Source organism: Quercus robur, chromosome 12 (assembly GCF_932294415.1).
Source record: "Quercus robur chromosome 12, dhQueRobu3.1, whole genome shotgun sequence".
NCBI lineage: Eukaryota > Viridiplantae > Streptophyta > Magnoliopsida > Fagales > Fagaceae > Quercus > Quercus robur.
In genome coordinates, this window is record NC_065545.1 from 9,527,354 (window position 1) to 9,671,532 (window position 144,179).

The 144,179-nt window shown below is 34.9% G+C and overlaps 4 protein-coding genes and 3 pseudogenes across 4 annotated transcripts; all 7 read right to left on the reverse strand.

The window, feature by feature from the left end:
• Nucleotides 1–35,498: 35,498 nt before the first annotated feature.
• LOC126709310 (G-type lectin S-receptor-like serine/threonine-protein kinase LECRK1) lies at nt 35,499–97,407 on the reverse strand. The gene is made up of 2 exons (XM_050409504.1): nt 95,153–97,407; nt 35,499–35,763 (listed from the first exon to the last, which is right to left on the reverse strand). The coding sequence occupies exons 1-2, from the start codon at nt 97,400–97,402 to the stop codon at nt 35,689–35,691; spliced, it is 2,325 nt and encodes a 774-aa protein (XP_050265461.1). The 5' UTR covers nt 97,403–97,407; the 3' UTR covers nt 35,499–35,688.
• On the reverse strand, nt 43,386–45,956 carry LOC126709311 (G-type lectin S-receptor-like serine/threonine-protein kinase LECRK1). Its single transcript, XM_050409505.1, has one exon. It carries the CDS (start codon nt 45,870–45,872, stop codon nt 43,548–43,550), a length of 2,325 nt encoding a protein of 774 aa, XP_050265462.1. The 5' UTR covers nt 45,873–45,956; the 3' UTR covers nt 43,386–43,547.
• Nucleotides 81,528–84,136, reverse strand: LOC126709308 (G-type lectin S-receptor-like serine/threonine-protein kinase LECRK3). Its single transcript, XM_050409503.1, has one exon. The coding sequence runs from the start codon at nt 84,088–84,090 to the stop codon at nt 81,691–81,693; it is 2,400 nt and encodes a 799-aa protein (XP_050265460.1). The 5' UTR covers nt 84,091–84,136; the 3' UTR covers nt 81,528–81,690.
• A 2,789-nt stretch (nt 97,408–100,196) lies between the features above and the next one.
• On the reverse strand, nt 100,197–103,555 carry LOC126710471 (G-type lectin S-receptor-like serine/threonine-protein kinase LECRK3; annotated as a pseudogene).
• A 21,539-nt stretch (nt 103,556–125,094) lies between these two features.
• LOC126708110 (G-type lectin S-receptor-like serine/threonine-protein kinase LECRK4) lies at nt 125,095–126,583 on the reverse strand. Its single transcript, XM_050407931.1, has 2 exons — nt 126,235–126,583; nt 125,095–125,507 (listed from the first exon to the last, which is right to left on the reverse strand). Exons 1-2 carry the CDS (start codon nt 126,581–126,583, stop codon nt 125,095–125,097), a joined length of 762 nt encoding a protein of 253 aa, XP_050263888.1.
• Nucleotides 126,584–140,178: 13,595 nt separating this feature from the next.
• LOC126710541 (G-type lectin S-receptor-like serine/threonine-protein kinase LECRK4) lies at nt 140,179–141,103 on the reverse strand (annotated as a pseudogene).
• Nucleotides 141,104–141,764: 661 nt separating this feature from the next.
• Nucleotides 141,765–144,179, reverse strand: part of LOC126710540 (G-type lectin S-receptor-like serine/threonine-protein kinase LECRK3) — a 3,469-nt pseudogene continuing 1,054 nt past the window's right edge.

The window sequence follows — 144,179 nt, forward strand, 5'->3', positions numbered from 1 at the left end:
AAAATCAAAACCCCAGCCAGTGGCGACTTTAGGAATTTTGTCCAGGATGTTCCTATTCCACTTTGAAAAAATTTTGGGTCATTTCGGTCTATTTCGGGTGTTTTGGTAAATACCGGCCGAAATTCAAGATTTGGCCAACATGAAGTTTGTGCTTAAAAAAAAAAAAAAAAAAAAAAAATTCTTAAAACCAAAACAAATTTGCATTCTGTACACCAAAAATCCTCAAAAGAAAAAAAAAATAAAAAGAAAAGAAATGAACAAAGGTACATGTACAATAAACTATAAGTTTATTTGAAATATTAATAAAATTATTAATTATTATTGTTTAGTTGTTTCATTAATTTGTTTGTCTTTTATAATGTATTAGTTAATTAAATTATTAATTATTGGTGTTTAGTTGCTTCATTATTATTATTATTATTATTTTTTGGGTGCATTAACACACACTACACTTCCCCAATTCAAATAATCTGGCCTTGACCCCACACCACCCGGCCCCATCTACCCCCACTCAACAAACAAGATTCACACGAGAGGAGCATAAATTCACAAATCACAATACTGTCAATACACTATAAAATAAATAAAAAAAATAAAATAAAAAGACACTCACCAACACCTGACCAACATAATAGTGACACACCAACAAAGAAAGTTAAAAAAAAAAAAAAAGCAGGTGCAAATAAATTGAATAAGGGTAAAAAGACACTCAACAACACCTGACCAACAAACAGGGGCAAATAAATTCAATAAGAAAGACTTAAAGAGAGAGAATCAGTTCAAAAAGAAAGAGAGCTCTCTCTCTCTCTCAGTCTCAGATGAGCACCACAGTCCACAGCAAAATGCCAAAACCCAAAGACTAAGAGAGAAAAGAGAGAGAAGTACAATGTAAAATACCTTAAGGCGTCGCAAGCTCTGATCCGATTGACGCCGCATACACTGAGCTCTCTCTCTTAGTCGGCGTTACAAGCTCTGATCTGATCGGACTGATCTCCAATGGCCGATCCAAGCTCTGTTGCTCGAGTTTCAAGTGGAGGCTTTGTCGCCACATCGCGCCTATGTGCTTGATGATGAGGTTTTAGGCAGAGGCATTGTCCTTGATGAGGTTTTCTTTTTTAGGGTTTCTGGTTTTAGATTTGCTTTAGCTTTATCATTTGAAGATTGAGGTATTAGTGTTGGGTTTTGGTTTTGGGTTTTTTTTTTTTTTTTTTTTTTTTTTTTTTTTTTTTTTAGAATACGTTTGGGTTGGGCTTTGGGTATTTGTTTAGGATTGATGTTGGGCTTTTTTTTTTTTTGGGCTTGCTGTGTAAAATCCAAACAAATTTGTTCTGTAAAATCATAAGGTGGTATAATTTTTTTTTTTAGGGGGGGGGGGGTTGAAAGCTATACGTTTGGATTTGGCTGGCATAAGATTTTTTTTTTTTTAGATTTTAGTTCAAAATTTTTATGCCTTGTTTGGCATAAAATTTTTTGAGAGTGTTCCTGATTTTTGCTTGAGGGTGTTCCTATTTTATATTTTAAGGGTAAAAAAAAAAATTATTATATAAAAAAAAAATTCATGTCAGGGTGTTCCCGTCGCCACTGACCCCAGCTCAGTACAAGGGATTTTCATGTTTCTAGGGCTCGTGAGGAAAAGAGAGTGAGTTCATGTTGTTTGATCCGTGTTATGTTCTAATTTAGAATAAAAATGTGTTTTTCTAACATCTGAGGGTGAGGTGGGTAATGGGAGAGGCGGGGGGGGGGGGGGGGTGGTAACGGATTGAAGTACAGGTGGGCAAGGCACAAACGGGCCAAACCTCAGTTGGGTTTACTATAATTTTCCCTTTCTAATATTATTTTTCATCTCAATCTCTCTACAAATACAAATATATCATTCTATTATTTTTGGGTGGATTTGATTGATATTTATCCATTTTTTAGGTGGTTCATATTCCTTTAAATGATGTTATAGTGCGTTATGTTTTCCTAATTTGGGTTTTTAGTTTTAGATTTTGGATTAAGCTATTTTTTTCAACAACTTGATTTTCTTTTTAGAATTTTCTCCTCTAGAATATCTAGAATACAACTAAACTTTTTAACTAAGTATTAGCTCAAACAAAAATTTAATCAAAACAATAAGAAGGAGAGAGAGACTTGTGATAGAAAACTCAATTCAATTCAAATGGTCTTCTTCATATCCAAATTCAATTTCTTCATATAGCCAAGCATACATCTTCGTGGAATTTCTCACATCGAATTGGTCTTCGTGAATTTTGAGGCTTTGTCTAAACTTGGATAATCTTTCAACCTAGTCTTTTTTTTTGGTTGTCTATAGCTACCTTTGATTTAATTTTCTTTCCATTGACATCAAAATTCTACAATTTTGGCAAAAAGTCTTACAGCAAAGACATCCCATAATAATATCTAAATTTGTTACAATACCAACAAAAAATTGGTTTTCAACAACTTGTTTTTCTTTTTAGAATTTTCTCCTTTAGAATATCTAGAATACAAATAAAATTTTTAGCTAAGTATTAGCTCAAAAAAAAATTTAATCAAAATAGTAAGAAGGAGAGAGAGACTTGTGATAGAAAACTCAATTCAATTCAAATGGCCTTCCTCATATCCAAATTCAATTTCTTCATATATCCAAGCATACATCTTTGTGGAATTTCTCACATCGAATTGGTCTTCGTGAATTTGGAGGCTTTGTCCAAACTTGGATAATCTTTCAACCTAGTCTTTTTTTTGGTTGTCTATAGCTACCTTTGATTTAATTTCTTTCCATTGACGTCAAAGTTCTACAATTTTGGCAAAAATTCTTACAGCAAAGACATCCCATAATAATATCTAAATTTGTTACAATACCAGCAAAAAAAAAAGAAAAAAGAAAAAAAAGTAACATATCTTGTACTAAGTTATGCATCTACATTCATGTCACAGCTAATATGTACGTACAATAGAACTAATTTATGCTACACCTATACAAAGAGAATTATTTATCTATAATGGAGAATGCATCACACAAATTCACATAAGATGTATAACATCAGTGGGAAAAAAAAATTCATCCATGACCGCATAAACTATAGTAGTAAGTAGGGGTGTGCAAACTATAACCGGAGCTGACAACACCAACTGGCACCGACCCTCCCGCACCGCCATTGGCACCGACCGACAGAGCCGATGCCGGCGATGGGAACGCGAACGGAGCTCCGATGTTGGTGCGGTGAGGACATCGAAGACACAATGCACGCACCAAGGAGAGCCGAACCGAACCGAAACAAACAAAGAGAAATATTTCCAGTTCAGATCAAAAGTGGTACGGTGTCATTTAGGTGTATCTATTTTAAATTTTTTTAGTAAAACGTTGTCGTATTGAAAAAAAAAAAAAAAAAAAAAAAAAAAAAAAAACAAACAAACAAACACACACACACACACACACACAAAACTGCACCGTTTGATGTAGGTTTTCAGACACAGACACTTACCTCCTTCACTATAAATTCATCCTGTTCACATCTGGGACCCTTAACTCTCTCTCTCGCGGTCTTGCCGGCCTGAGTCGCGCCTCGCAGCAGCAACAGCAGCTCCCCGCAGCAAACCACGATAAGCCATCAGCACAGCCCCTTTCTTTTGGTTTTAATGGAAATGGAGTGAGAGAGATGTTGACTGTTTGTAGTTGTGCCGTTGTGTGTGTGAGTTGTTGGAGTTAGGGAAGTGAGTTAAAGACTTAGAGAGTTAGAATTAGAGATGGAGATTGCATATTGGAGGAGACAGGCGTGCGTGTGAGCGTGTACCGTTAACTCAGTTAATTTATTTAGTTATTTATGCGTGTGAGTTGTGACTGTGTGACTGTGACTGTGAGTTCACTGAGTTGTGCCATGCGTGTGAGCTGTGTGATTTTATTTATTTATTGATTTTTATTTAGTTAGTTTTTAGTTATTTATTTATTTATTTAATATAGTTGGCCAACATTTAAGATGGTTAGTTATTTAATATAGTTCACTGAGTTGTGCCGTGCTTGTAACTCAATATAGTGCTATAGTTAATATATTTAGTTAGTTTTTAGTTATTTGTTTATTTATTTAGTTAGTTTTTAGTTATTTATTTATTTAGTCAGTTGACTCAGTTTAGTTAATTTATTTACTTGGTTTTTAGTTATTTATTTATTTAGTCAGTTGACTTAGTCTACTAAGTAGTAATCACTAACGTTTTTTTTTTCTTCAGCATTTTAATTTTTGAGGGAGACGAGATTAAGAGAGTTCACGCTTTCAATCCTTCACCGAGAGGTAATCACTAAACACTCACTATATTCAACATTATGATTTTAAATTTTTAGTACGTAGTAACAACTGCTTTAAGTTTATATATAATTATATATATAAAATTAGCTTTTATTTTATATTTATTCAATATAAATATAAAATAAAAGCTGATTCTCTAGTTCTGAATTGTTGTTAATATTAGTGACATGAATTGTTGAGTAATGACTAATGATTAATAATTGTTAGTCTGTTATTGTTTGTTGCTTTGTTGTAACTAAATTGATTAGTTATTGCTATTATTGAATCTAGTTGTGACATTCATTGATTGAGAGTGAGCTATTTGATACTATATTTTGCTGGAAAAATTATAATTTGATATTGTTGTGGGAACTTTGTTTTTTTTGTTGTTTGGAAATTTTTTTATTAGATGGATGTCGATGCTCCACCTAGATTTGGTGCACCTGGGGACCCTAACCTACCTCCTCCTAGTCCTGGTAGTGCTAACCCTAACCCACCTGAACCTGCAGTACCAATTTGACTTGGTGCATCACTTCCCCCACTATCACCTAAACAAGGTGGTAAGGACTCGTCTATAATATGGCAACACTTCATTAAGTTGGCTGGTTTTGATCCCAAAAATCCTAGATCTCAATGCAAGTATTGTAAAAATCAATATAAATGTCATGGTAAGAAAAATGGTACTTTGGGCATGTTGCAACACATGAAGGTGTGTAAGAAGTGGCCTTTTCCCCGTGATGATAAGCAAAAAATTGTCTTTCCAAGCAAAGAGAGAAGGGGAAAGTGGTTCAAATGTGTAAGTGGTTGCAAATTATAGTGAAGAGAGGATAAAGTTGGCATTGGCAAGAATGATTGTCATTGATGAATTGCCTTTTAAATTTGTGGAGCATCAAGGCTTTCAAAAATTTATGGAAATAGTTGAGTCTAGGTTTCCTATTCCCCATCGCACTACTATTGCAAGGGCTTGTATGAAGATTTATTCTAGTGAGGTGGATGTTTTGAGAAGGGCTTTTGTTGGGCAACGGGTTTGTGTGACAACGGATACTTGGACATCCATACAAAACTTGAATTACATGGTAGTCACCGTACACTTTATTGATGGGGATTGGACTTACAAAAAGAAAATCTTGAACTTTTGCCCTATAGCTAATCACAAAGGGGACACCATAGGTAGAGCTGTTGAGTCATGTTTGTTGAAGTGGGGTATAAACTGATTGTTTACAATCACCGCAGACAATGCTAGTTCTAATGAGGTGGCAATTGATTATGTGAGGAAGAAAACAAAAGAAAGAGATAGTAGCTTATTGGGTGGTGAGTTCATGCATACGCGTTGTTGTGCGCATATCTTGAATTTGATTGTGCAAAGTGGGTTGAAGTCCATTCATGAATCAATTGCCAAAGTTCGGAATGCGGTACGATATGTGAGAGCCTCTCCCGCAAGGTTTGAGAAGTTTCAAGAATGTGTTGAAAATGAGAAAATCAAAGCCAAATGTTTGTTGTCCCTTGATGTATCAACAAGGTGAAATTCCACTTATCTCATGTTAGATTATGCATTGAAATTTGTGAGAGCATTTGATAGGTTGGAAGAAGAGGATGGGCATTACAAACTTTATTTTTGTGAAGTGGATGGGAATGGGAAAAAGCCCATTGGTCCTCCTAACTATCTTGATTGGGAAAATGTCAAGGCCTTTGTGAAATTTCTAGGCATATTTTATTAGGCGACACTTAGATTTTTTGGGTCCTTGTTTGTCACTTCTAATACATACTTCCATGAGCTAATTAGCATTGAAGATCAATTGCAACAGTTGTGTAATGTTGATGGGGATCCACTTTTGAAGAGTATGGCGGTAGAGATGAAAAAAAAAAGATAAGTATTGGAGAAGTATGGATAATATCAATTTGATACTTTTTGTTGCTGTTGTTCTTGACCTAAGGTATAGATTGAAGTATGTAAAGTTTTGGTTTAGGGAGTGGTATGGAAAGGACAAGGGGGATGCAATGAGCTCTAAGGTTTGGGATGCATTGAAAAGGTTGTATGTGGAGAGAGTGGGTCAAAATGGATCTTCGAGTTCTAGTGGTAGTGGTGCTTCATTGTCTAGGGACTCCAGGCCAAGTGTTGGCAATGTTTTGTTGTCTGATCGCATTAAAAGTTATAATAATAGGTTTAAGCAACACTTGGCGGACGAGGACAGTGTGGAAAGCAAATTTGAGTTGGATAGGTATTTGTTGGAATCTTCTAAGGACCCTGATGTGGAAGATTTTGACATGTTGATGTGGTGGAAAATGAATTCTTCTAGATATCGAGTCTTTTCTCAAATTGCACATGATGTGTTGGCTATTCTTGTCTCTAAAGTTGCATCCAAGTTTGCTTTTAGTATGGGGGGCGTGTTTTGGATTTGTTCCGTAGTTCACTATCTCCTAATACAGTTGAAGCCCTTATTTGTACCCAAAATTGGTTGAAAGATGCAAAGAAAAAAAGACTAATAAAGCTTCGGGAGTGCATGGATAATGTGGAGGATATGGATGGTTTTGAGATTGACACTGGTAAATATATGTTCATTTTGTTTGTTGTATATATCAATTGTTTATTTATTTGCTCAATGCTTACGAATCATTTTATTTTGAATGGGGTTGTAGAAATTGCATCGGTTTGCCCAATGCCTATGGAGGAGGATCCAATTGGATGATGATGAGTGATGTGCTACTCTTTGCTTGAAGTTAGTTAGTAGTTAGTATTATGTAAGTATACTTGTTATTCTCATTCGTTTGTGTTAATTATAAATATTCTATTGTTTATAAACGTTTTATTGTTATTAACACGTGTTTATTTTGTTTTGTTTAGTATTTTGTAGGAGTTCTAGAATAATGCATAGTGACAGACTTACAAGAATTAGCATTCTTTTGCCTATATGCTAATTATATCTGTACATGTTATTGGTAGTGGACTTTTAACTAATGATAGTTATTTAGGTATTCATGGGTGGGATTATTATTGGGGATACAAGCAATTAGCATTCTTTTGCCTAAATGCTAATTTAATTTGTATATCTTCCTTTTGGCATTTGTGGACAATGACAAATGGTTTTATAATACGTTATTAAGTAGATACATTAACGCTTATTGTTATTGACACTGACACACACAGTGACACTAATGATATTATATGCTACATGATAGTATTTTGGGAGTTGAACTCTCATTGAGGCAATTTCAAAATATTTTTGAATGGTGAATGAAATGAAAAAATTTGGATCATTATGTGAACGTATTTTTTGCATAGGTTTGAAATGAAAAATACAGTTTTGAAATTTTGGATCATCATGTGATCATTATCAATCATTATGTGAAATTTTGCACAGGTTTGAAATTTTGGATCATTATGTGATCATTATTAAATGAAAAATACATTATTTGGTACAGGTTTCTTGAACAGGTTGATATATTAATATTGGGCTTGAAAGCCCAATTTTTTTATTATTAAAAAAATAGTTTTTTTTTAATATTTCAAACTGACCAAACCGACTAAACCACACCGCAAAAACCGCACTGCTAGGTCGGAAAACCGACCCTAGGTGGTGTGCATCGGTTCCAATTATGAAAAAACCGATCTCTATCAGTTCGGTAATAAATTTGGAAAAAAACCACCCTTATCGAATTGCGCACACCCCTAGTAGTAAGACCCCATTGCGATTCTTTTAATGTATTCTTCACCATGGATTTGGGACTTTTTTGGTTGGTTTATGGGAATCAATGTTGTTTGCACCTGAGATCTCCAATGGCACATCACTAACAAATTAATTCAGAAAACTTGATAAAAAAAAAAAAAAAAAAACACACCTTCACTTTAGAGGGACTTTCCAAATTTGTAGGAGTAAGGTAGAGTAATTGCAAATATATATAGACAAAAAATTAGTAGGTTTTTTTTTTTTTTTTTTTTTTGAAATTCTAATAGAGTAGCAATTGAACAGTTTTCATAACTGCTTGATTGGGAGAGGGAGAGTCATAAAGTTGAAGGAAGTTTGAATCATTACCAAATTGGGTTTGATGGAATAATAAATAAAAAATTGAAAAGTTAGGAAATGTTAATTAAGGATATATTTTTTTTTTTTCCATTTAGCATTAAATATCTAACATTTTCGTTAATTGACAGGTCAAAAAAGAATGTAGGAAACTAACATCTCAAGTTTTTAAAACTCAAGATTAGATTAGAACTCGAGCTTCTAAAGCTCGATTTCAGTTTTTTTGTGATACCCTTAAGTGGACAAATTTTCCATGTGGAGCAAATTTAGCCACGTAGAAATCGAGTTTATAAGACTCGAAATCTACACACCATATACCAAAACCACAACACTTTCAAACAGCTCACTCAAACACTCTCAAAGTTCAAATACTGAAACACTCTCAGTCAAACACTCACTCACTCAAGGTTCGCTCCGCCCTCTCAAACAGGCCAGTGAGGTGTGAAAGGTGTCAAAAGGAAGGGCATAATTCAAGGGGATGCAAGGCCAATGTCACTGGTGAGACACCATGGGAGAGGAGGTAGAGATTGCAGGGAAGTGGAAGGTCTTCTACACACAGACAAGGATCCCAAGCCCCATCTTCATTATAGGTCCTATCTTCTTCACAGACCCAATCCTCAGCTTAGCCCCCACCAACACATCAGCGTTACACTATGGCCTCATCCTCATCCAACCAGGTAGTAGGGTCACAGCCACAAGCTCCAACTCCACAGCCACCAGCTCCATGGTCATAGAACCCAAGTCAGTGGTACTCTTCAGACTTCAGGTACACAGTTAGAAGAGCTCCTTGGTTCTCTTTAAGCCAGCCAGCCAGCACCACACACCCCTGCAGAAACATAGGACAGTAGAGCACCATCATCATAGGTACTGTAGTGTTAGGTTTGATTTTTTATTCATAAAACATTGATACTAGTAGCTAACATGTGAATTCTTGTACTTTGTAGCCTACAAGACCACCTGCTACCAGAGGAGCTACTTTGAGAGGAAAGGGTGACGCAGCTAGGGCTCAGAAATGTAGAACAAGAGGTGGAAAGGCTAGCTGTGGTGGGAGAGGCAGGGGTAGGGGCAGGGGCAGTAAATGAAGACTAAGTCAAGACACTTTTGTTGTTATGTATTAGGGTTATGTAGTGTTAGGTTTTATGTAGTTTGTAGACAATGGCAGGACAGACAATGGCAAGACACTTTTTTATATAGTTGTTCAAACACTTTTTGTATTAATTTTTGTAAGTTTTGTAAACATTGGGCAGCTGCAACTGTTTTGGTTGTTGTACCAAATGCCTTATATTTACTGGTGGTTGATCAAAGACTATTCAATGCCACCTTAAAATATGTATACAATTTCCCAACTTAATGACAGGTGTTCAGAATTATTATTCTGATTATTGTAGTTTGCTATATGAGTTATTATTATATGAGTTTGTTTATGTGTGCAGGGTGTATGTGTTGAATAGCAGGTGTATGTGTGCATTTGCTGTCTTTTCTTGCAAGTTGACAGATTGTCATGCACTTTAAATTCAATTTCAACACAATTGTCTTCACACAATGCACTTTATGCACAAACCAACACAGCTCACAACATCCAACAAAACACCAACACCAACACCAACAGCTCACAGCTCACAAGTAGCCAATTCAATTTAAACAAAAATACCAACAACATCTAACAAAAATAACACTTTGTCATAAAAAGGCTTATATTATTAAGTGGCTTCAAGCCAACATCATCTACCACCTTACATAGTTCTCATTCTCAAAAAATTCTTTCATAGTTCTATTACAATACAATTGAAGACCACCTTATATTACAACCCATTACGTAGACTCAATCTCATCATTCCAACATTCTCACTTGAGCCAAAACATGAAAACAACATATGCAAAAAAAAAAAAAAACCATGACAGAATTAGTACAATTCTGCACTTTCTCTCTTGCTCTAAAGCTCTCACTGCTATCTCCTTGACTTGAACAGAGGAAGCTCGAAACTTTCTCTCCCTCTTAGTGGATTTTGCTATCTTGTCTTGAGCAATTTCTGCCATTTGGGCAGCTTCTACTGCTGCCTAGGTAGCTTCTCTTTCCCTTTCATGTGCAAGTTGCAGCTTACTCTGCAGTAAATCCAGCTTTTGTTGCACCAAATGGGCAGCTTCATTCCCACGCATACAGGTGGGATTATCAATCCATTTAAAGAAAGGGCACTTGGGACCAACCTGTTCATAAATTGAATTGAACACATCACATTCCAATATCACGTGAATAAACTAGATTAAGTAAAAAGTATACTTACCTTATATCAGCTACAACCTAGAAACCTTCTCCCAAAATTATCCACTGTCAGACTTGTTCTCAGTACACAAGTCTCATATGTACACATATGCCTACTTGGACCTGAGTAATTTCCACTCGAAGAAGACATTGATTATCAACTTCCTGTGAATCAAAGCTACCATCAAAACTTGAAACCCCAGCTCAGAACCATAAAGCAGAAATGTTGTACTTGGTGATGATCTATCTTTGAATATTCAATGCCTCAAGACAACCCAAAGTCAGAATGTCACCCTCACACGAAACCATGATCAGAAAAATCAAAACCCCAGCTCAGTACAAGGGATTTTCGTGTTTCTAGGGCTCGTGAGGAAAAGAGAGTGAGTTCGTGTTGTTTGATCTGTGTTATGTTCTAATTTAGAATAAAAAGGTGTTTTTCTAACATCTGAGAGTGAGGTGGGTAAACGGGGGGGGGGGGGGGGAGGGGGGGTAACAGATTGAAGTACAGGTGGGCAAAGCGCAAACGGGCCAAACCTCAGGTGGGTTTACTGTAATTATGCCTTTCTAATATTATTTTACATCTCAATCTCTCTACAAATACAAATATATTATTATATTATTTTTGGGTGTATTTGATTGATAGTTATCTATTTTTTAAGTCGTTTTTCTAACATCTAAGGGTGAGGCGGGCAATAAGGGGGTAACAGATTGAAGTACAGGTGGGCAAAGCGCAAACAAGCTAAACCTCAGATGGGTTTACTGTAATTGTCCCTTTCTAATATTATTTTTCATCTCAATCTCTCTACAAATACAAATATATCATTCTATTATTTTTGGGTGCATTTGATTGATATTTATCTATTTTTTAGGTGGTTCATATTCCTTTAAATGATGTTATAGTGCGTTATGTTTTCCTAATTTGGGTTTTTAGTTTTAGATTTTGGATTATGCTATTGTTTTCAACAACTTGATTTTCTTTTTAGAATTTTCTCCTCTAGAATATCTAGAATACAACTAAACTTTTTAACTAAGTATTAGCTCAAATAAAAATTTAATCAAAACAATAAGAAGGAGAGAGAGACTTGTGATAGAAAACTCAATTCAATTCAAATGGTCTTCTTCATATCCAAATTCAATTTCTTCATATAGCCAAGCATACATCTTTGTGGAATTTCTCATATCGAATTGGTCTTCGTGAATTTTAAGGCTTTGTCCAAACTTGGATAATCTTTCAAACTAGTCTTTTTTTTTTTTTTTGGTTGTCTATAGCTACCTTTGATTTAATTTTCTTTCCATTTACATCAAAATTCTTCAATTTTGGCAAAAAGTCTTACAGCAAAGACATCCCATAATAATATCTAAATTTGTTACAATACCAACAAAAACTTGATTTTCAACAACTTCATTTTCTTTTTAGAATTTTCTCCTTTAGAATATCTAGAATACAACTAAACTTTTTAACTAAGTATTAGCTGAAAAAAAAATTTAATCAAAACAATAAGAAGGAGAGAGAGACTTGTGATAGAAAACTCAATTCAATTCAAATGGCCTTCTTCATATCCAAATTCAATTTCTTCATATATCCAAGCATACATCTTTGTGGAATTTCTCACATCGAATTGGTCTTCGTGAATTTTGAGGCTTTGTCCAAACTTGGATATTCTCTCAACGTAGTCTTTTTTTTGGTTGTCTATAGCTACCTTTGATTTAATTTTCTTTCCATTGACATCAAAATTCTTCAATTTTGGCAAAAAGACTTACAGCAATGACATCCCATAATAATATCTAAATTTGTTACAATACCAACAAAAACTTGATTTTCAACAACTTGACTTTCTTTTTAAAATTTTCTCCTCTAGAATATCTAGAATACAACTAAACTTTTTAACTATGTATTAGCTCAAACAAAAATTTAACCAAAACAATAAGAAGGAGAGAGAGACTTGTGATAGAAAACTCAATTCAATTCAAATGGCCTTCTTCATATCCAAATTCAATTTCTTCATATATCCAAGCATACATCTTTGTGGAATTTCTCACATCGAATTGGTCTTCGTGAATTTTGAGGCTTTGTCCAAACTTGGATATTCTCTCAACCTAGTCTTTTTTTTGGTTGTCTATAGCTACCTTTGATTTAATTTTCTTTCCATTGACATCAAAATTCTTCAATTTTGGCAAAAAGTCTTACAGCAATGACATCCCATAATAATATCTAAATTTGTTACAATACCAACAAAAACTTGATTTTCAACAACTTGACTTTCTTTTTAAAGTTTTCTCCTCTAGAATATCTAGAATACAACTAAACTTTTTAACTAAGTATTAGCTCAAACAAAAATTTAATCAAAACAATAAGAAGGAGAGAGAGACTTGTGATAGAAAACTCAATTCAATTGAAATGGTCTTCTTCATATCCAAATTCAATTTCTTCATATAGCCAAGCATACATCTTTGTGGAATTTCTCACATTGAATTGGTCTTCGTGAATTTTGAGGTTTTGTCCAAACTTGGATAATCTTTCAAACTAGTCTTTTTTTTTGTTGGTTGTCTATAGCTACCTTTGATTTAATTTTCTTTCCATTGACATCAAAATTCTTCAATTTTGGCAAAAAGTCTTACAGCAAAGACATCCCATAATAATATCTAAATTTTTACAATACCAACAAAAACTTGATTTTCAACAACTTGATTTTCTTTTTAGAATTTTCTCCTTTAGAATATCTAGAATACAACTAAACTTTTTAACTAAGTATTAGCTGAAAAAAAAAATTTAATCAAAACAATAAGAAGGAGAGAGAGACTTGTGATAGAAAACTCAATTCAATTCAAATGGCCTGCTTCATATCCAAATTCAATTTCTTCATATATCCAAGCATACATCTTTGTGGAATTTCTCACATCGAATTGGTCTTCGTGAATTTTGAGGCTTTGTCCAAACTTGGATATTCTCTCAACCTAGTCTTTTTTTTTTTGGTTGTCTATTGCTACCTTTGATTTAATTTTCTTTCCATTGACATCAAAATTCTACAATTTTGGCAAAAAGTCTTACAGCAAAGGCATTCCATAATAATACCTAAATTTTTACAATACCAACAAAAACTTGATTTTCAACAACTTGATTTTCTTTTTAGAATTTTCTCCTTTAGAATATCTAGAATACAACTAAACTTTTTAACTAAGTATTAGCTGAAAAAAAAAATTTAATCAAAACAATAAGAAGGAGAGAGAGACTTGTGATAGAAAACTCAATTCAATTCAAATGGCCTGCTTCATATCCAAATTCAATTTCTTCATATATCCAAGCATACATCTTTGTGGAATTTCTCACATCGAATTGGTCTTCGTGAATTTTGAGGCTTTGTCCAAACTTGGATATTCTCTCAACCTAGTCTTTTTTTTGGTTGTCTATAGCTACCTTTGATTTAATTTTCTTTCCATTGACATCAAAATTCTTCAATTTTGGCAAAAAGTCTTACAGCAATGACATCCCATAATAATATCTAAATTTGTTACAATACCAACAAAAACTTGATTTTCAACAACTTGACTTTCTTTTTAAAATTTTCTCCTCTAGAATATCTAGAATACAACTAAACTTTTTAACTATGTATTAGCTCAAACAAAAATTTATCCAAAACAATAAGAAGGAGAGAGAGACTTGTGATAGAAAACTCAATTCAATTCAAATGGCCTTCTTCATATCCAAATTCAATTTCTTCATATATCCAAGCATACATCTTTGTGGAATTTCTCACATCGAATTGGTCTTCGTGAATTTTGAGGCTTTGTCCAAACTTGGATATTCTCTCAACCTAGTCTTTTTTTTGGTTGTCTATAGCTACCTTTGATTTAATTTTCTTTCCATTGACATCAAAATTCTTCAATTTTGGCAAAAAGTCTTACAGCAATGACATCCCATAATAATATCTAAATTTGTTACAATACCAACAAAAACTTGATTTTCAACAACTTGACTTTCTTTTTAAAATTTTCTCCTCTAGAATATCTAGAATACAACTAAACTTTTTAACTATGTATTAGCTCAAACAAAAATTTAACCAAAACAATAAGAAGGAGAGAGAGACTTGTGATAGAAAACTCAATTCAATTCAAATGGCCTTCTTCATATCCAAATTCAATTTCTTCATATATCCAAGCATACATCTTTGTGGAATTTCTCACATCCAATTGGTCTTCATGGATTTGAGGCTTTGTCCAAACTTGGATCATCTTTCACCCTAGTCTTTTTTTTTTTGGTTGTCTATTGCTACCTTTGATTTAATTTTCTTTCCATTGACATCAAAATTCTACAATTTTGGCAAAAAGTCTTACAGCAAAGGCATTCCATAATAATACCTAAATTTGTTACAATACCAACAAAAAAAAAATAACATGTCTTGTACTAAGTTATGCATCTACATTCATGTCACAACTAATATGTACGTACAATAGAACTGATTTATGCTACACATATACAAAGTGAATTATTTACATGCATCACACAAATTTACATAAGAGGTATAACATCAGTGGAAAAAAAAATTCATCCATGATTAACAACCACATAAACTATAGTAGTGAGACCCCAATGCGATTCTTTTAATCTATTCCTCACCATGGCTTTGAGACTTTTTTGGTTGGTTTATGGGAACCAAAGTTGTTGGCACCTGAGATCTCCGATGGCACATCACTAACAAAATTAATTCAAAAAACTTGAAAAAAATCAATAGTTTTTTTTTTTTTTTTTTGTGTTGGAATTCTAATAGAGTAGCAATTGAATAGTTTTCATAACTGCTTTATTGGGAGAGGGAGAGTCATAAAGTTGAAGGAAGTTTGAATCATTACCAAATTGGATTTGATGGAATGATAAATGGAAAATTGAAAAGTTAGGAAACGTTAACTAAGAGATGAAGTTTTTTTTTTTTGATGTGATTGGGAAAATGTTAATTTGCAATAGGAAGGAAAAGAAAAAGAAAAACAAAAGTTAATGGGGTCGATGACGAAGCAGCTAATGTGGTTCAACAGGAGCGTAGCAACAATAAATACTATGCTTCAGCTTTTAGATAGATTTAGATGATTAACAACCACATAAACTATGGTAGTAAGACCCCATTGCGATTCTTTTAATGTAATCTTCACCATGGCCTTGAGATTTTTTTGGTTGGTTTATGGGAACCAATGTTGTTGGCACCTGAGATCTCCAATGGCACATCACTTACAACATTAATTCAGAAAACTTGAATAATATGGGAAAAAAAAAAAAACCTTCACTTTAGAGGGACTTTCCAAATTTGTAGGAGTGAGGTAGATATATATATATAGAGACAGAAAATCAGCAGGTTTTTTTTTTGGAATTCTAATAGAGTAGCAATTGAATAGTTTTCATAACTGCTTGATTGGGGAGATAGAGAGTCATAAAGTTGAAGGAAGTTTGAATCATTATCAAATTGGCTTTGATGGAATAATAAATGGAAAGTTGAAAAGTTAGGAAATGTTAATTAAGAGATGAAGTGTTTTTTTTTTCTTTTATATATATATATATATATATATGATTGGGAAAATGTTAATTTGCAAAAGGAAGGAAAAGAAAAGGAAAAGAAGAAAGTTAGTGGGGCCGATAACGTGGCCGCTGATGTGGCTCAACAGGAGCGTAGCAATAATAAATGCTGTGCTTTAGTTTTTTTTTTTTTTTTTTTTTTTTTTTTTTTTTTTTGGATATAATTTGAATAATGGCAAGTCCATCACACCTATGAAGTTCAGGACTTGTGGATTCGAATAATGGCAAGTCCCATTAGTGCTTAGATGGTTCCGCATCATAATGCAATGCAGGTTGATTAAGTGGTGAGGCGACAGTGAACACACCTACTTCATCCAAATGATTTTGGCCAGTAGAATGCTTATAAGGGTCAGTTAACTTCTGTAAGACTCAAATTTTAAAAAATAACTTGATCATTGATTCTAATAAGAGATACAGCAAAGGGTCCAATTCAGATCCAGTTTGGATTTTAAAAAGGGTACAAGTAGCATAACACATTTTACATTGTACAAAGGACTTGGAAAAAAAAAATAAAAACACATTTTACACTATCCTAAGAGAAGAAGTTGAACTTGGAGGGATTGGGTTATATATCTAATGTCCCTTCCAGCATTAGCATACCTTCTTGATTGTAGGATGAAGTGATGGATCATCAAGAATGTATGTAAGTCCCACTTTAACCATTCTCTCCAATTGTCTTTTGTCAACCTCCTTACCACTCACTAGTTTGCCTGGCTCATGAGCCTTAAAGCAATGATATGCACATTCTTCAAGAATAGCTTCTTCTTCAAGAATTTTCCAGTCCACAATCTTTCTATAACATATAAGCTCCAACAACACAATTCTGAAACTATATACATCTACTTTGACTATAACTAGTTGATTTCAATGCCACTCTGGTTTGCACCAGTGGAATTGATATCCATCATCATCAAGACATAGTAACACATTGACATTATTGTCTTGACCATCTATAATAATAGCCCAACAATGATATTCAGGCTTTAATTCTGATACTACCAGTGGGTACTGCACGAGGTTTTCATATGTATTTTGCATTACTAGTTGAATACTCCTGTTAATTGGTTAGATTCTAAAACACTCGAACACAACCTTGTCCAGCTGAGAGACACTGACCCTGTAAGATTGTATTGGTTGGGTTGTGACTCAAAACTTTGCCATATAATCTCCTTATTAGTTTTATAAAACAAACTTTCCTGAATTAAGCATTGATGCTGATGTTGCACGTTCAGATGGAGTGGCAATGTACATCTTTTTGCCTTGTGCTGATTGCATCATGAGTTTACCATCACTAGTGAAATTCAATGTAACATCACATCAGTGAGAGCCAGAGGATTGTTTTGGTTATGAAGAATAGTCTTTATACCTCAGCCCCAGCAGCGAGCCCAGTAATGAGCCCAGTACCAGTGAGGAGCCCAGAAACACAGGCAAGCCTAGAAATGATCAAACGCACCGTCGTATCACTTAAAATCACTCTGTTTACAGTCACACCAAAACGCATCGTTTCATTTATGTTTTCAATTATTAGCTTTAATTCTCACAATGTGTATCAGGTGGTTAGTTTGTTAAGTCTGTTACAACAACTCCACTTATCTCGCTAAGCTCTCTCCCTCTCTCTGTGGTTATATAAACAGAGTTAGTCTTAGTGATGTAATTAAGCTAGCTATTTATGCAATACAAGACTCTTTCCATTTTATGGTTTTCTTTCAAGTTGGCTGTCTTTTCAGGAATCCCAGGAAGATAAACTCCAATAACATGATAGACCAGAGCGTGACAACCATGAAGAATTGGTGGTAGGTGTTAAATAAGAGCCTATCTTTTCAGTTCTCCTTGTTGGGCTTCAGCAGTGAAAATTGCTGAGATAAGAAGAAAAAGCAAGATATATAGTTGCCATCATTGGACAATAGCTAGATCTATCTATTTGGCTTCCTTTCAGTCTGGTTTCAAATGGAAAATCAATAATACTAACATTTAGGAACTAATCATTCAATCCACCTCCAAATATAGTAAATAAATGGCTATCTCAATCTACATACCATGTCCTGCACAAAGTGCCGAGTTACGGTGTTGTAAAGAGAAAAAATTAGAACTCTTTGGAATGAAAGAGAATCATTCCCTTGAGTGAATATTTTTCTGCGAATTGAAAAGTCACCGCTTTTGTAAATAATCTGCATTGTAATTGTAATAGAACAGACAGTAATGGTCTTCCTAGAAGGTCAAGAGTGTCTGAATCCACAGCATAAAGCAATGAGATACTAGTAGTAGTAGACATCGGGCTCAGGGTTGAAATTGCTTGAAATTTGGCAGGTTGATGGAAACAGTCTTTTAATCAAGAGTCTTTGTTTTATAATGAGGTGTGCCTTAATTTTAGCAAATTCCTTTGTTTAGGTTTTGAAAATAGTGATTTTGCTGTTTTTAGTAATTTTTATTTCTTTAATAAATTTTTGTTTAAAAGTCAAAATAAAGTCCCGCTTGTTTTGAAACGACCTTTAAGGTCAATAGTTTATGATTTTACATTTAACTCAATTTTTTTTCACTTTTGATAAAATTCGGTATTTTGCTACATGATCTCGTAATTAGTGCAAATCAAGGTTTTGAAAGTTTTCCTAGTCGTTCAAGGGTTTTATCTTTTCAATATTTATATGTTTTGTAGCATCTAGAGGCAAGGTAGTATCTATATATATCTAAAAGCTAAACCATAGCATTTATTATTTTTACACTCCTATTGAGCCACCTCCTCCGCCTCGTCAATGACCACATAATTAATCTTTTTCATATTTATTTTTTTCGTTTAATTTCTTACAATATTATATATATTAGCTTTACAAATTCATTTTAAAGTGGTTTTAACTTTACATATTCATCTACTTTAATTTTGATGTTATAACTAAATAATAAATCAATGGAAAATCAATACGAAAGTGTTGTTTATTTATATTCCTCTTGGGCGGTTTTTACTTTAAATATTATTTTGCCCCTTAATCTTCATTTATTTTGTCCTTTCTTATTCTCATCCTCTTACTATAAACTAGTTGCTAACTCGTGCGATGCACGGGATTGTTTTAAATCAAATATTAACATGTTCTGGTTTAAACATTTCTCTAATTTCAATTATTGAAAGCTATATTAGCTCTAATATAAGATGAAACATGTAATTATGATGAAACTATCAAAATATTACACATAAAATCATTAAAAATGAGATAAATACAAATATTATGAAGTAATATATTACAATAATCATAATGTGCTCTTACATTTGGTTTAATAAGTATTACAAAAGAAACAGTAAATAGAATAAATATACAATTGTGCTTACATCTTCAAGCTTTATACAATGCTTTTCAAGAATCTATTTCCTCCCTTTCTTAGGCTCTTCTCTTTTCTCAACTTCTTCAAGCTACTTAATTTTTCGCCATATTAGTATCAAGTATAACACCAAATTATACCAATTCATCAAAGATTTACAATGTAACACCAAACACTCTTAATGTCAATTCATAATTGTTAGGTTCTAAAGTTTAGGATTTTATGTATTTAGAACTCTAATGTGTATTGTGGGCAAACTATGATCAAAACAATGTATTTAGAAGTGTTTAAAGCTAGCTCAAAGTTGTATGTCAATGTAAAGTTGGAATCGAGTTTAAAGCAAGAAGCATTGTGGCTTTTGGCCTGGCTCGATCGATCGAAGCTTAGGCTCGACCGATCGAGGCTCGGGCAGATTGCTTTTCTGCAGATTCGTCCAACTCAGCCCTATTTGTTTTAAAACGTTTTTAGGGTTTCTTATTTGTCCTAAGTATAAAAGGCAAACCCTAGCCACGTTTTAGTGTTGCTCATATTGCGGTTTGTGTAAATCTGTTGTGAGATCTAGAGGAGCTTTCCTTTACACAAACTTAGGGTTTTCAAAGAGGAGATATTTTCTACACCTTGATGATCAATTCAGTTGCTGCCATTAAAGCTTAAAGACTACACAAGTAGGTGTGCTTGTAGCAGGTGGGAATCCAAGAAAGAAGGAGTCCGTGGATTCGGAGCTTGCACGTGGTCGTGACAGTAAGTTCTACTGGTTTGTAGTATTAGGAAGTTGAGCGGGGGTGCTTGTAAGTCCTTTTGTATGAACTTCGATTCTTTCAAGATAGTGGATTCAGGTTTACCTTGAGGATAGCTAGGTCAAATCCTTCCCAGGTTTTTACCGGTTTGGTTTTCTGGGTGATCATATCTTGTGTTATTTATTTTCCGCTGCTTTGCATGATTTGATCTTTATTATTGTGATAACCTAAACTTGTTTAATTGGACTAAGTAACAACTTGGCTAATTACCTAGGTTTAATCAATTGTTTAAGGGGTCTAAAAACTGTCAAGTGGTATCAGAGCAGGTAATTCTTTTGTTGTTGATCTTTTGATCACTGAGCTGATCCTTGACCCCTGTTGTCATGGAACACGGACACTCTCTAGTTATTCCTCCTCACTTTGATAGGAATAATTATGCTTACTGGAAAGTAAGGATGAAAGCTTTCCTGAAATCCATTGATGAGAGGGTGTGGAACTCCGTTGAATACGGATGGGAGAAGCCCACTACTCCTGTTAGTGAGTGGGAAACTTCTCAGAAAGAAGCAGCTTCATTTAATAGCAAGGCTATGAATGCGATTTTTAACACTATTTCTATGGAGGAATTTAAGAAAATCTCGAATGTTGAGATCGCTCATACTGCTTGGAATATCCTCCAGACTGTGCATGAAGGCACAAAGGTTGTCAAAATAAATAAATTGCAGCAATTGACTTCTAAATTTGAAAGCATTAGGATGTCTGATGATGAATCTTTTGATAAATTCTATGCTAAACTGAATGATATTGTTAATTCTGCTTTTAACTTGGATGAAATTTATGATCAACCTAAAATTGTTAGGAAGATTCTTAGATCTTTGACTGAAGACTTTAGACCCAAGGTGACTGCCATTACTAAAAGCAAGGATGTGGACTCCATTCCTGTTGATGAGCTTGTAGGATCTCTTCAATTCTATGAGTTTGATCTACCCAAAACTACCAAATCCAAATCAATGGCTCTTAAGTCAGTTGATGATGTTGATTGTGGTGGATTTGATGATGAGCTCTCTACTACAGAGATTGCCTATCTTGCCAAGAACTTTAGAAACTTTCTCAGGAATAGCAATAGAAAGGCAAGAGGCACAAACACTGCTGAACCTAGAAATTTTAGGAAGCATGATCCCACTAAGGTTAACAACAATGATAAGCCTAGAGAAAGAGTAGGTCAAGCTTCTAATAATTCCTTGGGCTCTTAGTGTTTTGGGTCTCAAGGGTATGGACACATGAAATCTGAATGTCCAACCTATTTGAAGTCTAAGGGTAAGGCTATGGCTGTAACCCTTAGTGATGGTGAAGTTTCTGATCATGAGTTTGATTGGATGAGGATGGAAACTTCATTACTTTCATTGCTACTGCTGTAGTTGATGAGAGCATATCTGTTGAAGAGAACCCTTCTGATGGAGAACTCTCTGAAAATGTAGATCTTTAAGAGGCCTATAACAAACTTTGCAAAGTTGCTGCAAAGGATGCTATGAATGTTGAACTTGGCCTAAAGAAAATTGAATCTCTTGAGCTTCAAAAGAAAAATTTGCTTGTTAAATTGTTTGATGCTAATGATCTTTTGAATAATGTGAAAACTGAAAACATGATTTTGCTTGATAAAGTTAAATCTTTGGAATTTGATTTATCTGTTGCTAGATCTGCTAGTTCTAAACTTGATCAAATGCTGAGTGTTCAAAAGTCATTTTCTGACAAAACTGGTTTAGGTTATGTTGATAGCATCTGTGTGTCCGCTCCCCATTCCACTAGGTTTGTTCCTTTATCTTCTTCTTCTGAACCTTCAGTGAGTGAGATAGTGAGTGAAACTGTCAAACCCTCTGTGAGTGAGGTTGCTAAACCCTTAGAAGGTTCATCATCTAGGAAGAATAGGGTTGATCTGAAAGAATTTAAGCCTAAGAAGCCTACCCTATCTAAGGACAAGACATATGATAAACCTGCATGGGTTTGTCACTTTTGTGGAAAGACTGGACACATACGTCCAAATTGCTACAAGCTACAAGTTGCAAAGAGAGCAAACTAAAAAGTACCTGTGCCTCAAGCACTTGATCCTATGGTACTTATTGGTGATTTGGTAAAGACTTTAAACCTTTATTCCAATCCTGGAGTTGGTAATCATTCTCAAGTGAATAAGAACTCCAATGCTCGTGGTGCATCTAAAAGGTTTTGGATGCAAAAGACTCGATCTAATTGAGTCTTTTTGACATGGTCCTTGTGCTTCTTTGCTCTACCCTTTGTGACCATTGTTCTTTGGTTTTTGTTTTTTTTTTTGTCTTTAGGATTTGCATAGCATAACATTCATGCATTTCATTCTAGGTGTTTTTTATTTTTATTAAAATAAAAAAAAAGAAAAAGAAAAAGAAAGCACATTTTGTTTTGCACTATTCTTCTTAGTTTTTGAGAACAAGGTTGGTCAATTTATTTTCACATAACATGTCTTTTGTACCTTGTTTAGCTTTGATGAGCTTATTTATTGCACTCTACTAGTTGAAGATTTGTAGTGCATGTTGTGTGGGAAAGATGTGTATGATTTTTTATTACTATGTCTTAATCTTGAAGTCACATGTTTTTAAATGTTGGACTTGAACTTTTAGAGAAAGGCATAAATAACCATCTCACCACTATTCACTAGCCAATCATGAACACCTTAGTGCATATCATAAGATTTTGTGCTCGAGAAAGTGTAGCACATGCACAAAAAGAACATAAGGTGAAGCCTCGGTTAAAGTGCTTAATTCTTAAAATCAAAATTGGTATGTACTATTAGGCTTGATGCCAAACTCACATAACTTAAAATTGGAATATATATTATGAGGCATAAATACAAGAAACTTACATGATTGCAAGCTTATGATCTAGGAGATGTGGGAGTTATATGATGTAACTCTTTAGGTGATAGTCTCTTTTAAATTCTTTGTGATGAATTTTGTAGACTTTGTGATTGATTGCTATTCACATATCACCTCACATGTATCTCAAGTCTTTGCTAGTCGCACACACTACATGAGTTATTCTTTGCTAAACATCGTACATGTTATTGTGTGTGTTTATGGTCTGACCAACCACGTTTTTGCAATCATTTTGAATTATGTGCAAACTAAATTTGTTGCTTGAAAATTTGTGAAGAATGCAAGAAATTTTGTTTTTGGGAATTTTGGGCTTAAAATTCTTGATTGGAAAATCATATCATCTCATACTCATGTATTTTTGTTCTTAAATTTCAATGCTTTGAGTTAAATCAACTTGTTTTTCAAAAATTGTGTTTTTCCTCAAAAATATGGTGAGCCTCTGCCTGATTCGATCGGTCCATTCTGTTTTTCGACCGATCGAAATTTTTAAAATTTTTAAAATTTGAGAGAGGGAGTATTTGTCTGTTTCAACCGATCGAGGCTGATTTTCGACCGATCGAAACTCGTGAATCAGGTTTTTCAAAAAGGTAGATTTGGACTCTTTCAAACTTACTTTTCAAATAGTTCTTTTTTTTTTCTCTCTCTCTCCGCGTTGGCTCTTGGCTCCACCATCCAATTTTTGTCGTTTTCCTTCAAGATTTTTGCAAGGTTTTTGTCCTTAGAAGCCAGTAAGTCCCTTTTGCCCTTCTTTTTCAAGTTTATTTCTTGTTTTCATGCATTTTTCATGCATTATCATGGGTATTTTCGGCATCTTAAAACTTATTGGGGTTTTTGATGATTCAAGCCTATTCTTGTGTAATTGATTAATGAGTTTTTGTGCCATGATGTTATATTAATGTTTCCTATAGTTTAATTTGATCAATTTTGTGGTTTTTGAAAAATTGAAAATTCTAGGGTTTTAAATTTGATCCGAATTGGGGATTTTGTCAAATTGGCTTAAATTGATGAAATTGGCTTATCCAATTGATGTATTTGGTCATTATTTTTGTTATTATATCATGTGTAATGATCAATTCGTCAATATTTTTCAAATTGATCAAGTGGTTTCTCTAATTTTGGGATTTTTGTGTTAAAAACCTTACTGTGCAAGCCAATTTTGTAATTTGAACCTTTGTGACTTAATTCACTACATTAGAACATGCATCATGACATTTAAACTTGTTCATGCATCATATAGATTTTGATTCTATATTTTGTTTTTGTGCTAACTTGCAGTCTGCCCTTGGTTTTGATCTTGGTTTTGGTTTGTGGTTTTTTGTTCCTTCGCTCTGTGTTTTGATCCTTATCTTAGCACCATGCCTAGGAAAACTAGAGCTCATAGGACCACTTTCACTTCCTCTGAGTCTCCACCTAAGGTTGAGCTGTTTAAGAATGATAAGTGTAGAGAAACCTATGACTCTTTGAACTGTAAGCGTAAGATCTAGTCAGAGCGAGCAGTTGTTTTAGATCAGCTTGATCCGGCCATTAGGGCCAATTTTGAGTCTAGAGGTTGGTTGCCTCTCTTAGAGATAGATCATCCACCCCCGACTGCCCTAATTAGAGAGTTCTACTTGAATCTCTCTTGTCACGTCTATGATTCCAACACCCTAGTTAGGAGTTGGATACTAGATGTAGAGTTCACCATTACCCCTAGGGTAGTGGCTGAGGCTCTTAGGATGCCGGTTGTTCGGGATACTGACTATCCCTATGATGAGTCACCCTCTTTAGACGTTGTCATGTCTTACATCACTGGGTCATCTATCCAGTGGGGTACTGATCCTTGGATCACGTCCGCTGAGTTTACCGTGACGGCCTATCTCTTCTTTAGGATTGCGTGTCATTTCTTGTGGCCTATCTCTCACTTCCACACCATCCCTTTAGAGCGATGTGTGTTTTTGTTCGCCTTTGCTTCTGGAGCGTCCATCAGTTTTCCTCACTTGTTCTTTCGTTCTTTGAACGAGGTTCATAGGAGTTCTGTCGTAGGGCATGCGCTGATTCATCCTATTTTCATTCATAGGATTCTGCTCTACTTAGGTCTAGATGGTTTTCCGTCGGGTGAGTCTGTTCATGTGATAGCTCCCATAGGTGCCACCTTTCTTCGTCAGAGGGATGCTCAGTTGAGAGTTGCTCCTCCTCGTCCTAGAGGTGTGTCATCTAGTAGTGTTCCCCCTCCTCCTTCTTTTACAGGTACAGCTGCTGTTGAGACTTCAGGTGCTGCTGCTGATGCTGATGCTGCTGTTCCTCCACCGACTGCTTTGGATGATTCAGACATTCGTCGCACGTTGGATCATGTCTTGACCGTTCAGGCAGCTCAAGGACAGATTTTGGTGGACGTACTTGATGAGATCCGTGCCTTGCGTGCGGAGTTGGCGCAGTTTAGACCGCCTCCCTTTTGATGATGGATATCTTGTTTGCCCTTTGGCATTCCGTCACAAAAAGGGGGAGTACTTGTAGGTTTTTTTGTTTTCAGGGGGAGATTATTTGTTTTTGGTTGGAGCTTGTGGAGTTTTAGATTGTATCTAGGTGCTTCACTGAGTACTTAACATTTCTAGCTCTTACCTTATTTTTGATGGGATATTCATGTTAGGGGGAGTTTTATGTTTTTGTTGGTACTTTATTTGTTTCTTGTTTCAAACTACTTATTGATTTATATTTATGAGTTATTCATTGATACATGTCTTTATTTGTGTGTTGTTTGAAATCAAGAAGTTATTTTGTTTACTTGTATTATTTCCACACATGCGGTTATGCATTTTGTTTAGTGTTTCAGGAAATATACAGGTTGATTCAATTGAGCTGCTGTCTACACTTGCAACTGATGGATAGTAGTTAGGATTGAATTTGGTTTATGAGCATTATTTTGTAAAGGGCTTTTCATTTTGTAAACTTTGAGCCTCTAAGTTGTGTTTTGTCACGGATTGCCAAAGGGGGAGTTTGTTAGGTTCTAAAGTTTAGGATTTTATGTATTTAGAACTCTAATGTGTATTGTTGGCAAATCATGATCAAAACAATGTGTTTAGAAGTGTTTAAAGTTAGCTCAAAGTTGTATGTCAATGTAAAGTTGGAATCGAGTTTAAAGCAGGAAGCACTGTGGCTTTCGGCCTGGCTCGATCGATCGAAGCTCGGGCAGATTGCTTTTCTGTAGATTCGTCCAACTCAGCCCTATTTGTTTTAAAACGTTTTTAGGGTTTCTTATTTGTCCTAAGTATAAAAGGCAAACCCTAGCCACGTTTTAGTGTTGCTCATATTGCGGTTTGTGTAAATCTCTTGTGAGATCTAGAGGAGCTTTCCTTGACACAAACTTAGGGTTTTCAAAGAGGAGATATTTTCTACACCTTGATGATCAATTCAGTTGCTGCCATTAAAGCTTAAAGACTACACAAGTAGGTGTGCTTGTAGCTGGTGGGAATCCAAGAAAGAAGGAGTCCGTGGATTCGGAGCTTGCACGTGGTCGTGTCAGTAAGTTCTACTGGTTGGTAGCATTAGGAAGTCGAGCGAGGGTGCTTGTAAGTCCTTTTGTATGAACTTTGATTCTTTCAAGATAGTGGATTCAGGTTTACCTTGAGGATAGCTAGGTCAAATCCTCCCCAGGTTTTTATCGGTTTGGTTTCCTAGGTGATCATATCTTGTATTATTTATTTTCCGCTGCTTTGCATGATTTGATCTTTATTATTGTGATAACCTAGACTTGTTTAATTGGACTAAGTAACAACTTGGCTAATTACCTAGGTTTAATCAATTGTTTAAGGGGTCTAAAAACTGTCAATAATAACCCCACCCCAACTATTGAATTATTAAAAAAGTTCAATATGTTTATAATCTTCATGAAAATAAGTATTCCATTGGCTTTCAACATGAAATTCAGAAATAAATAACAAAATAGATTATTCACATACAAAAGAACTTTAATATATCCAAGTTATAAATAAAATACCAGTACAAATTGTGCTAAGGTGAAAAATGGTATCATCTTTTGCCGTATATAAATACAACATGACCTGAGACCTCAAAAGCTTATGTGAAACATGTTAAAATTGTACTATATGGTTTTATTCAAACATTAAGAATACAAAAGCCACAAATCTAGATATTTATGGCATTTGTTTCAAAAGTTTATGCCAAACCAAAACTAAAGGCATGCTTGAGTGCAGTTCACAAAGGCTTTGTGGCTTGGCAGTGTTATCAAATTTGTGCAGTCTTCCAAACCAAAAAAAAAAAAAAATCCAAAAAAAAAAGTCAAAATTTGTGTGGTCTTCCAAACTAAAAAACAACCCTAAATAAATAAGGATGCAAATAATATGTAAGAAGATGGGTATTTAATAATGAAAATCAAAAGGGTGTGAGTTAAAAGGGAAAAAACCTTGGGGGTGCCTACTATATTTGCCATTTATTTTTAAAAAGTGACAAATTCTAGCCAATAACAAATAAAAGTAGAAAACTTCTAAAAAATTAGTTCAAGCATTGCACAATGTAGGGATGTGTGATTAAATAATTCATATATATTTATATGTTTCAAGAAGTTGCAAGGGTACCAAAAAAAGTAAAAAATAGTGATGTCAATATCACATTGCACAACTTATTATTGATAGAACTACCAATATAGAAAAATAGAACTCTGTTGCTCATAATTTGGCTAGACACGCTATTAATATTCCAAACTTTTTAGTGTGGATGGAGGACGTTCCACGACAACTTTTTTCTGTATTTCAAGCTGATTTAGTTGATCTTTTTTAATAATATTATTTAGCTTCTTTCTCAAAAAAAGAAAAACAGAACTGTGATGAAACTTTGATAAGTATAGTTTACAGCTTTTGTCATTTTAGAGAATGAATAGAGCATCAAGCATAATTGTAATCAATTGATCAACAATTTTATCAACACAAATTAAGTTTGACTCCATGACATCTAAATTGTAATCAAATAGCACTAAGAAAAGAATTGCTCTAAGTCTCAAAACATTGACTAAATTTGAGAAAATATTATATAATAAAGAATTGAATACAAAACATTACCTTGTGCAACATTAGTGACAGAAGCAAATTGAGAGTGGTGATGGACTTGGCTGAGATTAAAGAGAGAGAATAGGGTCTAAGTTTGAGCCCTGAGAAAATAAAAGAGAAACAAATCAAACAAATCAAACAGAGATTATAAGCACTGGTTCGCTACATCCTCTGATACTGAGGTGAAATTTCAACATGATACAATACCTCTTTTAGGCATTTTGTCATATAGATGCGTGCTTGAGCATATGGGGTTCGATAATTCAAATAAATTACTAACTATAAGAGATATTATGAGGAAAAAAAACAATTTAACGAATGGGAATCAAAATTTAACATACGTCTACTTTTTGAAATTCCAATAGAAGGTTTATTAGTTCCAAAGCTAGTCTCTATTGCAACAATGCAAGAATTAGTGCTGGAATATGTAATGAACAAACTCATAGGATTTTTTTGTATTTAGCTTTGGACATGTAAATATGTAACGAACAATACTATGAAACCAAATAAAGTTGTACCTGGAAGGAGTAAATATCTAAACCTTTTTCCTCTCTATTTTGCACAATTATTGCTGCTCCTCCTCCTCTAATGAAGTGGTCATGATGTGCACATTTATTGATAACCTGCAATCATCAAATCACAGCTGATAGCCAAGCCAATAATTTAAACAAATTACAAAGTTTATTATTACAAACATGATGCAATATCTCTTTTAGGCATTTTATCAAATAGCTTCCCCTACCCAAGCATAAAGTGTTCACATAATTCAGAAGCTAGTCTCCGCTGCAACAATGCAAGAATTAGCTTGAGTTAGTGTTTGAATTATTAAAATAGTATTGTTTAAATACAAACACAGAGGATCCATTTAACAAACAAAAAATCAATTGAAAGATCTAAACTTATATGTATGCATATTATTACTCATACCCAAAGAGACAACAAAAACAGGGGTAGGTATATAAGAGAGAGAATCAGATCAAACATGTATTTCTATTTTTGCTTACTTTGAGATTGAATTCTATGATTGAAACTTACAATCCATAATTCCAACAACAAAAACACACAAAAACCTCTTTATCTAACAGATCAGAAATAGAAAATCAAAATTTTTGTTTATTTTTATAGAGCAGGGTTTTGATCACTTACTGTTGCCGGGAAAAGATTGTCTCAGATGGGAGTGTCGACCAAGGAGAAGGATTTGAGTCTAGGGTTTTCAATTTTGGGTTTCCTGTGTATTCTCTTGCACACTCCAATCGTGTTTCCAAGCTGAGTTTGTGTTTGTGTCAAAAGCTTTTTTTTTTTTTTTTAAAGACAAGCATCCGGTCAGATGGGAGTGGAGACAAAGAAGAAGGATTTGGGTCTAGGGTTTTTAGTTTTGGGGTTTCATATTCTCTTGCAGACTCCAATCGTGTTTTCCAACTGAGTTTGTAATTGTGTCTAACGTGATAGGCCATAAATTGAATGACCCCTTGTGATAGTAATTAATTAATTAATTCGCCAAGTTCTTAATTAATCAATTTATGATGCAAATGTGTGGTAGCACACACAAATCACCAATAAACTAAATATGCAGCGGAAAATAAATAACACGGTGATTTGTTTACGAATGAGAAAAACCTAATGGCAAAACCCCACCGGATGATTTTCAAGTCACCACTCCTGAAACTCCACTATTATCACAACAAGCGGTTACAAGTAAAGAAATCCAAGTACCTTACCAACCTACAGTTGAACCCTTACCCCAATACCCAATTGGACTTGTTCTGTAGTGACAGTTCCCCTTTCAAATGCATGACTCCCAATACGTGATTAACCAATTGCGCGGATCCCAGTACGCGACTACAATCACCAACTAAGAAGGTTATTGGTTGCAAAGTTCTTCAGATCATCCAAACGATGAAGATCAAGAAGATGCTTGGTCACAAAAACCTTACGGTGCATATACACAGCAACTTCTTCAAGAGAAAAAGATGAACTAGGGCAAGAACTTCGTCTTCGGTCACAATTTGCTTGAACAAAGTTTGCTCCAAGCTTGTGAAACTTGTGAACACTTTGACGACCCTTAAACTGATCCTTTTATATGTCTAGGGTTAGGAGAAAAGAAATCCTAAAGACATATTCACGGATCCCAAGAAAATCAGATTGAAATTCTGAAAATCTTAAACCTCGACAGATAGCAAGTGTCAAGTAGCAGTTGAGCAGGTGTCAAGCAGCTGTCGAGCAGGTGTCAAGCACACTGAATGAAGAACAACTTCCTTAAGCTCAATAGATGCAGCTGTCGAGCCAGCTGTTAAGCTTTAATGATTTTGCACTCTGAACTTGTTTTCTTGAACAAACTTGAAAGCTTCAATACATGATCTTGAAACAAGGTTTCTTGAAGTATTTAAAACATCCTAAATCTACCCAAATACAAGTAAAGTGTGTTCTGTCAAAGGATAAGTCAATTACATAAAATCATGACATATGTTCTTAACAAGTGAAATACATATGTTCTAACATAACGCCTTTTTTTTTTTTTTTTTGCTATTAATATTCCAATATAAGAAAATAGAACTCCAATCGTGTTTTCAACCCTAGATTTTTTAATTTAATTTTTTAAATTTATAAAAAAATTATTTTTTAAATAGTGTTGACGTGGAAAAATTATTTTTTAAATATTGTGTTGACGTGGAAAATTATGGGAGCTTCAAAAGTTTCGGTTATATATATATATATATATATATATGAAAGTTCAAATATGTGTATAAACACCCTTGAACATTTAGACCCCAAATTTACAAATTAACCAATTCAAGCTTTATGTCAAACAACTAATGTGCGGAAAATGAGCATAAGCTATAATATAGAATTGGATAAACTATCTAAGCCAAATTAAAATCACAACCCACAGCAGATAATAAAAGGCAAAGATAAAAGGGAAGGAAGATGCAAATACAAAGACAACACGCGATGTGTTATTGAAGAGGAAACCGAAGCCCTTGGCATAAAACCTCTCCGCCGCCCTCCAAGCGGTAAACAATCCACTAGAAAATGTAGTTGGGATACAAGGACAGCAATAGACCCTCCAAGCCTAATCTACCCAGTGCGCCTAAGCCCTCAAAGCTTCTTGCTCCAACAAGGTTGCGCCGAACCTTTTTCTTTTCTAACTTCCCGGATTTCGTTACTAGACCGTAGCATCAACCAATGTAGATTGGTTTCTTCCTAACTGCTTCTCAGAAAGCCAAACAACCCTCTCATAGTGATGAATATGATGAGAACAAGGTTTTGGTAAAATGCCTCTCAAGGATTTGACAATGGAGAGGAAGAGAGTTAAGGAATTTGAAGAGACTCTAATGTATAGATTGTAGGTGAATTAATCTTGTTTTTCTTTAGGGTTTCTCTCTCAAAATTCTCTTTGGAAGCTCTCTTTCATTTGTGGGTATAAGGGATATTTATACTAGAGTGAGTGAGGAATGTGAAACGTCAGGTTTTACAAAACAGGTGTGGCTCGCGGCTTGACCTCGCGACTTGACTGAATCGCGAGATCCAGTCGCGAGATAACCGTATGGCCAGTTGTCCTGTTTTGTCCTGTAGTGCTCCAGCTAGCATGACTGTTCACCTTCTGGCACGCTTGGCACGTGTGCTGCGTCTGGCGGCTTGAAGCCGCGAGCCACCCGCGAGAACAAGCCGCGAGTCTCTGTTTTTTTGCACACTCTTGAGCAATCAACACTCTATCTCACTCACTACCCTTACAACAATCCCATCTAAATACAGGGTTATTAAATGCTAAAATACAAGCAAATTTGGCATGGAATAAAGCCAATAAAATGGTTGATTAAATTCAACCTTACAATATATATATATATATATATATATAGATTTGTCACTCTCTCATTCTAATCATATTTTTAACATACAAAAAATGTTATTTCTCTCTCTCTCTCTCTCTCACTCAATTTTTTTTTTCTTCATTTTTCTTGCATCTCTACCTTAGATTCATGAATATTTGTGCTTTTTAGAATCTACTTTTGGTTGTTTAAAACTGAAAAATGAAATCAATGAGTAATATATACTTTTTTTTAAATGAACTCTACTTTTCATTTTTTGGGATTATTTTATTTATTTTTCTTGTAGCTCTACCATAGATTGATGAATACATGTGTTTTTTAGAACTCTACTTTTGGTTGTTTATAACTGAAAAATGAAGTCAATGAGTAATATTTTAAATTAAAAAAAAAAAAAAATTGTCTATACAAAGGTATTCACAGGTCTTGCTTAATTATTGATGGTAGAAACTAATAACTATTCATAGGAGGGTTTCCTACTAGAGGTTTGTAACCCTCATTTTCATATTATTGACTAATTCATATGTGTTCCTTAATGTAAGTATTTTTTTTTCATTTTATTTACTAAACTAAATACTTTTAATGAATAGTGTTTGTTATTGATTTGATTTGGGGAAAAAATTCATATTATTATTTGTCATATTTTGTGTTGCTGTTAGGTATTAGTTTATTTGGAAAACAACAGGATGATCCGGATAAATTGATGAGGAACAGTTAGTGTGGGATGTTTGAGGATTGAAGAGGATTAAAACAAGAAAACATCTCATACAATCCCTCCCATGGAGGGATATCTGCCCCAAGGACTTCACCTACTTGAGGATGTGAGGGGAGATAGGACAAAGAGCTTAAGGAGAAGAGGAAGGACCATATGGGGGGAAGAGATGGTGGGAGGAAGTTTCCTGGAAAGACATACTTTCCCCCTCCGCATTGAATGCCCTACAACAATCTTATCAGTTACATTATGAGGAAATGACACATAAACAATAACTTCACAGCTTGCAACCCATTCTACCACCTTTAGCAGAACTTCGATGGGACAAGTGTTATAAGAAAAGTCTTGAGGCATACAAATGGAGGTCTAGGATGCAAGGTGGAAGGATATATAAGGGAAGGAAACCTCCCAGTTAAAGGGATGAACATTTTTCTCTATGAAATAGATTAACTGGGAAGAGAACAGTGCATTGCATAGTGTGAAACTTGTATCAATCATATATAAGAAACTAAATCTTGAATCTGCCCGAGGAGAGCATTGTTCTCAATCATTACTTGCATTACACCTCTCTGTTACTCTGGCCTCTTCGGCCTTAGACTTGAACTTAGCTAAGAACTACATTTGAATTGTTTTCCCACTCTCTTTAGAAATTCTATTGTTTGAGCTTGATTTGAAGGACAAGGCACCACTGTTCTTAGTGGGCTTAGGCCATCAATTTTTGAGTACTCACAATTAGTGTAGTTGAAGACAATGGTCTTTATGCAATTTCCTTTCATTGTTTGTAAATATTTTTTTTAACAAATTACTTAGTAGCAAATTGTTATGTTTTTGTTATATGATGTTCTTAGATGTTTGAGTAATTGTTTTAAGCATTTACAAATATTTTATATTGTTCTTTCTCTTCCTTATTTTATTAGTGTATTCTTTGAGATTTTTAAGAAAAAAATTCAAATTTGTGGTAAAATTATTTATTTATCACATGTTAGATTAGATGATAGATTAGATTATGACAACAATAACACAATACTTCTTCTTTTTCCCAAAATTTTCTTCTACTTTTTTCCCCGTTGAAATTGTACTCTTGATTTTTTTTTTTAAAGGAAAATGAGTTACAATCTTTTAATTTTCCCTTTCTTTATTTATTATTATTTTGAATTGTACATTTGTTGAGTTTTATTAATTTTTTTAGATACATTTCTCTGTTTTTGATTTTATAGTAAAAAAAAAAAAAAGGGGGTTTGGGAAAGTTTGTTAATTTAAAACTAAAAGAATAATTTCCAAATTTTATATACTTTTTGATGATACACAAAATATTATAAATAAATTTTATAAATAAAATTAATATTTTCACTAACTTACCTTTTGAATTTAGAGAAAATTTGTATTATTTGATTTTGGTACGACATAAATTATATATATTACATTTGTGATTGTTTCAATAATAAATGAAAATATGGTTATAAATTACATTACTATTTATTAAATTATTCTAAATTGAAAAAAAAATTAATGAGACCGCCTAAAAAATATTATCATGCGTAACGCGTGGAATTCGTGACTAGTTATTAATAAAATACAAATTTTGTCTATTGTTTCCTCTAGTAGTTTCTAGATCTATTATCTTGTGGATTTAAGGGATCCATTGTGGATTCAAAATTTTTGACCAAAAACTAATAATTTAGTTTCTGTTATATCAAAGAAAATATGGTTTACGCTTTCTTCTATCTTCCGCATCATCAGTTGCGGAAGAATGACAAAAGTTATTCACTTGACTTAAGTTATTCAGTAGACTAAAAAGTTATTCACTTGACCTAAGAATGACAAAAGTTATTCAGTAGACTAAAAAGTCTTTGCATGTGTATATTCTAAGTCTCTCCACTTGCTGCCAATGAATAATTAATGTTCGATAGGACCATACGGGTCAACACCAGTAACACGGTAGGTTTATAATTTCTGAGTCAGTCCCAAACACCATGCTGGCCAACTCTAGCAACACAGCTGTCATGATGTTTAAGACTACCCACCAATAATTTAGATTCAACATTGTCGCCTTGGTCGTGTAGGAAACTGTAGAATTTTTTATATTGTTCGAGACCAAATCAAGGCATATCTTGTCAGAGAAAATCATTGGATTGGAATAAACCAAGAAATTGTTTGATAGAGGAATTTGTAGAATTGAAGGAATCAATTCAAAATTCAAAATTTTAATTGATTTGTGTATGTAACTCCCATTATAAAGTAGGTTATATATTAATATATCATCATTAAAGTGAATAAAAAACATATAGCTAGCCTTTTAAGCTCTTGCTCGATGAATATGAGCCAAGTGAATGAACCAGGTAAACTCTCATGATCTATCTTTTATAGAAATGGAGATAGATTATTGTCTATAGGATAATAATAAAATGTGGTCAAATTAATATTATTTTTTTTGGGGAGATTTTCAAATTAATATTATTATATTCATTTTTATAATAAATCTTTTATAGCTGTAAATAATTCTTTTTGGTAATAAGTAGTTCTATTTGATATAGACAAAACACTATTGCTTCCTATATTCAGAGTAGCCCATAACAAAAGCTAGAGACTGCAAATACTTTTACTAACAAATTATAGTTTTGTGAATCCCATAAACAAAATTTGGGTTCAAATGCCCCCTTTGGCCCTCCCCTACTTATATCTTAAGGAAAAATAAAAAAAAAATAAAGCATTTGATTTTTATCTTTTTAGGAACATTTTTTTTTCTCCTTTCTCAACGGTAGTATGCGGAGTCATTCCCTCGCTCAAGCAAGGGCCATTGACATATACATATATTTAATAGCATTTGAAGTTGAGATAGTCCGATATCCAATAATACTATGGGCGTGTAGCACAAAGAATCTTAACAATATTGTTGTGCCAATTATTCTTGCAAACCATCCCATATTTGCGTTTTGAAGTACAACCACATTTTGCCATTGGCCTTAAAAGACTAGCTGAGTACTAACACTTGTTTAATGAAGGAACATATCCAGCTCAAATCCCCTCTATAACATTTCCTAAGAAAAAAAAAATTACAAACACATTTTATACGGTACTAAGAAAAGAAGTTGGACTTGGAGGGATTGGGACATCTACAGTCCCTTCCAGCATTAGCAGAACCTTTTTCATCGAAGGACGAAGAGATGGCTCATCAAGAATGCACCAAAGTCCCACTTTAACTATTCTCTCCAATTGCCTTTTGTCAACATCCTTACCACTAACTAGTTTATCTAGCTCATGAGCCTCAAAGCAAGAGTATGCCCATTCTTCAAGAATAGCTTCTTCTTCCGGAAAACTCCAATCCACACTCTTTCTACAACATATAAGCTCCAACAGAACAATTCCGAAGCTGTATACATCTGCTTTAACTGTCACTGGCTGGTTTCGATGCCATTCTGGTGCAACATACCCTTTTGTTCCTCGGATACCTGTAAAGGTATTGGTTTGGTCTGGCTTTAGTAGCTTTGCCAATCCAAAATCAGAGATTTTTGGGCACCTATATTCATCCATGAGTATGTTTTGAGGCTTTATGTCACAATGAATGATTTGTGACTCGCACTCTTCATGGAGATAAAGAATTCCCTTTGCTATGTTGCGAGCAATTTCTATTCTTTCATCCCAACAAAGTTTTTTTTCAGGATTGAAGAGTATATCTGCAAGTGAGCCATTGCTCATGTACTCATATACCAAAAGCCTATTCTCTCCATCATGACAATACCCAAGCAGACGGACAAGGTTCTTGTGGTGTGTTCTTCCAATAACTTTCATCTCGGTTTGAAACTCTCTCTCCCCCTCAGTCAACACTTTCTCTAGTCTTTTGACGGCTACGATCTTCTGACCATTCGATATTGTTCCCTTGTAAACAGTCCCAAATGATCCTCTACCCAGCTCTTCCTTGAAACCATTAGTCATTTTCTCAAGATCAGAATAAGTAAATGATCTTGGAGAAACATCCATGGTTAAATCAACATTTCCACTATTAGAGAGCCTTCTATATGCTCGGACTCGATTTTTATAAATTGCAATTGCAGAAATCACTGACATAATAAGTCCAAAAGCACCAAGTGAGATGCCTAGAATCATTAGGCCCTTCTGAGAATATTTTTCACGTCCCAAGGGCTCAATTTTATTTATGGTGGAAGTAGATATAGCTTCCTTGATGAATGCAATGTTGTCATCACTTAGTACCCTTTTTCCATATCTCAATGGAAGCTTTTGCTTTCGACAAACTCCATCTTTGTATGTAGCGGCTTCACAATTACAATCCTTCAAACATGCTGCTTCACAATCGTCTTTGGTCAATATTGTTAGGGAAGAAAAAGAATTATCTTCCCATACAGTATTAGGTACTGCTTGCATGATGTATTTCATACTTACATCTTTGCTCTTGCAACTTTCTGCAGTGAAATTCCTTTCACAACCTGAGCTCCAATTTCCCTCGATAACACTTGCAAAACCTGGAAGACACAAGCAATTAGCATCCTGATCTATCATAGTGCAAAACCCATTGAGACCACACAGGCCCTTAGGGTCACACTTATTATCGGAAGATGACCATATGACTGAGAAATTCCCATTCTTATGCAAATTGTGTGAGAATAGCCTGAAGATCCCATCGACATCAATTCGCATAAAATACACTACATCTTTTGTGTGAGAATTGCCTTGAGTCAGATTATTTAAGATTGTGCCGGTGGAATTGAGCAAGTAAAGATGACCATCATCATCCAGACATAGTGAAACATTACTGCCTTTTCCATCTGTTCCAGAAGCCCAATAAGCATATTCACTCGTATCTGCGGTTTGCACTGGGTACTGCACAAGGTTTCCATCCGTCTGCATTTTCAGGCGAAATATTCCTGTCGATTGATCAGATTCTGAAACACTTGAAAGCAACTCTTTGCCAGCTGTGAGACGCTGACCTTGTAAGAGGGTATTCGTTGGGGATTCAAAACTTTGCCATATAATCTTCTTATACGAATTATAGAGAACAAAGTTTCCCGAATCAAGCATTGATGCTGATGCTGCACGTTCAGGAGGATTGGCAATGGCCGTCTCTTCGCCTTGTGCCGATTGCATGATGAGTCTACCATCACTAGTGAAATTCAATGTAACACTAGCGAGAGCTGGAAGTTTGTCTCGGATGGCTGTCCAGACTACTGTCTTTTCAGGAATCCCAGCCAAAAAAACTCCAACAGCATAGCCATTGGCTTGTTGGTAGAAGCCAAAGGCATAGAAACCAGATTGTGACTGCCATGAAGACTTGGAGGTAGGTGTTAAAGAAGAGCCAAGGTTTACAATGGATTCCCCTTTTTGAGCTTCTGTAGTGATAATTGCTGAGAGAAAAATAAAAAACAAGAGACTTGCCATTACTAGAAAATAGCTAGTTCTCTCTGTTATTTTTTCACTCTGTTTGCAAATGAAATTTGACTAACACAGCACCATATATAGTCAATAAAAAACAAGAGACTTGCCATTGCCGAGTTATGATGTTGCCTTGAGTATTACTTTCCCATATATATATATATATATATATTATTATTTTTTTTTTTGGAAGGTGTTTGGAAGGAAATAGTTATTAAAAAAAAAAAAAAAAATGATGCATTCTCGAGTCTTTCCTAGGGATGAAAAGTCACAACTTGTGTATATCCAAAAAACTTTGCATATATAGAATAAGAATCATTCCCTTTAGTCTCTTTCTTAGCTGGAATGAGAAGTTTTTGCATGCTTTTAATTATATTCAAAGTCTTTCAGCTGGTCATCCATTGAATTATTAATCAATATATATAATAATAGGTAAAATTAAGAGGAAATCCAATTAAATTTTAAATTGGAATTAAATTATAATCTAATTTTACGCCATGTGTCCAATCTAATATAAGTTTTTAAAATTTTGTTCCATGTGAGTTAATTCATTGTAAAAATTGGATTTTAATTAGATTTTAATTTTGTGCCATTTGTTCCATCTAATCTAAATTTTTTAATTTTTGTGTCAAATGAGTAACTTTGGTGTAAAAAATGAGGAGTCTAATATAAGTAAATCATAAAAAAATATAATTTTTGAATGATTTTATATTTATGAGTCTTTTATTTGTATAACTAAAAACAATTCAAGTTTATAAGTTATACAGATATATATATATATATATATATATTAATAGCCAAAGTTAAGAGAAAATTCAATTAAATTCTAAACTAGAGTTTAATTTTGCACCATGTATCTCATCTAATTTTTAAATTCGTGTTCAAGTGAATTATTAATTGCAAAAATTAAAGAGTCTAAATTCAATTAAATTCTAAATTGAATTTTAATTGGAATTCAATTTTGCGCATGTGTTCCATCTAATTTTTTAGTTTTTGTGGCAAGTAAATTATTTAATGTAAAAACAAAAGAGTCTAGATCTAATTAAATTCTAAATTATATATATGCAATTGTGATTATTTTTAAATGTATCCGTGCATATGCATGGGGTTACATAAGCAAAGCTGAGAGAAAATCTAATTAGATTTCAAATTGGAATTCAAATTAGAGTCTAGTTTTGCGCCAACTGTCCCATCTAATCCAAGTTTTTAAATTTTTGTGTCAAGTGAGTTAATTCTATGTAAAAATTAGATTTTAATTAAAGTTTAATTTTACGCCATGTATCTTATCTAATCTAAGTTTTTTTTAATTTTTGTGCCAAATGAGTTAATTTAATGTAGAAAACAAAGAGTCCACTATAATTAAACCAAAAAAAAGCCTAATTATATATCTAAATCTGTATATAAACATATAATTTAAAATCTACATATTTTATAAGCCTAAGTACAATTATTGAATTAATATCTGCAAGCTTAGAGGCTATTTGGCCAACCAAATTTGATAACTCAATTCTCAGTTTCCATAACTCATAACTCAAAAATGGTGGGACCCATAGCAAAAAGGTTGTTTGGCCAAACGATAACTCTGTTTCCATAACTCTGTTTCCATCACTCAATTCTCTGATTTTTGAGTTATGGAAACTGAAAACAACCAAAGGCTGTTTTCAGTTTTCATAATTCATAACTCAATGGTATTTTCGTAAATAAACACACATGGAGGGACCCACAGCCGCAACTTTTGACCACCTTTTGACTTCTTTTTTTTCACTTGATCGGTCTTCAATTTTGGGTTTTTTTTTATTTATTTTATTTTTTTTTAGCTTCGGTGAGTTTGGGTACTGAAAAAAAGAAAAAAAAAAGAAAAAGAGAAAAAGTTACACCGGCTGATAGGTATGGGCCCACAAATAATGTGAAAAATATTGAGTAATGGAAATTGGGTGATGATGCCAAACGGGTGTGAAAAATTGAGTGATGAGTGATGAATGATGGAAATTGAGTGATGAAAATTGAGTGATGAAAAATGGTTGGCCAAATAGGCTCGTAAATGCGTATCCAGTGCGCTTGCATCTATGGACATAGCAACATCACCACTAAGCCCTACAACTGTGTGATTGAAAACGTTTATAAGGGAGGGGTTGCTGAGTTGCTCACCATAAACTTTGAAGTCATTAGGCTTTTTAGTTTTTACTAATATGACTTACACCTTCAAAAAAATTTCATAAGCAAGTTTAGCTCTTGCATCAACTTTGAGATTCTTTTTAGTGTTTATTGAATATGAAACCACAACTTTAGAAAAATTTTATTTTTTCAAGCATGATTGGCTAGAGTAGACTCCCTACTTGTCATTTGTCATTTGTCAATAATAGGTTATTTTATGATGTGTGGTGTCCTTTCAATTATTTTCTTGACAAATTGGCCTTTAGGGGCATATGATTAATTGGCCGTGTATTTTGGGGGAGGACTTTCTTGGTCTTGTAACGTATATTAGTGGAGAACAGGAGGACTAACTGACCGGGCATTTGGGGGTGAAGGAGACTTGACTTAACTGACCGTGCATTTGGGGGTGAAGAAGACTTGACTTAATTTCCAGTGCATTAATAGAGGCATCATTTCACGTATAAAAAATAAAGCACCGACTTGGGTAGTGCATTAGGGGACGCACTAATTGCGCAATGACAGACTACTTGTAGTGCATTAGGAGGTCGAATTTTGTGTATGTAACATAAGAAGTTATAAGTAAATATTGTACTTGCAATTGGTTTATATGCAGCGCATAGGCAGTAGAATTTGTTGACTTCAATTAGCCCAACAAAACCATTTCTTGCAGAGCTATAAATATTTTCCTATAACAAAATTCAATCTTATAATAAATGTTCAATAAGTTTGCTGAGCTCAATTAATCCTCGTCCCCGTACCTGGTGCCTATTTGCAATGGTGAATTCTTGGAGTATTTTCTTTGACATTCTGAAATCCCAATTTCAGATCCTCACTTGGTCTCTTTTACTAGTTAGTTATAACCCAAGCAACACGGGATGTTTAATTCCAAAGTCCCAATGCAGTGCTAAGTTTAAACCAATAAACTTGCAGTTCAATGGCAATTTTTAATTGAAAATTAGGATTCAAATTCTCCCATCTCAATTATTGTAACTATCGAATTGAAAAAAAAAAGAAAAAAAAAAGAAAAAAAAAGAAGATCACAACTATTTTAGGGACTAAAACAGATGTTTGGCAACACAAAAACTTAGCTCTGTTTTATGATTTGCCATGAAAATATACCCTTAGAAAGTAGCTCAAGGGGGCGAGTTTGAAATCTAAGAAGCTGAATGGAATCAATCCAGGTAAAGCAGATGAACCACTTTTGGCAAAGTTAGCTCCAATTGTGAAATTTGGCCTCACAAATTCAAAATACGGAGTCAATTGGGTTACAATCAAATAAGAAAATAACTAATTTATGAATGCTTTCAGGGATGTACGTATTATACCTTTACAATTTTTTTTTTTTAGAATCAGTTGGATTACAATCAATGACTCAAAAAAAGATAAATTCTAAGTGTAAGTTGCTCTCTCTCTCTCTCTCTCTCTCTCAAACAAATGGTACTAATATAGACATTTCACATTTGCTTGGTGTGGCAGGAAATATTTACTGGGGATTGAAATATAGCATGAAAGGATGAATCTAATCATTATTAAAACACTAATATCATCTATGGATTAAAATTTTCCCTAAATAAGTGGAGCTTAATACATGACATTTATATGAGAGACAGTGCAGAGCAAGGGAGTCAATATTGTACCGGAGGCTGTATCGGTTTGGCCAGCGGTATGATATATTTTGAATACCGGTTAATACCGGTGTACCATTTCGGGTTTACCGTTATTTTTTATATTTATATATATATATATATATATATTATAATAAATATAAAATTTTACCATAAAATATTTCCTCAATTCAGAACTAATTATTCATGGTTTTAGACTTTAGTATCAATTAAAAGAAAAAAAAAAAAACACAATATAAAAAATAGAAAGCTTAAAAGTTACCATTGCATACTAAGAAAACAAATAATACTAATAAGTTAATGCAAATAAGTTACCATTCTGCCATAACAAAAATTCAAAAATTACAAAACTTAAAAAAATAAAAAAATAAAAAATAAATAAAAAATAAAAAAAAAAACTTTTTTCTGTACTGGCCGGTACACCCGGTACCAGCTGGTATTGCTCAAAATTGGCTGGTACGGCCGGTATTTTTTCCGGTACGAAACAGGGGGGTTATATGTACCGGATTGCTTGCCGGTACGGTATATTCCGGCGGTACGGAATTGACTCCCTTGGTGCAGAGACATGTTTAAAATCATGATCATATATTCTAATACCGTCAAACCATGATAAATTGAAGAGGGAAATGATTAGACGTCACTTTCTTTTGTTCCATTTCTCTCTCAGCTTGATTTGATTAGGTTCACTAGTAACTCTTCAACTTGGTCTTCAATTACAACTTTAAGACACATTAAAACTCAATAAAAGACACATTATTTGGCATGGTTTGACAATACCAAAACACATGAACCAAACATAAACGAAGAATGGCTACTTTGGGAGGTGGCTTAGTTGTAAGAAGTTCTTGTAATCTATCACACCTATGAAGTAATGGCAAGTCCATCACACCTATGAAGTTTAGGACTTGTGAGTTCGAATAATGGTAAGTTCCATTAGTGCTTAGATGGTTCCACATCATAATGCAACGTAGGAGGAGTAAGTGGTGAGGCGACAGTGACAGCACCTACTTCATCCAAATGATCTTGGCCAGTAGAATGCTTATAAGGGTTAGTTAACTTCTGTAAGACTCAAATTTAAAAAAAATAACTAGATCATTGATTCTAATAATAGATACAGCAAAGGGTCCAATTCAGATCCAGTTTTGGATTTTAAAAAGAGTACAAGTAGCATAACACATTTTACATTGTACAAGGGATCGACTTAGGAAAAAAAAAAATACAAACACATTTTACACTATACTAAGAGAAGAAGTTGAACTTGGAGGGATTGGGTTATCTAAAGTCCCTTCCAGCATTATCATACCTTCTTGATTGTAGGATGAAGTGATGGATCATCAAGAATGTACCAAAGTCCCACTTTAACCATTCTCTCCAATTGTCTTTTGTCAACCTCCTTACCACCCACTAGTTTGCCTGGCTCATGAGCCTCAAAGCAATGATATTCTCTCAATGGAAGTATGCGGAGTCATTCCCTCGCTCAAGCCAAGGGCCATTGACATATACATATATTAATAGCAGTTGAAGTAGAGATAGTCTGATATACAGTAATACTATGGGCGTGTAGCACAAAGAATCTTAACAATATTGTTGTGCCAATTATTCTTGCAAACCACCCCATATTTGGGTTTTGAAGTACAACCACATTTTGCCATTGGCCTCAAAAGACTAGCTGAGTTCTAACACTTGTTTAATGAAGGAACATATCCAGCTCAAATCCCCTCTATAACATTTCCTAAAAAAAAAAAAAATTACAAACACATTTTATACAGTACTAAGAAAAGAAGTTGGACTTGGAGGGATTGGGATATCTACAGTCCCTTCCAGCATTAGCAGAACCTTTTTCATCGAAGGACGAAGAGATGACTCATCAAGAATGCACCAAAGTCCCACTTTAAATATTCTCTCCAATTGCCTTTTGTCAACATCCATACCACTCACTAGTTTATCTAGTTCACGAGCCTCAAAGCAAGAGTATGCCCATTCTTCAAGAATAGCTTCTTCTTCAGGAAAACTCCAATCCACACTCTTTCTACAACATATAAGCTCCAATAGAACAATTCCAAAGCTGTATACATCTGCTTTGACTGTCACTGGTTGGTTTCGATGCCATTCTGGTGCAACATACCCTTTTGTTCCTCGGATACCTGTAAAGGTATTGGTTTGGTTTGGCTTTAGTAGCTTTGCCAATCCAAAATCTGAGATTTTTGGGCACCTATATTCATCCATGAGTATATTTTGAGGCTTTATGTCACAATGAATGATTTGTGACTCGCACTCTTCATGGAGATAAAGAATTCCCTTTGCTATGTTGCGAGCAATTTCTATTCTTTCATCCCAACAAAGTTTTTTTTGGGGTTTGAAGAGTATATCCGCAAGTGAGCCATTGCTCATGTACTCATATACCAAAAGCCTATTCTCTCCATCATGACAATACCCAAGCAGACGGACAAGGTTCTTGTGGTGTGTTCTTCCAATAACTTTCATCTCGGTTTGAAACTCTCTCTCCCCCTCAGTCAACACTTTCTCTAGTCTTTTGACGGCTACAATCTTCTGACCATTCCATATTGTTCCCTTGTAAACAGTCCCAAATGATCCTCTACCCAGCTCTTCCTTGAAACCATTAGTCATTTTCTCCAGATCAGAATAAGTAAATGATCTTAGAGAAACATCCATGCTTAAATCAACATTTCCACTATTAGAGAGCCTTCTATATGCTCGGACTCGATTTTTATAAATTGCAATTGCAGAAATCACTGACATAATGAGTCCAAAAGCACCAAATGAGATGCCCAGAATCATTATGTCCTTTCGAGAATATTTTTCACGTTCCAAGGGCTCGATTTTATTTATGGTGGAAGTAGATATGGCTACCTTGATGAATGCAATGTTTACATCACTTAGTACCCTTCTTCCAAATCTCAATGGAAGCTTTTGCTTACGACAAACTCCATCTCTGTATGTAGCGGCTTCACAATTACAATCCTTCAAACATGCTGCTTCACAATCGTCTTTGGTCAATATTGTTAGGGAAGAAAAAGAATCATCTTCCCATACAGTATTAGGTACTGCTTTCATGATATATTTCATACTTCCATCTTTGCTCTTGCAACTTTCTGCAGTGAAATTCCTTTCACAACCTGAGCTCCAATTTCCCTCGATAACACTTGCAAAATCTGGAAGACATAAGCAATTAGCATCCTGATCATTCATAGTGCAAAACCCATTTAGACCACACAGGCCCTTAGGGTCACATTTATTATCGGAAGATGACCATATGACTGAGAAATTCCCATTCTTATCCAAATTGTGTGAGTATAGCCTGAAGATCCCATCGGCATCAATTCGCATAAAATACACTACATCTTTTGTTGGATATCCGCCTTGAATCAGATTTTTTAAGGTTGTGCCGGTAGAATTGAGCAAGTAAAGACGACCATCATCATCCAGACATAGTGAAACATTACTGCCTTTTCCATCTGTCCAAGAAGTCCAATAAGAATATTCAGCCGTATCTGTGGTTTGCACTGGGTACTGCACAAGGTTTCCATCTGTCTGCATTTTCAGGCGAAATATTCCTATCGATTGATCAGATTCTGAAACACTTGAAAACAACTCATTTCCAGCTGTGAGACGCTGGCCTTGTAAGAGGGTATTCGTTGGGGATTCAAAACTTTGCCATATAATCTTCTTATCCGAATTATAGAGAACAAAGTTTCCCGAATCAAGCATTGATGCTGATGCTGCACGTTCAGGAGGATTGGCAATGGCCGTCTCTTCGCCTTGTGCCGATTGCATGATGAGTCTACCATCACTAGTGAAATTCAATGTAACACTGGCGAGAGCTGGAGGTTTGTCTCGGTTGGCTGTCCAGACTACTGTATTTTCAGGAATCCCAGCAAAAAATACTCCAACAGCATAGCCGTTGGCTTGTTGGTAGAAGCCAAAGGCATAGAAACCAGATTGTGACTGCCATGAGGACTTGGAGGTAGGTGTTAAAGAAGAGCCAAGGTTTACAATGGATTCCCCTCCTTGAGCTTCTGTAGTGATAATTGCTGAGAGAAAAATAAAAAACAAGAGACTTGCCATTACTAGAAAATAGCTAGTTCTCTCTGTTATTCTTTCACTCTGTTTGCAAATGAAATGCGACTAACACAGCTCCTATTAAATATTTTTTTTGGAACGTGTTTGGAAGGAAATAGTTAAAAAAAAAAAAAAAATGAAGCATTCTTGAGTATATATCTTTCCTAAGGATGAAAAGTCACAACTTGTGTATATTCAAAGAACTTTGAATATATAGAATAAGAGTCATTCACTTTAGTCTCTTTCTTATAGCTTGAATGAGAAGTCTTTGCATGCGTTTAATTATATTCAAAGTCTTTCAGCTGGTCATCCATTGAATTACTTATTAGTTATAACTCAAGCAACACGGGATGTTTAATTTCAAAGTCTCAATGCAGTGCTAAGTTTAAACCAATAACCTTGTAGTTCAATGGCACCATTTTTTTAATGATGAAAACTAGGATTCAAATTCTCCCACCTCATTATTGTAACTATCGAATTAAAAAAAAAAAAAAATCACTAATATTTTAGGGACTAAAACAGATGTTTGGCAACACAAAAACTTAGCTCTGTTTTATGATTTGCCTTGAAAATGTACCCTTTGATAGTAGCTCAAGGGAGCGAGCTCGAAATCTAAGAAGCTGAAGAATTTGGACATTCAGGCTAAATGGAATCAATCCAGGTAGAGCAGATGAACCACTTGTGGTAAAGTTAGCTCCATTTGTGAAATTTGGCCTCACAAATTCAAAACACGGAGTCAAATAAGCAGTATGCACGCTCTCGCCTATGAAACAAGAAAATAAACAACCAAAATGTTAACCAAATAACTAATTTATGAATACTTTCAGGGACGTACGTATTATACCTTCACATTATTTTTTTTATTTTTTATTTTTAGAATCAACTAGTTGTAATGTGTGAGAATAGATAATTACTTTGTAATTTTGATATAAATATAATTTGTTTTCCTAATTTGTTGAAAATAATTTGCTCTATCAAAAAAATTAAGAGAAATGTTATGTTGACAATAATTTTACAATATTTTCACAACAAATCATACGTAGTAGGTTTCTATTGATTGTTATTGGTTGGCAAAAAAATAATTTTAGTGATAGGTTTAAATTAGAACAGATATCAACTTATCAACTATGACTTGTGAATCACTTTCAAAAAAAAAAAATTAAAAAATTAAAAATAAAAAATAAACTATGACTTATGAAAATGTTGTAGATGTAGCACTTCTCAAAAATTAAATAATTTCTGAAATTATTTTCATCTCAATATCTCTACAAATACAAATAAAAATATATCATTCTATTATCTTTTGGGTGTATTTGATTGATATTTATCCATTTTTTAGGTGGTTCATATTCCTTTAAATTATGTTATAGTGCGTTATGTTTTCCTAATTTGGGTTTTTAGTTTTAGATTTTGGATTATGCTATTTTTTTCAACAATTTGATTTTCTTTTTAGAATTTTCTCCTCTAGAATATCTAGAATACAACTAAACTTTTTAACTAAGTATTAGCTCAAACAAAAATTTAATCAAAACAATAAGAAGGAGAGGGAGACTTGTGATAGAAAACTCAATTCAATTCAAATGGTCTTCTTCATATCCAAATTCAATTTCTTCATATAGCCAAGCATACATCTTTGTGGAATTTCTCACATCCAATTGGTCTTTGTGGATTTTGAGACTTTGTCCAAACTTGGATAATCTTTCACGCTAGTCTTTTTTTTTGGTTGTCTATTACTACCTTTGATCTAATTTTCTTTCCATTGACATCAAAATTCTACAATTTTGGCAAAAAGTCTTACAGCAAAGGCATCCCATAATAATATCTAATTTTGTTACAATACCAGCAAAAAAAAAAAAAAAAAAAAAGTAACATATCTTGTACTAAGTTATGCATCTACATTCATGTCACAACTAATATGTATGTACAATAGAACTAATTTATGCTCATATACAAAGAGAATTATTTATCCATAATGGAGAATGCATCACACAAATTCACATAAGATGTATAACATCAGTGGGAAAAAAAATTCATCCATGATTAACGACCACATAAACTATAGTAGTAAGACCCCATTGGGATTCTTTTAATTTATTCTTCACCATGGCTTTGAGACTTTTTTGGTTGGTTTATGGGAACCAATGTTGTTGGCACCTGAGATCTCCGATCGCACATCACTAACAAAATTAATTTAGAAAACTTGAAATAAAAAAAAAAAAAAAAAAAAAAAAAAAAAAAAAAAAAAACAAACAAACAAACAAACAAACAAACAAAACACCTTCACTTTAAAGGGACTTTCCAAATTTGCAGGAGTAAGGTAGAGTAATTGCAAATATATATAGACAAAAAATCAGTAGGTTTTTTTTTTTTTTTTTTTGGTTGAATTTCTAATAGAGTAGCAATTGAACAGTTTTCATAATTGCTTGATTGGGAGAGGGAGAGTCATAAAGTTGATGGAAGTTTGAATCATTACCAAATTGGGTTTGATGGAATAATAAATGGAAAATTGAAAAGTTAGGAAATGTTAATTATGGATTTTTTTTTTCCATTTAGCATTAAATATCTAACATTTTCGTTAATTGACAGATCAAAAAAGAATGTAGGAAACTAAAATCTCAAGTTTTTAAAACTCAAGATTAGATTAGAACTCGAGCTTCTAAAGCTCGATTTTAGTGTTTTAGTGATACCCTTAAGTGGAAAAATTTTCCATGTGGAGCAAATTTAGCCACGTAGAAATCGAGTTTATAAGACTCGGAATTTGCACACCATATACCAAAACCACATCACTTTCAAATGGCTCACTCAAACACTCTTAAAGTTCAAATACTGAAACACTTTCAGTCAAACACTCACTCACTCAAACTTTGCTCCGCCCTCTCAAATAGGCCAGTGAGGTGTGGAAGGTGTCAAAAGGAAGGGCATAATGCAAGGGGATGCAAGAGCAATGTCATTGGTGAGGCACCATGGGAGAGGAGGTAGAGATTATAGGGAAGTGGAAGGTCTTCTACACACAAACAAGGATCCCAAGCCCCATCTTCATCACAAGCCCCATCTTCTTCATAGATCCAATCCTCAGCTTAGCCCCCACCAACACATTAGCCTTACACTATAGCCTCATCCTCATCCAACCAGGTAGCAGGGTCATAGCCACAAGCTCCAACTCCACAGCCACCAGCTCCGTGATCATAGAACCCAAGTCAGTGGTACTCTTCAGACTTCAGATACATAGTTAGAGGAGCTCATTGGTTCTCTTCAAGCCAGCCAGCACCACACACCCTTGTAGAAATATGGGACAGTAGAGCACCATCATCACAAGTACTGTAGTGTTAGGTTTGATTTTTTTATTCATAAAATTGTGATACTGGTAGCTAACATGTGAATTCTTGTACTTTGTAGCCTACAAAACCACCTGCCACCAGAGGAGCTGCTTTGAGAGGAAGGGGTGATGCAGCTAGGGCTCATAAATGTAGAACAAGAGGTGGAAATGCTAGTTGTGGTGGGAGAGGCAGGGGCAGGGGCAGGGGCAGTAAATGAAGACTAAATTAAGACACTTTTGTTGTTATGTATTAGGGTTATGTAGTGTTAGGGTTTTATGTAGTTTGTAGACAATGGCAGGACAGACAATGGCAAGACACTTTTTTATATAGTTGTTCAAACACTTTTTGTATTAATTTTTGTAAGTTTTGTAAACATTGGGCAGCTGCAACTGTTTTGGTTGTTGTACCAAATGCCTTATATTTACTGGTGGTTGATGAAAGACTATTCAATGCCACCTTAAAATATGTATACAATTTCCCAACTTAATGACAGGTGTTCAGAATTATTATTTTGATTATTGCAGTTTGTTATATGAGTTTGTTTATGTGTGCAAGGTGTATGTGTTGAATAGCAGGTGTATGTGTGCATTTGTTGTCTTTTCTTGCAAGTTGACAGATTGTCATGCACTTTAAATTCACTTTCAATACAATTGTCTTCACACAATGTACTTTATGCACAAATCAACATAGCTCACAACATCCAACAAAACACCAACACCAACAGCTCACAGCTCACAAGTAGCCAATTCACTTTAAACGAAAATACTAACAGCATCTAACATAAATAACACTTTGTCTTAAAAAGGCTTATATTATTTGTACGGTTGAATTTAATTAACCATCTTATTGGCTTTATTCCGTGCCAAATTTGCTTGTATTTCAGCATTTAGTAACCTTGTATTTAGGTGGGTTTGTTGTAAGGGTAGTGAGTGAGATAGAGTGTTGATTGCTCAAGAGTGTGCAAGAAAACAGAGACTTGCAGCTTTATCTCGCGGGTGACTCGCGGCTGCAAGCCGCTAGATGTAGCACACGTGCCAAGCATGCCAGAAGGTGAACAGTCATGCTAGCTGGAGCACTATAGGACAAAACAGGACAACTGGCCATACGGTTATCTCGTGACTGGGTCTCGCGACTCAGTCAAGTCGCGAGGCCAAGCCGCGAGCCACCCCTATTTTGAAAAACCTGACGTTTCACATTCTCCTCTCTCTTCAGTATAAATACCCCTTTTACCCACAAATGAAAGAGAGCTTCCAGAGAGAATTTTGAGAGAGAAACCCTAGAGTAAAACAAGATTAATTCACCTACAATCTATACATTAGAGTCTCTTCAAATTCCTCAACTCTCTTCCTCTCCATTGTAAAACCCTTGAGAGGCATTTTACCAAAACCTTGTTCTCACCATATTCATCACTGTGAGAGGGCTGTTTGGTGTTCTAGGAAGTACTTAGGAAGGAACCAATCTACATTGGTTGATGCTATGGTCTAGTAGCGGAATTCGAGAAGCTAGAAAAGAAAAAGGTTCGGCTCAACTTCGTTGGAGTAAGAAGCTTGGAGGGCTTAGGTGCACTGGGTAGATTAGGCTTGGAGGGTCTATTGCTGTCCATGTATCCCAACTACATTTTCTAGTGGATTGTTTACCGCTTGGAGGGCGGCGGAGAGGTTTTACGCCGAGGGTTTCGATTTCCTCTTCGATAACACATCGTGTGTTGTCTTTGTGTTTGCATCTTCCTTCCCTTTTATCTTTGCCTTTTATTATCTGCTGTGGGTTGTATTTTAATTTGGCTTAGATAGCTTTTCCAATTCTATGTTATAGCTTATGTTCATTTTCCGCACACTAGTTGTTTGACATAAAGCTTGAATTGGTTAATTTGTAAATTGAGGGTCTAAACGTTCAAGGGTGTTTATACACATATTTGGGACTTTCTCTCTTGCTCTAAAGCTCTCATTGCTATCTCCTTGGCTTGAACAAAGGAAGCTCGGAACTTTCTCTCCCTTTTAGTGGCTTTTGCTATCTTGTCTTGAGCAATTTCTGCCATTTGGGTAGCTTCTGCTGCTGCCTAGGTAGCTTCTCTTTCCCTTTCATGTGCAAGTTGCAGCTCATTCCACAGTAAATCCAGCTTTTGTTGCACCAAATGGGCAGCTTCATTCCCATGCATACAAGTGGGATTATCAATCCATTTAAAGAAAGGGCACTTGGGACCAACCTGTTCATAAATTGAATTGAACAAATCACATTCCAATCTCACGTGAATAAACTAGATTAAGTAAAAAGTATACTTACCTTATATCGGCTACAACCCAGAAACCTTCTCCCAAAATTATCCACTGTCAGACTTGTTCTCAGTACACAAGTCTCATATGTACACATATGCCCACTTGAACCTGAGTAACTTCCACTTGAAGAAGACATCGATTATCAACTTCTTGTGAATCAAAGCTACCATCAAAACTTGAAACCCCAGCTCAGAACCATAAAGCAGAAATGTTGTACCTGGTGATGATCTATCTTTGAATATTCAATGCCTCAAGACAACCCAAAGTCAAAACCTCACCCTCACACGAAAGCGCGATCAGAAAAATCAAAACCCAAACTAGTGGCGACTCCAGGAATTTTGTCCAGGGTGTTCCTATTCCATTTTGAAAAAATTTCGGGTCATTTCGGTCTATTTCGGGTGTTTTGGTAAATACCGGCCGAAATTCAAGATTTGGCCAACATGAAGTTTGTGCTTAAAAAAAAAAAAAATCTTAAAACCAAAAAAAATTTGCATTCTGTACACCAAAAATCCTCAAAAGAAAAAAAAAATAAAAAGAAAAGAAATGAACAAAGGTAACTGTACAATAAACTATAAGTTTATTTGAAATATTAATAAAATTATTAATTATTATTGTTTAGTTGTTTCATTAATTTTTTTGTCTTTTATAATGTATTAGTTAATTAAATTATTAATTATTGGTGTTTAGTTGCTTCATTATTTTATTATTATCTTTTTTTGGTGCATTAACACACACTACACTTCCCCAATTCAAATAATCTGGCCTTGACCCCACACCACCCGGCCCCATCTACCCCCACTCAACAGACAAGATTCACACGAGAGGAGCATAAATTCACAAATCACAATACTGTTAATACACTATTAAAAAATAAAATAAAAAGACACTCACCAACACCTGACTAACATAATAGTGACACACCAACAGAGAAAGTCAAAAAAAAAAAAAAAAAAAAACAGGTGCAAATAAATTGAATAAGGGTAAAAAGACACTCACCAACACCTGACCAACAAACAAGGGCAAATAAATTCAATAAGAAAGACTTAAAGAGAGAGAATTAGTTCAAAAAGAAAGAGAGCTCTCTCTCAGTCTCAGATGAGCACCACAGTCCACAGCAAAACGCCAAAACCCAAAGACTAAGAGAGAAAAGAGAGAGAAGTACAATGTAAAATACCTTGAGGCGTCGCAAGCTCTGATCCGATCGTTGCCGCATACACTAAGCTCTCTCTCTCAGTTGGCGTTGCAAGCTCTGATCTGATCGGACTGATCTCTAATGGCCAATCCAAGCTCTGTTGCTCGAGTTTCAGGCGGAGGCTCCGTCGCCGTGTCGCGCCTATGTGCTTGATGATGAGGTTTCAGGCAGAGGCGTTGTCCTTGATTAGGTTTTCTTCTTTAGGGTTTCTGATTTTAGATTTGCTTTAGCTTTATCATTAGAAGATTGAGGTATTAGCATTGGGTTTTGGTTTTGGTGTGTTTTTTTTTTTTTTTTTTTTTGAGAATACGTTTGGGTTGGGCTTTGGGTATTTGTTTAGGATTGATGTTGGGCTTTTTTTTTTTTTTTTTTTTGGTCTTGCTGTGTAAAATCCAAACAAATTTGTTCTGTAAAATCATAAGGTGTTATTTTTTTTTTTGGGAGGGGGGGTTTGTAAGGTTGAATTTATTCAACCATCTAATTGGCTTTATTCCGTGCCAAATTTGCTTGTAATTCAGCATTTAGTAACCCTGTATTTAGGTGGGATTGTTGTAAGGGTAGTGAGTGAGTTAGTGTGAAGATTGCTCAAGAGTGTGCAAGAAAACAGAGTGTCGCGGCTGGGACTCGCGGCTGGACTCGCGGCTTCAACCCGCCAGAAGATGCACACGTGCCAAGCATGCTGGAAGATGAACAGTCATGCTAGCTGGAGCACTACAGGACAAAACAGGACAACTGGCCATACGGTTAACTCGCGACTGGAACTCACGACTTAGTCAAGTCGCGAGGTCAAGCCGCGAGCCACCCCTGTTTTGGAAAAACCTGACGTTTCGCATTCCACTCCACTTCAGTATAAATACCCTTTTAACCCACGATTGAAAGAGAGCTTCCAGAGAGAATTTTGAGAGAGAAACCCTAAAGAAAAACCAGATTGTTTCACCCACAATCTCTACCTTAGAGTCTCATCAAATTCCCTCACTCTCTTCCTCTCCATTGTCAAATCCTTGAGAGGCCATTATACCAAACCTGGTTCTCACCATTATCATCCCTGTGAGACAGACGTTTGGAGTTCTGGGAAGCAGTTAGGAAGGAGCCAATATTCATTGGTTGATGCTACGGTGTAGTAGCGGAATCCGGAAAGCTAGAAAAGAAAAAGGTTCGGCGCAACCTCGTTGGAGCAAGAAGCTTGGAGGGCTTAGGTGCATTGGGTAGATTAGGCTTGGAGGGTCTATTGCTGTCCTTGTATCCCAACTGTATTTTCTAGTGGATTGATTACCGCTTGGAGGGCGGCGGAGAGGTTTTTCGCCGAGGTCTTCGGTTTCCTCTTCGATAACATATCTGGTGTTATCGCTGTGTTTGCATCTTCCTTCCTCTCTATCTCTGCCTTTACATTATCTGCTGTGGTTTATTTTGTTGTGGCTTAGATAGTTGTTTAATCAATTCCATGTTATAGCATATGTTAAGTTTCCGCACTCTAGTAGTTTAACATATTGCGTGTGTTGATTAAATTGATTTTTGGGGGTCTAAATGTTCAAAAGGGTTTTTGTACACGTTTTTGAACTTTCAATTGGTATCAGAGCGGGTACACATCTGTTTGGTTTCATTACCATTTGTGTGATCCTAGACCCCTGAGTTGTGGTTGTTGTTTTTGTTTATACCATGCTGAATTGTAGCTCAAGTGTTTGTGAAAATGTCTCTATGCATATGACTGAAAGGTGTCTTACTGATGACCTTGTAGAGTTATTAAAAACTAAGAAACATGCTAGAGTTTTTGTTCACATGCTGAAATTTCTTGAGAATCAGAATCTTGTCTTACACAGTAGCATATCTGAATCAAATTCATTGATTAAGAAATATAAAAGAAAGAATAGAATGTTGTGTGAGATGATTGAGAATCTGAAAATTAAAAATCAATCTAAAAGTAGCATGAAACCTGATGATGAGTTTGTGTTTGAAGGTCAAGATTGTCTGTCACATGTGAACCTATTTGTGCATACCTCATTAAAGGTGTTTAATGCATGTTTGTGGTATCTTGACAGTGGGTGTTCTCGCCATATGACAGGGGATAAGTCATTGTTTAAGTCACTCAAAGAAAAGGTGGGTGACTATGTGACCTTTGGGGATGGAAGCCATGCTCAAGTCCTAGGCAAAGGAACCATCGAGATACCCGGTTTGCCTCTGTTGAAAGATGTGCTGTTCATAAAAGGGCTGAAGGCGAATTTGCTGAGCATCACTCAAATTTGTGATGACGACTTCCTGGTACAATTCTCCAAGAAAGGATGTTTGATCATCAATAAAGAGGGGATTCAGGTTTTGGAAGGAAATCGGACTACGGATAACTGTTATGGAATAGTTCCCACGGCACCAATATCATGTAGAAGTGCTCGGGTGGATATGTTGGAGCTGTGGCATCACAGATTTGGGCATGCCAACTTCAAACAAGTAGCCAAAGTCTCCAAACTTGAAGCAGTCGAGGGACTTCCTAAGTTTGGAAAAGTAAAGAAGACCATTTGTGGTGCATGTCAAATGGGGAAGCAAACTAAGGCAAGTCATCACAAGGTAAATGTGATAGCCACCTCTCGTTGTTTGGAGTTACTTCATGTTGATCTGATGGGGCCCACCAGAACTGAAAGCCTAGGGGGAAAAAGATATATTATGGTCATTGTGGACGACTACTCAAGATACACTTGGGTTGAATTCCTTAGAGAAAAATCAGAAGCTTGTGAGAGGCTGGAGATTCTGTGCAAGAAACTACAAAATGAAAAGGGGATTCCGATAGCCAAAGTTAGAAGTGATCATGGGAGAGAATTTGAGAATGCAAGATTCGAGTCCTTCTGTGAGAAGAATGGTATTAAAAGAGAGTTTTCAGCTCCCAAAACTCCACAACAAAATGGAGTGGTAGAGAGAAAAAATCGTGTGATTCAGGAGATGGCAAGAGTCATGTTGCTTAATAAGCAAATACCTCAAAATTTTTGGGGAGAAGCTGTCAACACCTCGTGTCATATTGGCAATAGGATTTTCTTTCGAGCTGGTACAAAGAAGACTGCATATGAGATATGGAATGAGAAGAAGCCTAAAGTGAAGTATTTCCGGGTATTTGGAAGTAAATATTATATCTTAAATGATCGAGAGAATCTTGGGAAGTTTGATGCAAGAAGTGATGAGGGTATTTTTCTTGGCTACTCTACTACAAGTCGAGCATATAGAGTGTTCAACAAGAGAACAAAGACTGTGATGGAATCCATAAATGTCAAGATTGATGATGCCTTACCTAAGGTGGAAATGATTGATGATGTAGAAGGGCCGAGCACCGAAGAGCCTGATGTTGAGGTAGAAGCTTTGGATATAGAAGGTGAAGAACCTATACCAGAAATAGAATCGACTCCCATCAACCCAAGAAGGGAAACGAGATCGATGTCTAGAACTTCAAGTCCTCTTACTCCTCCAGAAGTTCATCCTCCTATCTCTCGTAGTGATGAAGTTTCCACTTCAAAAAGGCCTTCCTCAAGAATTCTCAAGAATCATCCGGAAAGTAATATCATAGGATCACTTGATGACGGTCTTCGCCTCAGGAAAGGAAATATTCTGCTAGCCAATCATGTAACATATCACTGTTATCTTGCACAGTTTGAACCAAAGAGGGTTGAAGAGGCTCTTCTAGATGAGAATTGGGTTGAATCAATGCATGACGAGCTGAATCAGTTTGTGAGGAATGACGTGTGGGAACTTGCTCCACGGCCTGAGAACGTTCATGTTATAGGCACAAAGTGGATTTTTAAAAACAAAACTGATGAAGATGGAGAGATAATTCGAAACAAGTCTCGGTTGGTGGCTCAAGGCTACACACAAGTAGAAGGGGTGGATTTTGATGAATCATTTGCTCCAGTAGCAAGACTCGAATCCATTCGAATCCTCATGTCCATTGCGTGCACTTTGAAGTTCAAACTTTATCAAATGGATGTTAAGTGTGCTTTTCTGAATGGATATCTAAATGAAGAGGTTTTTGTTGAGCAACCAAAAGGATTTGAGGATCCTCATTTTCCAGATCATGTATTAAGATTGAAGAAAGCACTGTATGGTTTAAAACAAGCGCCTAGAGCCTGGTACGATCGTCTTACACATTATCTTCTAGATAGAGGTTTCAAGAGAGGGTATGCTGATCGAACTCTATTTGTCAAAAATGATGAAGATTATCCCCTTGTGGCACAAGTTTATGTTGATGACATAGTGTTTGGAGCAACTATCGAAGATCGGGCTACTGAATTTTCTGAGGAGATGAAGAAGGAGTTTGAGATGAGCATGGTGGGGGAGCTCACATTCTTTTTGGGTCTTCAAGTCAAACAACAGAAGGAGGGTATATTTGTATCTCAAGAGAAGTATGCCAGAAATATTGTCAAGAAGTTTGGCCTAGACTCCAAAAAACATGCCTCCACTCCCATGAGCTCTTCCACTAAACTGAATGTGGATTCATCAGGAGTTGAAGTAAGTCCCACATTGTATAGGAGCATCATTGGAAGTTTGCTCTACCTTACAGCAAGTAGACCGGACATTGCTTTCAGTGTGGGCGTTTGTGCCAGGTACCAAGCTAATCCGAAGGAATCTCATCTGACTGCTGCTAAGCGAATCATTCGATATGTGAGTGGTACAGCAAACTATGGTCTGTGGTATTCAAAAGACTCAAATGCGTGTCTTGCCGGGTATTCGGATGCTGACTGGGCTGGAAGTGTAGACGATCGGAAAAGCACTTCAGGCGGCTGTTTTTATCTTGGTAACAATCTTGTTTCGTGGATGAGCAAGAAGCAGAATTCAGTATCTCTATCTACTGCAGAAGCAGAGTACATAGCTGCTGGAAGTTGCTGCACTCAGCTTCTTTGGATGAAGAAATTACTTCATGACTATGGAATTCCTCAAGAAACGATGTGTGTCTTCTGTGACAACACCAGTGCCATCAATCTTTCCAAAAATCCTGTTCAGCATTCAAAATCCAAACACATAGAGATACGTTACCATTTCATTCGGGATTTGGTAGAGGAAAGAGTTGTGTGTCTTGAGTTCATACACACTGACAATCAAAAGGCGGATATCTTCACCAAGCCTCTCGATGGTCCACGGTTTGAATCACTCCGTAAGACCATTGGTGTCGGTACAATTCCTTGACTCTCTTGTGTGTTGTGTGCTTCATTGTTTATATATCTGTCTGTGTTGGAGCACACACTTCTTTTTGCAACTTGTTTCTTGTTTGCTTGTTCTTTTGTGTTTGCTGCTGGTTATGTTTGTGTTTGATTCATTCTTTTTGTTTCTTGATTCAAAAATCCAAAAATTACATAAAGAATTTGAAAATCAAAACGCTTGATTGACTTTGTTGAGTTTTGTCTTAAAACTCGTTTTGCCTTGTACCTTTGTGCTAATGGCTTTGTGCATTTTCGAGCATTGCTTGTTTTCATGCACTCATATCACTATGGGAAAAATCTGGAAATCTATGTGATTGTTGTAAATAGATCTTCAAGCTTGTCATGAATGATTAGTGAATGGTTATGTCGAGCTTGAAACATGCATAGATTTGTGTCTATATCTCTTCCCACTTTTTATTTTTTTTTTGCTAAAAAGAGCTCACCAAATGTAAATCTCCAAATGAAAAGAGATATTGAGCTGCAAAAGCCTGTCGCACATTCTAGTATTTGACTAGGAAAAAGGGTAAGCGACTTTATATTAAAAGTGAAATTTCATTCAAAAAGGCCAAAGGCCTGTTCTTCAAAGAGAAATGTTATATATCCCTCTCACAATGAGAGATGATTGCCTCAAAAGATCAAATGTTAAGGCTGAAAGTGGAGTCAAATGAAAAGCTCCAAGTTATGTTATCAAGTTGTGTGGGAGGTCATATATTCATATTTCTATAATTGAGATTGGTCACATGATCTAGTGCTAATTGTGTATGTCTTGGTTGAATTGATCATTGAAGCTTCACATTAGACAAAGGACTATCTCATTGTTGATATCCACACACAACACACAAGTTTATGTTCAATAAATGCCATACTCATTTGTGTGATTGTACTTGATAAAATGTAATTTCACATGCTCAATCTTTGTTAATTCAAGCACAAAAAGATTTTTGAGTGTTTTAGGTGTTTTTGGAAAGTATTTTGTTGAAAAATCTGAAAATTTCAAAAATCCAGTTTTTGCCCTGTTTTGGCGGCTCAGTCGCGGGTATGTCAAGTCGCGAGACTCAGTCGCATCTTCGCTGGTCAGTTTTGGCGACTTGTTCGCGAGTGGAAGGTCCAGTCGCGAGATTCACTCAGAGATTTTCGCGGCTCAGCTCGCGACTCTCTCGCGGATAGACCTTCCAGTCGCGAAAAACACTTAGAAAAATTTTTCAAAAATTTGTTCTTGAGTGATTTGGCGGCTTGATCTGGCGACTATGTGGCGACTTACTCCAGTCGCGAAAATCGCGTGTTTTGGACATACAGGGGCAGTTTTTTTAAAATTTTCTGTTTTCCCTCGATCTTTTTGTGACTGTTCATTGTCCTTTTTCTTCTGCACTTTCCCTTTCACACCGTGCCTCCATTGTCGATCTCCATTGTTTGCTTCTTCTCAGCTAAAAATCGTCGACTAACAGGTATGGTTCTCTGTCTTGCACTCTAATTTTCCTGTTGTCTTGGTTTGTCCTCTGGATTATTCACGTTTGAGTGTGGGTTTTGTGATAGGTTTTGTTGTCTTCGTTGTCCTTTCTTAGCTTATGGTAACCTGTGCTTCTAGTTTTGAGCTAATTTATTTTGTTGGCTGTGTTCTTCATCTTGTGCTTAGCTAGGGTTAGGCTAATTTTTGTCTGATCTGATGTTGCTATCTTGTTTCTCTTTGATCTTGTGTGGTATCTTGTTGATGTGGTGTTGATTTTGGTCCTTTTACAGCTGTTTTTGTGGGTATATTTGATCTCTCTACTGTGTAGTTCTTTTTTAGGCCTTTGGTGTCCCTCATTGTTACTTTCTGACCATACTCATCCAGCTGTTAGGGTTTCTTCATTGTTCCTACATTTTCACTAACCCACTGCTGATATACTCTGTTGGATTGTGTTCTGTCATTTCCTTTGTTTATAATACAGACTGGTCATGTCTCCATTCAAAAAGGCTGCTGTGAAAGGAGGTTCTTCCAAAGGGAAGGAACCCGTAATTGATGTTGATGAAGACACACCTCTCCCGAAAGTGACTCGCTCTTCATCACAGCGATTCGATCCCAATAAGTTCAGATCCTATTCAGCGTATCAGTCATATGAGAATTTCTTTCTTCATGCCACACCACTACTAGAGAGAGCTGTGGATCTGCCTTCACTTCATAACACTGACATTCCGATATGTTTTGCTCACAAGGATTGGAATTACCTTCTCTCGGATCCGGATATCGTGTATGAAGAGTTGGTTAAAGAATTTTATGCTAATGCAATTGTGGAGGGAGATGAACTTAAGTGCTGGGTTCGGCAAAAGAGCTTTTCTGTCTCTCCTACATACCTGGCAGAAATTCTTCACATCAACAGACCCATTTTTCGTCATTCACCGGTCTATGATGATCTATGTCCTGATGAGGAGCTTCTCAAACAAAGTCTTGGTCAAGACTTGGAATTCTCACCCAATGGAAAATCCATCAGTGTTTCCTCCCTTTCTCCGAAACTGCGAGTGCTTACAATTGTGATGTTTTACAATTTGTACCCTTTGTCAAGTACTGGGTATATGAATCTCGGACGAGCTTTGTTTCTTCATGATCTGGTCTCTGATGAAGAAATTGACATTTGTGCTCACATCTTTCATGTTCTGCGCAAAACGGTTCTTCGCAGTTAGTCTCGGATATGCATTCCTTTCTGTAGCCTCATTTCACGGATCTTGAAGCTCAAGGGAATTTATCCAACGGCTGATGAGTCTCCTATCCCCAAACCAAGTCCGATCAACATGCGCACATACAATGCAAGTGTTGGACATAGTCGGAAGAGAGCCAAACCAGAAACTTCTGCACCTCACAGTGACTCTCAGTTCAGCAATCTCTCCCTCGATGAGAAACTTGATTGCATTGTCTCCTCTGTCCACGAGTTGAATACAAAGATGTCTGGACTCACTGCTTCTCTACACCATCAAAGCAACCGATGGGATATGAAGTTTACTTCTCTTCAGACTCAGTTGGATCAAATTCAGAGAAAACTAGAAGAGGATGACTAGCCTATTCCATGACAAAAAGGGGGAGTGATAGGCATAATCAGAGGGGGAGGATATTACCCTAAGGGGGAGTGTCACTATCTAAGGGGGAGTGTCTTTATTTTTTTTTGTTTCCTTCTTCTCTTTAAGTTGATATATTATGTTTTGTAAAACTGTTATTCAGGTATTTGTTGGTTTGTACCCATATGCTTCTGTAAGCTTTCAGGGTTTATGTTTTATGCATAGTTTGTAGGCCTTGTGGTATGTACCATGCTTAAGTGCAGCCTTTATGCTATGTTGAAATCAGTACTTTAATCTAAATGTTCTGCATTGTGATTGTTGTACTGTCACTCTTGTGCCCTTGTAGGATTGTTCCTAGATGCATATGCCTTGTGTGCTATGCATTGGTTGAGTGTTGTACATACAAGTGTCTTGCCTTGTGCTTGTTAACTTGTATGTCCTTGTGTTCATTCCAAGTGTGAATGAACACTGTGATCACTACCTTGTGGTGTTCACTTGGTTGATCAAGCCATGGTTTGTTTATTAACTCCATCTTTGCTTGATCACATATTGCCTGTTTCATATGCATTTATAATTTTCTGCTTACAATGATCATGGTGTATTGTTGTGTTTCAGGAGTTTATGTTCATATGATTCAAGTGTTTCACAGCTTCTAGAATTAGGTGTGAGTGAGTTTTGATCAACTGTTCCCAACTCACATGTTAAGTCTAGAGTCTGTTTTAGGGTTTTGTCACGGAATAGCCAAAGGGGGAGATTGTAAGGTTGAATTTATTCAACCATCTAATTGGCTTTATTCCGTGCCAAATTTGCTTGTAATTCAGCATTTAGTAACCCTGTATTTAGGTGGGATTGTTGTAAGGGTAGTGAGTGAGTTAGTGTGAAGATTGCTCAAGAGTGTGCAAGAAAACAGAGTGTCGCGGCTGGGACTCGCGGCTGGACTCGCGGCTTCAACCCGCCAGAAGATGCACACGTGCCAAGCATGCTGGAAGATGAACAGTCATGCTAGCTGGAGCACTACAGGACAAAACAGGACAACTGGCCATACGGTTAACTCGCGACTGGAACTCGCGACTTTGTCAAGTCGCGAGGTCAAGCCGCGAGCCACCCCTGTTTTGGAAAAACCTGACGTTTCGCATTCCACTCCACTTCAGTATAAATACCCTTTTAACCCACGATTGAAAGAGAGCTTCCAGAGAGAATTTTGAGAGAGAAACCCTAAAGAAAAACCAGATTGTTTCACCCACAATCTCTACCTTAGAGTCTCATCAAATTCCCTCACTCTCTTCCTCTCCATTGTCAAATCCTTGAGAGGCCATTATACCAAACCTGGTTCTCACCATTATCATCCCTGTGAGACAGACGTTTGGAGTTCTGGGAAGCAGTTAGGAAGGAGCCAATATTCATTGGTTGATGCTACGGTGTAGTAGCGGAATCCGGAAAGCTAGAAAAGAAAAAGGTTCGGCGCAACCTCGTTGGAGCAAGAAGCTTGGAGGGCTTAGGTGCATTGGGTAGATTAGGCTTGGAGGGTCTATTGCTGTCCTTGTATCCCAACTGTATTTTCTAGTGGATTGATTACCGCTTGGAGGGCGGCGGAGAGGTTTTTCGCCGAGGTCTTCGGTTTCCTCTTCGATAACATATCTGGTGTTATCGCTGTGTTTGCATCTTCCTTCCTCTCTATCTCTGCCTTTACATTATCTACTGTGGTTTATTTTGTTGTGGCTTAGATAGTTGTTTAATCAATTCCATGTTATAGCATATGTTAAGTTTCCGCACTCTAGTAGTTTAAAATATTGCGTGTGTTGATTAAATTGATTTTTGGGGGTCTAAACGTTCAAAAGGGTTTTTGTACACGTTTTTGAACTTTCAGGGTTGAAAGCTATACGTTTGGATTTGGCGTCGCCACTGACCCCAGCTCAGTACAAGGGATTTTCATGTTTCTAGGGCTTGTAAGGAAAAGAGAGTGAGTTCGTGTTGTTTGATCCGTGTTATGTTCTAATTTAGAATTAAAATGTGTTTTTCTAACATCTGAGGGTGAGGTGGGTAACGGGGGGGAGGAGGGTGGTAACGGATTGAAGTACAGGTGGGCAAAGCACAAACGGGCCAAACCTTAGTTGGGTTTACTGTAATTATCCCTTTCTAATATTATTTTTCATCTCAATCTCTCTACAAATACAAATATATCATTCTATTATTTTTGGGTGTATTTGATTGATATTTATCTATTTTTTAGGTGGTTCATATTCCTTTAAATGATGTTATAGTGCGTTATGTTTTCCTAATTTGGGTTTTTAGTTTTAGATTTTGGATTATGCTATTTTTTTCAACAACTTGATTTTCTTTTTAGAATTTTCTCCTCTAGAATATCTAGAATACAACTAAACTTTTTAACTAAGTATTAGCTCAAACAAAAATTTAATCAAAACAATAAGAAGGAGAGAGAGACTTGTGATAGAAAACTCAATTCAATTCAAATGGTCTTCTTCATATCCAAATTCAATTTCTTCATATAGCCAAGCATACATCTTTGTAGAATTTCTCACATCGAATTGGTCTTCGTGAATTTTGAGGCTTTGTCTAAACTTGGATAATCTTTCAACCTAGTCTTTTTTTTGGTTGTCTATAGCTACCTGATGTGCGTGAAATATATACAATAAAGTACTCACATATCTACATATTTAGCCTTACTTTTATGTTATTTTGTGACTGATTATATAATATCTTTGTGTTGTAGGTAACAAGGGCTTTACATGCAAAGTGGGGCTAGGCCAATTGAATCAAGCCAACTTACATTCAGCCAGGCATGAATTCAAGAAAAGACCAACCCAATTAAATTTAAGTCCAATTGGAGCAAGGAATCAAAAGAAATTTGCACCAAATCCAAGTCCAATTCGGATTAGGATTCCAGACTGCACATCAGTTAGTATTTTTGGCATAACTTTCGGCTCCAATGTCCAATCAAGATGATTCAAGTTGGGCTGGAACGTTAACTTAAAGGGCTACAATTTGTAGTTTACCAAAAGTCCAAATTCTGATGCTAAATGGGCCAAAACTGTCGGTTAAGTGAAGCCTAAAAATCTGGGATTTTTTCCAAATGGGAATTCAACTTGTAATAGGATTCCTTGACCTATTTAAAGGCTCTTTAGGGAAAAATTCAGAGAGGCGAAGGCGAGTGCTAGGGCTGAGGGCTGAATGTATAGAGAGTGCGGCTACTTCTCTGGTTTTCTTCCATGACAGTTAGTTTTATTTTATTTGTCTAGTTTAATGTTTAGTATTTTATTTTTATGTTTTCTTTCAATTACTATGTGTAGCTAAATTTATAATTAGGGTTGAGGATGAAACCTTGTTAAGGATTATCGGTTATATTTATGTGATTTGATTTTTCCTACAATAATTGTTCTTTAATGATTTAAATTGTTCTTGCTTCATATCAATTGACTAAGATGAAATTCTAGATATGAGTTCAATCATGTTTTTCTCATGATTTAGGATTTGTCTTAATTAATTGAATGCTTGGTTTATTAATTCTTGATTATAAAAATTGGATATCGCTTGTGATTTGTCTGTCAATGGATACAATTTATGATTTGATTTTTAGAATTGGATATATCTTGTGATTTGTTTGGCTACAGATACAATTGATGATTTGGTTTTATACTTAAGAAGCGAAGAAGAACATGCTTTAGATTTTTAAACATAAGTTTTAATGATGATATTTTCCATGATAGCAAGATTGATTTCTAGAATATCATGTAGTGAGTTGGGAAAAATTAATGATCATAAATATATACTGATATGATTTACAAGGCGGATTCCAAAACCTTAATTCATTTCTCTTAATTGTTTACATCTTTTAATTGCTTTATATCTTTTGCTTAGTTTAATTATTTGCTTAATTTTATTATTTGCTTAGTTTATTTTATTGCAACCAACCAATTTTTATTTAAACTAGATTAGGATTAATTTGGTTAAGGTTTAATTAATTTTCCTACATTCATACAAGTCCCTGTGGGTTCGACCTCGTTCTTGTCCAACTATACTTCGGTACGGTTCGTACACTTGCGAGTATTTTAAAATTTCACAACACTACCTTTGATTTAATTTTCTTTCCATTGACATCAAAATTCTACAATTTTGGCAAAAAGTCTTACAGCAAAAACATCCCATAATAATATCTAAATTTGTTACAATACCAACAAAAACTTGATTTTCAACAACTTGATTTTCTTTTTAGAATTTTCTCCTTTAGAATATCTAGAATACAACTAAACTTTTTAGCTAAGTATTAGCTCAAAAAAAAAAAATAATAATAATCAAAACAGTAAGAAGGAGAGAGAGACTTGTGATAGAAAACTCAATTCAATTCAAATGGCCTTCCTCATATCCAAATTCAATTTCTTCATATATCCAAGCATACATCTTTGTGGAATTTCTCACATCGAATTGGTCTTCGTGAATTTGGAGGCTTTGTCCAAACTTGGATAATCTTTCAACCTAGTCTTTTTTTTGGTTGTCTATAGCTACCTTTGATTTAATTTTCTTTCCATTGACATCAAAAGTCTACAATTTTGGCAAAAAGTCTTATAGCAAAGACATCCCATAATAATATCTAAATTTGTTACAATACCAACAAAAACTTGATTTTCAACAACTTGACTTTCTTTTTAGAATTTTCTCCTCTAGAATATCTAGAATACAACTAAACTTTTTAACTAAGTATTAGCTCAAATAAAAATTTAACCAAAACAATAAGAAGGAGAGAGAGACTTGTGATAGAAAACTCAATTCAATTCAAATGGTCTTCTTCATATCCAAATTCAATTTCTTCATATAGCCAAGCATACATCTTTGTGGAATTTCTCACATCCAATTAGTCTTTGTGGATTTTGAGGCTTTGTCCAAACTTGGATAATCTTTCACCCTAGTCTTTTTTTTTTTTTGGTTGTCTATTGCAACCTTTAATTTAATTTTCTTTCCATTGACATCAAAATTCTACAATTTTGGCAAAAAGTCTTACAGCAAAGGCATCCCATAATAATATCTAAATTTGTTACAATACCAACAAAAAAAAGTAACATGTCTTGTACTAAGTTATGCATCTACATTCATGTCACAACTAATATGTACGTACAATAGAATTGATTTATGCTACACATATACAAAGAGAATTATTTATCCATAATGGAGAATGCATCACACAAATTCACATAAGAGGTATAACATCAGTGGAAAAAAAAAATTCATCCATGATTAACGACCACATAAACTATAGTAGTGAGACCCCAATGCGATTCTTTTAATCTATTCCTCACCATGGCTTTGAGACTTTTTGGTTTGTTTATGGGAACTAATGTTGTTGGCACCTGAGATCTCTGATGGCACATCACTAACAAAATTAATTCAGAAAACTTGAAGAATATGGAGAAAAAAAAAAAAAAAACACACCTTCACTTTAGAGGGACTTTCCAAATTTGCAAGAGTGAGGTAGAGTAATTGCAAATATATATAGACAAAAAATTAGTAGTTTTTTTTTTTTTTTTTTTTTTTTGAAATTCTAATAGAGTAGCAATTGAACAGTTTTCATAACTGCTTGATTGGGAGAGGGAGAGTCATAAAGTTGAAGGAAGTTTGAATCATTACCAAATTGGATTTGGTGGAATAATAAATGAAAAATTGAAAAGTTAGGAAATGTTAATTAAGAGATGAAGTCTTTTTTTTTTGGATGTGATTGGGAAAATTTTAATTTGCAAAAGGAAGGAAAAGAAAAAGAAAAAACAAAAGTTAATGGGGTCGATGACGAAGCTGCTAATGTGGTTCAACAGGAGCGTAGCAACAATAAATGCTACGCTTCAGCTTTTAGATAGATATAGATGATTAACAACCACATAAACTATGGTAGTAAGACCCCATTGCGATTCTTTTAATGTATTCTTCACCATGGCTTTGAGATTTTTTTGGTTGGTTTATGGGAACCAATGTTGTTGGCACTTGAGATCTCCAATGGCACATCACTAACAACATTAATTCAGAAAACTTGAATAATATGGGGAAAAAAAAACCTTCACTTTAGAGGGACTTTCCAAATTTGTAGGAGTGAGGTAGATATATACATAGACAAAAAATCAGCAGTTTTTTTTTTTTTTTTTTTTTTTTTTTGGAATTCTAATAGAGTAGCAATTGAATAGTTTTCATAACTGCTTGATTGGGGAGAGAGAGAGTCACAAAGTTGAAGGAAGTTTGAATCATTATCAGATTGGGTTTGATGGAATAATAAATGGAAAGTTGAAAAGTTAGGAAATGTTAATTAAGAGATGAAGTGTTTTTTTTTTTCTTTTATATATATATACACATATATATGATTGGGAAAATGTTAATTTGCAAAATGAAGGAAAAGAAAAGGAAAAAAAAGAAAGTTAGTGGGATCGATAACATGGCCGCTGAAGTGGCTCAACAGGAGCATAGCAACAATAAATACTGTGCTTCAGTTTTTTTTTTTTTTTTTTTTTTTTTTTTTGAGATAGTTTGAATAATGGCAAGTCCATCACACCTATGAAGTTCAGGACTTGTGGATTTGAATAATGGCAAGTCCCATTAGTGCTTAGATGGTTCCGCATCATAATGCAATGCAGGTTGATTAAGTGGTGAGGCGACAGTGAACGCACCTACTTCATCCAAATGATTTTGGCCAGTAGAATGTTTATAGGGGTCAGTAAACTTCTGTAAGACTCAAATTTTAAAAAATAACTAGATCATTGATTCTAATAAGAGATACAGCAAAGGGTCCAATTCAGATCCAGTTTGGATTTTAAAAAGGGTACAAGTAGCATAACACATTTTACATTGTACAAAGGACTTAGGAAAAAAAAAAAATACAAACACATTTTACACTATACTAAGAGAAGAAGTTGAACTTGGAGGGATTGGGTTATATATCTAATGTCCCTTCCAGCATTAGCATACCTTCTTGATTGTAGGATGAAGTGATGGATCATCAAGAATGTACGAAAGTCCCACTTTAACCATTCTCTCCAATTGTCTTTTGTCAACATCCTTACCACTCACTAGTTTGCCTGGCTCATGAGCCTCAAAGCAATGATATGCACATTCTTCAAGAATAGCTTCTTCTTCAAGAATTTTCCAGTCCACATTCTTTCTATAACATATAAGCTCCAACAACACAATTCTGAAACTATATACATCTACATTGACTATAACTAGTTGATTTCAATGCCACTCTAGTTTGCACCAGTGGAATTGATATCCATCATCATCAAGACATAGTAACACATTGACATTATTGTCTTGTCCATCTATAATAATAGCCCAACAATGATATTCAGGCTTTAATTCTGATACTACCTATGGGTACTGCACGAGGTTTTCATATGTATTTTGCATTACTAGTTGAATACTCCTGTCAATTGGTTAGATTCTAAAACACTCGAACACAACCTTGTCCAACTGAGAGACACTGACCCTATAAGATTGTATTGGTTGGGTTGTGACTCAAAACTTTGCTATATAATCTCCTTATTAGTTTTATAAAACAAACTTTCCTGAAATAAGCATTGATGCTGATGTTGCATGTTCAGATGGAGTGGCAATGTACATCTTTTTGCCTTGTGCTGATTGCATCATGAGTTTACCATCACTAGTGAAATTCAATGTAACATCACATCAGTGAGAGCCGGTGGATTGTTTTGGTTATGAAGAATAGTCTTCATACCTGAGCCTCAGCAGCAAGCCCAGTACCAGTGAGGAGCCCAGAAACACAGGCAAGCCTAGAAATGATCAAACGCACCGTCGTTTCACTTAAAATCACTCTGTTTACAGTCACACCAAAACGCATCGTTTCATTTATGTTTTCAGTTATTAGCTTTAATTCTCACACGTGCATCAGGTGGTTAGTTTGTTAAGTCTGTTATAACAGCTCCACTTATCTCGCTAAGCTCTCTCCCTCTCTCTATGGTTATATAAATGGAGTTAGTCTTAATGATGAAATTAAGCTAGCCATTTATGCAATACGATAGACCAGAGCGTGACAACCATGAAGAATTGGTGGTAGGTGTTAAATAAGAGCCTATCTTTTCAGTTCTCCTTGTTGAGCTTCAGCAGTGAAAATTGCTGAGATAAGAAGAAAAAGCAAGATATATAGTTGCCATCATTGGACAATAGCTAGATCTATCTATTTGGCTTCCTTTCAGTCTGGTTTCAAATGGAAAATCAATAATACTAACATTTAGGAACTAATCATTCAATCCACCTCCAAATATAGTAAATAAATGGCTATCTCAATCTACATACCATGTCCTGCGCAAAGTGCCGAGTTACGGTGTTGTAAAGAGAAAAAATTAGAACTCTTTGGAATGAAAGAGAATCATTCCCTTGAGTGAATATTTTTCTGCGAATTGAAAAGTCACCGCTTTTGTAAATAATCTGCATTGTAATTGTAATAGAACAGACAGTAATGGTCTTCCTAGAAGGTCAAGAGTGTCTGAATCCACAGCGTAAAGCAATGAGATACTAGTAGTAGTAGACATCGGGCTCAGGGTTGAAATTGCTTGAAATTTGGCAGGTTGATGGAAACGGTCTTTTAATCAAGAGTCTTTGTTTTATAATGAGGTGTGCCTTAATTTTAGCAAATTCCTTTGTTTAGGTTTTGAAAATAGTGATTTTGCTGTTTTTAGTAATTTTTATTTCTTTAATAAATTTTTGTTTAAAAGTCAGAATAAAGTCCCGCTTGTTTTGAAACGACCTTCAAGGTCAATAGTTTATGATTTTACATTTAACTCATTTTTTTTTTTCACTTTTGATAAAATTCGGTATTTTGCTACATGATCTCGTAATTAGTGCAAATCAAGGTTTTGAAAGTTTTCCCAGTCGTTCAAGGGTTTTATCTTTTCAATATTTATATGTTTTGTAGCATCTAGAGGCAAGGTAGTATCTATATATATCTAAAAGCTAAACCGTAGCATTTATTGTTTTTACACTCCTATTGACCCATCTCATCCGCCTCGTCAATGACCACATAATTAATCTTTTTCATATTTATTTTTTTTGTTTAATTTCTTACAATATTATATATATTAGCTTTACAAATTCATTTTAAAGTGGTTTTAACTTTACATATTCATCTACTTTAATTTTGATGTTATAACTAAATAATAAATCAATGGAAAATCAATACGAAAGTGTTGTCTATTTATATTCCTCTTGGGCGGTTTTTACTTTAAATATTATTTTGCCCCTTAATCTTCCTTTATTTTGTCCTTTCTTATTCTCATCTTCTTACTATAAACTAGTTGCTAACCCGTGCGATGCACGAGATTGTTTTAAATCAAATATTAACATGTTCTGGTTTAAACATTTCTCTAATTTCAATTATTGAAAGCTATATTAGCTCTAATATAAGATGAAACATGTAATTATGATGAAACTATCAAAATATTACACATAAAATCATTAAAAATGAGATAAATACAAATATTATGAAGTAATATATTACAATAATCATAATGTGCTCTTACATTTGGTTTAATAAGTATTACAAGAGAACCAGTAAATAGAATAAATATACAATTGTGCTTACATCTTCAAGCTTTATACAATGCTTTTCAAGAATCTATTTCCTCCCTTTCTTAGGCTCTTCTCTTTTCTCAACTTCTTCAAGCTACTTAATTTTTCGCCATATTAGTATCAAGTATAACACCAAATTATACCAATTCATCAAAGATTTACAATGTAACACCAAACACTCTTAATGTCAATTCATAATAACCCCACCCCAACTATTGAATTATTAAAAAAGTTCAATATGTCTATAATCTTCATGAAAATAAGTATTCCATTGGCTTTCAATATGAAATTCAGAAATAAATAACAAAATAGATTATTCACATACAAAAGAACTTTAATATATCCAAGTTATAAATAAAATACCAGTACAAATTGTGCTAAGGTGAAAAATGGTATCATCTTTTGCCATATATAAATACAACATGACCTGAGACCTTAAAAGCTTATGTGAAACATGTTTAAATTGTACTATATGGTTTTATTCAAACATTAAGAATACAAAAGCCACAAATCTAGATATTTATGGCATTTGTTTCAAAAGTTTATGCCAAACCAAAACTAAAGGCATGCCTGAGTGCAGTTCACAAAGGCTTTGTGGCTTGGCAGTGTTGTCAAAATTTGTGTAGTCTTCCAAACCAAAAAAATAAAAAAAAATAAAAAAAAAAAGTCAAAATTTGTGTGGTCTTCCAAACTAAAAAACAACCCTAAATAAATAAGGATGCAAATAATATGTAAAAAGATGGGTATTTAATAATGAAAATCAAAAGGGTGTGAGTTAAAAGGGAAAAAACCTTGGGGGTGCCTACTATATTTGCCATTTATTTTTAAAAAGTGACAAATTCTGGCCAATAACAAATAAAAGTAGAAAACTTCTAAAAAATTAGTTCAAGCATTGCACAATGTAGGGATGTGTGATTAAATAATGCATATATATTTGTATGTTTCAAGAAGTTGCAAGGGTACCAAAAAAAGTAAAAAATAGTGATGTCAATATCACATTGCACAACTTATTATTGATAGAACTACCAACATAGAAAAATAGAACTCTGTTTCTCATAATTTGGCTAGACACGCTATTAATATTCCAAACTTTTTAGTATGGATGGAGGACGTTCCACCACAACTTTTTTCTGTATTTCAAGCTGATTTAGTTGATTTTTTTTAATAATATTATTTAGCTTCTTTCTCAAAAAAAGAAAAACAGAACTATGATGAAACTTTGATAAGTATAGTTTACAGCTTTTGTCATTTTAGAGAATGAATAGAGCATCAAGCATAATTGTAATCAATCGATCAACAATTTTATCAACACAAATTAAGTTTGACTCCATGACATCTAAATTGTAATCAAATAGCACTAAGAAAAGAATTGCTCTAAGTCTCAAAACACTGACTAAATTTGAGAAAATATTATATAATAAAGAATTGAATACAAAACATTACCTTGTGCAACATTAGTGACAGAAGCAAATTGAGAGTGGTGATGGACTTGGCTGAGATTAAAGAGAGAGGATAGGGTTTGAGTTTGAGCCCTGAGAAAATAAAAGAGAAACAAATGAAACAAATCAAAGAGAGATTATAAGCACTAGTTAGCTACATCCTCTGATACTGAGGTGAAATTTCAACATGATACAATACCTCTTTTAGGCATTTTGTCATATAGATGCGTGCCTGAGCATATAGGGTTCGATAATTCAAATAAATTACTAACTATAAGAGATATTATGAGGTAAAAAAACAATTTAACATATGGGAATCAAATTTTAACATATGTCTACTTTTTGAAATTCCAATAGAAGGTTTATTAGTTCCAAAGCTAGTCTCTATTGCAACAATGCAAGAATTAGTGCTGGAATATGTAATGAACAAACTCATAGGATTTTTTTGTATTTAGCTTTGGACATGTAAATATGTAACGAACAGTACTATGAAACCAAATAAAGTTGTACCTGGAAGGAGTAAATATCTAAACTTTTTTCCTCTCTGTTTTGTACAATTATTGCTACTCCTCCTCATCTAATGAAGTGGTCATGATGTGCACATTTATTGATAACCTGCAATCATCAAATCACAGCTGATAGCCAAGCCAATAATTTAAACAAATTACAAAGTTTATTATTACAAACATGATGCAATATCTCTTTTAGGCATTTTATCGAATAGCTTCCCCTACCCAAGCTTAAAGTGTTCACATAATTCAGAAGCTAGTCTTCGTTGCAACAATGCAAGAATTAGCTTGAGTTAGTGTTTGAATTATTAAAATCGTATTGTTTAAATACAAACATAGAGGATCCATTTAACAAACAAAAAATCAATTGAAAGATCTAAACTTATATGTATGCATATTATTACTCATACCCAAAGAGACAACAAAAACAGGGGTAGGTATATAAGAGAGAGAATCAGATCAAACATGTATTTCTATTTTTGCTTACTTTGAGATTGAATTCTAAGACTGAAACTTACAATCCATAATTCCAACAACAAAAACACACAAAAACCTCTTTATCTAACAGATCAGAAAATAGAAAATCAAATTTTTTGTTTATTTTTATAGAGCAAGGTTTTGATCGCTTACTGTTGCCGGGAAAAGATTGTCTCAGATGGGAGTGTCGACCAAGGAGAAGGATTTGAGTCTAGGGTTTTCAATTTTGGGTTTCCTGTGTATTCTCTTGCACACTCCAATCGTGTTTCCAAGCTGAGTTTGTGTTTGTGTCAAAAGCTTTTTTTTTTTTTTTTTTTTTTTAAAGACAAGCATCTAGTCAGATGGGAATGGAGACAAAGAAGAAGGATTTGGGTCTAGGGTTTTTAGTTTTGGGGTTTCATATTCTCTTGCAGACTCCAATCGTGTTTTCCAACTAAGTTTGTCATTGTGTCTAACGTGATAGGCCATAAACTAAATAACCCCTTGTGATAGTAATTAATTAATTAATTAGCCAATTCTTAATTAATCAATTTATCATGCAAATGCGTGGTAGCACACACAAATCACCAATAAACTAAATATGCAGCGGAAAATAAATAACACGGTGATTTGTTTACGAATGAGGAAAACCTAATGGCAAAACCCCACCAGGTGATTTTCAAGTCACCACTCTCGAAACTCCACTATTATCACAACAAGCGGTTACAAGTAAAGGAATCCAAGTACCTTACCAACCTACAGTTAAACCCTTACCCCAATACCCAATTAGACTTGTTCTGTAGTGACAGTTCCCCTTTCAGATGCATGACTCCCAATACAAGGCTAATCAATTGCGCGAATCCCAGTACGCGACTTCAATCACCAACTAAGAAGGTTATTGGTTGCAAAGTTCTTCAGATCATCCAAACGATGAAGATCAAGAAGATGCTTGGTCACAAAAACCTTACGGTGCACATACACAGCAACTTCTTCAAGAGAAAGAGATGAACTAGGGCAAGAACTTCGTCTCCGGTCACAATTTGCTTGAACAAAGTTTGCTCAAAGCTTGTGAAACTTGTGAACACTTTGACGGCCCTTAAACTGATCCTTTTATATGTCTAGGGTTAGGAGAAAAGAAAGCCCAAAGACATATTTACAAATCCCAAGAAAATCAAATTGAAATTCTGAAAATCTTAAACCTCAACAGATAGCAGGTGTCAAGCAGCAGTCGAGCAGCTGTCGAGCAGGTGTCAAGCACACCGAATGAAGAACAACTTCCTTAAGCTCGATAGATGCAGCTGTCGAGCCAACTGTTAAGCTTTAATGATTTTGCACTCTGAACTTGTTTTCTTGAACAAACTTGAAAGCTTCAATACTTGATCTTGAAACAAGGTTTCTTGAAGTATTTAAAATATCCTAAATCTACGTAAATACAAGTAAAGTGTGTTTTGTCAAAGGATAAGTCAATTACATAAAATCATGACATATGTTCTTAACAAGTGAAACACATATGTTTTAACATAACACCTTTTTTTTTTTTTTTGCTATTAATATTCCAATATAGGAAAATAGAACTCCAATCGTGTTTTCAACCCTAGAGTTTTTAATTTTATTTTTTAAATTTATAAAAAAAATTATTTTTTAAATAGTGTTGACGTGGAAAATTATGGGAGTTTCAAAAGTTTCGGTTTTATATATATATATATATATATATGAAAGTTCAAATATGTGTATAAACACCCTTGAACGTTTAGACCTCCAATTTACAAATTAACCAATTCAAACTTTATGTCAAACAACTAGTGTGCGGAAAATGAATATAAGCTATAATATAGAATTAGATAAACTATCTAAGCCAAATTAAAATCACAACCCACAGCAGATAATAAAAGGCAAAGATAAAAGGGAAGGAAGATACAAACACAAAGACAACACGCGATGTGTTATCGAAGAGGAAATCGAAACTCTCAGCGTAAAACCTCTCCGCCGCCCTCTAAGCGGTAAACAATCCACTAGAAAATGTAGTTGGGATACAAGGACAGCAATAGACCCTCCAAGCCTAATCTACCCAGTGCACCTAAACCCAGGGCCGGCTCAACCATAGAAGCAACTAATGCAATGGCCTAAGGCCCCCAAATAAAAAAAGGCCCCTCAATACAAATTAATTACGGCTCCTTCACCTAGGAAAAAAAATTTAAGGCGCCACTAATAGAAATAAATTGATATGAAGAACGAAAATTAGGGCCCTTGAAGAGAGAAAATAAGGCCCCTTTGTAACTGATGGTTTATCAAAAAAAAAAAAAAAATTTAAGCCCCCTTTCCCAAAACATAGAAATTGAAGAGATAATGTTCCTATTTAAAATCTGAATTAATGGCTTTATAAATAACTTCGTTGATAAAAACTAACATTTATTACTTGAATCTAAGGAAAAAATAGACAGAAAAAACGTATTCTCTCCATCTTAAATCTCAAGAAATCAAAAACAGTATCGGTTTTAGTATTTTTTTTTTTTCCTGCTCACCTTGTTTCTCTCTAGTCTCCATCTTGATTCTATTTTTATAGCATTCTTCGTTGTTAGCTAGCTACTCTTCTTTGATCTTCATTCGGGTTTGCTTCTATTTGCTCTTCCTTTCTTTTTATTCTTCTTGCTATTGAGTTTTTTTTTTTTTTTTTACTTGTTGCTGAGTTTCACTGATTTGGGGTTCTCTCTCTCTCTCTCTCTCTCTCTTTTTTTGTTAAGGAATTGGAACTAAACACTCTTTAGTTATAGTCACCACTACAGGTCTTTTTATTAGACTTTTAAAAATTTTAATATTTTTCTCCAAAGTCCAAAGTGTACACGTTTATGGCTAGGAAGCATTCCACTTTTTTCTATGCTATGAGTTATCATGTCAATCTGCAGGAGTTATCAGAACCCATGTGAATTGCAAACTATAGTTACACGTTTCTTACAATTAAGCAATTTTTGAAAATTAATTTTTATATATATTTTTTTGTTTTAATTCAAGCTTTAATACTGAGTTGGCCGGTCACCTATTTTTATTTTAGTGCTTCTATTTGTTCGACCTACATCTAGACTTTGACTATCTAGTAATTATTATTATTATTATTATTTGCTTTTTTTCCCATCCATTTAGAAAGTCATTAATTTGTTATATGTGCGAGTGTTATCTTAATTTAATAAAATTATAAGTGTAGGATAATATATTTTATATTAAAATTAATTTGTTAAGTTATGTGATAAATAATTTTTTATTTGTACAGGTTTAGAGGGTAAAGTGATCATATTATTTTCTAAGGTTGCAATTGTGTTTTGATAAACCAGGTTTTATTATTTTATACTTTAATTTTTGTTTTATGCTAGATAATTTATAATTTTTCTATTATAAATCATGTTTTATTTTAATTATAAATGTTTACTAAAAGATTAAGTGATAGTAAAAGGAAATGTTAATGAAACTTGAATGTAAAAATTTAATTAATAATTTTGCATCTCAAAGAGAATGATATATAGATTCTAAATAAATAAATAAAAAAAAATCAAAATTTAAATAAATATTATTTAATTAATGTTTAAATAATTGAAAAAAGCCTCGCCTAAATTTTTCGTCTAAGGCCCCCAAATTTATTGAGTCGGCCCTGCCTAAACCCTCCAAGCTTCTTGCTCCAACGAGGTTGTGCCGAACCTTTTTCTTTTCTAGCTTCCTAGATTTCGCTACTAGACCGTAGCATCAACCAATGTAGATTGGTTCCTTCCTAACTGCTTCCCAGAAAACCAAACAGCCCTCTCACAGTGATGAATATGGTGAGAACAAGGTTTTGGTAAAATGCCTCTTAAGGATTTGACAATGGAGAGGAAGAGAGTTGAGGAATTTGAAGAGACTCTAATGTATAGATTGTAGGTGAATCAATCTTGTTTTTCTTTAGGGTTTCTCTCTCAAAATTCTCTCTAGAAGCTCTCTTTCATTTGTGGGTATAAGGGATATTTATACTGGAGTGAGTGAGGAATGTGAAACGTCAAGTTTTACAAAACAGAGGTGGCTCGCGACTTGACTGAGTCGCGAGATAACCATATGGCCAGTTGTCCTGTTTTGTCCTGTAGTGCTCCAACTAGCATGACTGTTCACCTTCTGGCATGCTTGGCACGTGTGCTGCGTTTGGCGGCTTGAAGCCGCGAGCCACCCGCAAGAACAAGTCGCGAGTCTCTGTTTTCTTGCACAATCTTGAACAATCAACACTCTATCTCACTCACTACCCTTACAACAATCCCACCTAAATACAGGGTTACTAAATGCTGAAATACAAGCAAATTTGACACAGAATAAAGCCAATAAAATGGTTGATTAAATTCAACCTTACAATATATATATATATATATATATATAGATTTGTCACTCTCTCATTCTAATCATATTTTTAACATTCAAAAAATGTTATTTCTCTCTCTCTCTCTCTCTGTCACTCAATTTTTTTTCCTTCATTTTTCTTGCATCTCTACCTTAGATTCATGAATATTTGTGCTTTTTAGAATCTACTTTTGGTTGTTTAAAACTGAAAAATGAAATCAATGAGTAATATATACTTTTTTTTTTAAATGAACTCTACTTTTCATTTTTTTGTATTATTTTATTTATTTTTCTTGTAGCTCTACCATAGATTGATGAATACATGTGTTTTTTAGAACTCTACTTTTGGTTGTTTATAACTGAAAAATGAAATCAATGAGTAATATTTTAAATTAAAAAAAAAAATTGTCTATACAAACGTATTCACAGGTCTTGCTTAATTATTGATGGTAGAAACTAATAACTATCTGTAAGGGCGGAGTTTGGGGCCCAGGCCCAGCAAGCAGGCGATTCTGGCCCAAAGGACCCTCAACAATGAATTTGTAGAGAGTGGGTTATAGAACTAGGTCTTGACAGAGTAAACGTAATTGTTAGTAAGCCATGCAACCATTTGAACGTGTGGACGTTTCATTAAGTTTTCTGGGATAACAGTTTATGGGACTGTATCTTATGCTTTGTTTACAGAACTTCTCTCTTTCTCTCTCTCTTTTCCTTGCTTTTTTCTCTCCAGTTTTCCGATCCCCTAGTCATGGGGATTTTCTTCTCTTATATAGTATCCTTCAATTGGTAATGGCCCTACACTTGTTAACCATCTGGGCCTCCACTTAAGTGTCTGTCCCATAGGACATTCTCCTTCTCTGTGAGTTGCACTGGCCAAGATAATACTGTTCTCCTGTCCTTTCTACATTAATGCAGCAGGAAAAGTAGCTTCCTTGCATTTAATGCGGCAGTTGTGGTTGCCCCCTGAACGTCTAGCATTTCCCTTTGATTTGGGACGATTTCTCACCATGTAAAGGGTGTGAATTGGACTCCCATTTGGTGCGTCCGAGGAGACACTCCTCCTCGGACGCCCCTTAAACAAGCCCGACCCAACTGGATTGGGCTGGGAGTCCTTTGGCCGTGTCTTCACTTCCTGTTATGGCTGGGCTCCGCATGGGTACCAAGGCCTACTGTTGACTGATGAATTTTATCCCCACACTATCCATAGGAGGGTTTCCTACTAGAGGTTTGTAACCCTCATTTTCATATTATTGACTAATTCATATGTGTTCCTTAATGTAAGTATTTTTTTTCATTTTATTTACTAAACTAAATACTTTTAATGAATAGTGTTTGTTGTTGATTTGATTTGGGGAAAAAAGTCATATTATTATTTGTCATATTTTGTGTTGCTGTTAGGTATTAGTTTATTTGGAAAACAACAGGATGATCCGGATAAACTGATGAAGAACAGTTAGTGTGGGATGTCTGAGGATTGAAGAGGATTAAAACAAGAAAACATCTCGTACAATCCCTCCCATGGGGGGATATCCACCCCAAGGACTTCACCTACCTGAGGATGTGAGGGGACAAAGAGCTTAAGGAGAAGAGGAAGGACCATATGGGGGGAAGAGATGGTGGGAGGAAGTTTCCTGGAAAGACATACTTTCCCCCTCCGCATTGAATGCCCTGCAACAATCTTATCAGTTACATTATGAGGAAATGACACATAAACAGTAACTTCACAGCTTGCAACCCTTTCTACCACCTTCAGCAGAACTTTGATGGGACAAGTGTTATAAGAAAAGTCTTGAGGCATACAAATGGAGGTCTAGGATGCAAGGTGGAAGGATATATAAGGGAAGGAAACCCAGTTAAAGGGATGAACATTTTTCTCTATGAAATAGATTAACTGGGAAGTGAACAGTGCATTGCATAGTGTGAAACTTGTATCAATCATATATAAGAAACTAAACCTCGAATCTACTCGAGGAGAGCATTGTTCTCAATCATTACTTGCATTACACCTCCTTGTTACTCTGGCCTCTTCGGCCTTAGACTTGAACTTAGCTAAGAATTACATTTGAATTGTTTTCCCACTCTCTTTAGAAATTCTATTGTTTGAGCTTGGTTTGAAGGACAAGGCACCACTGTTCTTAGTGGGCTTAGGCCATCAATTTCTGAGTACTCACAATTAGTGTAGTTGAAGACAATGGTCTTTATGCAATTTCCTTTCATTGTTTGTAAATATTTTGTTTAACAAATTACTTAGTAGCAAATTGTTATGTTTTTGTTATATGATGTTCTTAGATGTTTGAGTAATTGTTTTAAGCATTTACAAATATTTTATATTGTTCTTTATCTTCCTTATTTTATTAGTGTATTCTTTGAGATTTTTAAGAAAAAGATTCAAATTTGTGGTAAAATTATTTATTTATCACATGTTAGATTAGATGATAGATTAGATTATGACAACAATAACACAATACTTCTCCTTTTTCCCAAAATTTTCTTCTACTTTTTTCTCCGTTGAAGTTGTACTCTTGATTTTTTTTTTTAAAGGAAAATGAGTTACAATCTTTTAATTTTCCCTTTCTTTATTTATTATTATTTTGAATTGTACATTTGTTGAGTTTTATTAATTTTTTTAGATACATTTCTCTGTTTTTGATTTTATAGTAAAAAAAAAAAAAAATTTGGGTTTGGGAAAGTTTGTTAATTTAAAACTAAAAGAATAATTTCCAAATTTTATATACTTTTTGATGATACACAAAATATTATAAATAAATTTTGTAAATAAAATTAATATTTTCACTAACTTACCTTTTGAATTTAGAGAAAATTTGTATTATTTGATTTTGGTACGACATAAATTATATATATTACATTTGTGATTGTTTCTATAATAAATGAAAATATGGTTATAAATTACATTACTATTTATTAAATTATTCTAAATTGAAAAAAAAAAATAATGAGACCACCTAAAAAATATTATCATGCGTAACGCGTGGAATTTGTGACTAGTTATTAATAAAATACAAATTTTGTCTATTGTTTCCTCTAGTAGTTTCTAGATCTATTATCTTGTGGATTTAAGGGATCCATTGTGGATTCGAAATTTTTGACCAAAAACTAATAATTTAGTTTCTGTTATATCAAAGAAAATATGGTTTACGCTTTCTTCTATCTTCCGCATCATCAGTTGCGGAAGAATGACAAAAGTTATTCACTTGACTTAAGTTATTCAGTAGACTAAAAAGTTATTCACTTGACCTAAGAATGACAAAAGTTATTCAGTAGACTAAAAAGTCTTTGCATGTGTATATTCTAAGTCTCTCCACTTGCTGCCAATGAATAATTAATGTTCGATAGGACCATAAGGGTCAACACCAGTAACACGGTAGGTTTATAATTTCTGAGTCAGTCCCAAACACCATGCTGGCCAACTCTAGCAACACAGCTGTCATGATGTTTAAGACTACCCACCAATAATTTAGATTCAACATTGTCGCCTTGGTCGTGTAGGAAACTGTAGAATTTTTTATATTGTTCGAGACCAAATCAAGGCATATCTTGTCGGAGAAAATCATTGGATTGGAATAAACCAAGAAATTGTTTGATAGAGGAATTTGTAGAATTGAAGAAATCAATTCAAAATTCAAAATTTTAATTGATTTGTGTATTTAACTCCCATTATAAAGTAGGTTATATATTAATATATCATCATTAAAGTGAATAAAAAACATATAGCTAGCCTTTTTAAGCTCTTGCTCGATGAATATGAGTCAAGTGAATGAACCAGGTAAATTCTCATGATCTATCTTATTTAGAAATGGAGATAGATTATTGTCTATAGGATAATAATAAAATGTTGTCAAATTAATATATATATATATATATATTTTTTTTTTGGGGAGATTTTCAAATTAATATTATTATATTCACTTTTATAATAAATCTTTTATAGCTATAAATAATTCTTTTTGGTAATAAGTAGTTCTATTTGATATAGACAAAACACTAATGCTTCCTATATTTAGAGTAGCCCACAACAAAAGCTAGAGACTGCAAATACTTTTAACTAACAAATTATAGTTTTGTGAATCCCATAAACAAAATTTGGGTTCAAATGCCCCCTTAGGCCTTCCCCTACTTGTATCTTAAGGAAAAATAAAAAAATAAAGCATTTGATTTTTATCTTTTTAGGAACATTTTTTTTCTCCTCTCTCAACGGTAGTATGCGGAGTCATTCCCTTGCTCAAGCAAGGGCCATTGACGTATACATATATTTAATAGCATTTGAAGTTGAGATAGTCCGATATCCAATAAAACTGTGGGCGTGTAGCACAAAGAATCTTAACAATATTGTTGTGCCAATTATTCTTGCAAACCATCCATTATTTGGGTTTTGAAGTACAACCACATTTTGCCATTGGCCTTAAAAGACGAGCTGAGTACTAACACTTGTTTAATGAAGGAATATATCCAGCTCAAATCCCCTCTGTAACATTTCCTATAAAAAAAAAAATTACAAACACATTTTATACGGTACTAAGAAAAGAAGTTGGACTTGAAGGGATTGAGACATCTACAGTTCCTTCCAGCATTAGCAGAACCTTTTTCATCGAAGGACGAAGAGATGGCTCATCAAGAATGCACCAAAGTCCCACTTCAACTATTCTCTCCAATTGCCTTTTGTCAACATCCTTACCACTAACTAGTTTATCTAGCTCACGAGCCTCAAAGCAAGAGTATGCCCATTCTTCAAGAATAGCTTCTTCTTCAGGAAAACTCCAATCCACACTCTTTCTACAACATATAAGCTCCAACAGAACAATTCCAAAGCTGTATACATCTGCTTTAACTGTCACTGGCTGGTTTCGATGCCATTCTGGTGCAACATACCCCTTTGTTCCTCGGATACCTGTAAAGGTATTGGTTTGGTCTGGCTTTAGTAGCTTTGCCAATCCAAAATCAGAGATTTTTGGACACCTATATTCATCCATGAGTATGTTTTGAGGTTTTATGTCACAATGAATGATTTGTGACTCGCACTCTTCATGGAGATAAAGAATTCCCTTTGCAATGTTGCGAGCAATTTCTATTCTTTCATCCCAACAAAGTTTTTTTTCAGGATTGAAGAGTATATCTGCAAGTGAGCCATTGCTCATGTACTCATATACCAAAAGCCTATTCTCTCCATCATGACAATACCCAAGCAGACGGACAAGGTTCTTGTGGTGTGTTCTTCCAATAACTTTCATCTCGGTTTGAAACTCTCTCTCCCCCTCAGTCAACACTTTCTCTAGTCTTTTGACGGCTACGATCTTCTGACCATCCCATATTGTTCCCTTGTAAACAATCCCAAATGATCCTCTACCCAGCTCTTCCTTGAAACCATTAGTCATTTTCTCAAGATCAGAATAAGTAAATGATCTTGGAGAAACATCCGCGGTTAAATCAACATTTCCACTATTAGAGAGCCTTCTATATGCTCGGACTCGATTGTTATAAATTGCAATTGCAGAAATCACGGACATAATGAGTCCAAAAGCACCAAATGAGATGCCCAGAATCATTATGTCCTTCCGAGAATATCTTTCACGTCCCAAGGGCTCAATTTTATTTATGGTGGAAGTAGATATAGCTACCTTGATGAATGCAATGTTTACACCACTTAGTTCCCTTCCTCCAAATCTCAATGGAAGCCTCTGCTTTTGACAAACTCTATCACTGTACGTAGCGGCTTCACAATTACAATCCTTCAAACATGCTGCTTCACAATCGTCTTTGGTCAATAATGTTAGGGAAGAAAAAGAATTATCTTCCCATACAGTATTAGGTACTGCTTGCATGATATATTTCACACTTTCGTCTTTGCTCATGCAACTTTCTGCAGTGAAATTCCTTACACAACCTGAGCTCCGATTTCTCTGGTCAACACTTGCAAAACCTGGAAGACATAAGCATTTAGCATCCAGATCATTCATAGTGCAAAACCCATTGAGACCACACAGGCCCTTAGGGTCACACTTATTATTGGAAGATTGCCATATGACTGAGAAATTCCCATTCTTATCCAAATTGTGTGAGTATAGCCTGAAGATCCCATCGGCGTCAATTCGCATAAAATACACTACATCTTTTGTTGGATATCCGCCTTGAGTCAGATTTATTAAGGTTGTGCCGGTGGAATTGAGCAAGTAAGGTCGACCATCATCATCCAGACATAGTGAAACATTACTGCCTTTTCCAAATGTTCCAGAAGACCAATAAGCATATGCACCCGTATCTGGGGTTTGCACTGGGTACTGCACAAGGTTTCCATCCGTCTGCATTTTCAGACGAAATATTCCTGTCGATTGATCAGATTCTGAAACACTTGAAAACAACTCATTTCCAGCTGTGAGACGCTGACCTTGTAAGAGGGTATTCGTTGGGGATTCAAAACTTTGCCATATAATCTTCTTATCCGAATTATAGAGAACAAAGTTTCCCGAATCAAGCATTGATGCTGATGCTGCACCTTCTGGAGGATTGACAATGGCCGTCTCTTCGCCTTGTGCCGATTGCATGATGAGTCTACCATCACTAGTGAAATTCAATGTAACACTAGCGAGAGCTGGAGGTTCGTCTCGGTTGGCTGTCCAGACTACTGTCTTTCCAGGAATCCCAGCAAAAAAAACTCCAACAGCATAGCCATTGGCTTGTTGGTAGAAGCCAAAGGCATAGAAACCAGATTTTGACTGCCATGAAGACTTGGAGGTAGGGGTTAAAGAAGAGCCAAGGTTTACAATGGATTCCCCTTTTTGGGCTTCTGTAGTGATAATTGCTGAGAGAAAAATAAAAAACAAGAGACTTGCCATTACTAGAAAATAGCTAGTTCTCTCTGTTATTCTTTCACTCTGTTTGCAAATGAAATTTGACTCACACGGCTCCATATATAGTCAATAAAAAACAAGAGACTTGCCCTTACCGAGTAATGATGTTGTCTTGAGTATTACTATTCAATATTTTTTTTGGAAGGTGTTTGGAAGGAAATAGTTAAAAAAAGAGAAGCATTCTTGAGTAGATATCTTTCCTAAGGATGAAAAGTCACAACTTGTGTATATTCAAAGAACTTTGCATATATAGAATAAGAATCATTCACTTTAGTCTCTTAGCTGGAATGAGAAGTCTTTGCATGCGTTTAATTATATTCAAAGACTTTCAGCTGGTCATCCATTCAATTATTAATCTATATATCTATATTATAATAATAATAATATTAATAATAATAATAATAATAATAAGTAAATTTGAGAGAAAATCCAATTAGATTTCAAATTGGAATTAAATTTGAATCTAATTTTATGCCATGTGTCCTATCTAATATAAGTTTTTAAATTTTTGTTCCATTTGAGTTAATTCAATGTAAAAATTGGATTTCAATTAGAGTTTAATTTTATGCCATGTGTCCCATCTAATCTAATTTTTTAATTTTTGTGTCAAATGAGTTAATTTAATGTAAAAAATGAGGAGTCTAATATAAGTAAACCATAAAAAAATATATAGTTTTTGAATGATTTTATATTTATGAGTCTTTTATTTGTATAACTAAAAAAAATTCAAGTTTATAAGTTATATATATATTAATAGCCAAAGCTAAGAGAAAATCCAATTAAATTCTAAACTAGTGTCTAATTTTTCACCATGTGTTTCATCTAGTTTTTAAATTTGTGTTCAAGTGAATTATTAAGTGCAAAAATTAAAGAGTCTAAATTCAATTAGATTTTAAATTGAATTTTAATTGGAGTTCAATTTTGCGCATGCATTCTATCTAATTTTTAAATTTTTGTGGCAAGTAAATTATTGAATGCAAAATCAAAAAAGTCTAGATCTAATTAGATTCTAAATTATATATATGTAATTGTGATTGTTTTTAAATGTATCCATGCATGGTTACATAGGCAAAGTTGAAAGAAAATCTAATTAGATTTCATATAGATGTGTATTTTAAATTTTTGTGCCAAGTGAGTTAATTCTGTGTAAAAATTAGATTTCAATTAAAGTTTAATTTTATGCCATGTATCCTATCTAATCTAAGTTTTTGTGTGTGTGTGTGTGTGTGTGCGTGTGCCAAATGAGTTAATTTAATGTAGAAAACAAAGAGTCCACTATAATTAAACCATAAAAAACCTAATTATATATCTAAATCTGTATATAAACATATAATTTAAAATCTACATATATATTTTATAAGTCTAAGTACAATTATTGAATTAATACCCGCAAGCTTAGTTTTACGTAAATGCATATCCAGTGCACTTGCATCTATGGACATAGCAATATCACCACTAAACCCTACAACTCTGTGATTGAAAGCGTTTATAAGGGAGGGGTTGCTGAGTTGCTCACCATAAACTTTGAAGTCATTAGGCTTTTTAGTTTTTACTAATATGACTTACACCTTCAAAAAAATTTCATAAGCAAGTTTGGCTCTTGCATCAACTTTGAGATTCTTTTTAGTGTTTATTGAATATGAAACCACAAAAAACAAAAATATGAAACCACAACTTTGAGGGATTTTTTTTTTCAAGCATGATTGGCTAGAGTAGACTCCCTGCTTGTCATTTGTCATTTGTCAATAATAGGTTATTTTATGATGTGTGGTGTCCTCTCAATTATTTTCTTGACAAATTGGCCTTTAGGGGCATATGATTAATTGGCCGTGTATTTTGGGGGAGGAGTTTCTTGGTCTTGTAACGTATATTAGTGGAGAACAGGAGGACTAACTGACCGTGCATTTGATTCTCAAAAAAAAAAAAAAAAAAAAAACTGACCGTGCATTTGGGGGTGAAGGAGACTTGACTTAACTTCCAGTGCATTAATAGAGGCATCATTTCACGTATAAAAAATAAAGCACCGACTTGGGTAGTGCATTAGGAGGTCGAATTTTGGGTATGTAACATAAGAAGTTATGAGTAAATATTGTACTTGCAATTGGTTTATATGCAGCACGTAGGCGGTAGAATTTGTTGACTTCAATTAGCCCAACAAAACCATTTCCTGCAGAGCTATAAATATTTTCCTATGATAAAATTCAATCTTATAATAAATGTTCAATAAGTTTGCTGAGCTCAATTAATCCTCGTCCCCGTACCTGGTGCCTATTTGCAATGGTGAATTCTTGAGGAGTATTTTCTTTGACATTCTGATCCCAATTTCAGATCCTCACTGGTCTCTTTTACTAGTTAGTTATAACCCAAGCAACACGCGATGTTTTATTTCAAAGTCCCAATGCAGTGCTAAGTTTAAATCAATAACCTTGCAGTTCATTGGCAATTTTTTTAATCGAAAATTAGGATTCAAATTCCCCACCTCAATTACTGTAACTATCGAATTGAAAGAAAAAAAAAATCACAAATATTTTAGGGACAAACAGATGTTTGGCAACACAAAAACTTAGCTCTGTTTTATGATTTGCCTTGAAAATGTACCCTTTGATAGTAGCTCAAGGAAGCGAGCTTGAAATCTAAGAAGCTGAATGGAATCAATCCAGGAAAGAGCAGATGAACCACTTTTGGCAAAGTTAGCTCCAATTGTGAAATTTGGTCTGACAAATTCAAAATACGGAGTCAATTGGGTTACAATCAAATAAGACAACAACTAATTTATGAATGCTTTCAGGGATGTACGTATTATACCTTTACAATTTTTTTTTTTTTTTTTTAAATTTTTAGAATCTGTTGGATTACAATCAATGACTCAAAAAAAGATAAATTCTAAATGTAAGTTGCTCTCTCTCTCTCTCTCTCTCAAACAAATGGTACTAATATAGACATTTCACATTTGCTTGGTGTGGCAGGAAATATTTACTGGGGATTGAAATATAGCATGAAAGAATGAATCTAATCATTATTAAAACACTAGTATCATCTATGGATTAAAATTTTCCCTAAATAAGTGGAGCTTAATACATGACATTTATATGAGAGACAGTGCAGAGACATGTTTAAAATCATGATCATATATTCTAATACCGTCAAACCACGATAAATTGAAGAGGAAAATGATTAGACCTTACTTTCTTTTGTTCCATTTCTCTCTCAGCTTGATTTGATTAGGTTCACTAGTAACTCTTCAACTTGGTGTTCAGTTACAACTTTAAGACACATTAATACTCAATAAAAGACACATAATTTGGCATGGTTTGACAATACCAAAACACATGAACCAAACAAAAACGAAGAATGGCTACTTTGGGAGGTGGCTTAGTTGTAAGAAGTTCTTGTAATCTATCACACCTATGAAGTATAGGACTTGTGAGTTCGAATAATGGCTAGTCCCATTAGTGCTTAGATTGTTCCATGTCATAATGCAATGCGGGAGGATTAAGTGGTGAGGGGGCAATGACTGCACCTACTTCATCCAAATGATTTTGGCCGATAGAATGCCTGTAAGGGTCAGTTAACTTCTGTAAGACTCAAATTTTAAAAAATAACTAGATCGTTGATTCTAATATTAGATAGAGCAAAGGGTCCAATTCAAATCCAGTTTTGGATTTTAAAAAGGGTACAAGTAGCATAACACATTTACATTGTACAAGGGACATAGGAAAAAAAAATACAAACACATTTTAGAAGAAGTTGAACTTGGAGGGATTGGGATATCTAAATTCCCTTCCAGCATTAGCAAAACCTTCTTCATTGTAGGACAAAGTGATGGATCATCAAGAATGCACCAAAGTCCCACTTTAACCATTCTCTCCAGTTGTCTTTTGTCAACCTCCTTACAACTCACCAGTTTGCCTAGCTCATGAGCCCCAAAGCAATGATATGCCCATTCTTCAAGAATAGCTTCTTCTTCAGGAAGATTCTGGTCCACATTCTTTCTACAACATAAGCTCCAACAACACAATTCCGAAACTATATACATCCACTTTGATTGTAATTGGTTGTTTTTGAAGCCACTCTGGTGCAACATACCCCTTTGTCCCTCAAATGCCTGTAAAAGTGTTGGTTTGGTCTGGCTTTAGTAGCTTTGCCAATCCAAAGTTAGAGATTTTCGCACACCCATATTCATCTATGAGTATATTCTGCGGCTTTATGTCACAATGAATGATTTGTGACTCACACTCTTCATGAAGATAAAGAATTCCTTTTGCTATGTTGTGCGCAATTTCAATTCTTTCATCCCAGCAAAGTTGTTTTTCAGGTTTGAAGAGTATATCTGCGAGTGAGCCATTGCTCATGTACTCATATACCAAAAGCCTATTCTCTCCATCATGACAATACCCGAGCAGACGGACAAGGTTCTTGTGGTGTGTTCTTCCAATAACTTTCATCTCGGTTTGAAACTCTTTCTCCCCCTCAGCAACACTTTCTCTAGTCTTTTGATGGCTACGATCTTCTGACCATTCCATATTGTTCCCTTGTAAACAGTCCCAAATGATCCTCTACCCAGCTCTTCCTTGAAACCATTTGTCATTCTCTCAAGATCAGAATAAGTAAATGATCTTGGAGAAACATCCATGGTTAAATCAACATTTCCACTATTAGAGAGCCTTCTATATGCTCGGACTCGATTTTTATAAATTGCAATTGCAGATATCACTGACATAATGAGTCCAAAAGCACCAAGTGAGATGCCCAGAATCATCATGCCCTTCTGAGAATATTTTTCACGTCCCAAGGGCTCAATTTTATTTATGGTGGAAGTAGATATAGCTTCCCTGATGAATGCAATGTTTACATCACTTAGTACCCTTCTTCCAAATCTCAATGGAAGCTTTTGCTTTCGACAAACTCCATCTCTGTATGTAGTGGCTTCACAATAACAATCCTTCAAACATGCTGCTTCACAATCGTCTTTGGTCAATAATGTTAGGGAAGAGAAAGAATTATCTTCCCATACAGTATTGGGTTCTGCTTGCATGATATATTTCATACTTTCATCTTTGCTCATGCAACTTTCTGCAGTGAAATTCCTTACACAACCTGAGCTCCGATTTCTCTGGTTAACACTTTCAAAACCTGGAAGACATTTGCAATTAGCATCCTGATCATTCATAGTGCAAAACCCATTGAGACCAGACAGGCCCTTAGGGTCACACTTATTATTGGAAGATGGCCATATGACTGAGAAATTCCCATTCTTATCCAAATTGTGAGAGTATAGCCTGAAGATCCCATCGGCATCAATTCACATAAAATACACTACATCTTTTGTTGGATATCCGCCTTGAGTCAGATTTTTTAAGGTTGTGCCGGTGGAATTGAGCAAGTAAAGACGACCATCATCATCCAGACATAGTGAAACATTACTGCCTTTTCCATCTGTCCAAGAAGTCCAATAAGAATATTCAGCCGTATATGTGGTTTGCACTGGGTACTGCACAAGGTTTCCATCCATCTGCATTTTCAGGCGAAATATTCCTGTCGATTGATCAGATTCTGAAACACTTGAAAACAACTCATTTCCAGCTGTGAGACGCTGACCTTGTAAGAGGGTATTCGTTGGGGATTCAAAACTTTGCCATATAATCTTCTTATCAGAATTATAGAGAACAAAGTTTCCCAAATCAAGCATTGATGCTGATGCTGCACGTTCAGGAGGATTGGAAATTTCCGTCTCTTCGCCTTGTGCCAAATGCATGATGAGTCTACCATCACTAGTTAAATTCAATGTAACACTAGCGAGAGCTGGAGGTTCGTCTCGGTTGGCTGTCCAGACTACTGTCTTTTCAGGAATCCCAGCAAAAAAAACTCCCACAGCATAGCCATTGGCTTGTTGGTAGAAGCCAAAGGCATAGAAACCAGATTGTGACTGCCATGAAGACTTGGAGGTAGGTGTTAGAGAAGTGCCAAGGTTTGCAATGGATTCCCCTCGTTGAGCTTCTGTAGTGATAATTGCGGAGAGAAAAATAAAAAACAAGGGACTTGCCATTACTAGAAAATAGCTAGTTCTCTCTGTTATTCTTTCACTCCGTTTGCTAATGAAATGCGACTAACACAGCTCCATATATAGTCAATAAAAAACAAGAGACTTGCCAATTGCCATTACCGAGTTATGACGTTGTCTTGAGTATTACTATTAAATATTGTTTTTTTGGAAGGTGTTTGGAAGGAAATAGTTATAAAAAAAAAATTAAAAAAAAAAAAAAAATGAAGCATTCTTGAGTATATATCTTTCCTAAGGATGAAAAGTCACAACTTGTGTATATTCAAAGAACTTTGAATATATGGAATAAGAGTCATTCACTTTAGTATTATTCACGTTTGTGTTTTGCTTCCGCGTGTTTTCTTTTTTTTCTTTTTTCTTTTTTTCAAGCCGCAACTTTTGACTATTCTCCCGTGAACAGTGCATCCGTGCACTGTTCACAAGTCTACAAACTTCATAGTACTATTCACATATTTAAAAATTATTTTACTATAATGTTTTCAGTTTTCAATTTTCAGCAAAAATAAATTGTATCTAAATGAATCCTAGTCTCTTTCTTAGCTGAAATGAAAAGGAATTTTTTTTCTAAATAACAATAAATATTAAAAAATTTAGTTAGTTGTCACATTTCAAAACAATGTTGAAAACTAGCATCTCGAGTGTCTAAAACTCGAGTTCCAAGATAAAACTCGAGTTTTTAAGTCTCGATTTGTAAGTGGATTAGTTTAAAGTAGGAAAAAATCAAGCTAAAAATCGAGTTTTAAAGACTCGATTTCCATAAATTGAATAAAAACACCGCTATAGGGCTATAAAACGTCACTATAGGACTCCCCAAACCTGTATTTATAAAAAAAATTTACAGGAAAACGCCGCTATAGGGCTTTAAAACGTTACTGTAAGGCTTAAAAACGTCACTATAGGTGAAATTTTTTTTGCACAAAACTCGAGTCATAAAGACTCGAGATCTATGTGAGTTCTAATATGGATCTCGAGTTTCTAAAACTCAAGATGCTACTTTCCTTTATTGTTTCAAACGTTGCCTAACTAACTATATACAATTCTTTTGCACTGCTATTTTGTACATTACCTCAATGAAAAGTCTTTGCATGCATTTAATAATATTCAAAGTCTTTCAGCTGGTCATCCATTGAATTATTTATTAGTTATAACCCAAGCAACACGGGATGTTTAATTTCAAAGTCTCAATGCAGTGCTAAGTTTAAACCAATAACCTTGTAGTTCAATGGCACAATTTTTAATGATGAAAACTAGGATTCAAATTCTCCCACCGCATTATTGTAACTATTGAATTAAAAAAAAAAAAAAAAAAATCACAAATATTTAAGGGACTAAAACAGATGTTTGGCAACACAAAAACTTAGCTCTGTATTATGATTTTCCTTGAAAGTGTACCCTTTGATAGAAGCTCAAGGGAGCGAGCTCGAAATCTAAGAAGCTGAAGAATTTGGACATTCAGGCTAAATGGAATCAATCCAGGTAGAGGCGTAGAGCAGATGAACCACTTGTGGTAAAGTTAGCTCCATTTATGAAATTTGGCCACACAAATTCAAAACACGGAGTCAAATAAGCAGTATGCAAGCTCTCGCCTATGAAACAAGAAAATAAACAACCCAAATGTTAACCAAATAACTAATTTATGAATACTTTCAGGGATGTACGTATTATTCCTGCACATTATTTTTTTATTTTTTATTTTTAGAATCAACTATTTGTAATGTGTGAGAATAGATAATTACTTTGTAATTTTGATATAAATATAATTTATTCTCCTAATTTGTTGAAAATAATTTGCTCTATCAAAAAATTAAGAGAAATGTTATGTTGACAATAATTTTATAGTACTTTCACAACAAATCATACATAGTAGGTTATTATTGATTGTTATTGGTTGGCAAAAAAGTAATTTTAGTGATAGGTTTAAATTAGAACCGATATCAACTTATCAACTATGACTTGTGAATCACTTTAAAAAAAAAAAGGAAAAAAAAAACTATGACTTGTGAAAATGTTGTAGACGTAGCATTTCTCAAAAATTAAATAATTTCTAATATTATTTTTCATCTCAATATCTCTACAAATACAAATATATCATTCTATTATTTTTGGGTGTATTTGATTGATATTTATCTATTTTTTAGATGGGTCATATTCCTTTAAATTATTTATAGTGCGTTATGTTTTCCTAATTTGGGTTTTTAGTTTTAGATTTTGGATTATGCTATTTTTTTCAACAACTTGATTTTCTTTTTAGAATTTTCTCCTCTAGAATACCTAGAATACAACTAAACTTTTTAACTAAGTATTAGCTCAAACAAAAATTTAATCAAAACAATAAGAAGGAGAGAGAGACTTGTGATAGAAAACTCAATTCAATTCAAATGGTCTTCTTCGTATCCAAATTCAATTTCTTCATATAGCCAAGCATACATCTTTGTGGAATTTCTCACATCCAATTGGTCTTCGTGGATTTTGTGGCTTTGCCCAAACTTGGATAATCTTTCACCCTAGTCTTTTTATTGGTTGTCTATTGCTACCTTTGATTTAATTTTCTTTCCATTGACATCAAAATTCTACAATTTTGGCAAAAAGTCTTACAGCAAAGGCATCCCATAATAATATCTAAATTTGTTACAATACCAACAAAAAAAAAGTAACATGTCTTGTACTAAGTTATGTATCTACATTCATGTCACAACTAATATGTACATACAATAGAACTGATTTATGCTACACATATACAAAGAGAATTATTTATCCATAATGGAGAATGCATCACACAAATTCACATAAGAGGTATAACATTAGTGGAAAAAAAAATTCATCCATGATTAACGACCACATAAACTATAGTAGTAAGACCCCATTGCAATTCTTTTAATGTATTCTTCACCATGGCTTTGAGACTTTTTTGGTTGGTTTATGGGAACCAATGTTGTTGGCACCTGAGATCTCCGATGGCACAACACTAACAAAATTAATTCAAAAAACTTGAAGAATATAGGGGAAAAAAAAAAACACCTTCACTTTAGAGGGACTTTCAAAATTTGCAAGAGTGAGGTAGAGTAATTGCAAATATATATAGACAAAAAATTAGTATTTTTTTTTTTTTTTTTTGGGGAATTCTAATAAAGTAGCAATTGAACAGTTTTCATAACTGCTTGATTAGGAGAAGGAGAGTCATAAAGTTGAAGGAAGTTTGAATTATTACCAAATTGGGTTTGATGGAATAATAAATGGAATATTGAAAAGTTAGAAAATGTTAATTAAGAGATGCAGTTTTTTTTTTTTTTCTTTTTTTTGGATGTGATTGGGAAAATGTTAATTTGCAAAAGGAACGAAAAGAAAAAGAAAAAACGAAAGTTAATGGGATCGATGATAAGACTGCTAATGTGGTTCAACAGAAGCATAGCAATAATAAATGCTACACTTCAATTTTTAGATAGATATAAATGATTAACAACCACATAAACTATAGTAGTAAGACCCCATTGTGATTCTTTTAATGTATTCTTCACCATGGCTTTGAGATTTTTTTGGTTGGTTTGTGGGAATCAATTTTGTTGGCACCTAAGATCTCCAATGGCACATCACTAACTACATTAATTCAGAAAGCTTGAAAAAAAAAAAAAAAAAAAAAAAAACCTTCACTTTAGAGGGACTTTCCAAATTTGTAGTAGTAAGGTAGAGCAATTGCAAATATATATATATATATATAGACAAAAAATCAGTAAGGTTTTTTTTTGGAATTCAAATAGAGTAGCATATGAATAGTTTTCATAACTGTTTGATTGGGGAGAGGGAGAGTCATAAAGTCGAAGGAAGTTTGAATCATTATCAAATTGGGTTTGATGGAATAATAAATGGAAAGTTGAAAAGTTAGGAAATGTTAATTAAGAGATGAAGGTTTTTGTGTGTGTTTGTGATTGGGAAAATGTTAATTTGCAAAAGGAAGGAAAAGAAAAGGAAAAAAAGAAAGTTAGTGGGGCCGATAACATGGCCACCGATGTGGCTCAACAGGAGCGTAGCAACAATAAATGCTGCGCTTTAGTTTTTTTTTTTTTTTTTTTTTTTTTTTTTTTTTTTTTTTTGAGATTGTTTGAATATGGCAAGTCCATCACACCTATGAAGTTCAGGACTTGTGGGTTCGAATAATGGCAAGTCCCACTAGTGCTTAGATGGTTCCACATCATAATGCAATGCAAGAGGATTAATTGGTGAGGAGACAATGACCACACCTACTTCATCCAAATGATTTTGGCCAGTAGAATGCTTATAAGGGTTAGTTAACTTCTGTAAGACTCAAATTTTAAAAAATAACTAGATCTTTGATTCTAATAATAGATACAGCAAAGGGTCCAATTCAAATCCAATTTTGGATTTTAAAAAGGGTACAAGTAGCATAACAAATTTTACATTGTACAAGGGACTTAGGAAAAAAAATACAAACACATTTTACACTATACTAAGAGAAGAAGTTAAACTTGGAGGGATTGGGTTATCTAAAGTCCCTTCCAGCATTATCATACCTTCTTGATTGTAGGATGAAGTGATGGATCATCAAGAATGTACCAAAGTCCCACTTTAACCATTCTCTCCAACTGTTTTTTGTCAACCTCCTTACCACCCACTAGTTTGCCTGGCTCATGAGCCTCAAAGCAATGATATTCTCTCAATGGAAGTATGCGGAGTCATTCCCTCGCTCAAGCCAAGGGCCATTGACATATACATATATTTAATAGAAATTGAAGTAGAGATAGTCCTATATCCAGTAATACTATGGGTGTGTAGCACAAAGAATCTTAACAATATTGTTGTGCCAATAATTCTTACAAACCACCCCATATTTGGGTTTTGAAGTACAACCACATTTTGCCATTGGCCTTAAAAGACTAGCTGAGTACTAACACTTGTCTAATGAAAGAGCATATCCAGCTCAAATCCCCTCTATAACATTTCCTAAAAAAAAAAAAAAATTACAAACACATTTTATACTGTACTAAGAAAAGAAGTTGGACTTGGAGGGATTGGGATATCTACAGTCCCTTCCAGCATTAGCAAAACCTTTTTCATTGAAGGACGAAGAGATGGCTCATTAAGAATGCACCAAAGTCCCACTTTAAATATTCTCTCCAATTGCCTTTTGTCAACATCCTTACCACTCACTAGTTTATCTAGCTCACGAGCCTCAAAGCAAGAGTATGCCCATTCTTCAAGAATAGCTTCTTCTTCAGGAAAACTCCAATCCACACTCTTTCTACAACATATGAGCTCCAATAGAACAATTCCGAAACTGTATACATCTGCTTTGACTGTCACTGGTTGGTTTCGATGCCATTCTGGTGCAACATACCCCTTTGTTCCTCGAATACCTGTAAAGGTATTGGTTTGGTCTGGCTTTAGTAGCTTTGCCAATCCAAAATCAGAGATTTTTGGGCACCTATATTCATCCATGAGTATGTTTTGAGGTTTTATGTCACAATGAATGATTTGTGACTCGCACTCTTCATGGAGATAAAGAATTCCCTTTGCAATGTTGCGAGCAATTTCTATTCTTTCATCCCAACAAAGTTTTTTTTCAGGTTTGAAGAGTATATCTGCAAGTGAGCCATTGCTCATGTACTCATATACCAAAAGCCTATTCTCTCCATCATGACAATACCCGAGCAGACGGACAAGGTTCTTGTGGTGTGTTCTTCCAATAACTTTCATCTCGGTTTGAAACTCTCTCTCCCCCTCAGTCAACACTTTCTCTAGTTTTTTGACAGCTACAATCTTCTGACCATTCCATATTGTTCCCTTGTAAACAGTCCCAAATGATCCTCTACCCAGCTCTTCCTTGAAACCATTAGTCATTTTCTCAAGATCAGAATAAGTAAATGATCTTAGAGAAACATCCATGCTTAAATCAACATTTCCACTATTAGAGAGCCTTCTATATGCTCGGACTCGATTTTTATAAATTGCAAATGCAGAAATCACTGACATAATGAGTCCAAAAGCACCAAGTGAGATGCCCAGAATCATTATGTCCTTTCGAGAATATTTTTCACGTCCCAAGGGCTCGATTTTATTTATGGTGGAAGTAGATATAGCTACCTTGATGAATGCAATGTTTACATCACTTAGTACCCTTCTTCCAAATCTCAATGGAAGCTTTTGCTTATGACAAACTCCATCTTTGTATGTAGCGGCTTCACAATTACAATCCTTCAAACATGCTGCTTCACAATCGTCTTTGGTCAATATTGTTAGGGAAGAAAAAGAATCATCTTCCCATACAGTATTAGGTACTGCTTTCATGATATATTTCATACTTCCATCTTTGCTCTTGCAACTTTCCGCAGTGAAATTCCTTTCACAACCGGAGCTCCAATTTCCCTCGATAACACTTGCAAAATCTGGAAGACATAAGCAATTAGCATCCTGATCATTCATAGTGCAAAACCCATTTAGACCACACAGGCCCTTAGGGTCACACTTATTATTGGAAGATGACCATATGACTGAGAAATTCCCATTCTTATGCAAATTGTGTGAGAATAGCCTGAAGATCCCATCAACATCAATTCGCATAAAATACACTACATCTTTTGTTGGATATCCGCCTTGAGTCAGATTTTTTAAGATTGTGCCGGTGGAATTGAGCAAGTAAAGATGACCATCATAATCCAGACATAGTGAAACATTACTGCCTTCTCCATTTGTACCAGAAGCCCAGTAAGAATATTCAGCCGTATCTGTGGTTTGCACTGGGTACTGCACAAGGTGTCCATCCGTCTGCATTTTCAGACGAAATATTCCTGTTGATTGATCAGATTCTGAAACACTTGAAAACAACTCATTTCCAGCTGTGAGACGCTGACCTTGTAAGAGGGTATTCGTTGGGGATTCAAAACTTTGCCATATAATCTTCTTATCAGAATTATAGAGAACAAAGTTTCCCAAATCAAGCATTGATGCTGAAGCTGCACGTTCAGGAGGATCAGCAATGGCCGTCTCTACACCTTGAGCCGATTCCATGATGAGTCTACCATCACTAGTGAAATTCAATGTAACACTAGCGAGAGCTGGAGGTTTGTCTCGGTTGGCTGTCCAGACTACTGTCTTTTCAGGAATCCCAGCCAAAAAAACTCCAACAGCATAGCCATTGGCTTGTTGGTAGAAGCCAAAGGCATAGAAACCAGATTTTGACTGCCATGAAGACTTGGAGGTAGGTGTTAAAGAAGAGCCAAGGTTTACAATGGATTCCCCTTTTTGGGCTTCTGTAGTGATAATTGCTGAGAGAAAAATAAAAAACAAGAGACTTGCCATTACTAGAAAATAGCTAGTTCTCTTTCTTAATCTTTCACTCTGTTTGCAAATGAAATGTGATTCACACAGCTCCATATATAGTCAATAAAAAACAAGAGACTTGCCATGACCGAGTTATGACGTTGTCTTGAGTATTACTATTGAATATTTTTTTTTGGAAGGTGTTTGGAAGGAAATAGTTAAAAAAAAAAAAAGAAAAAAGAAAAAAAAAAAAAAAAGATGCATTCTTGAGTATATATCTTTCCTAAGGATGAAAAGTCACAACTTGTGTATATTCAAAGAACTTTGCATATATAGAGTAAGAATCATTCATTTTAGTCTCTTTCTTAGCTGGGATAAGAAGTCTTTGCATGCGTTTAATTATATTCAAAGTCTTTCAGCTGGTCATCCATTGAATTATTAATTAGTCATAACCCAAGCAACACGGGATGTTTAATTTCAAAGTCCCAATGCAGTGCTAAGTTTAAACCAATAACCTTGTAGTTCAATGGCACAATTTTTTTGAATGATGAAAATTAGGATTCAAATTCCCCACCTCATTATTGTAACTATCGAATTTTAAAAAAAAAAATCACAGATATTTTAGGGACTAAAACAAATGTTTGGCAACACAAAAACTTGACTCTGTTTGATGATTTTCCTTGAAAATGTACCCTTTGATAGTAGCTCATGGGAGCGAGCTTGAAATCTAAGAAGATGAATGGAATCAATCCAGGTAGAGCAGATGAACCACTTTTGTCAAAGTTAGCTCCAATTGTGAAATTTGGTCACACAAATTCAAAATACGGAGTCAATTGGATTAAAAATAACTAATTTATGAATGCTTTCAGGGATGTACGTATTATACCTTTACAAATTTGTGTGTAATTTTTTAATTTTTAGAATCAGTTGGATTACAATCAATGACTCAAAAAAAGATAAACTCTAAGTGTAAGTTGCTCTCTCTCTCTCTCTCTCTCTCAACAAATGGAACTAATATGGACATTTGCTTGGTGTGGCAGGAAATATTTATTGGGGATTGAAATATAGCATGAAAGGATGAATCTAGTCATTATTAAAACACTAATATCATCTATGGATTAAAATTTTCCCTAAGTGGAGCTTAATACATGACATTTTTATGAGAGACAGTGCACAGACACGTTTAAAATCATGATCATATATTCTAATATCGTCAAACCGTGATAAATTGAAGAGGGAAATGATTAAACCTCACTTTCTTTTGTTCCATTTCTCTCAACTTGATTTGATTAGGTTCTAGTAACTCTTCAGTAAAATGTACCATACACGGGAGCACTATTTACTAAAGAATTTGGGTTCTAGTTATGGAAAATAATAAAGAATAAGTAATTAATAGGGAATAGTTGTCCTAGATGTTCTGAATCTAATTATTGGTGATTGTGAATTGGCACATTTGCCAAGTAGGACAATGCAATCTTGATCAATAAGCCTAATTGAATTAAACTGTTGGGAAATTTAGACTCCAGTTGATAGAATTAATAAGTTTTAAACCTAAGTTGTTAATTAGATTTATTATGAATAATCATTGTTCAAACAAACAAACATCAATATCATGTCAATATCCTGCATAGCAGAATAGTAGATAAGACAAGATATGATAACTCAGGAAAACTAATGAAACAAACTAGTTTCACAGTAAAAAACCTGGGAGGAAACCTTTTCAAAAAGAAATCAACTATAATAAAGAGAAGTTTCAGATTTAGTACAAAACCTTTGTCCCTAGGCTCTACATTCCCAGTAGATGAACTTACAGCAGAAACCTTCTTCTGTTTCTGAACCTCTAAACTCTTCAATATATGAACTCTCCACCCATAATCACAATTGGAACTTCCAACTGACTTCAAGAACCTCTTGAAGGTTTTCCTCATAGTAGCAAGTCTGTGGTGGTTGCTATGACTTCAGCTTTTTCACCAATGGAATCTTCAGTTCTACTTTGAAACTCTTTAGTTGGGTGAAATAGAGAAAACTTGGTTACAAAACCCTAGCCACATAAATGGAGTTTTTCTCTCTCTAAAAAGCCTTTTAATAGATGGATTATGATATCCTTTAAATACCGGTTCAAACGGATCTCAATTCAAGCTTCAAAAGGATCTCAATTATGGGCTTTTTTGTGTTGCTATTTTTTTTTTTTATCTAGGAAGCTCGATCTATCGAGCTTTTATCGAGAACAAAATCTCAATCTATCAAGCTGCTATCGAGCTTCTATCGAGAGGTATCGACTGCTATTGAGGTACATGCTGAAAATGTGTTTTTCTTCTTGAGCAAACTCTGTGTCTTCAACTTGGTCTTCAATTACAACTTTAAGACACATCAAAACTCAATAAAAGACACATAATTTGGCATGGTTTGACAATACCAAAACACATGAACCTAACATAAATGAAGAATGGCTACTTTGGGAGGTGGCTTAGTTGTAAGAAGTTCTTGTAATCTATCACACCTATGAAGTACAGGACTTGTGGGTTCGAATAATGGCAAGTCCCCATTAGTGCTTAGATGGTTCCATGTCATAATGCAATGCGGGAGGATTAAGTGGTGAGGGGGGAAGTGACGACACCTACTTCATCCAAATGATTTTGGCTGGTAGAATGCTTATAAGGGTCAGTTAACTTCTGTAAGAGTCAAATCTTAAAAAATAACTAGATCATTGATTCTAATAATAGATACAACAAATGGTCCAATTCAGATCCAGTTTTGGATTTTTAAAAGGGTACAAGTAGCATAATACATTTTACATTGTACAAGGGACTTAGGAAAAAAATTCAAACACATTTTACAGTATACTAAGAGAAGAAGTTGAACTTGGAGGGATTGGGATATCTAAATTCCCTTCCAGCATTAGCAAAACCTTCTTCATTATAGGACGAAGTGATGGATCATCAAGAATGCACCAAAGTCCCACTTTAACCATTCTCTCCAATTGTCTTTTGTCAACCTCCTTACCACTCACTAGTTTGCCTACCTCATGAGCCTCAAAGCAATGATATGCCCATTCTTCAAGAATAGCTTCTTCTTCAGGAAGATTCAAGTCCACATTCTTTCTACAACATATAAGTTCCAACAACACAATTCCAAAACTACATACATCTACTTTGATTGTAATTGGTTGTTTTTGATGCCATTCTGGTGCAACATACCCTTTTGTCTCTCGAATGCCCGTAAAAGTGTTGGTTTGGTCTAGCTTTAGTAGCTTTGCCAATCCAAAGTCAGAGATTTTTGCACACCCATATTCATCTATGAGTATATTCTATGACTTTATGTCACAATAAATGATTTGTGACTCGCACTCTTCATGAAGATAAAGAATTCACTTTGCTATGTTGCGCAAAATTTCAATTCTTTCATCCCAGCAAGGTTGTTTTTCAGATTTGAAAAGTTTATCTGCAAGTGACCCATTACTCATGTACTCTATAACCAAAAGCCTATTCTCTCCATCATGACAATACCCAAGTAGATGGACAAGGTTCTTGTGGTGTGTTCTACCAATAACTTTAATCTCGGTTAGAAACTCTTTTTCCCCTTCAGCCAATGCTTACTCTAGTCTTTTGATGGCTACAAGCTTTTGACCATTCAATATTGTTCCCTTGTACACGATACCAAATGATCCCCTACCTATCTCTTCCTTGAAATGATTAGTCATTTTCTCAATATCTAAATAAGTAAATGACCTTAGAGAAAAATCCATGCTCAAACCAACATTTCCACTATTACGGACCCTTTTATATCCCCAATTCTATAAACAAAAATCCCCAAAATTAATAACATATTGAGTTTGAAAACAGCAAGTAAGATGCTTATAATTAGTATGGCCTTTGGATGCTTTTTTTGGCTACCCATGGGCACAATGTTATATATGGTGGATGTGGACATACCTACCTTGATGAATGCTATGTTTAAATCACTTAGTACTATTCTTCCATATTTGAAAGGAAGCTTTAGCTTTTGGCACATACTATCTTTCTACATAGCGGCTTCACAGTTACAGTCCTCCAGACACGCTGCTTTGCATTCCTCTCTAGTTAATAATGGCAGAATGGAAAAAGAATTATTAAATTTCCATTCAATATTGGATATTGGTTCCATGGTATAATTGATACTTCCATCTTTGCTTTTGCAACTTTCTACAGTGAAATTCCTTTCACAGCTTGAACTCCATTTCCCCTGGTTAACACTTGCAAATCCTGGAATGCATGAGCAAATGGCTTCTCCACCAATACTAGTACAAAACCCATTGAGGCCACACAAACCCTTAGGGTCACACTTATTATCAGAAGATGACCATATGACTGACCAATTGCCATTCTTGTCTAAATTGTGTGAGAATAGCCTGAAGATGCCATCGACATCAATTCTCATAAGATAGACTATGTAGGGAATTTCACCAAAACCCTAACTTGTGAGAAGCAAAAAAATAGAGAAAAACACATGCTAAAGAAAAACAATCACACGCACAAGACAATATTTAAGTGGTTACAGGGCTGGCTCTATGGTGGAGCAAGAAATGCGGCCGCCTAAGGCCCCAAGTAAAAAAAAGGCCCCCAAATTTTAACCAATAGGATTATTTATAATCAATAAATAAAATAATTTTTTTTACTAGATGAAAAACAAATAAAAAAATAGAGAAAAATGCAACGTCGTCCACAATATTTTTCACAACACTTTTACAACTAATGCTAAGTAGTAGGTTGTTACAACCTATTGTTGATGGCAAAAAAATAATTATAGTGATATTTTCAAATAAAAACAAAAACCAATTTAAAATCTAGGATTTGTTATAAAAAATATTGTGAATGTTGCACTTCTAAAAAAAAATAATAATAATAAGAGTTTAATTAGCAAACTTTTACTAGTTTCCATCTAAATCTACCACTAACACCACTGTTTTACTTACCACTATCAATCTACCACATCAACAAGTATGAAAAATTTTGTCAAATTTTTTTTGTCTTAAAAATTCCAAAAAAAAAAAAAAAAAATTTCTATGTAGTTCATGTTAATTAATAATAATTTTGCATCTAAATTAAGATGATCAATTTTCGCTTTAGGCCCCCAAATGCATCAAGCCGCCCCCGCGTGGTTAGGCAATTTGCCTACATCCATGGAGTTACAGGGATTTCACTATTTTCAGGGAAGAATACAATACAACATGCAACTACAATATTTTCTCTATATATGAAACACGGCAACCGACTCCACACTAAAAAACCCTAATTACAAAAGGCGGTTCCACAATGGGCTAAGCGAACCAAAAAAATTTTCCTCCAGCTTGGGCCTATTGGCCCAAGCCTCTGCTCCATGAACTAAGCCTCAGTAAATCTCCCATTAAAAACCACGCAATATTATTCGGGTCAGGTCAGGTCGTCGAACTGGATCAAACAAAACTAGGCTCCACAAAGCCCAATAGACTATATCTTTTATCGGATATCCGCCTTGCGTCAGATTTTTTAGGTATGTATTGGTATTGAGCAAGTAGAGATGGCCATCATCATCAAGACATAGTGAAACATTATCACCTTTTCCACCTATCCAAGAAGTCCAATAAGAATGTGGAGTCGTGTCTGAGGTTTGCACTGGGTACTGCACAAGGTTTCCATCTATCTAAATTTTCAATCGAAATATTCTTGTTGATTGATCAGATTCTAAAACACTCGAAACCAGCTCTTTTCCCGCTGTGAGGCCCTAACCCCATAAAAGAGTATTGGTTGGAATATCAAAACTTTGCTATATTATCTTATTATTAGAATTATAGAGAACAAAATTTCCCGAATCAAGCATTGATGCGAATATTGCACCGTCTGAAGGATTGGCAATGTTGGTCTCTTTGCCTTGTGCTGATTGCAGGATGATTCTACCATCGATAGTGAAATTCAATGTAGCATAAGCAAGAACTGGAGGATCGTCTCGGTTAGTTGTCCAGACTACTGTCTTTTCAGGAATCCCAGCAAGAAAAACTCCTATAGCATAGCCATTGGCTTGTTGGTAGAAGCCAAACGCATATAGACCAGAGCGTGATAGCCATGAAGAATTGGTGGTAGGTGTTAAAAAAGAGCCAAGGTTTACAATGGATTCCCCTTGTTGAGCTTCTGTAGTGATAATTGCTGAGAGAAAAATAAAAAACAAGAGCCTTGCCATTACTAGAAAATAGCTAGTTCTCTCTGTCATTTTTTCACTCTGTTTGCAAATGAAATGCGACTAACTCAGCTCCATATATAGTCAACAAAAAACAAGAGACTTGCCATTACCAAGTTATGATGTTGTCTTGAGTATTAATATTAAATATGTTTTTTTGGAAGTTGTTTGGAAGGAAATAGTTTTTTAAAAAAAATGAAGCATTCTTGAGTATATATCTTTCCTAAGGATGAAAAGTCACAACTTGTGTATATTCAAAGAACTTTGCATATATAGAATAAGAATCATTCAAATGGAGCTAAGAATTCAATCCTCCTCCATATATTATAAATAGTCAATTTCCTTCTACATATTAGATATAGTCAATAAAACGAACAATGTCTCAAGTATTTGTCTCTAATAGCTGACTAAGTGTTAGTTTGGATACAAAATGCATTTGCGTTTGTGAATGGGCTACTTTTTTTTTGTGGGTCCCGTGCACTGTTTATAGGACCCGCAAGTACAAATTTCAGCAAATTTTTCTTTAAAATTGGGTCTCACAGCACTATTCACATATTTAAAAATTATTTTGCTACAGTGTTTTCAATTTTCAGTTTTCAGCGATAAGCGGTATCCAAACAGACCCTAAGATCTACATGAAGACCAAATATATGCATACATATGTCATACGAATATTCTTGAATGCTGCAAAATTAAGGTACCTAGTATATACTCATTCTATGTTGATGTGGCTGCAACAACCGAACTGGACTTTTTTAAAAAGAAAAGGAAACAGCAAGATAGTTGCCATTTGGGACAGTATCTTCCCCATCTATTTTCCTTTCACATTGTTTTGAAATGGAAAATGAATACTAGAGTCATTTAGGAGTTAAGAATTTAATTCACATCTATATGTTAGGGTCATATTTTCTATGTATTGGTTTATCCTTAAACAAAATACACTTTACTTGTAATTAGGTAGATCTAAGTTGAGTTTAATGTATCAAGAAGTATGTGAAGTTTACTTTACAAGTGGTATCATTAAAGTTATGAAGATTGAATCAAAAAAAAAAAAAAAACTAATTCAGTGAAGCTTGACACTAGCATCTATTGAGACTTAATGAAGGATTCTCGACACAAGCTCAATACCTCCAAGTGTACAATAGAGAGGAGAAAAGATGGCTTTCCTCAACCCAAGCTGAGGGTACCCTTAACTCCTTAGCATTATTAGTCAACAGCCAACATGTTCGCTGACTTATTACACAATCTAGAACTGTCCTATAGGATATATGTCTTGCTTACTACAACATAAATATGTTCTAACACGTCAGAAATTTCCTTCAAACATGGTTCTTGCAACTCAATTGATGTCAGCAACTATGAGTTGGCAAACTTCGCAATCAAATCCCTGATCCACAGTTCATGACATGAGTGTAATGCTCCCAATAGAGTGTGGTAGTCATCCACTATGGGTTTCCTTGGCATGGAATTAATTTAGTATGGATTGTAATAGGAGAACCATGACTATCTCTAAAAATAATGTTCAAGCATGTATAATTGGTGGCTTTGAAAAAAAGGCCCGTGACATATCCAGTTTGAGATGAGGAGAAACAGGAGCAGTAGTTGTTGGCTCACTTTTTTGAACCTAAATACTTAATGGTCCTAAATTTAAATTTTCATATCTAATAATAAAAATAAATAAATAACCCATATTGTATAGAAAATATTCCTAATGATTGACAATTGAGGGGAAAAAAAGGCACATGATTAACTACAACTGGGAAACTTTAACTTATGATTTACTTAGTTGATGTGTTCAAAAAATTGTCCAAGTTCTTTGCATTGAGATAGCATCCATGTGTTTTAGAGCAAACACCATCTAAAACCTCACTTGCAATGTTATATTAAGCAGCAAAAGAAGGATTAATGGAAAAAAAAATAGATTTGTTATTATAAATAGTCATTTCTTGCCACATATTATATATAGTCAATAAAACATGTTAGGACATATGTGAGAAGTGTTAGAAACATATGTGATGTAAATTGGCTAATCCTTTGATAAAATGCACTTTACTTATAATTAGGTAGATCTAAAATGGGTTTAGTACTTCAAGGAACAAGAGTTCAAGTTTAGTATTAAAGCCATGCAAATCTGTCTAAGAAACAAATGAAAAAGTGTTGTTCATTAAAACTTGACAGATAGCTTGACAGAATCATATCTATCAAGGTTTAATGCTGAAGCTTGTAAGAAGCTCGAAAGTAGCTGTATTTGTCGAGAATTATGAAATTAGAATTTTCAAATCTGATTTCACGCATATCCATGTGTATTTGTGTAGAGTTTCTTTTCTCACAACCCTGACATATATAAGGATTATTTTAAGGGCCGTCACATGATGATGCAACTTGATGCAAAGTGATTATACATGCATATTGTAACTGGAGACAATTTGCCCTAGTTCATATTTCTCTCTATAGAAGCTACTGTGTCTTTGCACCAAGGGTTTTGTGACAAAGGAGCGTTTTGATCTTCATTATTGGATGAATTGAAGAACTTTACAGCCAACATGTTTGTAACGCCCTAAAATCATAAATAATAAAAGTCTATTCGATCTAAGTAATCCATAAAAAATATTAAATAAAAGCAACTAGCAATCTAAAATCTCATCACAAATGTTAGAGCTCTAATCCACCAAAGATAAAACATCCTCAAAATAATTCTCCAGTACAATGTTTAATGCCATAAAAATAATAATAAAATCCTCAATTCCACAAAATAATTCATAACTGTTGTCTTCCCAAAACCTCTACTCCAATAATCCCTCTAATAAAGGGGGGGGGGGGGTGAGATCACTCAATAAGTGGAATTCACTAACATTGGGGTGTGGGAACAAACCTTTCAAATAAATAATTCTTACAACAAATTCATAACTTGTAACTCATCAATATTTTATCATCAACTACTTCATATAAATATATATATATATATATATCTTTATATTGTGAGCCATTGTAATACATATATCAATACCATCATATAAACAATTTTCTAGGCTTTTCTCATGGTCAACGTTTACGCCTTGTTGACAGGATTGTGCTATCCCCTTTTAGGGCTAAAACCTCCTTTTCATTGCTTTTCTTAAGGATGGCTCCTTTGGAACCTAAAAGTGCACTCCCTTGTTAAGGAGCTTCCTTTTAGGATCCTTAATAGTATACTTCCTTGCTAAGGAGTTATCAAATGTGCATTGTCTCCTTTTCTGGGACCGTCCCTTGTTAAGGACTAGCTGCAGTATGAATGTCCCTTACTAAGGACTGAATACAATATTGAGCTTTTAATCACAATTTGCCATCGGTTTTCAAAACATATTCAATATGCTCAAAAAAATATAATCCATTCAAAATTCTCAAAAATATAAAGATATATTCACACATACAAGTTTAAATAAATTTATAAGTTTTTCATAAAACGAATAGTCAATGTGCACATCAAACATTTATAAAATATCAATTTATATATATAATATCAACATATTACTTTGATATAAGATAGTTTAATAATCAAAATTGTTTTGGGAAAACCCCCAAAATTAGTAAACACCACTTACCTCTTATTTGCAAAATATGAAATCAACCACCGTTGAGTCACACTAAATTAATAGAATTAGAACATAGAAACACCAAAAATAGGTTCATCAATACACAAATTTCCCACTTAAAATCAGTTTTCACACTTAAATAGTTTAATCTATCAATATTAAAGCCTACGGAGATGTTAGATTCTCTATGCCACTCTGATTTCGGTACTGGGGCTGCCTTTTAATTCAAACTATATGTAGGGCCTAGTTTTGCTCAAATTTCTTTTCCCTCTCTACTGCCCAATTTCAGTCCTAGTTAGTGGACGTTTTCTTTGCTAATATAGAAAGATAATGAAAGCATTATTTGATGTCATTGGGAAGGGTATAAGAAATATCTAGATATTTTCTTTGTTGGAAATTTCTTGTTTTAAGAAGGCATCTCAACCTGCTAGTGGCTGAAAGGTCAAGACTATATCTAATGATAAAGATCGGGGAAAACAAAAAGGTTATATGCATCATTCTTACTCCAATATAATAACAATAAGTCATCTTCTCCATTAATATAAGGATAGGTGGAGATTGACAAGTCAAACATATGCCTAGAAGTCCTTTTTCTTTTAATATATTGATAGGTTAGGTTTTATAAAGTGATGCCTATTATCCTTTTAGCTACTAAAGTAATTTCAAGCACAGCTCTTTCCTGCAAACGTGGGACAAGTCTAGCCATTGAATATTCAACTCCCTAAATTTAGAGCTAAAGGAAACCATACCTGTAGCAATCTCACATTCAGCTACAAAGCAGAAAAAAAAAAAAAAAAAAAAAAAAAAAAAAAAAAAAAAAAAAAAAAAAAAAAAAGTTGTTCAACCATGTGTTGCGGCTAAAACAAAGAAAATCTTATATATATACACACGTGTATCTTAAGAGGTAAAAGGCTAGGGTTTTTAAAAGCTTATCAAGACCCATATATTTACTTATGCTACCTCACTTGGGCTTCATATTCCATAATAATTATCTTATTTTTAATATCTTAGGCCCAAATCAATTAAATCCATTTAATTATGGGCCTCCTTTTTAATTTACGTATAAGAATTAAATTGGTATCAAAATTATGGGGTGTTACAATCTTCCTCAAGTTGGTGTGCTATTCACATACTAGGATCCATGCATCATTGGTTAGTCACGTACCGAGAGCCGTGCATTGAAATGAGAGATTACCACTATATTACAAGTCCAATTAGGTATTGGGGTAAGGGTTCAACTGTAGGTTGGTATTAGGTACTAGGATTCCTTTTACTTGTAACCGCTTGTTTTGATAATAGTGGATTCTCGGGAGTTATGACCTTAAATTCACCTAGTGGGGTTTTGCCTCCGTGGTTTTCCCCATTCGTAAACAAATCACCTGTGTCAAATTTATTTTCCGCTGCATTTAACTTAGTTGGTAATTTGTTTGTGCTACCACGCTCATTGCATAAAATTGAATCTAATTAATTTCACTTGGCTAATTAATTGATTAATTTACCAAAGGGGTCAATACATTCTTGGCCTATCAAAACAAACAATGTCTCAAGTATTTGTCTCTAATAGCTGACTAAGATCTACATGAAGACCAAATATATGCATACATACCTTGTACGAATATTCTTGAATGCTGCAAAATTAAGGTACCCAATATATACTCATTTTATGCTGATGTGGCTAGGACAACTGACCTGGAGTTTTTTTAAAAGAAAAGGAAAGAGCAAGATAGTTGTCATCTGGGATAGAATCTTCCCCATCTGTTTTCCTTTCACACTGGTTTGAATTGGAAAATGAATAATACAATAGTTTAGGAATTAAGAATTCAATTCACATCTATATATTATATATAGTTTTTTTTTTTTTTTACTAAGAGTATTTTACAAATACTCAATACACCTCCATATATTACATGTAGTCCATAAATCGAACAAGAGAGATGCTATGTCCACAACATTTTTACAACATTTTCACAACAAATCATAGGTGATTAGTTGTTATTGGTTCAAATTTGAACCTAACACTAAAATTACTTTTTTGCCCCAACAATAACAATCAGTAACAACCTACCACTTAGGATTTGTTGCAAAAATGTTGTGGACATATCGTTTCTCATCGAACAATGGCTCAAGTGGTTGTCTCTTATAGTTGATTCAGTCAACATTAATATCAAATATCTAGGCATACCTAGAACATATCTACAAAGTACAAATAGTAATCCACCTTCCATATATATTACATATTTACATATAGTCCATAAATCAAACAATGGCTCAAGTGGTTGTCTCTTGTAGTTTACTTAGTCTACCGTAAGACCAAATATTTGTATACCTAGCTAGTACGAATATATTTTTTTTAATGCTGCACACAATACCAATTTTTGGTGTTGGATAGGGCCAACCATTGTGAATTGTGTGTATGCAAGAATATATATATATATATATATATATATACACACACATACATACACACACGAAAGAATCATTTGTTTTTGAATAACTAGTCGCAATCCCACGAGTTACGTGGGATTCTATAACTATTTTCTAATGAGGTGTAAATATAAAATAAATTTTTTATTTAAGTATTTATTTATAATCTTTTTATCTCTATAAATATGTCAAATTATTATTTTTGGTGAATTTGATTAATATTTTTTGAGGTGATTCATATTCTTTTAACTTTTGTTATTGTGTATTATATTTGCCTTTATAAGTTTCAAAATTTTTCTTCAAATTTCTTATCTCTTAAAGAATAAAAAAGATTATCATAATAATCAAAACTCATTAAAAAATTACAATGTTATCTTAATCAAAATTAAAATTAAACCAAAGGAATAAAAAATAAATTTTATAATAATTTATTGCACAATCAATTGGAATGAACATTCAAACTCATAGCCATGTAAATTATGTTTTGAAATAAATTTAAATTCCTTTTTTCCAAAAACACTAAGTATTAACCCGAACTGAAATCCAACCAAAGATATAAGAAGGAGAGAGAAGACTTTGTGATGGGAATTAAAAAAAAAAAAAAAAAATACAACACTAACACAAAAAAACCATGAACATAAATAAGAGAAAGAGAGTACTCACATTTTTTTGTATGGTAAACTATAGATTAAATGGGAGAAATGATACCAAATTTATACAAAATAAGATGGAAAGAAGAATAGTTAAAATATAATTAAGAAAGAGGGAAGTGTAACCGTAAAGCAAAGAGTTGTGGGGAGATAAAGAGTCAAAGAGAGAGGGGAAATGTTGAACTAAGTATAGCTAACAATAATTGTGAATTAATAGGGAGAAGAAATTTTTTTTTTTCCCAGATTTTTTTTTAGAATAAGAAGGTTGTTTAAAGAAAAGACGTCAAATCGGCAACAATTATAGCATTAAGATGTAAAGGAACACCCTTCATCCACACCTTTAAGTCATTAACATGTATAGCATATCTAGCAAGATTATGAGCAATAGAATTTCCTTGTCTCTTAACATTAGATACAATAAAACCAGCAAAAGATTCTGCTAAAACCTTCGCATCCTCAAGCAAATGACCAAAAGAAGAAAATGAAGTTTCCTCACTTCTCCAAGAATTTATAACTCTCTAAGTCACATTCAAGGATAATGGAAGAATAAACCACTTCGTGAGAAAAATTTAAGGCTCTCACAGTAGCCAGAGTTTCAACTTCATCAACTGAGGAAGGTAAAGAAATATTTTCAAACATCAAGGCCATAACCTGTCCAAGATCATCCTGAATCACAACCCCAATACTAGCTTTATTTTCCTCCTTAAACACAGCACCATCAAAGTTGACTTTGAACATCAAGTGAGGAGGAGGAATCCACATAGCTCTAGATGAAACAAGAGGATTAAGAGCTGGCAAATCATTAGGGAAAGTACGAAGAAAATCTGCATGAGACGAAACTGCATTGGGTAGAACTTGAGTGATGGGAAAAGATTTGTCCAATGTGTGAAGAAGATTTCTTTTATACCAGATTGTCCACTCCAGAACATCAAAAAGCTCTAAATTCTTCCCTCTATCAATGAAAAACTTAACCAAGTCCCCAAACCTAGTGAAAGTAGAGGTTCTTTGGAAATCCCACCTAGAATCTGAATATGAATCCTAGATTAGTAAGATACAAGGACATTGCTAAAGAACATGCACTATATCTTCAGAAGATCGATGACAATGATCAGTAACATCTTCAGTAAGTACCTTCCTTCTAACCAGAGTTGTCTTCACATAGATAGAATTTTTTCAAGCTCTCGAAAGAAAATTTCATACCTTATTTGGAATTGATAAACTCCAAATTTTCTTCCATTCAACTTGGCCGAAAGACAGCACATCTACCTGACCGAAAGGCAGCACATCAGCAACTGAATTCGACTACTCACCAACAAAGAATTAATACCCAAATTTTACATTGTACAAACTCGATTAGCATAAACCCAATTGGCATCAACTAAGAATTGTACCAAGCAAAGTCTTTGGAACCAATAATTAAAGATCTTATTGGTGTTTTTTGTGTGAAACTGCTGCAAATCAACTACAACAATAAAAAAGATTGCTGCGGAGTTAATCCCATAGTGTGATTCATGCAAAGGAGTTAGTCACGTCTTGTGATCCATGCAAATAAGAAGTCTCTACAAAAACAAGTCAAATTGGGTATTGAAGCTGATGCTAGTATAGGTCAATAGATTCAACTATAGGTTGGTAATTTGGAATAGTCTGATTTGGATAAGATTCTTTATAATCGTAATCGCTTGATTCTTGATTAGTGGATTCTTCAGGAGTAGTCACCTAAAATTCACCTAGTGGGGTTTTTGTTTGCGAATATTTTCCCCATCATGATTAAATTGCCATGTCAAATTTATTTTTCATTGCATTTAATTTAGTTTGGTGATATGATTGCACCTCTACGTAATTTGGATGTAATTTGAATAAGTAATTAACTTAGGAAATTGAATTAATTAATCGGGGTAAATCTATTTTAACCCAACACACTGAAAATTGTTGAGATAAGAAGAAAAGGCAAGATAGTTACCATTAGCAAACAGTAGCTGGCTATCTCTCTCCATGTGGTTTCTTTTAGTTTGGTTTCAAATGGAAAATGAATAGTAATAGTAACATATAGGAAATAATAATTCAATCCACCCCCAACTATAGTCAATAAATGTCTATCTCAATCTGTGTACCTTGTAGTGTATAAAGTGCCAAGTTAGAGCACTAGCATTAAAGGGTGTAAAAACCCCTAGTAGCTATTTTACCTCATAAACCCTTAAAACCATGCTCCATTTGGGTTTTTAAACCCAAAATTTTTTACATCCTATGAACAATGAAGTTGCATATATGCAACCTCATTGTTCATAGGATGTAAACTTAAAAAGTATTATTTTATTCTCTCCCAAAATTCCTATCCCGGCGTTTTTTTTCCCAGCGCTTCAAACCGCCGCGCAGTGAATGTGGGTATAGGGTCGACGAACCTGTCCCGACGCTTTTCAAAAGCGCTGGGAAAGGCATATGCCCTATACCAGCGCTTTTGAAGCGCTGGTATAGGCCTTTTAAATCATATTGATTCAAGACCTATACCAGCGCTTTTGAAAGCCTATGCCAGCGCTTTCAAAAGCGCTGGTATAAGTCTTGAATCTATATGATTTAAAAGGCCTATACCAGCGCTCACAAAAGCTAGTATAGGTCGTGAATCAGTATAATTTAAAAGGACCTATGCCAGCGCTTTCAAAAGCGCTGGTATAGGTCCTTTTTTTTAAAAAAAAAATTTTAGCACCTATAATGTACCTAAAATACATATTTTTCAATACTTATTTTATAACACCTGTAATGAATCATAATTCATATTTTCCAATAGCAAATACAATACCACATTAAACCAACAAATTAAATATATCTACTTATAATTATTTACAATAGCAAATACAATACTTATTAATGATGAAAAATCTTCAAATGTTGAAAAATCTGAACTTAATCATGGGTAATAATCAAGAATATCTTCAAATGTTGGCTATAATGAAGAGCCATAATTTTGTTCAAACTCAGACCACATATCCTTGGATTTCATTTTTTGGAGCAAATATATATCCATGTCCTCACTTTCTAACTCATCCAACTCAATCTTCCCCTCATCAAACCCACCTCTAGCCCTCAATCTCTCATCAAGGGCATTAAGTAGTTGTCCTTGTACCATAAATTGCCATGCCCATTCTTCCAAAGGAGCCATACATATACTTCTCGATGATGAAAAATCTGAACTTAATCATGGGTAATAATCAAGAATGCCTTGAATTTGACTCCATAGCTTATGTTGAAAAAGCTTTAAGATGCTAGACCACTCCAATCACCTAGGAACCTAGTGTTCACGAAACTAAAAAATATAAGTCTAAGTCAAGTTAGATCCATACTTGGTTTGCCTAGGGCTAATCACTGAACACACCAATGCATGAGTATTACTCAAGTAGCAATAGATAAAAAGTAAACTTAGATGATCACATAAAAGGTAGAATTATTAAGGAAATTCCAGCAAGAATGACTAAGTTCATTATCAATAATTATAGCACAATAGGAACAACACAATCAACACTCCCAAAATAAAATACACTATCTTATATCTTCGTGCAAACAACCTTCTTGCTCCAAATCAACAACCTACCACAGTAGAATATTTGAATTTACTAAGAGGAGATAAAATAAATTCACACATAGTTGAACAATAATATCACAATATTCACAAGACAATCAACACTCCCAATAATGAAAAGTAAACCACCTTATATCACCGTGCAAGCCACCCACTTGCTCCAAATCAACAACTCACCACAACAAAAAATTTGACATATAATTATATACTAATAGGGTATTTTGAAGTAGATTTTACTCTCCCTTGAGCAATTCATTGGTTTGCTCCCAGAAAGAGGAACTCAAACTTACAATGAGCTGCTAATCTTACAAAATCTAAGTCTAAATTATAGACTACTAAGATCACTTAAAAGACGTAAATTAGGTGACTTCACATCCAAAATCAGGTAAAAAGAGAAGAAACTACTAAACTAAGTACATTGAGAGAACAAACTATAAACTAAAATAGGGAGAGGTGTACAAAGATGAAAGTTCAAAAACGTGTACAAAAACACTTTTGAACGTTTAGACCCCCAAAAACCAACTTAACCAACACAAGCAATATGTCAAACAACAAGTGTGCGGAAACTTAACATATGCTATAAAATGAAATTGGTTAAACAACTATCTAAGCCATAACAAAATAAACCACAGCAGATAATGTAAAGGCAGAGATAGAGAGGAAGGAAGATGCAAACACAGAGATAACACCAGATGTGTTATCGAAGAGGAAACCGAAGACCTCGGCGAAAAACCTCTCCGCCGCCCTCCAAGCGGTAATCAATCCACTAGAAAATACAGTTGGGATACAAGGATAGCAATAGACCCTCCAAGCCTAATCTACCCAATGCACCTAAGCCCTCCAAGCTTCTTGCTCCAACGAGGTTGCGCTGAACCTTTTTCTTTTCTAGCTTTCCGGATTCCGCTACTACACCGTAGCATCAACCAATGAAGATTGGCTCCTTCCTAACTGCTTCCCAGAAATCCAAACGACTGTCTCACAAAGATGATAATGATGAGAACCAGGTTTGGTATAATGCCTCTCAAGGATTTGACAATGGAGAGGAAGAGAGTGAGGGATTTTGATGAGACTCTAAGGTAGAGATTGTGGGTGAAACAATCTGGTTTTTCTTTAGGGTTTCTCTCTCAAAATTCTCTCTGGAAGCTCTCTTTCAATCGTGGGTTAAAAGGGTATTTATACTGGAGTGAAAAGGAATGTGAAACGTCAGGTTTTTCCAAAACAGGGGTGGCTCGCGGCTTGACCTCGCGGCTTGACCAAGTCGCGAGTTCCAGTCGCGAGTTAACCGTATGGCCAGTTGTCCTGTTTTGTCCTGTAGTGCTCCAGCTAGCATGACTGTTCATCTTCCAGCATGCTTGGCACGTGTGCAGTTTCTGGCGGGTTGAAGCCGCGAGTCCACCCGCGAGTCCCAGCCGCGACACTCTGTTTTCTTGCACACTCTTGAGCAATCTTCACTCTATCTCACTCACTACCCTTACAACAATCCCACCTAAATACAGGGTTACTAAATGCTGAATTACAAGTAAATTTGGCACGGAATAAAGCCAATTAGATGGTTGAATAAATTCAACCTTACAAAAGATATACAAACCAGAAGATAAGCTCCAATATTTTGCTAGTTTGCATTTGTTCCACAGTAAACATGAGCTATTTAATAATTTAATCATACGTAGTCAGAGAATGAGAGGTTAACTTACTAGTTGCTACCTTCCTTTGCTCCACAGGGGATGCTAAAGATATTGCAGTAGCCACCAAATGTTTAATCTAGCAATTTAACAAATCCAACAGTCAGAATTGAGTTGTTTTTTATTTTAATAAAAAATACAATGACAAAGTAAAATAAAATTATCAACTAAATTGAGTGGAAAGATTAATGCATAGAAGCATTGTTAAAGGCACTTGCTTGATTCATGTTTGAAATATTGATAAATTAGACGTGCCATAACAGACTTGTAGTTCTAGTTCTAGTTGTAGCTCTCTCTCTCTTTCTCTCTTGGGATATATATTGATAGATGATGTATCTAAAATCTTGCACTCTCTTACACTATGCAAGTATTTTTAGTATAAAAAAGAAATTAAAAAAAAAAAAAAAGATTGCAAGAAGTCAAGAGCAAAACTCACTCATCAATTCAAAAGGAATAAAAATGTTAGAAATTATTTAATTGTCAAATTGCAAAGGCATGTTACATATTAAATAATAGTATTTATACATTATTGTCATTCAGGTCAATTTAGATTGTTATTTGGAACTAGCTGTTTGCAAATGTTAGCTATATTTTTAGTACTAGTATACTTGGTCAATGCTACATTAAGCACTCAAAAAATAAAATTCAATGAGTTGGGTCCACTTCAGACGAAATGGTTGGCTAAGAAACCAGACATGAATTGACATAGATGAATGAAAGCCTTCAGTTTGACAGAAATGCCCTGCAAAGTACCATGTTGGCAAAAAAAGAGGGGGGGGGGAATATATATATATAACGTAGCCAAGTCTAGATACTCAATAAGGATGGTGAGACAAGGACATTTGACCCATAACCTAAAAATCTACTAATAAAAGAAACGGCCACATTTTAGGCCATGAAATGAAAGGACCAAAATCAGAAAACCGTTCAGTTATTAGTACTAAATGCATTAGCCTTTTCACATCTCAATTACATCAAGATGTAACTAAAAATCATTGAAAGAACTCTTATAAGAAGACCATACCACAATCAAATGCAATAACAGGCTTCAATTTTACCTCTTCTTCCTGAAAAACAATCAACAAATAAAAACTAAATAATTGGTAAAATTAAATGACTAAAACAAGATTGTAGTTAAGGGTTAAAAAAAACTTCACACTAAACTTGCAAAAGAAATACAACAGTAGCAATAATACAAATGAACTTAGTAATATCATAAATAAGGGTGAAAAGTACCAACTCATCACTCATACCTTCACCCTCAGTTTCTTGGCTAGCTTAGATACATGACATTGAGAAAGCTCCCTACTTTGTTGATCCTAAACACAAGTAAAACTATAGAGGTAAAGAAACAAAATTTGTAGGCATAACTAAAGTGGACATCACTTAGAAATTTTTCATGTGATTAAGAAATTCTCACAATTAAATCAAGGTATAAAAGTGCCAAAGACCGCTGCATGAATAGACAAGCTCTTAAAGCAAGCACTAAAAAAAAAAAAATAGTTTGTTTCTCAAATGTGTTTAATGTAAGACCCAATGAAGACATCCCTCATATTTAGCATTGCAAAAAAAAAAAAACAAATTAAACTTGTATATGATAATTAAAAAAAAAATTAATAAAGCATATATATATACACACAAACCTAGTAAATTTCGATCCCCTACCAGCAGTTTTCCCATAATGAAAATAGTATGAATTGACAGCCCTAGTCCAACCTCAGCTTCCTCCACATACTTCCAGAACTTCCATTCTCCACCATCAATTACCTCAAACCCCACTTGTTCCAATACCTATAAATATCCCAAATTCACTACTGTAAAATTCAAAGTAACTCACATTTTCTCTACATTGTTAAAAAATCAAATACAACTAAATTTTACACACTTAAGGTTTAACTTCTCACTAAATACTAACCCAAATTCATTATTAGGAAAAAAAAAATGCAAATGCCTTTAAATGGCTTTATTAGAATCGTAAACTCAAAATAAAAAAATTACATGGTTACAATCTGATTCGCATATGGTGAAAATATAACATTTCGAACATAGTTTCCAAATAAAATTTAAAAAAAAAATAGAAAAGGAAAAAGGGTATACCTTTGTGAGAGCAGAATGGAGATCGAAGTTGGTCAAATTGATTCCATTTCTATTAAAAATCAAAATTCCTTCTCACTTAATAAGATTGTCAAGCTCTTCTTAAGCATCAAGCTAATAGCCTTAAGTGACAAGCATCTATAGCTAAGCCAAACATATGATTATAGTCAAACCCAAAAAGACATTTCAATTTTCATTCCCAAGAAATTTGAAAGCAAGCACTAGAAGGTTTGTTGCACCATAACTTATACCCATTCTTTTGCAGTTTTAAGAAAAATTCCATTGGAAGTGTAATAATTCTATGAAGATAAAAAAGGGAGCAGGAGCTAGGATGCAAGAGAGAAGAAGAAAGCTCTAGTTAATAATTCTATAGCAGGAGCTAGGATGCAAGAGAGAAGAAGAAAGCTCTAGTTAATAATTCTATGTACACCCTTGCTAAATCTTGTGTCCAAAGTTCTAGTTACTTAAATTTTAAGATTTTAAAATATATCAATTTTGACGAAATTATTGCTCAAAAGTCTTGCCTCCATGTAACAGACCAAAAAGATTTGCAAGCAGTTCCCACTCCCTAGATACAACTAACTCAGCTATCTAACTATATATTTAGGAAATAAGAAAGTTTTGCAAGCCGTCCCCACTCTTTTTATTGCTTTGATTAATGAAATCAATAGTAAATAGCCCGGTAACATTAATATGATTGTTGATCTTGGTAATATATAATCAATACAAATATCAATTCCCATATTAAGGATTTAAAAATGTGCTTTGACTAATCAAATCAACAAGAAATGGCCTAGTAAAGTTAGTAAGATTTGTTAATCTTGGCAATATATAATCAATACAAATATCAATTCCTATTAATGATTTAAAAACATTTAACAATGAATCATTTAATAAGGAAATATATACAGGCAATTGATAGTTTTAGAATCTCACTAACATTTGAAAAAGTTTTCTAATTACTAAAAAACCAGAAATTTAACATCAAATATATATACAAATATTGCTACAAAATAGAAATGAGAGCTAGAGAGACTTACCTTGCGTTGGGTAAACTTTAATCAAAACCAAATCCAAAACTGAAACCCACACAATCAACCAATAGTTACACAAAAATATACACATAACCCAAACCAAACTTCAACCAAAATCAAAACCCACACAATCAACCAATAGTTACACAAAAAAATACACATAACCCAAACCAAACTTCAACCAAAATCAAAACTAAAAAACCAGAAATTTAACAACAAATATATATACAAATATTGCTACAAAATAGAAATGAGAGCTAGAGAGACTTACCTTGCTTTGGGTAAACTTTAATCAAAACCAAATCCAAAACTGAAACCCACATAATCAACCAATAGTTACACAAAAATATACACATAACCCAAACCAAACTTCAACCAAAATCAAAACCCACACAATCAACCAATAGTTACACAAAAAAATACACATAACCCAAACCAAACTTCAACCAAAATCAAAACTAAAACACCAGAAATTTAACAACAAATATATATACAAATATTGCTACAAAATAGAAATGAGAGCTAGAGAGACTTACCTTGCTTTGGGTAAACTTTAACCAAAACCAAATCCAAAACTAAAACCCACACAATCAACCAATAGTTACACAAAAATATACACATAACCCAAACCAAACTTCAACCAAAATCAAAACTAAAAAACTAGAAATTTAACAACAAATATATATACAGATATTGCTACGAAATATAAATGAGAGCTAGAGAGACTTACCTTGCTTTGGATAGGGTCTGTGGTTTTGGGTAGTATTTTTGTGCTTAAAATTTTGGAAAAGAAATGGTGGGTTTTGAGTAAAGAAGAAGAGATGAGGAGGGGAAGTGGGTTAAGGAAGAGGGAGAGGGAGAAAAAATGTGGGTGAGAGGAAAACAGCTGAACTAAAGAAGTGGGAGACCAAAAATGAGAGACCAAAGTGGTGGGAAGGTGAAAAAAATAAGTGGGAAGTCTAAAAATTTTTAAGTGGTACGAGGGACCTATCCCAGCGTTTTTGGAGACCTATCCCAGCACTTTTGGAAGCGCTGGAATAGGTGGACCCTATTCCAGCGCTTTCGAAAGCGCTGGGACAGGTCTATCCCCATAAAGGAATAAGTGAATAAGGTCCACCTATTCCAGCGCTTCCAAAAGCGCTGGGACAGGTCCCTTCATTCCCTCATGGAGAGAGGCCTATCCCAGTGCTTTTTGAAGCGCTGGAATAAGGTCCACCTATTCGAAAGCGCTGGGACAGGTCTCTCCATTCCCTTATGGAGAGAGGCCTATCCCAGCGCTTTTAAAAGCGCTGGGATAGGTCTTTTCATTAGCATTTTCTTGATTAATAAAAATTATATTAATTAATAAAAATATTTTTTAATAAATTAATAAAATAAATTATATTAATCAATAAAAATATTTTTTAATAATTCAATTTAACAAAATTGAATTTAATAATTCAAACTAATTTAATATATTTTAATTTAATACTTCAAATTAATAAAATATAATTCCTCACTAAAAATTACTAAAATATAATGTGATAGCTAAAAAAAATTTGTAAGATGGGACTCGAGGACCAACAATATTAAAATATAACCATGAAACCTACGAAATGACCAAAATACCCCAAAAACCAAAAAAAAATGACCAAAATATCCCCAAAACCCAAAAAAAGACCAAAATACCTCCCAAAAACCAAAATTTGACAAAAATACCCTCCAAAACCTTAAAATGACCAAAATACCAGCCAAAAACCAAAAAAAGACCAAAAATACCCTTAAAACCTAAAAAATGACTAAAATACCCCCGAAACAAAAAAATTACCAAAATAATCATGAAACCTACAAAATGACAAAAATACCCCTAAAAACTAAAAATGACCAAAATATCCCCGAAACCCAAAAAACGACCAGGGGTGTTTTGGTCATTTTATGGACTTCAGGGGTATTTCGATCATTTTTTAGGTTTTGGGGGTATTCTGGTAATTTTTAGGTTTTGAGGGTATTTTGGTCATTTTTTGGACTTTAGGGATATTTTGGTCATTTTTTGGACTTTGGGGGTATTTTGGTCATTTTTTGGGTTTTGGAAGTATTTTGTTCATTTTTTTGGTTTCAGGGAGTATTTTAGTCATTTTTTTAATGTTTCGGGGGTATTTTATTTTTAGGTTTTGGAGGTATTTTGGTAATTTTTTGGGTTTCGGGGTTATTTTGTTATTTTTTTTTTAGGGTATCTTGGTCATTTTTTATGTTTAAGGGGTATTTTGCTCATTTTAGTGGTTTTAGGGTATTTTAAAGTTGGTTGATTTGTAGAAATGATACTTGGATCATAATTAGGTACCCATTTAAAACGCAATAAACATTAATATTAATTGGGTTTAATTGGGTTAATACTCATTTCACCCAATTAATAATTGAGTGGGTTTGAGTCTCATTTAAGTAATCAAGGGGTTTTCCACCTTTTATATGCATGGGGGGTGCTTTTGTCATTTTCTAGTTTTTAGGATTCATTTCAATGTTTTGGGGATATTTCGGTCATTTTTTATGTTTCGGGGGTGTATCAATCCTTTTCTGGGTGTCAGGTGTGTTTTGGACATTTTTTGTCTTTCTAGGGGCATTTTGGTCATTTATTTGACTTATAGGGGTATTTTGTTCTTATTTAAGTAATCGAGGGTATTTTGGCTAGTTTTAGACACAAGGGGTACTCTAGTCATTTTCAATGCCTTAGGGGGTGCTTAGGTCATTTTTGATGTTTTGGGGTTATTTTAGTCATTTATTAGGTTTCGGGGGTATATTATTCTTTTTCTAGGTATCGGGGTGTTTTTGCTCTTTTTCAATGTTTTGGGGGGTACTTTGGTCTTTTTTTAGGTTTAGGAGAGTATTGGTCATTTGATAATTAACAAATCCCTCCACAAGTATAAGTGTTTGTGGGATGTGAGGGGCAAGTGTCGGGGTTCAAGTCTCCAGGAGGAAGTTCCATACACATATGCACTTAAATTAGGCTATAGTAGAAATTCTATCTTGTGTTAAAAAAAAATTAAAAAAAAAAATCTATAGGTGACCTATTCCAGCGCTTTTGAAAGCTCTGGGACAAGTCCTTCCATTCCTTTAGGGAGAAAGACCTATCCCAGCGCTTTTTGAAGCGCTGGGATAGGCCTCTCTTCATAAGGGAATGGAAGGACCTGTCCCAACGCTTTTTGAAGCGCTGGTATAGGTCTTTCTCCATAAGGGAATGAAGGACCTGTTCCTGCGCTTTCAAAAGCGCTAGGATAGGTCCCTCCGTTCCCTCATGGAGAAAGACTTATCCCAGCGCTTTTTGAAGCGCTGGAATAGGTTGACCCTATTCCAGCGCTTCCAAAAGCGCTGGGATAGGTCTTTCTCCATAAGGGAACGTAGGGACTTGTCCCAGCGCTTTTGAAAGCGCTGGAATAGGGTCCACCTATCCCAGCTCTTTCAAAAGCGCAGGGACAGGTCCCTCATTCCCTTATGGGGAAAAACCTATTCCAGCGCTTTTTGAAGCGCTGGAATAGGATTGACCTTATTCCAGCGCTTTTAAAAGCGCTGGGATAGGTCTTTCCCCCTAAGGGAAATCAGTAACCTTATCCCAGCGTTTTTGGGCTTCCTATAACAGCGTTTTTGAAAAATGCCGCTATAGGCCTCCTATTGCAGCACTTTATAAAGCGCTAGTTTTGAGCCGCCGTAATAGGATTTCCTATACCAGCGTTTTCAAAAAGCGCTAGTACAGACTTATCTATTACGGCGGTTTGTAAAAACGCTGGGAAAAAAACGTTGGGACAAGACGATTTTTTTGTAGTGTGGTGGTGGTTGGTTTTGATGGTTGTATTGGTGGTGATTTTGTTGGTTTTTTATGGTGGTGGTGGTGGTGATGGGTACTAGGTGGTGGTTGCTGTGGTTGAGGTTTTTTTTTTTTTTTATATGGGTTTTAATTTTGGGATGGGTATTGATTACAGTGGTGGTGGTTGGTTTTGATTGTTGTACTGGTGGTGATTTTGGTGGTTTTTTATGGTGGTGGTGATGGGTTCCAAGTGGTAGCATCTGAGGTTTTTTTTTTTTTTTTTTTTGGGGTTAAGGGGTTTAATTTTGGGATGGGGATTGACTATGTTAGTGGTGGTTGGTTTTGATTGAAGTACTAGTGGTGACCTTATTAAGTAATGCATTTTTTCCAAATACATTTCAATCTTTGTTCATCTAATCACAGAGCAATTTTTGGGGCTAAGTATTTATGGCCGAGTTTTGGTGGAAGGTGGGTTGCATGGGTTTACTAGAGAGAGAGACAAAGAGGAAGAGAGAGGAAAGAGAGGTAGAAGAGAAGAGAGAGAAACAAATTTTTTTATATTATTTGATTATGTTGTTTATATTATTTTAATGAGTTGTATAAAAAAATAGAAATTGGGATGTAGGTGAGTTGTAAAATGAGTTGGTAAAATAGATAAAGTGGCGTGAGGATGCAAAATAAAACTTTTTTGTCATTCCATATGCTAATGTTCTTATGGTATGGTAAAAAAGGAAAAAAAAAGAGGAACTCGTTGGAATGTAACAATGAAAGAAAATCATTCACTTGAGTGGATATCTTTCGGTGGATTAAAAAGTCACCGCTTATTCACTTTCTCGACATTAAGTGTCTATTTGGCATGATTAATTTTGCCAGCTTATTTTACTATTTAGCTTATTTTTGCTACTATTCACAAGCCCCACAACACTTTTGTACTATTCATAAGTCCTACTGTACTATTTTAACTAATTTTTACCTTTATCTATAGTACTTTCAGCAAAAAGTTTTTAGTTTCAGCAAAATAAGCGAATCCCAAACAGACCCCAAGTTTCTTTCTTTCTTTCTTAGTAGACTGAAAAGTATGTGCATGTGCATACTCAAAGTCTCTTCGCTATTCTACCAATGAATTATTAGGGGCTGTTTGGGTGAAAAAAAATGGTCACTCATCACTCATCACTCTATAACTCATCAATTATCACTGAAAATTCCCCAACTTCCTTTGGTGGCATGTTTGGCACTTGCTTCCAACTTCTGATAACTTAAAAACTTTAACTTTTTGTGGAACCCATTGCCTGAGCACCATATCAGGCTCACAGTTAGCCTACCCGCGTATACATTCAAGGCAAACCAATTTCACCTCTTTTTTCCCTTCAACCCACATCTTCTCCCTAAACACTGGATGAACCCAACCAAGGAAATCCATCAGAACCCCACCCACCCCCTCCTCATCCCATTTACCCCAAAAGCCAAAACCTAACTTTACCAAAACCCAATTCGTCACTCCCCTGTATTGAAAATTTCAGAAAATGTTCGAAACCCAACTACGCCGACGCCACTGATGTAGCTCCAGCTTTGTTCCTCTCTCCTCATCACTGAAATCTAATCCACAAACAATTACTTCAATGCTTGAACCTGTCGTTGTTCACTGTATCCCTGTCCAATCCTTACCCCCTTCGAGTTCCGATCACCATTGTTCCAACTTAGTTATGTCTTTTTCTTGATTCAAAAAAATTTTTTTTTTGGGTCTTTGATGTCGTAGATGTTATTGTCTCGGTAGGTGGTACATGTGGCTCTATTCATACAATTGGGTCTCTGTAGGTGGTTTACGGGTTTTGTGTCACCGTCATCCTTCTTCGGTCTGGGATGGGGCTGTTGCGGGTTGGATCAGATTAGATGCGTCATTGGACATGGCTAGGCTTAGGGGTTTACTTTGAAGATGGGGCTGTGATGAGGAAAAGAAGAAAGATGGGATATGTTGGGCTATGCAAATGGGTTTGGTTTGGTATGAAAGAGAGCTATTGGGAGTAAAAGCTAAACACTGAAAAAGAGAAGAAAGAAAGAAAAGAAGAAAGAAAGCAATAGGCGTGAAGAGAAGAAGAAAGAAAGAAAAGAAGAAACAAGGAAGAAGAAGAAGAAGAAGAAAGAGAGCTGGTGATTAGACAAGACACTAAATAGTGGGTCCCATTCGTTGCTAAAAATTATGGAAAATTTCATCTCACTCTATTCTCTGTTTTCAGAAACTCCCAAATTGTGTTTTCAATTTTGGTATATCATAACTCAAAAACCAAAGAATTGAGTGATGGAAACATCACTAGTAAGCAAAGCCAAACAACCACCTTGTGGTGGGTTCCACGGTATTTTAGGTTCTAGGTGATGAAAACCCAGTGATGGGTGATGGAAAACTTGAAATCTAAACAACCCATTAGTCTTCGATAGGACCATACGGGTTAAACCTAGCAACACAATAGATTTAATTTCAAAGCCAGTCCTAACCACAATGCAGGCAATGACCTCACCTACTTTGTCCAAATGATTTTGGCAGGCAAAATGCAGTCTATAAGACTTAAATTCCACCAAAAAAAAAACCTAGATCATTGATTCTAATAGTAGATAGAGCAAAGGGTCTAATTCAAATTCTTTAAGTTTTAGGTTTTGAAAAAGGTACAAGTAGCATAACACATTTTATACTACATGAGGGACTTTACTTAGGAAAAAGAAAAATACAAACACATTCTACACTATACTAAGAGAAGAAGTTGAAATTGGGGAGATTGGGATATGTAGGACGAAGTGATGGATCATTAAGAATGCACCAGAGTCCCACTTTAATTATTCTCTCCAATTGTCTTTTGTTAACCTCCTTACCACTCACTAGTTTTCCTAGCTCATTCACCTCAAAGCAATGATATGCCCATTCTTTGAGAATATCTTCTTCTTCAGGAAGATTCCAGTCCACATTCTTTCTACAACATATAAGCTCCAATAACACAATTCTAAAACTATATACATCTGCTTTGATTGTAATTGGTTGTTTTCGATGCCACTCTGGTGCAACATACCCCTTTGTCCCTCGGATGCTTGTAAAGGTGTTGGTTTGGTTTGGCTTTAGTAGTTTTGCCAATCCAAAATCAGAGATTTTTGCACACCCATATTCATCTATGAGTATATTCTGAGGCTTTATGTCACAATGAATGATTCATGACTAACACTCTTCATGGAGATAAAGAATTCCTTTTGCTATGTTGTGCGCAATTTCGATTCTTCCATCCCAACAAGGTTGTTTTTCAGGTTTGAAGAATATATCAGCAAGTGACCCATTGCTCATGTACTCATATACCAATAGCCTATTCTCTCCATCATGACAATACCCCAGTAGATGGACAAGGTTCTTGTGGTGTGTTCTACCAGTAACTTTGATCTCAGTTAGAAACTCTTTTCCCCTTCTGACAATGCTTTCCCTAGTCTTTTAACGGCTACAAGCTTTTGACCATTCAATATTGTTCCCTTGTACACAGTCCCAAATAATCCTCTACCTTTCTCTTCCTTGAAATGATTAGTAATTTTCTCAATATCAAAATAAGTAAATGATCTTGGAGAAAAATCCATGCTCAAACCAACATTTCCACTATTAGGACCCTTTTATATCCCCAAACACAATTTCTATAAATCACAATCCCAAAAATCATTAACATAATGAGTTCGAAAGCAGCAAGTGAGATGCTTATAATCAATATGTCCTTTGGATGCTTTTTTTGGCTACCCATGGGCAAATATCATATATGATGGATGTACACATACCTACCTTGATGAATGCCATGTTTGAATCACTTAGTATGTACTATTGTTCCATATTTCAAAGGAAGATTTAGGATTCGGCACATACTATCTTTGTACATAGCGGCTTCACAATTACAGTCCACCAAACATGCTGCTCGGCATTCATCTTTAGTTGATAATGACAGAATGGAAAGAGAATTATCAAATTGCCATTCACTATTGGATATTGGTTCCATGGTATATGTGATACTTCCATCTTTGCTTTTGCAACTTTTTGCAATGAATTTCCTATCACAACCTAAACTCCATTTCTCTTGGTTAACACTCGCAAATCCTGGAATGCATGAGCAATTGGCTGTCTTCACCAATATTAGTACAAAACCCATTAAGGCCACACAGGCTCTTAGGGTCACACTTATTATCAGAAGATGCCCATATCTCTGACCAATTCCCATTTGTATCCAAATTGTGTGAGAATAGCCTAAAGATCCCATCAGCATCAATTCTCATAAGATAGACTGTATCATTTGTCAGATATCTACGTTGAGTCAGATTTGTAAGGGATGTGACAGTGGAATTGGGCAAGTAGAGATTCCCATAATCATCAAGACATAGTGATACATCACTTCCTTGTCCTTCTGTTTGTGAATCTCAATAAGCGTTATTAGATGAGTTTGGAGATCCCACCAGGTACTGCACAAGGAGTCCATCTGTTTGCATCGCCAGACGAAATATTCTTGTTGATTGATTAGACTCTGAAGCACTCGAAACCAACTCTTTTCCAGCCGTGAGGCATTGACCCTGTAAGAGGGTATTGGTTGGATTATCAAAACTTTGCCATATAATATTTTTATTAGAATTATAGAGAATAAAGTTTCCTGAATCGAGCATTGATGCTGATGTTGCATATTTAGGAGGAGTAACAATGGTCGTCTCTTCGCCTTGTGCCGATTGCATGATGAGTCTACCATCACTATTGAAATTCAATGTAACACTAGCAAGAGCTGGAGGTTTGTCTTGGTTGGCTGTCCAGACTATTGTCTTTTCAGGAATCCCTGCAAGAAAAACTCCTGTAGCGTAGCCATTGGCTTGTTAGTAGAAGCCAAAGGCATAGAGACCAGAGCGTGATAGCCATGAAGACTTAGAGGTTGGTGTTAAAGAAGAGCCAAGGTTTACAATGGATTCCCCTTGTTGAGCTTCTGTAGTGAAAATTGCTGAAAGAAGAAGAAAAGGTAAGATAGTTGCCATCGGTGGACAATTGCTAGCTCTCTCTCTCTGGTTTCAAATGGAAGTGAATAATAATGTTTAGGAATTAAGAACTCAATCCACCTCCATATATTATATACAATCCTTTGTTCGTAAGCATGAATTATAAATAGCCAAACCTCCACATATTATATGTAGTCAATAAAACGAACAATGTCTCAAGAATTTGTCCCTAATAATTGACTTAGATTTACATGAAGACAAGGAAGATGATAGGGTTATAAATTTTCACAAATTTTCTTACAAACTATTTATATGGTCAGTAGTAGGCCTAGATGAGAATCAATAAAAATTTGTCACATCAACAATTTATGAAAACTAGCGGATGTCCAGTGCGATACGCATATTCGTTATTAGTTATTTTATAATACTTATATGTGTTGTAATGTTTGGAAAATTAATTTTGATTATGTATTATATGTCACTAAAATAATGAAGAAAAAATTTGTAATACAATATATCCATATAACCATGGTTAATTAGACCCTAAAAATGCCACTACATATCTATTGATTTTTTTTTAATCAAGTGTACATGTATATTTGGTTCTTACATTTGACGTTTTCAATATAAAAAATATTATTATTATTATTATTTTTTTTTTTTTTTAGGATTATTTCTTCTTCTTTTTTAAAGAAAACACGTGAACTTTTGAAAGCTGAACATCTAAGATTTAAGGTTTATAATTTTTAATTTGCAAAACTAAATATACATATCAAGAGATTAAAAATATGACAACAATTGAACAAAGAAATATAAAATTATACCATTTCATATCTTAAGTTTAATTTTCCATACAACTAAGTACCTTAATCACTTGCAAAGATTAAGCACTTCCCAAAGATATAAATAAATACAAATAACACATTTTAAGGCTCTATGTCTTCCCTAGACATACCTTTTAGAAACCTTAAATGTCATTGAAACACTGTATCAAGCTTTAGCAGTGTTGTTGAGAGGTTTAGATCATATGCACCTAAAACCAAAGCCAATTTCATACTCTTCTTGACACTGACTCTCTCTCTCTCTCTCTCTCTCTCTCTCTCTCTCGGCCCTTAAATATTTTGTGAAACTGGAATATATAAAATAATGGGTGTTATAACATGAGAAACTAATATTGAATGAAGGAAACCTTTCACTTTTGAAATTAATGAAATTAAAAGTGGAAAAGTTCAAGAAGTTGGAAAAGGGAGTGTAACGAAATCTCTTAATCTTCTACATTTATGGCTTAAACTGGTAAATGATAAAAAGATGAGGTGATGCAAAGGGCCAAATGAAATACCATACAAAGCACCACATGGTAGAGCCTCATTTTCTCTAGCATAAGGTCTTTGCAAATATATATATATATATATATATATCTATATTGATTTTGTAAAAAAAGTTTATGTCTGTAACGTTACTCAAAAATCAAATATCTACATACCTCCCATGAATATTTTTTTTATTACTACAAAAAGTACTGAGTTTGTATTAGAAAGAGTATAAAAATTGTGTATGCAGTTTACTCATCCTATGTTTTGGCCGTGTGTGAAGGGAGAGAATGAAAATTGAGAGAAGGAATAAAGAAGGGCAAATATAATTTGGGTTAAACTTGTCTATTTTACACAGTTTTACGAACACCCACAAAAGCAACTGAAATCATGACTATATGTTTGTTTGGGATGAGTAAAGAGAGGAAAGAATATTTGTAGACGGTTTTTTACCTAATTACACAAATTTTTTTATTCCTTTCTTGTTAATTTTCGAGGAAATTTTTAACCATTCTTTATGTAAAAAATTAAATAAATCATTTTTTTTTTAGAGAAAGTTTCAACTTATGGCGTCCGCTTATGATAATTGCTCTTTATCATCAGACTAAGACACCAATTGGCTTTAGGTGTAGACGAGGATTGACCTCCAGATCTCTTATTCCACCATCATAGACTTTACCAGTTGAGCTAATGGTGTTGATAGGCCAAAAACTGAATGACCCCTTGTGATAGAAATTAATTAACTAATTAGCCAAGTTATTAATTAATCAATTTATCATGCAAACGCGTGGTAGCACAAATAAATCACCAAAAAACTAAATTATGCAGCAGAAAATAAATAACACGGTGATTTGTTTACGAATAGAGAAAACCTAACGGCAAAAACCCCACCGGGTGATTTTTAGGTCACCACTCCCGAAACTCCACTATTATTACAACAAGCAGTTACAAGTAAAGGAATCCAAGTACCTTACCAACCTACAGTTGAACTCTTACCCCAATACCCAATTGGACTTGTTCTGTAGTGACAGTTCCCCTTTCAGATGCACGACTCCCAGTACGTGACTAACCAATTGCGCTGATCCCAGTATGCGACTTCAATCACCAACTACGAAGGTTGTTGGTTGCAAAGTTCTTCAGTTCATCCACACAATGAAGAACAAGAAGATGTTTGGTCACAAAACCTTACGATGCACATACACAGCAACTTCGTCAAGAGAAAGAGATAAACTAGGGCAAGAACTTCGTCTCTGGTCACAATTTGCTTGAACAGAGTTTGCTCAATGCTTGTGCAACTTATGAACACTTTGACGGCCCTTAAACTGATCATTTTATATGTCTAGGGTTAGGAGAAAAGAAAACCTAAAGACACATTCACGGATCCCAAGAAAATCATATTGAAATTCTAAAAATCTTAAATCTCGACAGATAGTAGGTGTCGAGCAGGTGTCGAGAACACCGAATGATGAACAGCTTCCTTAAACTCGATAGATGCAGCTGTCGACCAGTTGTCGAGCTTTAATGATTTTTACTCTGAACCTGTTTTCTTGAACAAACTTGAAAGTTTCAATACGTGATCTTGAAACAAGGTTTCTTGAAGTATTTAAAACATCCTAAATTTATCCAAATATAAGTAAAGTGCGTTTTGTCAAAGGATAAGCCATTTACATAAAATCAAGACATATGTTCTTAACATGTGAAACACATATGTCCTAAAAATCTCCCCTTGGCAATCCGTGACAGAACCACAACTAACGAATGAACATATGAGAGAAGTCATAAATCACTCAACTCATATTCACTCATTGAATACAATAAAATCTATACTAACACAAACTCTTGAAAAACTTTGCAAGAAGAGAGTTTATGGCAAATAGACTTTGACAATCTGTATTTCTGAAACACTCTTAAACAAAACTCATCAAGGCATCTTTGTGTGAAACAGAAATAATAGATTGCATATAAGTATAAGAAACATGTGTATAAAGAGCGAAAAGAAAACAACACATGGAAGGGTAGGTGAAAGAAAAAAAAACATACATCAATATAAATAAGGAAGTAAGTACAATGTATGTCTAGACATGGGTCACAAGACCTCATGTACAAAAGTAATGTATCTAAAAAGAAAGAAAAGAAAAGATACATACTGTCCTCACTACATCCATCAAAAATGTATCAACTCTCCCCCTAACAAAATGATCCTATACTAGCTCTCCCCCTAAGATAGACTACTCTCATACCAAAACTACTCCCTCTTTTTGTCACGAATGACAAAGGGTAAGAGTGTCAAGTAGACATCTCATAGGTAGAGCTAGCATCTCCATCATCATCATCTGAAGCACCATCGTCATCACCATCATCATCATCCTCATCCTCAAAAGCAGAAGCCGCAGGAGAAGGCGGTGAAGGAGTAGCCTTAGGAGCAAAGCCACCCATAGATGCCTGTCGTCGAGCAATACGACCGACATGAACTTTCGCCTAATACAACTCTGTAGAAAGTGTATCGAGGCGAGCATCCATGCGCTACAGCTGCACTATAATATCTCCTAGAGACATATCGCTCGAAGATGAAGGAGGAGCCGATGTGGATGGAGCCGAACGGGATGGAGCGGAATGAGAGGAAGGAGCCGCTAAATCTGACTGCTGCGACCGAAGCTGGGCCTCGCTACATTTAACAGTAGCGTAATCTATGGCACACATGACGATGAAGTGGTCGGATGAGGGAAAAGGAACAGAAAAGTGGCATAGAATCCTCGTGATAGCAGAAGGAAAGATGAGCTTATCACGGGTCACCGAATATAGACGAACATCTATGATAGACAGAATGAAATAAGAAAGGAAGTCTATGGTGAGATGCTCAAGAAGAGACAACAAAAACTGAGCACGAGGCTTTGTGATAGAGTTATAACAAGAGAGGGGATGCAGAACAAAAGTCATTACCATGTTCGTGAATCTAGGACCTTTAGCAAAAGGTCGACATGGTGTAAAAAGACGCTCACCCCAAGAAGTAAGGTGCTCACAAAAAGCGGACATGAGCTCATCCCTGGACACAGTCCTTAGATGCTCACTGCTAGGATAGTCAGGAAACTCTATCCTAGGAACGAAGAGGGTTCTAGGCTGGAGTGGATTTACGCCTATGTGCCATAAACACGACTAACGTAAACAACAGAGAGGGAGAAAAGAAAGACAATCAGAAAAGTCCCAAACATTTTAAAATATATGAAATATATTGAAAAGAAGTACGTATGCATGGGAAATGCATGAACATGTGACATGCAAAAGAAATTTCATCATGGGCTCAGCCCAATCCAAACCTACCAACACACAATCATATAGCACACATCTAAATGCATGGCAAGACCATTATAATGCTAATGTGATGCAATGTATAAGGTTTTAAACACATTTAAGTGAAATCCTAACCCAAAATTTCAATGAAATCTCATCAATTTTGAAAAACCCCCAAAAAGTTCCAAAAACCCCAAATCCTAGGTTACAAAACATGAAATGAATGAATGAGAAAGGATTAGAAGCTTACCAAGTGAGGAAAAATGTGAAAAACCTTGGAAAATCCTTGAGAACCAAGACAGGAGTGAGATTGGAGAGTTTTTGGGAGAGAAACAGAGAAGTATCGAGAGAGAGATCGACGGAAATGAAGACCAGATCGCGTATAGGCTTTATATAGGAAAGCTTGTAATTCTCGACAAATGCAGGTATCGACAGGTATCGAGATATCTGTTGAGGAGGTGTCGAGAGAAATACACGTCAACAGCTGAGGTGTCGAGGAGGTATCGAGGATCAACACAACAAGTTTAAGAACAGAAGCTCGATCGATCCACTAGGTATCGAAAAGCTATCGAGCATACAGATCCAATCTCGATAGATCCACCAAGTATCGAGAAGCTATCGAGCATACAGATCCAATCTTGATAGATCCACCAGGTATCGAGGTGCAGGCGAGATTGCAATAAGAAAAAGTTTAAGGAAGCTCGACAGATAGCCAGCTATCGAGGAGGTGTCAAGCCAGCTTTTAAAAACAGTTTTTCGAGATGTGAAAAACACAAACATGAATGCAATCTAACATGCAACTCAACCAACGATCCAATCAATATATTAGGCTTTTAAAATCATCTCTCAAATGAAAATTTAAGCACATGGATCTCCACAAACACACACACACACACTAAACAAGTCTAACCAATTTTATATTTCAAAAACGAGTCTAGACAATTTAGTGAGCATACATTAATACATGTATAACCTCGTGATGACCAAATCACATTATACCTGAACATGTATCAAGAATAGCAAAGAATATTGCGTGTTATGTGTGAAAAACATCGCAAGATTGCATAAGTGTATGGGTGTTATGATGATTTGAGATATGAGAAAATCACTTAACTCACACACAATCATAACTGCTTGATGGGGACTATCACTTTTGAGATACATCCTATAACTCCCACATCTCCTAGAATACATGCTTGCAATCATATTTAAAGCATTTTTAATCTTTTTGCTTTTAATTTTCTTTGCATATTTTTCTTTTAAACATATCATGCATGGGCTTATTAGAGAGAGAAAAGAAATACCTAATGATATTTGACATTCAAATTTTGCTATATCTAAGCACACAAATGTCATTGACACTGCACTTTAGTTATGCCTAAGCATACAGGTGTCATATTATGATTGGCGAGTAACAGTGATGAAATGGTTATTTATGTCTTTCTCTCAGGAATTTTTAGTCCTTCCCATCAAAAAGAATGATATGCATGTTAAGTTTAAGAGACAACTTAATCGTACTCATCACAAACACGAGCCACAAAGCTCACTTGCTTAGTTGTGCATAGAGATGCTCATTTAAGCTACAAACGATACAAAGTTTAGAAGACTTTGTTTCGATGGCCACCTAATGGTACACAAATACCAATGTACAAAACACACACTGTTTTTGTATTTTTCTGATTTTTCAATTTTTTTTTCTTTTTTATATTTTTATAAAGAAAAATAAAACAAAGCAAAAACTGAAAAATAACCAAACAAAAACATGTTAAACAAACAAAGCATAAAAACTAGACTGACTCAAAACCTAAAAGCAAAACACAAGTAATGCAGAAAAAAAAACATGAAGAGAGAGAGAAAAGTGCTAGAGTCACTTGGAGCTCTTTTCCTTCCACACCTTGGAAGAACCTTTCCATCTAACAAACCCTTGAACCGGCAGTGAAGGGGAAGAATTAAACCCATTCAAGTTCGAAATGAACATGAGGGCTTTGAGAAGATCACCAAGGGAGAGAGGATTGAAGCTGATTCTAGTTCCCAGATGCTATCAAGCCGTTGCTCTATTGAGGGCAAGCCACTTGTAGTAATTTGGTCGAGTATGACCGGCAGCTCCATAATGATGACAGAGATGCTGCTTCTTTTATTTAGACTTTTGAGAGTTAGCCTTCTTAGCCCTAGGTTTTTTAACATCTTTCTTCTCAAGTTTAGGGGGTGCTCCTAAGATAGATTTACCCTTGTTTAAGTTCTCACTAGCTAATTCAGTTTTAATCTCATTATTCTCAGTTTTAACATTATTAGCAGGAGGAACAAAAACAGTAGTACTAAAAGAAGCAGTATTAGAGGAAGAAAGACCATACCCTAAACATGTTCGATCTGAAGCAGATTTCTAAATACTCAGCATCTCATCTAGCTTTGCGCTTGAAATCCTCTCCAATTGAGCTCTGACTTGAAACAGCTCCGCTTTAAGCTTCTTGGTCTTCTCAGCCAAGAAATTGTTCTCAAATCTCAGTGCTCCAATAGTCTAATTGGCTTCATCAAATTTTGTAGAAAGCTCTTCACGATCAAGTTCCACATCACTGAGCTTCTTGGTGGTTAGCTTATATAATTTTTCATGCTTCTCGGAAAGCTTATATAGCTTCTCATAGGCTATATGGATGTCATCTTGGTCATCCATCTTCTCAAACTTAGATTCTACGAGTTCCTCTTCTTCAACCACATTCCATTTAAGATTCTGTCATCCTCTTTGTCGGAATCATCCTCAGGCTCAGTGACGCTCAAGGTAACAGTAAGTGTCTTGCTCTTCCCAATGCTCTTGAGGTATGTGGGACACTCATACTTCATGTAACCGAAGCTTTGACACCCAAAGCACTTAGGTCCTGAAGGAACAGTGTACTGACCACCTTCCTTAGCATCCTTCTTCCCCTTTCTCTTGGCCTTTAAATTGAGAAGAACTGGATTGCCTGCGGTCCTTGTCAAAACCCTTTCCATTGGCGTTCTTCATGAATTTCTTGAATTTCCTGGTGATGTAGGACTTCATCTTGGAATCTTCATATCAAAAGATTCATATGTTTCACTGCTCTTGGCATTCAGTGCCATACTCTTACTTTTACCTAACTTGCCTATTCTTGTCAACCCTAGCTTGTAGGTCTGCAAGTTTCCAACCAGCTCAGCCAGAGGAATCTTGTCAATATCCTTTGATTCCTCTATTGCCGTAATCTTGGCGTGAAATCTCTTGGGCAGAGATCTGAGCACTTTCCTCACAATCTTGGGTTTAGGAATGGTTTCCCCAAGATTGAAGGCTGAGTTCACTATGTTCTTTAGCTTGGCATAGAACTCATCAAAAGACTCATCCTCCTCCATCTTCATTTCTTCAAAGCTTGTAGTGAGCCTTTGAAGTTTTGAGTCTTTGACAGCCTTAGTACCCTCATAGGTTGTTTGGAGAATGGTCTAAGCCTCCTTAGCAGTTTCAGTGGAGGATATCTTTTTGAACTCCTCATTGGTGACAGCACTGAACAATGCATTCAAAGCTCTGCTGTTAAAGTTTGCCGCCTTAATCTTGGCATCATCCCAGTCGGCCGGCGCTTCTATAGGCTTAGTCCAGCCTAACTCCATAGCTTGCCACACTTTCTCATCTAAAGACTGCAAGAAAGCTCTCATGCGTACTTTCTAGTATGTATAGTTAGTGTCATCAAATAAAGGAGGTATGATTAATGACTGTCCTCTATCCATGACAAACAGGGGTCAATGGATCAACACAGCAAAGATTAAATCCTAATCAGAGTGTGCTTGCTATGATACCACTTGATAGGCCACAAACTGAATGACCCCTTGTGATAGAAATTAATTAATTAATTAGCCAAGTTATTAATTAATCAATTTATCATGCAAACGCATGGTAGCACAAACAAATCACCAAAAAACTAAATTATGCAGCAGAAAATAAATAACACGGTGATTTGTTTACGAATAGGGAAAACCTAACGGCAAAAACCCCACTAGGTGATTTTCAAGTCACTACTCCCGAAACTCCACTATTATCATAACAAGTGGTTACAAGTAAAGGAATCCAAGTACCTTACCAACCTATAGTTGAACCCTTACCCCAATACCTAATTGGACTTGTTCTATAGTGACAGTTCCCCTTTCAGATGCACGACCCCCAGTATATGACTAACCAATTGCGCGGATCCCAGTACGTGACTTCAATCACCAACTAAGAAGGTTGTTGATTACAAAGTTCTTCAATTCATTCACACGATGAAGATCAAGAAGATGCTTAGTCACAAAATCCTACGATGCACATACACAGCAACTTTTTCAAGAGAAAGAGATGAACTAGGGTAAGAACTTCGTCTCTGGTCACAATTTGCTTGAATAGAGTTTGCTCAATACTTGTGCAACTTATGAACACTTTGACGGCCCTTAAACTGATTCTTTTATATGTCTAGGGTTAGGAGAAAAGAAAGCCTAAAGACACATTCACGGATCCCAAGAAAATCAGATTGAAATTCTAAAAATCTTAAATCTCGACAGATAGCAGGTGTCGGGCAGCTATCGAGAAGGTGTCGAGAACACCGAATGATGAACAACTTCCTTAAGCTCGATAGATGCAGCTGTCGACCAGCTGTCGAGCTTTAATGATTTTGCACTCTGAACTTGTTTTCTTGAACAGACTTGAAAGCTTCAATACGTGATCTTGAAACAAGGTTTCTTGAAATATTTAAAACATCCTAAATCTACGCAAATACAAGTAAAGTGCGTTTTGTCAAAGGATAAGCCAATTACATAAAATCAAGACATTTATTCTTAACAAGTAAAACACATATGTCCTAACAGGAGTGCTGTCGCAGGCAACTAAAAATAAAACCTATACTCCTAAAAATATATGTAGTAGTGTGAGTAAGGATTCTTCCCACGGAAAGTGTCTAGCCCAATTTTATGCTACGTGAACAAGGAGGGGGGATTGAGTATAATGAAAACAATTTTAAGAAAAAAAACAACAACTAAGGAACAATTCAAATTAAAGTATCGAAATCAATCAAAAGAACAAACCTTGGTCTAAGTCAACATCCACCATTGAAAATTTACAACTGATCATCGATGCAAGTATATATCAATTCACACTTTGATACCGTTGCAACTATTTTTCTATCTCTCCTTAGTCGTAGTTAATTAGAAAACAAGCAATCTAATAAACTCTAACTTCTAAACAATCCAAGACAAGTGCTAAAGGTTTAATCTAGTAGTAGCCTTAAGAATTAGAGAGATCAATGAAACTAAACAACACAAGCACAAGTGGTTGTATTTAATTTAGTCGAGCGTTCTTCCTAAGATCTAATAGTTTCTGATGTAACAAATCATTAAATTTTGGTTGCTTCACAAGTTAGAGAGATCAAACAATTACGGATTTGATATCTAACCTAGTAGTAGATTACAACGAATAATAAACTAGTAGGCCTCCTAGTAATTAAATGAGACAATCATGAAAATAGGCATAGAAGAACATCTGATATTCAAAGCATAAATTGAACAATAAAAACAAATTAGATCTCATAATTTTATTGATTCCTAGGCTTCAGTTTCCTTTGACCAAGTATAAAAGTTTTAGCCACGCAAGGCCATAATGAAAACTCAAAGGAGAAAATCAGAGAAGAGGGGAGAGAGAGGCGTGTGTCCTATTCTGATTTCTCCTCCCCCTTTTACACATTAATTCTCCCTTTCCCAAGCCTACAAAATCTCCTAAAAATATTTTCAATAATAATATCCAAATTTGACTAATTAAGGAAAAATATTAAAAATAAAACAAAGTCCTAATATAACTAGGAAAGTGGTGTTTTTCAGCTGGAATTTTCGTGCATCAGATCTGGAAGCTTTCAAAAATAAACTGCATCAGATCTGCATGTTAGAATTGCAAGCAAAGGAACATTCCAAAACATCAACAGTGCAGGTGCAGCAAATTCAAGCCCGATTTCTACCTTGATTCAGCCCTTATCTCTCAAAACCCAAAACATTAAAGTTGTAGAGCTTTGTCTTGGAGTTCCATAGCATCTTGAATCATCTCAATCGGAACTCAAATGAAAGAGTTATGCCCAGATTACAAAGTGATGTCAAAGCTGTCCAGAATCGCCCAATTAGCTATGTTTTGCACTTAATGCCTCCATTTGCATCCTAAATCAAAATATAAAAATAATGAATATATTTAGGCACCAAATAAATAAAAAATATTAAACATTAAGGGAGAAAATTATGACATTTTGCATTCTCATCAACTAACTAGAACCCACTTGGACTAAAAGTCCATGCATGTACACATTTTATAGTCTGTCCATTAGTCTGCTAAGGTCAAGGCCGGCCACTCGGCCAGGGTAGTTTTTGCTCAATAATACTAATTTCCAAATTACTTGACCAGATAACATTTTTTTTTTTTAAATCACTTTAAAAATAGTATTTTCTCAATTTTTTTTTTAATCTGAGATTAATTCTACTCTAGCATAATCTATGTATATGTATGTGAAGTTTCTTCCTAGAGATTTGAACTCTGACTCTTAATCCCAACATCTTACAATACTTATATCTATGAAGTGACTATTATGCCAAAGATGTTCAATGGTACTCTTAAAAAAGTGGGTTTCATGCCATATTTGCTAATGTGGTTGCTCCAACAAATATAGAGTTCTTTTTTTTTTCTTTTTCTTTTTTTTTTCTTTTTTTGAATTGCTAAAAGAAAAAGAAAGAGCAAGATAGTTGCCATCCAGGACAATATCTTCTCCATCTGTTTTCCTTAACACTGGTTTGAAATGGAAAATAAATAATAACGCTTAGGAATTAAAAATTCAAATTCAATCCATCACTCTCTCTATATATATATATTTTATGGAATATATAGTTTTGTTTTTTTTTGGTAAGTATATATTACAAATAGCCAATATATAGGGAGGCCCTTTTCTCCCAAACTAAGCAACGTTTTGCCCCTTTTTTGCAACTCGATTTGAAATAAATTGAGTTTTAAAAAAAAAAAAAAAATTCTAGAACCCTATAGTAGCGTTTTTAAGGACCTTTAGTGACGTTTTAAGGACCTATAGTGATGTTTTGTAACTCGACCTCCATGAAATCGAGTTATAGGCAATTTTCTTTTTATGTTTTTACCTATAACTCGATTTTATAGAGGTTGAGTTACAAAACGCCACTATAGGTCCTAAAAACGTCACTATAGACTCTTTAAAAATGCCATCATAGGGCTTAACTCGACAAATTAAGTTTCAAAAGAGGGGCATTTTCCTAATTAGTTTGGGAAATGGGGCAAAGAGCTGCTATTTTTACCCGAAAAGGACATTTGGCAATTTTTTCCCAATATATAGACTACAAATCAAACATTAATGGCTGGTTGTCTCTTATAGTTTGACTTAGTCTACATTAAGACCAAATATCTGCATACCTAGAGCATATTTTACAAATATCTGCATACCTAGTGCATATTACATAGTCCATAAATCAAACAATGGCTCAAGTGCTTGTCTCTTATATTTTTCTAATGCTTCAAACAGTACCAACTGTTGGTGTTGTATAGGGTAAACAATTGTGTATGCGCAAAGAATCAGCATATCAAGAAAAAATCATTCCTTTTTAAGTCACTTTCTTAGTGAACTGATATGTAAGTGCCTGTACACATTCATAATCTTTCCACTTGTCTCCCGGTGAATTATCAGTGAGAGCCGGCTTTTACTCGGAAAATTCTAGTGGCGCACCCAAACCTATGATAAACTTGTGTGCAAGCTGCTAACTTGTGATTGGAGCACTAAATTGTAAATCCTCTTTTTCACCAAGTATCCATGGTGATTGTAAGTGTAAATGTGATAATACAATCACATGTTGACACACAAGTATGATATAAAATTGAATGTAAATTTAGGCGTGTTTGTAGACAAACTGTTACCCAATAACATTATTTTGCAAATTATTTTGAAAGATAATATTGTTTCAAAATTATTTTGAAATATAGCAATTTTTGTACCTCCACTTAAGAATGGACTCTTCAATAAGACGAGTTTAACCACATGTGACATTGGATTGTAATTATTAGGAAATTTAGACCTCGGTTGATTCGTGTACAAGAAACTTAACAATATGATGGCACGAATCAGCCTTCCATAACATCCTATTTGGGTTGTAAAAAGGTACAAGCACAACCATATTTTTTCATGGCCTTTGGGCCAATTGAATACTGAAACATCCCTGAGTAATGGAGGGAGTTAATTCACTCAAATTCTTTATAAAACTTTGCTTAGGAAAAAAAATACAAACACATTTTACACGATACTAAGAGAAGAAGTCGAATTTGGAGGGATTGGGATATCTACAGTCCCTTCCAGCATTAGCATAACCTTCTTTATTGAAGGGCAGAGTGATGGGTCATCAAGAATGCACCAAAGTCCCACTTTAACTATTCTCTCCAATTGCCTTTTGTCAACCTCCTTCACACTCACATGTTTTCCAAGTTCATGAGCCTTAAAGCAATGGTATGCCCATTCTTCAAGAATAGCTTCTTCTTTAGGAAGATTCCAGTCCACATTCTTTCCACAACATATAAGCTACAACACAATTCCAAAGCTGTATACATCTGCTTTGACTGTCATTGGCTGTTTTTTGGTGCCACTCCGGTGCAATATACCCGTTTGTCCCTCAAATGCCCGTAAAGGTGTTGGTTTGGTCTGGCTTTAGTAGCTTTGCCAATCCAAAGTTAGAGATCTTTTCACATCTATATTCATCGATGAGTATGTTTTGGGGCTTTATGTCACAATGAATGATCTATGACTCAGACTCTTCATGAAGATATAGAATTCCTTTCACTATGTTGGGAGTGATTTCAATTCTTTCATTCCAGTAAGGCTTTTTTTCATGTTTGAAGAGCATATTTGCAAGTGAACCATTACTCATATACTAAAAGTCTATTTTCTCCATCATCACAATACCCAAGTAGATGGACAAGATTCTTGTGGTGTGTTCTACCAATGACAATGACATTGATCTTAGTTTGAAACTCTTTTACCCCTTCTACCAACACTTTCTCTAGTCTTTTGACGGCTACAAGCTTTTGATCATTCAATATTGTTCCCTTGTGCATAGTCCCAAATAGGGGTGTTCGTAGTGCAGTTTTGGGTCATTTTTAGCACAACACTTTATGGTGCAGTTTAGCCAAAATCATACTGCACCACACCTTATTTTTGTGGTCACATGTGTGGTGCAGTTTAGAGTTTAGCCAAAAACATAACCGCACCGCACCTCATTTTGGCGGCCACATGTGCGATGCGGTGTATAAAATATATTTTGGATGGTTTGAAGTCGGTATATTTTTCAAATTTTGGGTTTTTCTTGCTCAGCCCAAAATTATTTTTTTTTCCCTTTATTTTGGGCCAAGTTTTAAACTATTAAGCTAGTTTTTCTTTATTTTGGGCTGGCTTTCCTAGTCAGCACTTGCTAGGGTTTTCAAACTTTTTTTTTTTTTTGAAAACTAGGGTTATTAAACTATTAATAATATATTTAATATTAAAAATAAATAAATATATTAATATATAGAGCGGGTTTTTATTATAAAACCGCAAACTACACTACACCATGTGGTGCACTATTACTTGCGGTGCGGTACAATGCAGTTATGCTATATTGTGGGCAAATTTGGTGCGCTTTTTGTGGTTTGTGCAGTTTGGTGAATACCCCTAGTCCCAAATGATCCCCTACCTCTACCTAGCTCTTCCTTGAGACCATTAGTTATTTTCTCAATATCTGAGTAAGTAAATGATCTTGGAGAAAAATCATGATCTTAGGGAAAAATCCACGATCAGACCAACTTTTCCACTATTAGAGACCCTTTATACACTCAGACCCAATTTCTATTAATCACAATCCCAAAAATCACTAACATAATGTGTTCAAAAGCAGCAAGTGAGATTCTTATAATCAGTATATATTCTTTGGATGCCTTTTTTGGCTACCCATGAGTACAGTTTTATTATCTATGGTGGGTTTTTATATGCCTACCTTGAAAAATGTTGTGTTTGAATCATTTAGTGCCATTCTTCCATATTTCAAAGGAAGCTTTAGCTTTTGACACGTACTATTTTTGTACATAGGGGCTTCACAGTTTCAGTCCTCCAAACAGGCTGCTCGACATTTCTATTTAGTTGATAATGGCAGAACAGAAAAATAATTATTATCCCATACAGTATTGGATCTTGCTTCCATGGTATAGTTCATATATCCGTCTTTGCTTTTGCAACTTTCTGCAATGAAATTCCTTTCGCAGCCTGAACTCCAATTCCCCCAGTTGACACTTGTAAATCCTGGATTGCATGAGCAATTAGCTTCTGTACCAATGTTAGTACAAAACCCGTTGATGCTACACAAGCCCTTAGGGTCACACTTATTATCAGAAGATGACCATGTGACTGACCAATTCCCAAAATTGTGTGAGTATAGCCTGAAGATCCCATCGGCATCAATTCGCGTAAGATACAATTTATCTTTTGTTGGATATCCTCCTTGAGTCAGATTTTTTATGTTTGTGCCAGTGGAATTGAGCAAGTAAAGATGACCATCATCATCAAGACATAGTGAAACGTTTTCGCCTTTTCTATCGTCCAAGAAGTCCAATAACAATATTCATGCCATGTCTGAGTTTTGCACTGGGTACTGCACAAGGTTTCCATTGTCTGCATTTTCAATCGAAATATTCCTGTCGATTGATCAGATTCTGAAACACTCGAAACCAGCTCTTTTCCCGCTGCATGGCGCTGACCCTGTAAAAGAGTATTGGTTGGAATATCAAAAGTTTGCCTTGTTATCTTATTATTAGAATTATAGAGAACAAAGTTTCCTGAATCAAGCATCGATGCTGATGTTGCACCATCAGAAGGATTGGCAATGTTGGTCTCTTTGCCTCGTGCCGATTGCAGGATGAGATTCCCATCTGTAGTGAAACTCAATGTAGCATCAGGGAGAACTGGAGGATCGTCTCGGTTGGCTGTCTAGAGTCCCAGACTACTGTCTTTTCAGGCATCCCGGCAAGAAAAACTCCTATAGCATAGCCATTAGCTTGTTGGTAGAAGCCAAAGGCATATAGATCAGAGGGTGACAGCCATGGAGACATAGTGGTAGGTGTTAAAAAAGAGCCCTGTTTTACAATGGATACCCCTTGCTGAACTTCTGTACTGAAAATTGCTGAAAGAAGTAGATTAGGTAAGATAGTTGCCATCAGTGGACAATAGCTAGCTCTCTCTCTCTCTGTTTTCCATTCACTCAGATTTCAAATAGAAAATGAATAATAACGTTTTGGAACTAAGAATTCAATCCACCTCCATGCAATATATATTGTCAATAAAACAGACAATGACTCAAGTCTTTGTCTCTACATGAAGATCGAATATCTGCAAACCTTGTACGAATATGTATGATTGCTTCAAATTTCAAAAACCAAGTTTGGTGTGGTTTAAGAGAAAATTTTTGAAGTTGTTTGAAACGAAATAGTTTAAAAAGAATACCAGGGACTTGAGGAAATAGCTTTTCAGTGTAATGAAAAGTGGTCACTTGTCGGTTTGTGTATTTTCTTCAAAGAATCTGCATAGGAAAAGAATCATTCACTTAAGTTTCTTGCTTAGTGAACTGAAGTCTCTGCCTGTGCACATTCAAAGTCTCTCAAGTCTACACTAGTATCTGCCAATGAATCATTAGTCTCATGGTCCTTGCTTCTGATCAGAGATATGTTAATCTAATGCAATAGGCCCAAGCTCAATCCTTCTAGTCCAGGGTTTAGTCCTAGACTAGAAGGATTGTGCTTGGGCCTATTGCATTGGACTAACATATCTCTAACACTGGCAATTTGTCAGCTGAGTTTGACTCGCCAATCCAAGCTGGCTTGACCCAATGCATGTTCGATCAACAGAGGGACATTTGTTTTGCTGTTGAGAATGTAATATTAAAAAAATTTTACAAAGAATTAGACAGGGAATTCAAAATAATCATTGAAACCTGAAAGTGAAAGGCAACTCGGTTCAAAAAATCACAAATTTTGTCAAGTAAACCTCTAGATTGTCTCAAAGATTAATTCTTGGTCCCATGACTCCGGCCTAGAAAAGTTGAAATGAAATCTAACGAAGATGTGTAATTAATATTAATGGTTGTTGAGTATTTATGGTAATGATTTTAAAAGATACCTGCAGAAAGTCCAACTCTGATCCAGTCTATCTGATTAATAGGT

What these genes read in the sequence shown, in the direction of transcription:
- LOC126708110 (XM_050407931.1), bottom strand. Translation starts at nt 126,583, where the DNA reads ATGGGAATTGGTCAGAGATATGGGCATCTTCTGATAATAAGTGTGACC. An exon ending in AGCCGCTATGTACAAAGATA is followed by an intron (nt 125,508 to 126,234) that starts GTATGTGCCGAA and finishes ATATACTCATAG; the next exon opens with ATGAATATGGGTGTGCAAAA.
- LOC126709310 (XM_050409504.1), bottom strand. Translation starts at nt 97,402, where the DNA reads ATGGCAAGTCTCTTGTTTTTTATTTTTCTCTCAGCAATTATCACTACA. An exon ending in TTCGTCCTTCAATGAAAAAG is followed by an intron (nt 35,764 to 95,152) that starts GTTTTGCTAATG and finishes TCGATGAAAAAG; the next exon opens with GTTCTGCTAATGCTGGAAGG.
- LOC126709311 (XM_050409505.1), bottom strand. Translation starts at nt 45,872, where the DNA reads ATGGCAAGTCTCTTGTTTTTTATTTTTCTCTCAGCAATTATCACTACA.
- LOC126709308 (XM_050409503.1), bottom strand. Translation starts at nt 84,090, where the DNA reads ATGGAGCCGTGTGAGTCAAATTTCATTTGCAAACAGAGTGAAAGAATA.